The 144179-nt window shown below is 36.8% G+C and overlaps 1 protein-coding gene and 1 long non-coding RNA gene across 4 annotated transcripts; one reads left to right on the forward strand and one right to left on the reverse strand.

The window, feature by feature from the left end:
- Positions 1 to 7387: 7387 nt before the first annotated feature.
- On the reverse strand, positions 7388 to 13096 carry LOC311442438. The gene is made up of 3 exons (XR_014696646.1): positions 12907 to 13096; positions 11761 to 11930; positions 7388 to 10756 (listed from the first exon to the last, which is right to left on the reverse strand). It is a non-coding gene; the product is annotated as an uncharacterized lncRNA (long non-coding RNA).
- On the forward strand, positions 12801 to 102904 carry VPS13C (vacuolar protein sorting 13 homolog C). 3 transcript variants are annotated; one of them, XM_084531649.1, is made up of 85 exons: positions 12801 to 12979; positions 14284 to 14327; positions 16350 to 16392; positions 17235 to 17330; positions 18147 to 18248; positions 20598 to 20660; positions 22618 to 22683; positions 23484 to 23593; positions 24412 to 24471; positions 25068 to 25127; positions 25804 to 25884; positions 29781 to 29838; positions 30547 to 30674; positions 31343 to 31449; positions 32129 to 32300; positions 32740 to 32802; positions 33766 to 33901; positions 34465 to 34559; positions 36374 to 36516; positions 37953 to 38145; positions 38304 to 38418; positions 38846 to 38982; positions 39715 to 39841; positions 40450 to 40567; positions 40924 to 41053; positions 41417 to 41495; positions 42496 to 42635; positions 43163 to 43316; positions 43719 to 43795; positions 43977 to 44036; positions 45870 to 46023; positions 47093 to 47209; positions 48086 to 48189; positions 48464 to 48631; positions 49411 to 49715; positions 50017 to 50164; positions 50999 to 51107; positions 51517 to 51650; positions 52337 to 52493; positions 53285 to 53364; positions 54228 to 54287; positions 55463 to 55628; positions 56656 to 56772; positions 57342 to 57445; positions 57925 to 58092; positions 58563 to 58867; positions 59260 to 59404; positions 60573 to 60729; positions 61543 to 61673; positions 62663 to 62832; positions 63374 to 63612; positions 66262 to 66491; positions 66981 to 67073; positions 68066 to 68431; positions 69390 to 69479; positions 69892 to 70047; positions 71004 to 71268; positions 72082 to 72242; positions 72766 to 72887; positions 73154 to 73448; positions 74806 to 75195; positions 76068 to 76172; positions 76910 to 77074; positions 77371 to 77499; positions 79583 to 79716; positions 80104 to 80230; positions 81426 to 81661; positions 81992 to 82142; positions 82685 to 82825; positions 83618 to 83699; positions 83806 to 83875; positions 84714 to 84825; positions 85610 to 85723; positions 86280 to 86416; positions 86708 to 86789; positions 87240 to 87353; positions 87586 to 87661; positions 88260 to 88423; positions 88853 to 88898; positions 90986 to 91109; positions 91580 to 91694; positions 96476 to 96567; positions 97859 to 97982; positions 98253 to 98336; positions 101233 to 102904. In XM_084531649.1, the coding sequence occupies exons 1-85, from the start codon at positions 12880 to 12882 to the stop codon at positions 101332 to 101334; spliced, it is 11289 nt and encodes a 3762-aa protein (XP_084387775.1). In that variant the 5' UTR covers positions 12801 to 12879; the 3' UTR covers positions 101335 to 102904. The 3 variants fall into 3 exon arrangements, with proteins under 3 accessions (XP_084387775.1, XP_084387776.1, XP_084387777.1); XM_084531650.1 differs by lacking the exons at positions 20598 to 20660; positions 22618 to 22683; XM_084531651.1 differs by lacking the exons at positions 96476 to 96567; positions 97859 to 97982; positions 98253 to 98336; positions 101233 to 102904 and adding an exon at positions 92387 to 95374.
- The last annotated feature ends 41275 nt before the right edge of the window (positions 102905 to 144179 follow it).

Below are 144179 nucleotides of genomic sequence, written 5' to 3' on the forward strand. Positions count from 1 at the left end.
CATGTCTCCTCTGATCATACTATCAGATAAATTCATCTTTTTTGATAAGAGGTGGCTTTCTCTAATAAAGGCCTTTGTTTTTAAAAGTCCTAATTTGTGTTACATGAGGTACCTGTAAAGGGCTACAAAGGCATAGTCTAGTTCTGTGTGCTTTTTCTGATTTTATTGTTTTAAATAGATAAGTAAATATTAACATCACAGAAGCACATTACATAGACTCAACTACTATGAACTTAAAATGAACAATATTATAATCAAACCAAAACGGCTACCGAGATTAGATCAGTGTGTGACCGATTATATTGGCTTAGCTCACTAGTTTATGAAATCATAAAGCTAGTACAGTGTGTAATCACAGTGTGTGTCCAACAAAGAGAAGAATTGCTATGTGTTAATTTTGCATCAGGTGATTGAAAGAGGAGTTGTTTCCTGCTGGTAAAGACCTACCAGTAATAGAGGGCTTTAACAACCTGGGGATTACTAGTGCCAGGATTCATGGAACAAAGAACATTGCCTGAAAGATAAAGCCTGTTTAGATAATCTTGAGGAACTACAGAGATCTAAGCAGGCCTTCTGTAGTTTTCTGCTTCAACGCTTTCTCCTTAAAATTTCATTGCATTTGTGGAGCTATTGTTTACTCTTCTTAATTATTACCTGCCTTTACCCACGTGAACACAAAGCTTGCAAAGGGTTTTGCAATGAGGTCAGTTTCTGGACCAGCCTTAAGACTAACAACAGTGTGTTAACACAGCCTACATTCAGATGTCTCTTTTTTGGTCTCAATTTAAACAACAGGGGTTCATTTTTCTGTGAATGATGAGTTCCTATACAAACCAGCACTGTCTGATCTTCCTTGTACATTATTGCACTGGATGACAGTAAAGTTATTTGTGCACTCCGGACACGAACTGAGTGAATCAGTACTTTTCAACTGGGAAATCTTTAGACATGAGTCCCATTCAGAACTGACCTTGATCACCCTATGCCAAGGAAAAAACCTTACAAAGGATCCATCTGTCTTTTAAAATGCATAATCACCTGTTATATAATGAGAATCCACATGACTGGAAACATTTTTTTTTTTTTTGGAGAACATACAATAACTTACATGCCAAATCTATTTTTCAAGGAAATAGTTCTTCTGCATCCACCCAAATTTTACAATTTCTGGGTAATCTGAATGCTCATTATCTTTGGTAAAACAAACAAACAAGCAAAAAACCACTAAATTGATTTCTTAAAATGTTGGAATTGTGTCTGAGTTGCCAACTCTTATCTTTACAGTATGTAAAAAGGTTGTATTTTGGAATTTGATCTACTTTAGTTCACAAACTAGCATTGGACAGTTAAATATTCTCAGTACTTCTCAAATGTTCAGTAAAAAGAGTTTTTCAAACTATCTCATAAGTAAAAAATGGTGTTTTTTATACAGTGTAATTGTATTAATTATTAAAGACAAATTGGAAAAAAAAAGTTTTCTGATCACAACCTGACAAACACATTCAAGACTGAGCTGGCTGATACAGTTATTAATTATAATATGCTTTTATACTTTCCTGACTACACCAATTCCCAGAAATATTGTAAGTGGTGCTTCTGACCACAGTTTAACTCCCCAGTAAACATACCCATCTGCTCAGTGTTTTCCTTCCTGCCTAACTTTTACCTCAGTGGTAAAAGCAGCTGACTGAGGGCATTAGGTAAGAAATACGACTGCTCTTACAGACTGTCTTGTTATAGTGATATTGGAAATCAGGTGATGTTAGTTCTAACAGATGATACCTATGTTGACAAATGCCAACTAGAGTTCAGGGATTTGGGTGACGGGAAGCTTCAGTGCTTACCACCTTTAGTACCTAAGTGCTAAGGAAGCCTTTTTATCTGCTTCTGGAGAGCTCTATCCTGGAGACAGATAAAATTTAAAATGGTGTTTCTCAGAATTGTAAATGCTTGAAGTAGGTAAAATTTGATGTAGTTATGAGCAAAACTGTCATGTTATGGAAAAGGTTAGGACTCCACTTATTTCAAATATTTTCTTATTCTCAGAAGTAGCATCATCTTCAAATTTGATTATTTTAATGGCAAAGGTGTACATACAGCACACATGAAGTTTAGGATAGTGTAAGGAACTTTCTAAACTTTGGTGGGTTGCCTCTTATGCTGCTGACAAATTTCAGAGGTAGGATGGTGGCAAAATTCAACTCATGAAAGCTTTGTATATCATACCTGGTCTGCACTTTGGACGTAAAATCTGAGGCTCCCATTTTTACCCCTGGGAATTTTCTGCTAGCAATTATCAGTTTCACAGGTCCAACAGCCTCTACAGGGAATGAGACTTATTGCAGATCAGACAATTGCAATACCACAGTTCTGGTTTGTGTGTTACTCCTGTGCAGTTACGCCAAAATACCGAATGCAGAACCTGTTCTGCTAGTTGCCATAAAGGCAAGCGCTTGAATCATAACTCTTCTTGTAAAGTGAAAGTGGACAATGTGTGTTATGTGGTCAATCACACACTACTTACATGTGGCCAGCTTGGTTTTAAGCAGAGCACACTGCTTCCTGCAGCAGTTTGCCAGCTCAAGAATTCAACTTTGCTTAGAGGCCATGTGTCTCCATGCTGACTCCGGCTTCTCTGTGAGAGAGCACAAAATATTCTTCAAGCAAATAAAAAGCTTAGTTCAGTTCAGAGGATCAGAAGATGTCTTACATGTTTGTTAGTCTTCAGTTTTTACAGTGAGGGTTGGCTGTTCTATTCTTACTAATCTCTTCCCATTTAATGGGACTTTTGGAACTAGCCTGTTTTTGGAACTAGCCAGTGTCTAATTTAAATCCAGCTTAGATCTTCATCTGTGCATTTTAGAGGAAATAATATAATTTTTTAGAAGTTTGAAATGAGAATGACTGTCTAATTCCCAGACTTGCAAGAGAAATGTTTATTGTTGGGGAAAATACATAGATACCTAACCAGGACATTATTTGGTATTATATAAAGGCAAATAGGAGCTGAACAAGGTCAATATTGGGAGACAGACTAAAAGATATTTGTGCTGGACACTACTCCTTCAGAGGTTTCACCTGGAGGAAAAACATTTAGTTTGATATTTTAAATGACTTTTAACCTGAGATGTAAATAGTAAATGTTTGAATGTGACAGGTTTTTGATCTAGCTGTGGAATTCAGATGGATCCCTGTACTCATGCAGTTAGCCTGTCTACATGACTAGGATTTGGTATAAAGTGTAGGGAGACAGGGCTTTTGATGTGCGTCTGCAGTTCAGAATTGCTATTTTGAATTCTTAAAATGCGTAAGCCAGAAGATTTGTCATTCAAATAGTCTAGATCACCTCATTGATTTCTACAGACTCCTGCAGCACAGCATATGAGTGCTTAATTCATGTACATGTTTAATATTTAACAGAGTGCTTCTGCGTTACAGTAACAACAGGGGAAAAAAAAAAGTACATATGGTTTGCTGCTGTCAAAAATAAAGACCTAGAAGAAAAACAAGCAGTGGCTGTTCATTTCTTTCTCATCTGCCAAGTACTACCTTTCACCTAAAAAAAATAAATCTGGAAAAGTAGTTGCTATGTTGTTATTTTTATTAGGTATTGTTGCATAGCTTTTACTTCCTTTTGATAAGGGACAGCTTGAAATACCTACAACAACTTACAATTCAATTCCTATCCACAACCTTGAACCTTTCTAAGTCACGTATGTTGACTGTTCAGAGGGTTAATGGCTCCAAGAGAAAGGCAAGCTTATGAAATAAGGCTAAATCTATAAATAGCTTGATTATTGAATGCTGGTGCTTAGGGCTGCGGAATATGTGGTAATTGAAGAGTTTGTGTTTCCCAATATTTTCTACAAATAATTAACAAATTATATAGACCAGGTCAGGCTGCCTTTGCTGCTTCCTAAGCAGGATGCAGGAGACTGTGGGTGCAATTTGTTAAGAGGTCAGGAAGAGTAGAATACAGAATTGTCAAAAATAAACATGAATCAGATTTAGCTAAATAACTTGGTTCTTTTTAATTTTTTTCCTCTTCTTATGGAAAGCTTTTTATTGACATCATAATGAAGGGCAAGGAAAAGTAAGTTGCACTGATTTGTAGGAGAGGCGTAAGAAATGTGGAGCCATTCTGCTGAAAAGGACAAAGACAGGAACAGACTGGTATCGTTATTTCCCTGGGCTTCCTTTGGCCCTGGTGATGTGGTTTGATGAAGTCACATAATAAAGAGGAAAAATGACAGCTAACTTTCTCCCATGCCAGAGGATGGACTCCAGCTGTTAATGTGGAGGAGCAGAGGCTGCTGTGCATATGGACTTGGTCTCTTTGGGACCTCTGAAGCAGAGCTCAGGGAGATTCTGCCTTTTGGGATGCTCTTTCTTTTTCTCATAGCAAACACTGGGATCAGTGGTGAGCACCCAGGTTTGCACTGTTGTATTTAATAAATAGACTCTGTACAGCCTGAGGACTGCTGATTCATAGCACATCGATCTGTCTAGTCTATATCATTGTCTGATGCTTCCTGAATAATCAATTACTGGTGTTGGTCATACCATTCTGCTTTGGTTTATCTGCAAATTTCATAAGTATCCAGTTTGTTCTGGGATTTTATCTCTCCCTATTATTAAATGTAAAGCATATTGGACATCAGCAGCTATCCATGAAAAACAATCATTATTGTGATTGATTTCTCCATCCATGTAATTTCTCTTTGAACATTACCTGTTACAATCTCAACTTCAGCCACTTTATACATATATGTGTACTTGTCCTCTATTTTAATACAATTTTTAAAAAATAATTCAGAATTTTTAAAAGAATAACTAAACATCAAATAAGATTTTTAAAATAGTGATTTGCCATTGGGCACTGTACAAAATGCATTGCTTAAATCTTCTTAGATTAGATCTACCAAATTCTTCTGGTCTGTGGACCTAGTTATCCTGTCAAAGAAAGACAGCAACTGGTGTGACACGATCTGCTTTTCATAAATCTGTGTTGCAAATTATTCCAGCCTGGTGACTCAGGCTTAATTTCTTTGGGTATCTACACAAGATCCTCCGTTTAGAGTATTCTCCCTAGCTCCCATCCACTCTGATCCTGAGCCAAAGTTGTCTTCTTATCTAGGGCCTCCGGGCTTATGGTGCTGGAGGCAAGCAGCACACCCTAAGTAGGGTTCAGCCTGGATTTTAATTTGATGTGGAGGGTTATGAGTTGTAGTGCTGTTAACTACTTCTGGGAGTTCCTCCTCAACTTTATTCCTAAATCACACAGATGATTTAAACTTCAGAAGTGATTCTGAGCTAAATCAGAGACAGAGGTACTCAGCCAGCCAGGCACCAGTCTTCTGCAGGGTATTGCCTCCCCTGACAGTTTCAATTCCTCCTGTTTGAACTGGCCACCCACATAATTTGGGCACCACAGAGCTCAGTTTGACATAATCTATGTGAGATTTTCCATAGAGCTGAGGTCAATTCTGCTGGCATTGTATCTGATCATATCACTTTTACCCTTGCATTTCTCTACAATGCTTGTTGTTCTGAGATACACATTTGAACTGACAGAATAATTAAAAATCATTGCTACAGGACTTATGCTTTTGTGTGCTGGCTCTTTCAACATTCTGTAATGGAGATCACTGGGAACAGCTCATGTCTGGGCTTTTCCTGAAAAGCTGCCAATTCTACTTCTCTGTACTTTCTGCCTTAGATATTCTGACTTTCTCCACCGTCTTTACTAAAAACTGAAGTAAAGTTTTTCTATGGACTTTGGCCTGAATTCACATTGCTCACAATCACTTCTGTATGTGGTCACCCAGTTCTCCAGTCCATGCCCACTTTTTAAATAATGTCAACTCTCCAGAGCTTTATCTTTTGTTGTTCAGTTTATAATGTCTGACAGTTCTTGTATAGTGAAGTGTTTCCCTTCCTGACCTCAGGGCAAGGAAACAGTATTCCTGCTTCAGTCACATTGCACTGGCACGTGGCTTAGTCACACTGCAGCTACAGATCCCTGGATGAGGTCATCAAACGGTCTGATGAAAAGTGACGGCTGTGCTAACATCTGCAGTAATATGAGGAACTACGCAGGCTTTTGGGGAACAAAAAACAAAGCAAAACTGGTTTCTTTTACCTGGCACATGTCAACTCTTGTGACTCTTACTGACCATTCCTGACTTTTACAGCAGAACCATCTTACAAAAGATAGTGAAATAATGCCTGTCTTCAAATTCTTGGAGTTGTTACAACTTTCATATTCTATTTTTACACTTACAAATTTACTGATTTTAAGGCCTCATCAAAAAGAAAAAAATATTGATTCTAAGTTCATTTGTTTTTAGTTGCCATGTCCTCAGATGTCAAAAAGAGGCAAGTTTCAGCAGGTGAACTCAGCACTTTCTGAGTTCACAGGCATTCAAAAGCATTTTACAAACTTTCACGTGAGACTTAATGATTTCACTTACAACAAATCTGACAGACAACACTAAGACGTTCCTGCTGAGATGGGTAGAAAGACCTCTCTCCAAAATTAGGAGCATACTTGCTCATGAATATGCCCATGGCGTGCGATGATGGATTGCCTCGCAGGGTCTTGTGGACTCGTGACCTTGATGACTGTTACTCCTGGCTGACTCTGGAACTGGTGTAATGCACTAGCAAATAAGGCATCCTATATTAATGTTTCCAGCCTCAACTAAGATTCTGAAAACTTTAGGGCATCTTATAAATAGATTCTGTAAAAAGTAGGTGATGGTGAAGATTTTTGATTTCCTGTTGCTTAGATATTTTTTTTTTTTAACCAAAACTGTCTAGTTCAGAAATGTCTGGAGTTAGGGTGCCTTCTGTGAGAAGAAAGAAAGTCTTGTTCTTGATTTTCTGAGTTCATAGTAAGTGGGATATTTGGTAATTTTCTTTACTTTATAATATAAAGACTGACCTACATCTGGAAAATTAATAACTCTTAATAAACAAAGGGTATTATAACTGCAACACCCTACTGTTCTTCTCTTAGCACTTTCCAAAGCAAACTTCAGCTGATAATAAGTAAGTGATTGTGCTACCTTCCAGCATCCCATTTCTTCAAAACCAGTCAACACTTTTCCAAAAAAGCCGCTCATAAAATTTATCTTGAACAATTCTATCATTTAGTGAGTTTTGCTGGAGAACTGTTCCAACATGCAAGTTAATGTGCAAATAACTGAAATTGTTCTCAAGTGAAATGGTTTGTTTTTGTATTCATAGATATTCATATGGGCTTTCACAATGAGTAAGTTCAAATTCTTACCAAGTGAATAAAATTATGCTTATCATTCGAAAGCAAGTATGTTTGGTCCAGACTGGACTATTATTGCTTCTTTCCCCACTCAAAGGCAACATATTCACTGAAACAAGTTCATTTTTATTTCAGGCAATTTTCTTACATAGCCAGTGGCTTTTTCATCTTCACAGCACATCACCGAAGAAAAAAGCTATGACTTCCAGAAATACCATCAAATAAAGTCCTCATAAAAAATTAAGTTAAGTTCCTTTTATGATGCAACTTAGCTGCTTTTTTGAAGATTCCCTGGCTCGGGATAAAAGATATCAGTAATTTATAATTCAAATCTCAGTTGGTATGACATACATGTGATCAACACTGATCAGAAAGACCGATCCTCTTGGCTTAGACATTTCACACAAAAAATGCAAGTTCTAATTAACAAATGTCCTAGACACAGATAGTACAGCAGATCATGGAAATGATTCTTTGAACTCCCTTGAAAACCACCTGTCATAATAAGATTGTATGTGTATCCTCATTTGCAGATACAACATTATTTCTTAGCATGTGGGATCTATGCAGTATTTGTTCTTTTGTAATCACATGAAAGCTGTGAAGAGCTTTGGGTCTAAGCTTTGAACAAAGAACAGTCAATAGGATTGTCATTTTTTAAATCCAGATTTTCTCTGAAGACTTGTTCATAGTATGAAGAGAGGCTTGTCCTGGAGTATAATGAGAAAGGGTGTGTATCTATTTATTCAGAAACAGAAGTGGCATTTTTATATGCAAAAATTACAACTACTTTGTTAGAATTTAGACATCTAGTTTAAAATTATTCTGAGAAACAAAACTGGGGTTTCTCCAAAGAGTTGAAGGTATTTTTATTAATAAGCTTTGTCCCTGTGCAAAACAGCTGTGCCTTGGCAAAAGTAGCTGAAGTTAACACTAGCTTCTTATACTGACACTCTTCCATTTGCTTATCAATTAGTTCTTCTATTTTTGCGCCTGGGAAAATCTTTTATGTTTTATTGTTCTGTCACAGAAAGGAAAAGGACACACTGAAACAGCATCACAGTTTTTTTGCAGATACTAATTCTCCCACGTTCTCCACTGAGAACTGGAAGCTTCCAGCTGTCACAAGGAAAAAAGGGAAAGGAGATTACTATATATTGGCATCTTCTTAGTGTTTCAACCATCTTAATATATTGTGTTATGCTGGGTTTACTCATTCCTAATGTATTTGAGATACGTGTTGCAAAAATTCCCAATATTGATCTTAGGAAATTATTACCTAGCTGGTTGTAAGGCAATTTGGGTGTTTTTAGTGCAAAAATATTGTTAATATAAAAATTTAACATAATAAAATAAACACAACAATATCATATTGTATTATATCCATGGAATACTGTAGGTTTTTTTAGATAAAGGAGGATGGTAAAATTATCAGTACTGATTTCTTGCATCTATTAAGTCCAAAAATGTGTCTTAAGTATATAGTTACTTCTTCTGACACTGTTACAGTAAAAAATTACATCATGGGAGATTCGCAGTAGCTAAAAGGTATTAAACAAACAAACAAACAAAACAACAAAAACCAAAAAACTCAGAATCAGAGTGAAGAAGGAACAAGTTGCTCATGGATACTGTGGTGTAACCATTTTTGGACATTTTCAAAACTTGTACAGACAAGGCTTTTGGCAACCTGATCTAACTCATCAGAAAATCCTCTAATCTCTGTGTGGTTTGTGATGAAGAGAGTTGATGCCACATTACTTGGCTGATTTCCCAACTGCTAACAGGCATATACTCTGTTTAGTGAGGTACAGTGGATAAAATTTGCCATCTGTTCACTTGCCAACAGTCAGATGGTAGGAGCTGGAGATTTTGTAATATTAATGCAGTAAAATAAGAGAAGAAAGCTTGGTTATTGAGCAATCAGTCCATGTACCCACCTCAGATTAGCATTATGCTGTGACAATCATTTATTTATATGTACAAAATTGTGTAATAGGCAACACCAAGCAAATATTTGTTGTTACAATGTGAAGGTCTATTCACAAAACTGAAGCTTTAAACTTTAAACTTTCAATACAGATTTTCTGTGTTTTTTTTTTTTTTTTTTTTTTTTTACAGTTTTACCTCAGGGATTTGAGCAAATCTTGCCATGTAAATAAGTTTTGCTACAGTACTGTATTTCTGTTTTCTTTTTACGAAATCATTATGCAGTGATGGAGTCATCAGATCCTTCTATTTAATGAAATGCTACCATAATACACAAAGAGCATGTTTTCATGAATTTCAGCTGAGTGAAACTGGTGATTCCATTCACATTTATCAAGTCAGTCATGTCTATTCAATGTTGGTATTTAGAAAAAATAGGCAAAATGCATGTTTTTTCCTGAAGTGAATGAACATCATCTGTGTATTCAATGAATGGTAAGCAAATACCAAAGTTTCTGCTTGTCCTGTATCTGTTCTTCTAGATACAGAACTCATACGTCATGTAACTTTTTTTTTTTTTTTTTTTCATTTTGGTCTGTTTACCTTTTTCATTGAGAACACAGAAGGAATGGTACCTACCAACACGCAAGAGGTGCATTAATGTCATTCTTGAGTGGCATCCTATCTGCAAGGGAGGCTCACGAAGACTACCAAAGGACTGTTTGGTAATAAAGGTGCAAAATTATGCATCTTTATTTACCAGAAATACCTCAGTAATTTGAAGTAACTGCATATATATCTATGGTTGATAAAATATTAAAACTGCCTTCTTTACAGATCATCCATTCATAATTCCATCCTGTTTCCCCTTTATGTTTTTAATACATGTAGATTTTACTTAAACAGAATATTTGATGCAGACTTGGCTTTCTGGGGCTTTTTTTCCAGGTGAAATCACATTATTTTGTGAGCAATTTTTGTTCCACTAGGCCACATATTTCTGTTTGTTAGGGAAGCATGTTTGTAAAGAGCAATAGTAATTTCATTTACTCAAATGCATGCTTTAACAAGATGATTTTCAAAAGTCATTTTGGTTAATTAGGAAGTGATTTGACCACATACAAGCTGTTTTCTTCTTTTTTTTTCCCAAATAATCCATAGTTGTGATAAATTGATCTTCGTTTTTTTGCTGTGCAGAAATCATTATGACTGTTATGAAATGCAGAGAAAATGGATATATCATCGTGTTTATGTTCCACAATTGTTATAGAGAACATATAGCCACTGATTTGCACAATTGTTCTTATATACTTTGATATAAGAGCATAAGCTGTTGTTAGCTGTTGCTCAAAACTTATTTATTCTGTCATGGTTTATATATAAAAAGAGTAGTAAGTGAAGGTGTTTTAAAGCTTGATAAAAATGATCACAAATGGAGGTTTGTTACCTAACAGCAGGAGCTCTGTGCACAATTTTGCATCTTGTTTTCTTGCATTGACGATTCCCTGTAATACAAGTGGATTTGATGGATTTGAACAGCCAATACTGCACAAAAGAACAAAAAAAAAAGAAAAAAGAAAAAAATTATTTTTATATAGTTTCTATAACTTTCATAATTAGCAATTTGTCTTTGTGTCTTAAGTTAAACAGAGCTTAAAATGAGAATTTGATCATTTTTGGCTAAAAGTCCCCCCTCTGTTTCAAACATGCAGAAATGCAGAAATCAATCACATGGCAAACAAGTTTTAGGCCATTATGGAAGATAAGTTGCATCAACATGCTACTTATTAATGTTTAACCTTATTAAGGTTGAAAAAAATAACTTGGCGTTGACTTTGGAAAACAGAAATAATGGTATGAATGGCTAGAATTCTCAGAAAGAACAAAAATGGCACTAACAACTAAATATAAAACCAATTTATCCAAATATAGGCGGAGACCAGTCTTGCAAAAGGGCTAGAATATGCACCTATGTTTTTGACTAATACAGTGACAATTAATAAAGCATCTGTCAGTGCTTTTATAAGAACTGCCACAGTACACATGAGGGAACAGACATCCAGTGTGCACTGATATGTCATTGTGATTAGTAGTGGGGTGCTTATGGAAAAATACAAGAAGGTATTCTTGTATTATTCTTTCCAATTATGAACCTCCCCAGGATTTCCATGTGTCTCCAGCACACAGTGATATGACTTCCCCAGTCAAATCATGTGGATCATTGTGTTTAACAGCCATTGTCAGCCTGAACTTTGGTCTTAGTGGCATAAGGGTATGCCTTATGCACTGAATCTTTAATGTTGAAAAATTTTTGCAGAGAATGTGGGCACATATATTTACAGCAATGTGCAGATGTGGCATGTATCTCTTAGAATGTTAAATAAGGTGTCAAATAGAGAATCTTCTTGTGTTGCTTGCATGCTCTGGGCTGCAGTCTGTGCTCTACTGCATATTTCGCAAACCAAAAAATGCATTTGACAGATAACTTTAGGTATTGTACTGTAGTCCCCCTGAAATTTAAAGTTCTACTCTACCACCAACATGGTTACCTGCAGATTTACCACACAGGGCTGCATGTTCTCATCTACTTCCTCCGTAGTGGCATCAACTCCCTGAAGGATGCATTTTTCAGGATCAACATTCTTGTTTGTGTTCCCTGTCTGCCACTATTCATGTCACTTGGACAGCTAGATTAACAGCAATGATTTTTTTCCGTGCGCTGTAAAAACAAACCAGGTTCAGTCAAACCACAGCCAAAATGGTGGCTAGCATATCTCCTGAAGAAAGAGGTGGACAGGAAAGATGGCACCACTGCATCAGTGCTCAGTGCTCGCACTTACACGCTGTACCAGGCTGCACCTCAGGCACAGCACAGCTTTTCTCAGGGAAACTCTGGGCAGCTCTGGGAGGCCTCTGGGGCACCCTGGAGAGCCCTGTGAGGGCTCCAGGGGGTGTCTGAGCACACCCAGGGGCACTAGGAAGCGCTCAGGGTGAGCCAGGCAACACTGAGACACCCTGGAAGATTACAGCATGTACTGGGAGGCCTCCACTGCTCTCTGCAGTCCAGTGGGGGTCCCAGGCAGCCTGAAGGGGTACAGGTAGGCACTGGGGACCTTTTGAGGCCTCCACCACGTCCTAGAAAGGCTCTACGGGACGCTAGATGATCCTGGCAAGTGCCCGGAGCTCTTACAGCTCACTGGGAGGCCACTAGTGCTCTTTCGAGTGCACTGAGGGCCTCGGGAGGCCTCTGGAGCAAACTGGGAGGCACCTGAAGAGCAGAGGGGGCACCAGATAGCACCGCAGGGCCACGGGTGGCCTCAGGGCTGTGCTGGGAGGCCTCAAGGACATCCCAGAGGGCACTGGGGGCCACTGCAAGGCCCTCATGGGGACCTAGAGCGCCCGCGGAGACCCCAGTAGCCTCGCAGGCACTTCGGAGCTGACTGGAGGCTGGCGGGAGGCGCGCAGCGCGCTCTGACAGGGCTTCACGGCACCCCCGCGCGGCCCCGCCAGGACGAGGCGCGCGCCCCTGCGCGGCCCCGGCGGCCTGCGCCCCGCCCCGCCACGTCACCTGCATGTCGGGAGCGCGCCCGGCGCCGCTCCGCGCTGAGCCCCGCCGCCCGCCCGCTCCCTCCGCTCCGCTCCCTCCTCTCCTCTCCGCCCCCCCCGCCATGGTGCTGGAGTCGGTGGTGGCCGACCTGCTGAACCGCTTCCTGGGCGACTATGTGGAAAACCTGGACAAGTCCCAGCTGAAGCTGGGCATATGGGGGGGTAAGGAGCCCGGTACTCTCACGGGGGGCGGCCGCTTCCTCACGCCGCAGCGGGTCCGGCCGCCCGCGACCCCTCTGAGGGGCGGGCGGGCCGGGGGCTGCAGCGGCGGAGCCTCCCTGCAGACGCTGCCCCGTGAGGGGCGGGCGCTCCGTGGGCCGCCGACCACTCCCTGAGGGGCGGGCGGGAGGGCAGCGGCTCCTCTCCCCCTTCTGCCCCCTCGGCCGTGAGGGGACGCCTGGGGGCTGCGCGCTCCCGTCCTCGGCGAGGGGCGGTGCCGTGAGGCGGGGGCTGCCCGTGCGGGGAGCCGAGGGGGGCTTGTGCCCCTTCCCCAGTCGTGTGTGGGGTCGGGGAGCCTCACGGCTGCGGCCATTTCCCGCTGAGGCGAGGCGCGGGTGGGCGCCGCTGGCCTCAGGGTGCTGCAGCCCGGCTCTGTGGAAAATAAAAACCCGTTTATTTTGGATTTCTTGTGAGCGTGCTTTGGGGTCTGCGTCTGGCATGGGGTAGCGAGGGGTGGTTTGAGCATGGTGGTGCTGCGAGGAGGGGGAGCCGGGGCTGCAGCGCAGGTGTGGGGTGCTCGGGGAGCTGTCTTTCACCTCCCATTTGAGTGCTCGAAGTCATGTACTGAACAAACAGTAATGGAATAAGGTGGTATAGGTGGTTTTGATGTACGTAGGGAACATTCAAGTTTGCCACATGATAAGCAAAGAGGATGCTGTTGAGGTACTGCCTGGAGAAGGCCTTACCTCCATCCCTTACATACATGAGGGAACAAGACTTTTCTCATTGGCATTAATTTTGTGGTTGCTACGTCAGGAGAAGTTAAGGTGCTTTTGGAAATAGCTGTGCAAGAATCCTTACATTTCATGGAACAGCCCGGGTTGGAAGGGATCTCAAAAGATCATCAAGCCCAACATTTCATGGGAAAAGGGAGCCCAAATGAGATTATCTAGCATCCTCTGCAATTCCAGCTTGAAAACATCTGGTGATGGGGTTTCCTTTTTGTGGTTCTACTATGCAGGCTTTTCCTGCTGTGTAAAATCATCAAAACCGAGATACCACTACAGAAACATGCTGGAATGTAAGCTGGTGATATTTCTGTAGTCTCTACCATCATTAAGTTTTGCCTGGGTAATCAGTGTTTAATAATTCATACAAAATTGCTGTTTATTATGCTCTTCTATAACTGCAGTCAGATTTTCAGATTTTATCCACGTGTATTTGGGAGAGTTGCAGTTTTGTTCCTTGTTTCAACTTCTATGGCACAGTAGTTGAAATAACTTACTGTACTTTTTTCTTCTATGTAGGTAACGTAGCACTTGACAATTTACAAATAAAGGAGAATGCATTAGTAAGTATTACGTTAATTTTAAAGTGGTATTAATGGGTCCTGGGACTACTTATTATAGTCTAGTTTTACACAGTATGCCTTCTTTACTGGTTATTCAAAGTAGGTACTTGGTTAACAGGTTCTATTTTTGCTAATGTTATTGAAAAAAAAAAAAAAAAGAAAAGCTATGGGTTAAATCATTAGTATGCTCCTGAGAAGAGAACACTGATTCTGAGAAATTAGTAGTAGAGGTTTGAATTGATGCGTTGTGCATATGTGCATACGTAACGCATTCTAATGTTTGAGGCTTGAAATGATAAAAAATTAAATAAGATATTGGTGCATTTTTGTTAAAATTTCAGTCTTCTAGTACAACTTAAAGGATTTATTTTCCTCAGTGATTGCTGCTGCATTATTATACTTCCACGTGAAATTTCTTTTAAAATACCAAAAGCTGATCTTGCCTGTTGCTTCTTAGTTTATAATCTTGAGGTATTTTCAGCACATCATTTTTTTTTCCTTAATATCAAACCCCAGTGCTCTTATTGTCTTTAATGTCTGTAAATCAGTTGTCTTTAAAAAAAAACAACAAAAACAAACAAACAAAAAAAAACATTAAAATGCCTTTAATTTCTAGCATTTTCCTTCATTTTTTTCCCTCTTGAGTTTAATCTTCAGAAAACTCATTCTTCAAGGTCAAACTTATGGTCCAGTTGTATCAGCAGGCCAAACTGAGCTAGTCCCTCTCGGAAATCAGCTGTGGGTCCTAAGTACAGTATCAAATTGGGTAGATGTAGTAGCTGGTACCTGCATTTATTTCACTGCTTCTGGTTCTGTCAAGAGCAGAGATCTTTCTTTGCTCTCACAGTTTGTTTCAACCTCTTTCCATACCTGTTCATACTACTAAAGACCAAGTGTAGAGATAAAAATATTCAAAGTGAGTCTGTTTTCGCTTACTCTTTTGATATATTTTAATGACAAATTAAAGCTGACAAGAAAACTTCCAGTTAAGCTTTATTATTATTTTTTAATATTTTAACAATAACTAGACTTTTAAGATTTAGCCTCCTGCAGGAAAAAAATAGAAAGAAATATTTAAGAGTTCCAAAAGAGTGGTCATCACTGAGAATATAAAGCATATGGAAATATTTCTAGGAATATGTAGTCATAACCAGAAAAGGGTTGGAATGCTCCGTATTTTTTCAATTGTTTCTTGAAAGCACTAAACAAGAACAAGCCACAGAATTGTCGCTAGTTTTGTCAAATAAAGTTGTTTGATGTTAGACTCTTAATTATAGCTCAGAATGCTTTTTTAAAACCGGAAATCTGGCAGAGATGTTAACTGGGATATTAATCTTCTTTTGAGAGGAGCCTTGTTTAATACTTTTGAGCTGTTGGAAAAGCGGTTTTTAAGGCTGTTTTGTCATGTAGGAGAAGCGTTTGACATGTCTCATTTGAGAAAGCAGGTTTACTTTTTATAATCTTTGAGACTGAGAATTCATGGCTTTGGATTGTACTTAATTCATTTCAAAAGAATATTGAAGTGGAAGATCTAGAAAACACTACACTAAAATAGGGGAAGGAAATTCAGCAGCTGGGTACCAATTGGAAATTTTCTGTAAATCTTGTTGTTGAAGCTTTTAAAATATCTTAGTGCAATGCTTAGTATTTACTGATAATTAAAAAGAGAACACCTATTTGGCAAATCAAAAAAAATAAATTATATTCTCTTAGGTAAATAAAAATCTACTTCTTAGATAACCTTTGGAGCAAGGCATTATCAAAGTTGTAGGAGAGAACTGCTAGAAACGTGTGACTCCTCTGTTTTTAGGCTTTCTATAGGCCTAACCATATTTATGGATACCTGTGTTCACATGATTATTGTTAAATAATTAAAGCTATATCATATAGAGAACTGTTTCTGTTCTGGAATTTCAGTTTTGAGAGGGTAGTTTTATGAGAAGTCAGGATAATAATTTTGCTATATAAATCAGGTTACCTTCAGAATTCGTGTAGCTATTTAATACTTATTTTTCTTTATAGAGTGAACTGGATGTACCTTTTAGAATAAAAGTTGGTCAGATAGGTAAGTCTTTGTTTCAACGTGAATCTTAAAATTGAAGTTTTAACACCGCAATATGAGTCTTGCCTCAGAATTTCTTTTATAATTTTTTCTTCAGTGCTCTCTGTAATAGTGTTTGTTGTTGAAATTAGTGTTGATGTCTAATGTGACTGCACTAAATAAATCATAAAAAGTTATCTGCCTAACTTTCTTTGTGTAACTTTACAGTCTAGGTATGACAAACATGCCTGGGAGGTTCTTTTCAGGTATACGGATGATCAAGAGAGCTTTTTCTTATAACTTCAGTGTGTGTGATCCTTTAAAGGAAAGATAAGGAATATGAAGAAATTAAGAAAGATTCCCAAAAAAATGGCAAACATGCCAAGCGTTTAGGAACTCTTAGTTAAATGTTGTTAAAAATTGATTCCCTTGAGGTCAGCATTGCTTTTTTCACATAAAATGTTTGTTGGAGATGAATATATTGTATTTCTTCTTATATTTTCCTGGGAAAATCATATTAACCCCAGCAAATTAAACTCCAGTCACAATTCCAGATTTTGATCTTGACTATTTGGACTCAAACACCATCTTTGTACTTAAATCTATTGCTTTTATTTTCTCTTCATGCATTTTTTAACTTCACAGGTTTTATATGCCCATCCAGTTTCTCTTCATTTTCTAAATTGTTTAGGACATGAATGAAGATAAGGGGCTAATACCCTGTATTGCCAGAGTTACTGTTCAGGCTAAGCATAGCATACATTTTGATGTAACTTTTTTAATTTTTATTTATTTATATTATATATTTTATATATATATATATTATTATTATTTGATGTAACTTAACATTTATCTGCTTTATATAGATAAACTTACTCTGAAGATTCCTTGGAAGAACCTGTATGGTGAGGCAGTTGTTGCAACACTAGAAGGCTTATATCTTCTAATAGTTCCTGGAGCAAGTAAGTAAACTCCTCAACAACAGTTTAATAATGAAGGGGAGAAAAATATCTAAGGGTACTCGTTTATTCAAGTGCATAATAGCAATTACTTCATATAAGCTGCCATTTTTACTTTCTGTTCCTTTAGGGTGATTTCTACATGAAGTTCCTTTAGGGATTTCTAGATGAATGCTGGCAAATAAGTAGAAGAAGGGTGGGTTAAAGAGGGGAGCATGACCAAGATGATAAACGGTAGCTTTCATGAAAATCTTTGATTGTATCCATTTGAAGTTCAGTTTAACAGGTTTCCTCTGATGTATGCTTATCCTGAATCCATTCTTCTGGCATGGTTTAGATCTTTTGACTGTTGCATGGTCTGTCTGCTTTTAACTTAGAGCAATCAAAAGTAGCCATTCCATTAGAAGTGATTTTTTTTGGGGGGGGTGGGAAGGGAAAAGGATCAGAGAACTTGATTTGTTTTCTCTGAAATCAGATGCTCTGTTGTATGAAGGAAACTTCCAAGTTGCTAGAGCATCACATGTATGTGATGTGAATTAAAACCTGTTGTATTACACAGATCACACTTGAAGGTCCGAGTACTCATGGAAACATCCTCTTGAAAAACAATGCTTAAACGCTGATGCAATCTTTTGTATTCTACTGTGTAAAAATACCAGTTTCTGAGGCGGTGTACAGGTTTCAGCATTCAGACATAGAATAGCCTTTGCTTCAAATGACATTTTGCAACATAATGCTCAATATTGTGCGCATTGCTTGATTATGCATTTATAAAATGTGATTTGTAAAAGGTTAAAGCTGTCCCAACTTGGTTTACAGGCATTAAATATGATGCAGAGAAGGAAGAAAAATACCTGCAAGATAATAAACAGAAGGAACTGGCAAGAATTGAAGAAGCCTTGCAGAAAGCGGCAGAAAAAGGTACTGAGTTAATAAGTCCTCCCCTGGAATTTGAGGACCTACTGTGCTGTGGAAAGCAAGTCCTATTGTTGTGATTGACTTTATAAATTAAGTGTCTAGCTAATCTTAGAATTGCTTACTATAGCATCATTGAATATCCTGAGTTGGAAGGAACCCACAAGGATTATTGAGTCCAACTCCTCCAGTTGGACTCTCTTGCTGCAGTGCTTTAAAAATCTTTTTGCTCTGAAACTTAAAGAGTGTTACTCATTTTGTTTATCATTCCTTTGTCCATTGGAAGTGAGAACTGGATTATCTGGCATGTTTTTTCTCTTAAAGATTTTGGGAAATAGGACCAAAGACAGCAACTACATTGCATGAGGCAAATGTATCTTGCTTTGGAGTTTTAGTAATGGATGTTTAATAACGTGTTCTAGACGAGCACAGGACATTCTTTGCTTAAAGGAAACTTTAAGGAGTTGTATTTAATTAATTTAATTAAATCAATTAATTAAATTGATTTAATTAAAATAATGTAATTAAAAAAATTATTTAATTTAAGGAGTAGTAAGGTTGGTAAATTTTCCACAAAAAATATCAACAATAATGCTTTCATTTCAGTTTCTGCTGTCTTATTCTGATGTACTGCATTTGGACTAGTTTAAAAAATGAGACTGTCTTGATGAGGTAGTAAGTAATGACACAAGAAAACAGTTGAACACAAAGACAGGAAACTAAGCAAAGCTGTGATGTAGATCATTAGAAATGTAAAATTTTCTAAGACTGGGTAAAAGAACTGATCATTTCAGCCCAGTTAGCTTTCTTTTTTTATTTATTTATTTTTTTTCCCCTCAAATAACTAATAGAATAACTGTGTAAATTAGGCTTGTTTGGACAGAGACCAACTTCAGAACCAATGACAGAATGACAGGTAGTGAAAACTTGCAATGCCGCAAGTCATTTGCCTTGCAAAATGTCCTGAAAATAAAATGACGCCTAGAACGCTTCGGGGGGGGGGGAAAAACAGTCCGTATTGTAGTCTCTTCTCTTGCTTTATTTTCCAGTTGCAGGACTCTAATGCCTTTTCCTGTTCTGGTAGTTTGAAATACACATTTGCATTTTCCTTCAGAGAGCAATTTGGCCATCTATATACAGCGAAGAAATAAGCTCTGATTTATTTCTTGTCTTTAGTATGCCAAAATGTGTGTGCGAGCTAAGACAAGCTCAGTTGGTGAATTTTGGAGCCATTAGTTCATACTGGAACAAGGGAATATCTGTAGAAGTTGTCCTCTGATTATAGAGGACTTGGATACTGTAGGAGCTGCAATATTTAAGCTGTTTTTATTTATTTTTTTTCTATCAGTAGCAATGTAATGTAGAGTCAATGCATCTGTAAGAAAAGTCAAAAGTTTTTTTTTTGATAAAAACGATACCTCAGTAGATTGACTTACCATGTGAAGAACTAGAATTAGATTCAGAGTCATGTTTTAGAAAGATGCAGTATTAAACTTTTGGCTTAGGGGTTAAAAAGCTAGAGGAATGTTCAAGTCAGATCATTTTAAATTGTGGTCATGCTGCAGCCTCATTCAGTGGTACAATAGCTTTGCAATTTGTGTGACCAGGTCTTGTGTTAGAATACTGTAGTCATGAGGACTTGTCTGGTTCTTGTATGAGCAGATCTCTTGCCTTTGCTAGGTACAAAGGTCTCGTGGTCCAAATTGCTCTGCTGTGCTGTAAACTCGTAAGAAATTCAGCTCTTCCTGTAGCTTTTAAGAGCTTGCAACAGCTGGTGAAAGTTGGAAAATACACCGAATAGAATATTTTCTCCATGAATTCTTAGCTTTTGTGACTGTTACTCAATTTACATTAGTAAGTGTACAATCTTAATTCAGTACTGTCATTTATTTGAGAATCAGTTGGTATAAACAGTCCTGGGGATATTTTCTTTCAACATACTATTCAAATGTTGAGCAAAACGGTCACGTCTCTGTGTGGTTGTAGTGTAATGGAGAAGTAATAGCCAGGTCTGCTGATACAAGCTGACAAAACATTTTCTGTTTTCCAAGCTATGCAAGTCTCTCATCGTCCAAACTCATTAATGGAGACCAAGGCTTGAAACCCTTGTCTTTTGCTGGATAGAAGTAAAATGAAAAGTACCTAATTTGCATCTGTAGATAGTCTTTGACACTAGATATTTCTGAAGTGGCTCTGGCTGTCAGATACTATACTATACTGTAAATGCTAACTTGACACATGAGTCTTACAAACTCGCCATTAATTCAAGAGCAGAATGTAACATTATATCAGGATCCAATTTCCTTCTATTAAACAAAATGCATTTTTCGGTTATTTGCTGCCATGTGGACCAAGGCACTCATTCACAAGATTCCTTGTATCGTTTGGAGAGTCTGATTTCCAAGGACACCAAGCCTGGTGGGTATGCATGGTTAATTGCAGTCTATGTTTTTAAAAACAAAAAAACCCAAAGCAGCCAAATTTAAAATGAGAAAACAAGATGTTGATGACTGTGAATTCAAGCGGAAACTTTGTGTGACTAGTCTTAGTTGAATTGAATGGCTGTTCAAGGAAATTAAGAGACCACTTAGAAAAATATCCATCGGCCATTTGGAGTTCAAGAATGTCAAAATACTGACAACATTCTGCTTTAGTTTTTAAATACTACTGTGTAGATATTTTGAGAACAGAGGGTAATTCGTAAGAAGTCTGGTCTAAAAAATACTGTAAGTTTAGGATGTCATGAAATAGTGGACAGGCAAAATGACTAATAGCAGAAAGAAGGCTTCTAGTATGTTTTTTTTTTTTTTTCCTTGGTTTTGTTTAATTTGATAGCTTTTAGACAAGGAAGCAGTTTCCGCTGAAATTCGCTGGAGCTGTTATGTTGTATCTGCTGCTGTTTTTTATCTTCTTGAACCAGATTTTCAGAATGTTACTCTTAGCTAAGAATACTTAGGGAGCTCTTATCTGAGTCAATGTGTAGAATGAGCTTTAAGCTTTATTGGACCATGTTCAGTCTCTCCATAGTAGTGGATGCACATAATTGAGCATAAACCCATGTTGCCTTAGTTTTGTCTAACATGCAAATGAAAGTCCGAGAACTACAAATTCAATACAAAGTGAAGTAAGCTGTCTTTTAACCTATCCTCTCCAGAGGGTTCCTTGTACCACTAAAAGGAACTATTCAAAAGAAAACATAATTTCTGTTTGGCATGGATTTTCTTCTTTGTGACTCCCCCTACATTTTTTTTATTTGTAGCATGGCCACCTTCTAAGTTCAAGACAGGTTGAAGTCTTGGCTGGCACTTCTTTCTCCTTTGTTTGAACAAGCATGCAAAGTACATCGAAATAAAGCTCTTCCCCTAAGTTAAATAGGCTATTGCACTTCTGTCTTGCTTTAGTAGGACACACCCTTCTTCTGCTGTAACCTTTTAAACGTTCTTTTTCCCCTTTATGGCCAGAAAGGAGAAAGAAACAATGCGACTCACCAAACTGGTTTTCTTTAGAAATACGGGGAAAAAAGAGCATTAACTTAATTTATGCTATGGTTGTGATATGTTTGACCATAATTAACATGTTAATATTAGAATTTAACTTCATATAAAAACGTTTAAATAATCATTATTTCTGTATGTGTTTTTTGTAGTTACTGTTGTTATTTCAGATTGCTTTTGTACCCAACTGTTGATTGTTGTGAGAATCTTACATTGATAAATGTTCTTTGGGTTTTCTTGTATGTCTTGAGTTTTTTAACTCGTAAATTTTACGCTTGTATAGTAGAAACCTCATCTGGATTTAAACTGAAGGTTTTCCCTTGTGCATATTGTTAGTTGTTAAGTTATGACAACTATGCCTTTTCCTTAAGTCATTAAATAAATAAATGCTTGGATTACAGAAAAGTTTATTCATCAGGGTTCTAGTAAGCAGTCATGCTTCTGTTTTCAGATCTTCTTTGTATGCAAGAGGCCTGACGGTATTTGCTGAGAAGCCTGGTGATCATTTGTAATTCCTCAAACTCACGAGATGTTGTATAAGGAATATTGAAATCTGAATTTAATGCCTTGACCTTACAATTGGCAGGACCCTCTCTTGATCCAGTGGAAATTTGTTTACATACTTAAAAGTTGTTACTGGCTTCTTGTTTTAGTGGGGCTTTAAACTTAAATGATGTTTAGCTTAAAAAAAAATAAAAAAAAAATAGCTGATGGCATCCTTAATGGCTATGCAATTCTTTAAAAGCTTTTAATGCATGCTTCTTCCTAAGTCACTTTACTTTAAGACAAGCTAAACTTTCTTCTGTCTTTTATTGTCTTGCATTTCTGCCTTACTAACTTGAATTTTATCCTTTTCCAAAAAATTGCTTGCGCTGAAAAAGGACGTAAGCGTAAAAAGTATAAAAAGCATTTTAAGAGACCCTTTAAAGGTCATGATCACTCAAAAGGTGGGTAAAATATATGGCTTTCAACTTATTAAAATACTATATTTCTGCATTATTTTGTTAGTTTCTCTTATTTTGTATAAGTTTCTCTTTCTTTAGCATCCACTGAAACTTCTTATTTTTCCCCTCCTTTTTGAAAGGGGGGACATAAATTGGAGAGAGACTTCTGTTGCTGTATATCCATTCTCTCTATCGAATAAGATTGAATTTAGTTCAGGTTAAGTGATTAACTTAGCTTAAATGATCACAGCATAATTCCACTATTGAACAAATGGAGTATTTCCTGGAGTATCTTTTTATTTTTCCCTATGGTAAGCAAGCTTTTTAATATTCTCAAGCAATGTCCTGTAAAAGGCTCTAGTGGACTGATCTTGTATTGTGCAAGTATCACCTTCATCAGATTATTCTAAGATATTTTGTACTGAATTACACCTTCATATCTATTTGAAAGATACTTATTTGTTGAAACTCACAGTTAATTGCAGAGGTGCTTTTAAGAGAGAACCTTTTACCTTAGAAGGAGTGAGGAGATGTATCTTAAAAATAAAAATGAAACTGGAGCTTGCTGTAAGCTGAACTGTCGTCACTGAAACTTAAACATAAATTTTCCTATGGTTGTGTTATGTGCACACAGCTAATAGCACATCTTCAGAACATAGATGTACAGAAAAGGAAAACATCTGAAAAACTAAAGACTGAAGTGTTAAGTTTTCACATCAGAATAAGCATTATATTTGCATGGGAGTAGCTGTGGTTAAAATCAGCTGTTAGGCTGAATGCTGACTTTTTTTTTTTTTTTCCAGACAAACCAAAGGAGGAGAAGAAAGATACTTTTTTAGAAAAGCTTGCAACTCAAGTTATAAAAAACGTGCAAGTCAAAATCACAGGCATTCATGTTAAATATGAAGATGATGTAAGTATCTGGCACGTACTCCTTTCTGTCTTAAATTCAACCAAAGTGCAGTCATTATAGTCTAGTCAGTAGAGATAAACTGTTATTTGCCCCATTGAAAAAGTTATTGTGGTTTCTTCTACACCACTTTGGATGAAGTACCTCAGGTACAACCAAAAGTCAGAAGTATTTTGAATATATGAACTAGATGTTCTTTGTTTTGTATTGTTCAGTAGTACCTTGCTCACTAAATGTGGGTGGTGGCAGTTTGTCATATATTAATATGTTCAAATGATACACAGATTTTTTTGGTGTAGTGGGTGAAATGGAGAATGGCAGGAACATGAGAGCTTATGAATGAGTTGGAAAACAAAAAGTTTGTAACACCTACTAGATTATGTAGTATCTTTATATAAACCACACTAGTATTATTCTATCCCAGTTCCAGCTTCCTTTAAGAAAAGAGATGAAGCAGTTTGTGATGGGATAGTTGCAAGTAGATGGGAAGTATTGGATGTAGTGTATTTCCCTTACTTTGGGACTGTTTCCAGAGTCATATTCAAAGTGGTGGGAAGAATGATGTAGCTGACTGAAGTATGGTTCTTTGTAGTTTTTCAGTTCTTTACCATATGAAGGTTTTAGGACCTGAAATGCAATTTTAGAATTGAATTCTGAAGCCTTTAAACTACAGCCGTATTGTTTTTGTCCCAACTCAATGTTAGAATACTGAAGCAAAGGAAGACCCTTAAAACAGCTCAGTGTTTCAGTCAGTTTTAATGATACGATGCATCTGTGTATGCAGGCAATAGAGATAAATAGCTGTTTTTCTGTTTTTGCAGATCACAGATCCACAGTGTCCAATTTCTTTGGGAATGACATTGAGTGAGCTTAGTTTATTGGTAATTATGTGCATGCATGTTTTTACATTTTTAATTTACTTATCTTTGGGTACCAGAAAGGAAAAGTCACATGTTTAATAGAATGCAATGACAGTATGCATATGGAGGGTAAAACAATCTTTTATTTGTGCAAGTAGTGCATGAAGTTTGTTCAAGCAGCAGAGAAGATGATTGAAGAACATCATACTTTGAGACTAGTGTTTTGTTCTTATGATCCAAGTGATTTTTAAAACTGAATGTGTTGACTTTGGTGCGGGTTATCTCCCTGTCTAACAAATAAAGTAAGCAACCATTATGTCATGATGAACAATGTGGTATTTTGCCAGGCCTTTTGAGAAAAGAGGGGACAGAATTCCAGCTCGTCTTTGCCATAGATTCAAAGGATTTTATGAGTGGGATAAGAAATAGAAAATTGAAATAAACTCACAAATTTAATACTGGATTTTGACCTGTGCATATGCAGTCTAGAGGTTAGACTAAGAATTAGGTTATCTGGTAGCACCAAAATGATTCATTCTGTGTTTGACATTATAAGATAAAACTTGGATGTGTTAAATAAGATGCACAGAATGACTTTTATCACTTTGACCTTGTAGACAACAAATGAGAACTGGAAGCCTTCTATTCTGAATGAAGCTACCAAAGTAATATACAAGGTAATACGGTGTTTTTTCCTAGCTACCAAGTGAGCAACTAATCCTGGGAGTCTAAAAGTTTGTAGTTATAAAGAAAAATTGTAAAACGTGAATTCTTCCTTTTCTTCTTAATTTTACTTTGTAATTAAACGGTAGAACCAAAATGACTAGCTTTATATAAACCATAACTTTCAAGTCCATGGTAAATAAATTAAAATAGTTAAATTTAAATAATAGTAAAATTTAAATAGCTAAATGCAAACACTGATCAGCTCATTAAAGGCATTATACAACAAGTCTAAAGTCTGCATAGTAACTATGATTTCAAATAGTTCTGTCAAACTGCCATTTTTCACTCTAGACTATATGTCTAACATGTATTTGGGTTTGTGGTGGCTAAGAGTGCTTGCTTGTGTTTCCCTTCTTCCTCCCACCCTGTTGTGTTTAACCAGTGTGTGTGAACTTGCATGTGCTTTAAGAGCTTGCTTTTTAGCAAGTAATTTTCATTTGAAAAATAGTATTACAAGATTAAATACATCTTAGTGCTTCAAAGATTAAATACATCTCAATGCTTGTAGTATATTTGCTGTCTAACATGCCTTTGTTTTCTCAAATGGAAAGCTAAATTCATAGTATGGATTGAATACTGAGTATGAAATCTGTTGATTTTTTTTTTTTTTTTTTTACCCCTACGCAGCTTTTGTGCTTGGACAGCCTAAGTGCTTATTGGAATGTACACAGCAAAATGTATTATCATGGCTCCCGTGAACAAATACTGGTAATGTAGAAGAAAATGTGTTGAATAGTACTATATTTCATGGCTCTTGTAGTATTTTAAGTTACGCCATATTAATTTCTACAACCCCCCACTCTCATGCATTTTGGTCAACTCTATTTTGATACCAGAGTCATATGTTAATCCATCACACCATTAACACTAATCCTGTTTTGTTACCTTTTTTGTTACCAACTCCTATAGGTTTAGAAATGGTCAGATATTGGGTCTTTAAAATCAGTTTTGTTGGCATGTTCATCTTGACCTTGCTGGATAATGTTTGTTAGTATCTGGGCTATATGAGGTCTTATATAGCTACTGGAATGAAAATTAAGTTATTAAATGAACACAGAATTAATAAAATTTCAGAATATTATGTCCTTATCAGAGCAGAAACTTGTATCACGTGTTATCCAGATTCCTAAGCTGTGTGACTGAAACAAAACCAAACAGAACAAGATGTTAAAGCAAAAAGTTTTTTTTTTAAAAAAAACAAACAAACAAACCAAAGCTTATAGGTAGTGGGTGTCAATCCTCAGACTTTAAAGTTAGAGGGGTTAATGTAGTATTTCTATTAAGGTAGCACCCCTCATTGTGGGAAGCAGCTCTGGTAAAATTCTTGAAGAGGTTTATTAGAGTAAGTTTTATGTATGAATGAATAAATATGCTGCACTTGTCAGACTGAAGAGACTGAAATACATGAAGGTGCTCCATTGCAGATGAGACACAACGTGAGGGCAGTGAGTGTAACTTGCATACAGAACAAGAGGCATGTATTTTATTCTTTCCATTAAATTAGCATTTTGAACTCAAATTTAAGTATGTGAGTTTGTTGGAGGTGCTCTCTGTTTCTGCTTTGTTCATGTTTTGAGTAGCTGTTAGCTACATGAGTAATTGTGTCATGCAGCTTTTGATGTTGTAAATCTATGAAGTACTTGCTTTGCTGTGCTTTCATTTCTGCTTTCTCTCACAAGTTTTACTTCCTCAGAAGGGGAACTGGGAACGTTCGTGCTATGAATAGGGCAGTTGTATAGATACAAATTATGTTTGAGGGCAAACATTCTCTTTCTGTGCTACAGATGAGGACTACTGAACTGTAAAGGCACCATTACTGTTAAGTTTATTTCAGATGGCTATGACATTCATGTGGTTAAAAAGCAGCTTGTTTAGAGGTTATGCAAATATTCTGTGTATCCTTGTACAATACTGCTTGTTTCCCTTGTTTTCTTTTCTTCTGTTGTGCTTGTCTTTTAGAGGTGTCTTTTTTTAAAATTTTTTTCCTAGTTAACAAAAGATACACTTAACCAGGTAGGCTTCATGCTAATAGGGAAGGGTGATTCAAAACTTAAGTGTAAAACCAACCAGAGAGGAAAGAAATGTACTCTGAATCTTGCTTGTTACATGGATCTTGAAACCTAAGACATCCTTTTATTCTGTTCAAGTTCCCATTGTAGAGTAATTCTTTTTTTCTCAAAGCTGGGGTGTTAAGTTCACTGTATGAAGAAGATGCTGTGAATATGCTGATTTTTTATCCTGTCTGTAGTCTCTTGCTTTGTTTAAGTAGCTGAATTACCTCAGAGCATTTTGCCTTGTGCCTTTCTAGTTTAGCAGAGATGGTTGCATATTAGTAACAGCCAAGTTAATGACAGTGTTTTCAGAGTTAGTGTGGAGTGAGTGACATTTGATCATACTTGCAGACACTGGTGTCATAGCTGGTCTGTGGATGTTTTCTCTGTTAGATCTCAACCAGTCTGAAGTGAGATGTAAATGCAAACCCATATGCACAGAATACATTGTTTGAATTGACAGCAGCAAAAGCCTTAGTTCTTCAAATGCATCATGCCAAAATTGTCCACAGAATCACAGAATGGTTGAGCTTCGAAAGGACCTCTGGAGATCTAGTTGTCCCCCATGCCCCTCCCCTCTGCCAAGCAGGGTCACCTAGCACATGTTGCACAGGAAAAGCTCCTTGGTGAATCAGTGCTTCACATGCTTGTGGGCAGATGGTATTGTGGCCATCTAACACTGGCTTACCTGACATCATCGATTGAGTTCTTAACAGATAATGTTTGAAAGAAGTGGGAGCTTGGCTCTCCAAGACTATAAAATGGAGTTCCCTGTTTCAAAAGCCTGTGGTATGTCCTGCATGTGAACTTTTCTTTGAGGGTTGAGGGCAGAACAATTCCACCGTAGCAGATGGTGTCTAGTATTCTGATCACCCGTTAACTCAAAGCATCTCACCACTTGCAGTTTTTCTAGTTCTTAAAATCCTTAGCAGTTTTGGCACTGTGTACTAGTGTCACATTGCATACTGGGTTTGTCACTTGGATGTTTTGCGTCTTGTGATGGGGCATTTCTTTTGAGGTCATAACTGCAGCTTTTGATGCAGCATTTCTGTGAGTTAAAATTTTATCGGTTGTGATTAGTCGTCTTTCTGTGCTTTGGTGAATTTGGCAACCTTTATGGCCCTGTGTCTAGAAGGGGAAGAGAAGAAAAGCAGGAAGCAGCTCAGAACACATCTGAGAAGACTTGAAGAAACTTGGGGGGAAGACTGGAATTTGGAATGGGCATAAGATTACTTGTGGAAATCCTTTCAGCAGCTTGATAAGTCCTCTCTGTTTCACAATTTTAAAACAATTACATAAACTAAATAAACAGCAAATAACATGTTTTTAGTAGCATTCCCTGTATTAAAGACCTGAATACATTTTATATGTAGTTCATAGTGTAGCCTGTTTCCTGGAAAGCTGGACCTTCTATCCAGACAGGCCATTTTAGTCTTACTTTTAAACGGTATTATCCAGAAATCGTATTTATTATTGTAGCTCATTGGTCAGACTTGTAGTTAAAATAAGCTGTGTAATCCATAGCAATCTGTCACTTTCATACAACAGTCTTCATATTTAAATAACGTGAGCATATGGCTATTTGTGAGATTAGCTGTTACAAGCTTAATCTTAATGAAAAGCTAGCTTTTATTACTGTGGAGCAGTAGACAGAAAATAAGTTGAAATACAAATATTTTTAATGAGAAATGTACCTTTTTATAAAATGCAAGGCTGTTTTTAATTAAGGAACTGGGAAAAGGAATTGGTTGAAGAAATTCATAATTGCAAAATATTTTCCATGTAAAAACGACTCTTAATGTTGACAGACTGTGTAAAATATGACAGGAACAAGCATTTCATCTGCTTTCATGTAATACATGCAATAATACATATTTTTTCCTAAAAGCATGTCTCCTGTTTTAACTGATTGTGCCATTGCAGTTTGGAATCTAGCTAAAATGTTTGGGTAGCATCAAATACAGCATTCTCAATAAATTGTGGAAAGATTGTAGCGGCAAACAGACTTCATTCTGAACGAAGACTCAGCTCTAGCATGGTATTTCTGAGACCTCTCAGGCTGTTGCATTACTTTCCTGACTTCTTTCTATCTTTAGTTTTTCCTCTTACCCATGAAATACGGGAAGGCTTAAGTGGCCTCATTATGAGCTAAACATGAGAAGAGGTAGTTTATGAATATTTATTCTCAGTATGCTTGATCTATTATGCTAGGTGTTTGAACATGCACATGAGCTATGATATTTCTAAGTTCATACACATTGGTTTTTGAAAGATTTTGAGGTTCCATGAACCTCTAAACAAAGTTGAATGAAAACTGTACTAACCTTCCCCTTGAAGAGAGAAACTTTAATCTGTTTTATTTAAAAAAAGGTATATTAAAACTTTTCACTCGTAAGTACTTGTGCTATATTAAATATGCCTTTTGGCAATGCAGAAGGGGAAAAAACTCCTGCAGAAAACATGTGAATTGGAGTTGGTCTTCTTAAACTGTAGGGAATTGTCCAAAATTAGTACCTTTCAGCAATTATTAGACAGTATCATATTTCTTCACAGGATCAGCTGAAAAGAGGAATTCCATGTGGCGGTAACCAGTCTCAAGACTACCAATATAGTAAGTAAACTATATGAATATATGCTGCTTTGAGTATGTTAATTAGTCTGACCTGATTATGCAGGCAGGCCCATAGTAGCTTCATTTTACAAAAACCTAATATCTCTGTCACATTAACAGATTAATGTAAGATCTCTTACAGAGCTGGGGATGTTCAGACTGGAAAAGAGAAGGCTCTGGGGAGACCTCATTGCAACCTTTCAATACTTAAAGGGGTCTTATAAAAAAGATGGAGAAGGACTCTACTTGGGTAGATAACAATAGGACAGGGGGGAGTGGTCTTAAACTAAAAGAGAACAGATTTAGACTGGACATAAGGAGGAAGTTCTTCACTGTAAGGGTAGTGAAGCACTGGAGCAGGTTGCCCAGAGAAGCTGTGAATGCCCCATCCCTGGAGGTGTTTAAGGCCAGACTGGATGGGGCCTTTGTCAACCTGATTTAGTGGGTGGCATCCCTGCCTATGGCAGTAGGGTTGGAGTTAGATGATCTTTAAGGTCCCTTCCAACCCGAGCCATGCTGTGATCTCAGAGCTTATCTTCTCTTTGACTAACGCTGGACTAAGCTCATTTGTAGTAAGAATCACGTGCTGTTTCTATGGGTCTTGGGCATATGCATTATCCCTATGAAGTTTGATGTATCAGGCAGTGCACTTAAGTACTTTTAAGATGTATTTTGATTGTAAATATACACATAATTTGATTTCTTAAGTTTTTAGACCAGTATCAGCCTCTGCAAGACTCTATATCAACCCATCTGCAGAAGTAGAACTGAAAACTCCCAAGCTTGATTGTAATGTAGAAGTACAGAGAATTGCCATTGAACTCACTAAGCCACAGGTAAGTTGGCTTGGTGTATGTTATCACCTACTTCAGTATGTGAGCATTTTTTTTGTAGGGTATTTTTGTTGTTGAAAAATGGTGTTCTTTGGGAGTTACATTTATAGGTGCATGGACTGAAATGTGTATCAGTAATTGGGGTGAAGTCTCAAGTCCTTCTCTCACTACATAACAGTTGATCATTCCACTAGATCCAGGTACTCTGACTCTGTTATCTGTGGACCCTCTGGGGACAGCACTTTCAGTAGCATTTCCTTCACACAGAGAATGGAATCATTCTTTTGATTAGCCCTTACCTTGCTTTAACTGTGAAAACCATAAGCTGATACTATAACTGAAGAGAGGCAAGGATGGGAATGAATGGTGTATATTGTCTTTGACAACAAAGCCCGCTGAATTATCAAGGAATTAATTTAGATTGCTGGGGAACAATGATACATGTACTTTGTTCTTCAAGGAGACCAGAAATTCAGCTGGTGTTGTCCTCTGAGAACAATAGGTACAGTTGTTAGTCTACTTAGATGTACTAATGAAGATGCATAGGCTTACATTTCTGTGTAGTTTGGGGAGTACTGAAGGCCATGGTAAACATATAAATGTATTTTAATCATTGCATGTAAGGAATGGCATCTGAACCTTTGCCAAGAAGCTTGTTTTCCTATGTTTAGTACCTCAGCATGATAGACCTTCTGGAGTCTGTAGATTACATGGTTCGCAATGCACCGTACAGAAGATTTAGGCCAAACGTATCTGTCCATAAAAATGCCAGACAATGGTAAGTTGAATATGTTCATGCATTTTTTTGGGAGATGCTATAGTCCTTTCCAGGCTTTTCATTCTCCTTTGTGGTTAATACAGTTTTAAAATGAGATTGCATGTATCATAACTTTAACATAGCTTTGCTTAGCCAAGTTAAAAAAAAAAAATAGTTTATAGAAGGATTACGTGAAAGAAATAAATAACTGATGGAAATTTCTTGAAAGCTAACTTTGATCCCAGAATCTCTGACAAAAAGCCAATGTTTGCTCTAGAGATTAGAATGCAGTTTTAGAATGACTGAAGAAAATATTAGGCAATGTTTTACAAGGGAAACGTATGTCAACTCTAATTCTAGTTCTTAGTTTTGAATTGATAATTTTTAATGGATCTCTTTCTGAGTACTTAAGCGCTTTGACAAACAGCATCAAGTAATTGTACTTAGTGCTATTACAGCCCAAATTTGTAAACATGCAGAAGTCAATAGAGAATGTCAGTTTATAGTTCTTCAGGCATTAAAAGTAATCCATCAGTCTTTTTCAGAAGTGATGTTGAAACCATTAAAAGTTTTATAAACAAAGTTACTTAAATGATGTGGTGAACAAAGTGCATACTAACATGCTACATCCTCTGCAATGTTGAAGTTGCCTTGCACAAAATGAAATAGGAAATTGCTCACAAGTGGGGAATTGTTGTAGGTGGAAATATGCGGGTGACAGTGTTCTTGAAATTCACATCAGAAGACGTACTCGTATGTGGTCATGGAGTAACATGAAACAACACAGGCAGCTTCTGAAGAGTTATAAGAACATGTACAAAAATAAGCTGACACAGAGTAAACTGTCAGAAGAAACACAGAGGCAAATTCAGGTATGTGATGTTTTTCTGGAGAGAAGGTATGCTTTGGTCCCTTAAATAATTCTTCAAATGTACATGACAGTAATCAAGGTTGATAGTTTCAGTAGGGCAGAAGAGCTCTGGAAAGTTTTCATCAGAAGTGTAATGTAACCTATAGGGGAAAGAATTCTAGTGGAATGCTGTTAAATTAGCCTCTCTTAGTTGCAGAGTAATGAACTTGGACGTGTTTACTGAAGTGCAAGATTATTAAAAAAAAATAAATAAATCAGTCTGTCTGACATCAAACATCACCTTTTAGTGAACTTTGGCAGGAGATACACCGTGGAAAGAAAGGAGCATGTCTTGGAAGAAATTGGAGTATAAATATGAAGGGGCTGGTAGAGCAATTGTATTGGAGAGCATCTCCTAAGTGTTGTTGAGAGGCAAATGATTTCATCATACATTTTTACAGGACCTAGAACGAAAGCTTGATGTCTTCAATATAATCCTAGCAAGACAACAAGCACAAGTTGAGGTAAGAAACAATTTCTGTTCAGTCTTATTTTAACACTTCAAATAAGATTATCATGATAAAATCTTAAAAAAAAAAAAAAAAAAAAAAAAAAAAGTGGTGACAAATGACTGGATGGGGAAGAGAGAAGGCAAGTTGCCAGTCTTTACAGGTCAGGAGTAAATCAATTTCCAAACTGGATACCAGTCCCTGAAACTTAACATGGTGTGCGCACAGTGTTTCTGCTGTGTACTCTGTACCATTCAGGCGATTGTCTCAGGGTTTTGTGATTGTTTTCTTCCTTTGACTTCTGTTATTTTGAGACTGATTCTGCAGGTATTTGAATCAAACATATACAACTGTTTCCATACTATCTGTATTCTGTTCCTTTTCAAGTGGATAGCCAGTCTAATTAAAGAATAACTATGATAAAATTGTTGAAAGGTAGATAAAATACGCATTTTATTTTGGAAATCAACACATCTGGAATGCATATAAAATAACATGAAAAACCAGTAATGATGTTGCTTGTTTTTGAGATACTGTGGCCATACCTAGAGTTTTTTTCTTAATGCAAATAGAAAGTGTGACTACGATATAAGAAAAAAATAAATATTACTAAATATATGTAGCTGTACAGGCTCGGTCATCAGGTTTGTTATTGTAATGTTAGGAATGTAATTGTTTCTTGTATCCCCACTCATTCTCTTTTCATATGGTTCCTGCCTTTTTGCAGTATAAATGCTAGTGAAATGGCTAGAGTAAGGGCACCCAAAGTAACGCACACTTGCATTCTCTCCCCCTCCACTCTCCCTGCCCCCCAGCCCTCTTTTTGTTTGTCTGGTGAGTCAGTGATCTTAATCCCTTGCAGGTGTGATGTTGCTGTCTCTAAGATATCTATTCAACATACATGCATGCATATGTGAATTATTTACAGAAAAAACCATATATAATAATTAGTTACATATTCTAATGTCTGGTTTGTAGACGATAAGATCAGGACAGAAACTACTGAAGAAGAAAGCCGCTGAAGGTGAAAAAAAAAGTGGAGGATGGTTTAGTGGTTTCTGGGGTAAGAGAGAATCTAGAAAAAAGGAAGATGAAGAATCATCAGTACCTGAAAGTAAGTGTAACATACTAACTTTTTAATAGATTTTTAAGTTACTATGTACTTTAATAATGATAAAGAAGCAAGTTAAAATATATCTTCCTTGCTACTATACAGAAGAGAGTATGGCATAGACAGTGCCATACAGCATAGATCTATTTTATAGTATTACATACTGTTACTTACTATTGAGTTGAGAAATACGGCCCTTTTCTGAAATGGCTATAAGTATTTTAGAACTTTATAATAAGAAGAACATCGAGTTTACAGCTGTAGCGCGATATGCATCAAGTGAAATACTGTAATCTGTTGATTGCTGTCGGGATGAGAGATGTATTCTAATAGTACTCAAAGTTAGTTTTGTATTTGGAAATTATGGGTAGTCTAATAAATGATTTCACTGCTATGTATATAATGCCATATATGAAGGCTGGTTATTATTTTATAATATGGAACATACTGCAGTATGGAGAAGCAGAAGATGAGCTTTGTGTCAGCAGAACTTCAGTTAGGAACCATAACCAATTCTCCTCTCATGTTTTTAGCTGTACTCAAGTGTATATATATTTTTTTTAAAGCTATTGATGAACTAATGACACCAGAAGAGAAAGCTAAGCTCTTTACTGCTATCGGTTATAGTGACAGCTCCCATCACCTTTCCTTACCAAAACAGGTAAATGACTCTTAAAGGGTGGTTTAAAAACAAACAGACAAAAAAAACAACTTTCAGACACGTTATTCTTAAGCTAAAGAATGTGTTGGTAAAAATAAAATCTGTACAGAATATATATATATATATATAAACATATAAATATCTATAAATTTATATAAGAATATAAATTATATAAATTATATATAAATTATAATATAAATCTTATATAAATTTATGTAAGAATATAAAGAAGATAAATAAACATATACATACTTAGTTAGAAAGCATGAAGAATGGCTAACGTTTTCTTGGATGTTTTGCCTTATTCATAGCTCTAATGTGGAGTGATTTAGGAGTACCAAACTGGAAGAATGAAAAAAATAGCATTTATCTCTTGCTTCCTGTTGTGGCAAAAAACAACTAGCCTGTATGGTTGTCTTGACTGTTCTGTAAATCCAGAAGTCAGTTATTCTGATAATTGAGTTGTTGTTTGTATAAAGGTGAACATTACCATGTGATTATTTTCTGTTTCACCTAAATTCTTGCCACTTCCTGGGATGCCTTTGTTAGAGGGATCATGTTATGTTCCTGTTGAAACCTTTGTTCTCATAAGAAGTGCTCGAAGATACCTGTTATGCTTGTTTCTACAACAGGAAGGAAAGCAAAAATTAGAAAAGCGTATATTTAAAAAAGAACACAACACTTTTGTGATGGATATTTTTTCACTTGTTAAGCAAAGGAATAAAATATCAACTTGCTGGTATAGTATTCTTCGCAGTGTTTATCAGTTGAAAGTTATAAAGGAGACAAAGAGAATGTGTTTAATGTTAAGGTTTCTCTCAGTATGGCTATTTTTAGTCAGTGCTATTACCATTCTTGTTTTAAATCTGAACATGACTGGTGGCTCTGCTTCTAGTTGCTCATCACTTAGAGAAGCACTTCTTTGTTTCCTTCAAGGAGACTTTTGTCAATTTTCGCCTGCTTACCTAACTGAATGCTCCAGTCTTCCACCCTTGCGTGTATGTGTTAAATTTTGTCATTGTAAGCCTACATGTGCTTCACATGTAGGCAGGGAAACTCAGAATTATTTGAGGGGCAAAATCCCAGCCTCTGCATGATTGTGTGAACTTTTGTTCTAGTTAAATTGAAAAGAGAAGAACAGCAACGTGCCTTGTTACCAGCAAAGATGATGAACAACCTAAACTGTGCCCAGTACTGCTGTGTTCTTTTGTTTCATGCATTCTTGCCCAATTCTGTAGAAAAACTTCAATTTTTAATTTGGACAAATGTAAAGTGTATAGATGCTTTCATCTCTGCCAATACCACATAGAAATGTGCAGGCTTCAAATTGAATTGGGAAGTATGATCTGATTCTCAAGATAGTGATTGATGTAGTCACAAATGGTACATGGAAAGGCTTACGCATCCTTGACAAGGTTGATACCTGACATTAAGCAGGAAGAATGAAGGCATTTATGCAATACTTCTAAACTGTAGTTATTTGGTGTGATTATAACAATTTTGTTTACTTGTCTTGCTAGCTCTCTACGGAGTGTAGCTTATCTGCACTTGATTCACAGCCTAAACTCTATGAATCGTAAAAAGAAATACAGATTTTATTTGCTCAGCATTTGTTGAAATAAGTTATTTTATATTGCAGAATTGACTGGTGAGGGTTGAATGAAAGTTATGTATAGCTAGGTTCCTGCATGAGGATGTATGGCTACTGGAATAGTTGCAATTCCGCATTTCATTAGATGGATTTAAATTACGAGCTCCAAAAAAAAATTCAGATCAAGATGACTAATTTCAGTTTTCTCTGTCCTTCTCACTAGTACATTGCTCATGTTGTGACACTGAAGCTCTTAAGCACTTCTCTTACAATTAAAGAAGACAAGAATGTGGCAGAAACTCTTAAAGTACAAATAATTGATCTGAGTACGAAAATATCACAACGCCCGGGAGCACAAGCCATTAAGTAATTAGATTGATTTTTTTTTTTTTTTTTTTTTTTTTGTAGAAACATTACTTCTTTTTCAAATTTCTAACCTTTTTTTGCTTGGGTAGTTTTCTTTGTATGATGTTATATGTTGACTTGTAATGTTTACAGGGACTCTGATATTTCAGTCCTTGTAGATAATTTTAAAAGTTGTTGATTTGATAAATAATATTGGAGGGAATGAAGAAGGGAATCCTACTTGTTGCTCTGTGTGAGTATGAGTAATCTTTTTCTTGAATCCAGATGTTGAAGTGCTGAATATTTTGGGAATTGATGCTTAAGCAGTGTGAAGTGTTTGAGCTGATTACATTCCAGCCAAGCTACCATATGTGCTGCTTGATACTTCCTACAGAAAAGAAAATCTATGTCTGTATGTTGTGGGTAGGAGATAAACCAGCGCAGGGGAAGCTGAGACCTTTGTCCCCCTTACCAAAGGGCACATCAGAGATGCTGAGCACAAATTGTGTTACACAGTCAAGGAATAATGTTTCAGTGGCTAGAAAATGAGATTGTGTGCATTTTTTTTTTACACTTTGATTTGCAGTTCTATTATATTTTGACTTGATGCATAAGATCACCAGTTCAGTTGTTAATTGTGGAAATAATTTTGCTGAAAGCATTTTTGGGGGTAGTATTAAAAGTGTGGACTCTGCTGGGAAAAAAAAAAAAAAAAAAAAAAAAGCTTTGAAAAAGTTTTTACCAAAGTGTGCCATATAATTTAGTTGGCAAGACTGGAACAGTAGGGAAAAAATACCCTTGATCTTAATTTTCTGGAAAAATATCATTAGGTTATCTCAATAAAGTCAGGTTTATGACTTCAATTATGCCCAAAGAGTCAATAAATTCCAATGGTAGCGAACCAGGACCCTAGGACTGGTTTTATGTCTAATAGTTACTTCAAAATATGAATGAAATCAGGCATGTGGACACCACCAAATTGCTCTTTCTTTCATAGACATTTTTCTGCTGATTTTGCTTCCCACTGTTCCTAAGGAAGCTGGCAGTAAAGGGTATCCATTTGCTCCAAACCAAGCCCATAAATTGTTTTTAAATCAATAAGTAATGGTTAACATTTTTACTACTTTTTTACCTGTAGTATAAATATTCTACCTATTTCCTCTTGGAATTGATTTTCTCAGTAAATACGAGCTAAAAGTTTTTACTCCACTTTGCAGATGACAGAAGGTAAAAATATAATACTGTCCTTGTCTTGCTGTGAACAACTTGCTTCCTACATATTTTTCCCTAATCTGTTAATGTTACAATTTCTTAACCATGTGGTATGTTAGTCCTATGAAGCTAGGTTGGTTTTGTTTTCTTTTATCAAAGCCTTTCTCATCTTGCTTGTTTTTACTAGATGGAACTGTGTTCTGTATTCTAATTAAATATAATATTTAACTTCTCATCTTCTTTAGGGTGGAAGCCAAGCTTGAAAACTGGTATGTTACAGGCCTGAGACAAGAAAACATTGTACCATCTCTTGTGGCTTCCATAGGGGATAGCAAGTCTTCTTTACTTAACATAGAGTTTAATATTAACCCTGAAGATAGTACTGCTGATCAGAGTCTTAGTATTGAATCGCAGCCTGTGGAAATAAAATATGATGCAGTGAGTAGTTAACAAAATTATTCCCTCTTTTTCTGATTCTTCTCTTTCTCTACTGTTGCTCTAATTCTTTTTGCTCAGTCAAGATCTATTTTGTATTTTTTAACTGAATGACTTCTGTATATGTTGATAATTCTTGTATCTGTCTCCTTTCTGAAAAGAGAACAATAAATGCTATGGTAGAGTTCTTCCAGACAAGTAAGGGAATGGATCTTGAAAGATTAACATCAGCCACGTTAATGAAGCTGGAAGAAATCAAAGAAAGAACTGCTACAGGTAAGATAAAGTGTATCTCACATGAAGTCATTTCATAAAATATAAATGTTTATATATCATAAACGTATATATCAACATCATAAAATGTTTCTATATGATTTGCAAAACTGCTTGTGTGTGGTTTGGTGGCTAAATGGAATGACTAATTTTTTTCCTTTGTTGATTTTTTTCTTTTGACTTGGATTAATGGATGCTTTGTGGGGAGAAGCATTCAGCTTAGGGGGGAAAATGCCTTTCTTTAATTTTTAAATTTTAATTTTCCTTTACGGAAACCAATTCTATGATTCTATGAAAACAATAAACTTGTATGAAAATAAGACCTCATTCAAGATGCCCTGTCTTTGAGATAACATCTCTTTACGTGTGGTCTGGAACAACTATTTTACTTGTGACTAGTATTTCAATTTTTATGTACCTTTTATTTAAGGATTAGCTCATATTATCGAAATGAGGAAGGTCCTCGACTTGAAGATCAATCTGAAGCCTTCCTACCTTGTGGTTCCACAGACAGGTTTCTACCATGAAAATTCAGATTTGCTGATTTTGGACTTTGGTACATTTCAGGTATATAAACGATCTTTTATAAACTCAGAGGAAGAAAATACTCTTCTTCTTTTAACATAGCTGTCATTTGGAACTGTATGGTTTTCAGAAGATGAAGGTGGTCATCTTTGAATGTGTTTTCACATCGTATGCTTACTACAGAATCAGTTGGGGTCAGCGGTTTCATTGTTTTCAGTGTGTTCAGTATTCAGAGCTGTTAGGTTGTCTTTTGACATAGTTTTACTAGTTAGTCCACCAATAAAATATTTCTGTGTTTGGTGAATCATAATCACAGTAGTTTTAATCTTCCATGTCTTCAGCAAAATGTGAATGTTTACCCTTTTCTTTTTTTTATAGAATGATGTATCTTTAACAGATAAAATAAAATACCTTTTTTTTTCTTGGAGCTTGAAAGTTCATTTCCTTGTTCCTGTAAAACGGAAAAATGACAATTTTTTAACTTCATTTTAGCCAAGTAAATATTTTGGTTGTACTCCAGCAATAAACTAATAACGAGAGTTAATTTTACATTACTTGAATTTGAACGGTTCGATAGCATGAGGAGAAATTAAAAAAATATTCTATCTATCCTTGGTGAGTGAAGTGTTAAAGAAATAAAGATCTCATCTCTGTAAGAGTCCAAATGGCAATCATAAACTCCTATGAATTGTCTTTTTCACCTTCACTAGAATTAATAGCATGTAAATATATGTAAGTTTGAGACTTAACTTTGTTTTGTCCTTATGTGTTTAGCTGAACAGCATAAATCAAGGCAGTAGTCAAGCTTCTAGCTTTTCATCTTTAGAGGAGATAATGGACAAAGCTTATGACAAGTTTGACGTGGAAATAAAAAATGTACAACTTCTTTTTGGAAGAGCAGGTAACAAAACATAGTTGCTGTTTACTCAAAGGATTGATTGAGGATAATTGCCTGTAATTAGTAAAAATATTTTTAAAGAAAGATAGCAAAGAAAAAATAGTAGTTATGTAAAAGATTGTAATAGTCTGCTCTCAGGTATTCAACTAAGAAAAGTTTGCATGTTAATTTCTCTTAAAGCACCTGCTTGTTTTTTGTTTTGAGACTGGTGTATTATTTCTTTGCCAGTGAGCAACATAAACGCGTAGGACTGTTACGTTTTCCTTAATGCTCTGGAAAATGTACTAAAGTTGCCCGTAGTAATATTTAATTTGTACTTATATTTTACAGTTACCAAAATGCTAGGTTACTTTTTAAAACTTTATATTCAGATGTGTCTTTTAGTGTGGAATTGGGTTAAGGCTGCTAAGTTAATATAGTGTTAAGGAATACTGAAAATATATTGAAAAGCTCTTAAAAATGTTAAAATAGTTCACCCTAAATAGTTCTGGCTTTTTCAATTTGTGAGTGGGTTCTTTTAAGTTTTCCTGGGGATGCCATTTGATAACGCACAATGCATTAGAGCAATTAGCAGGCAATGTTTTTCATCTAAGGTGATTGAATACTTGCAGGTGAAGACTGGAAGAAGGCTCGTTTTCAACATCCATCAACTTTGCATGTTTTACAGCCTATGGATATTCATGTACAGCTGGCAAAATCGATGGTGGAAAAAGACAGCAGGATGGCCAAGTAATGTATTAATATTTAGAGGACTTCAAGTACTGTGTATTTAGAGAAAAGAAGAAAAATATATCTTCTGCAAGGGTTTAGTAACATGTTAATGTAGGAAATAGTTGGCTTACTACTTTTTAAACACCCTTTGTTCTCTACCGATTCTGTAGTCACCTTCACTTGTTACTGACTAAAAAAAGTCATTTTAATGAGTCCAACACCTATTTTTAATACAGATTCACTAGCTTTACTGTGATGTGATATGATATTTATATATTAGCATAGTTACTAGTAACATTTTAAATGAAGAATTGATATGTACTGTTTTTTTTTTTTTCTTGGAGTGAATCTTTTTTTTTTTTTTTTTTTTTAAGGTTTAAAGTGTCAGGAGGGCTTCCTTTGGTACATATCAGACTCTCTGACAAGAAAATCAAGGCAATTTCTGATCTGATTGATAGCATTCCATTACCTCAGAAGACATCTATGCCAATCGCAAGCAGAAAGGTAAGCTAACTACAATTAATAAAACTGAAATTTAAAAAATAAATAAGAAGACACAAAGTGATTGTGAATTCCTGCTAATGTCCTTTCTCTTTTTCATTTAAAGTAAGAGATCTGTTGTCCATCTGAGCTAGGCAGAGTGGTGCCAATACAACTTAATATCAGAACATGCTGGGCTTATTAAAATAAGGTTACCTGAGACTTTATCACTGTCTGTTGGCTTCAGTATAAGTGTTGGAGAAACGCATATTTCTAAGAAATATGAGGAAGGCCAGTTGAAAGATGCATAACCAGTGGAAAATACCACAGAGGATACCATGTTACATGAACTTCAAAATAATGGTTTCTTCTTTCTGCTCCATGTAGGTAGCAGTGATTCCTGCAATTCCTGTTGTTGATAAAGGGTTACTTAATACCCACCAGTTGTTAGCAGAAATAGTGTCAGGTAAGAAAACGTACATGCCCCTTAGTAAAAATAGGTGGCCAATGTTTATGGAATAACTTAACATTTCCAAGCTATCATTGCTCTTAAAACATGTTATAAGGATACTAGGGATGAGCATGGTTGTATCTAACTATCACTGCATAAGATGAGTATTAAGATGCTGTTGTTATATCAGAATACGAAACTTTATTTTTAAAAAAACAAAACCCTTATTTTGGAGATGAATTCGTACTCTGTCTGCATAAGTAACCTCTTCAAATATGAGTGAGATATTAATAAAAACTGCATTCGGTTGTTATTAGCAATCCAGTTTAATTATCCAAATGTCATGAGATGTGTTTTTAGGGAATTGAAGTGACGAACCTGTTTGAGAATTAAATTACACTGATTTAGTCAAAAACGAATTTGCTGGTTCTGCTACTCAAAGAGTTTGAAGTCTAAGACATTGACTTTAAGGCAGGCATGTGGAAAAGATAAATAACAAGTCTAAAGCACATGTACTTGTTTAAGCAGCCAGCATGTGGCAGAAATACTGTTACAGACATCACAGATGTACTGTCCGAAATGTTTCACATCAGCAAAGCTCTCCTTTTTCAGTAAATGCAGAGCTAGAAGAACAAATAGCAAATTAATTTATTCATACTGTGGATTTGACTGTTCATTTTCATAATTCTAGGGAGAAACTACACTGGAATATGGGAAACTTGTTTCTTTGGTGTTTACTTTAGAACTGTTTTTTTCCTACATAGATTCTTTAATATCTAACAATACAGCCTAACTCTAGTGCTTTAACAGAGCTTTAATTTTTTTTTTTTCACTTTCTCATCTTCATCTAATGGGAAGAAAGCAATATAGATCTGAAAACTACTTGGTCAGCTTAGGTTTAAATAGCTTGTACAGTGTGAAATGATATTGGAATCGGAAACAGAGCAGTAGATTTACCCCTGTTTGTGGTATAAGCTTATCCTTCACTAAGAAGGAGGTCATTTCTGTTCTGTAGATTCTGAAGAAGAATATTTTGATTTTGAAGAAAGTTCTGAACAAACTGACAGGACACTGATTAAGGGAGAAGAAATAAGAGATAAGGAGCCTGCTAAAGAGGAACTGACAGATCTTCAGTTGAAGTTTGAAATTAAAGAGGTATGTCTCTGTAATTCTACCTTAATCTTCTATATATAGACTACTTAAAATAACAAAAAACATTATTCTATTTCAAGTTTAATGGACACACAAAACGTAGCCACTAAAGAAACAATACACATGTATATATGTATTTCTAAGTGTATGTGTTATTTCTAAGAAGTGTAAATAAAACAGTCTTCAATTGTGTGTATGAGTTGTGTGTTACGCACAAAAAAAAAATTGTGTGTTATGCGCAAAAACCAAAAATTAATAAGCCCATTCATTCAACTAGTATTTTCTACCGAAAGCACTCCAGACACAATTTGACCAAGGAGAAAAAAAAAAACAACACAAACAATGGTAGAACAAAGCAAGTACCCGGGCAGGTCACTTCTGAAGAGCAAGACCTGTAAGGTCTGTAAGATAGTTGCCTCGCACCATCAGATATTCACAAGGCATTAATATTAGTACTCTTTTATTGTTTTGAGCAAAGAAAATAAAATATATGAACAGATGGCCTTACTGTGTATTTCTTGCTCATTCAGGTTTTGTTAGAGCTCACCAGGCAAAAAAAAACTGAAGAAACAGTACTTGTATTTGATGTGAAGCATCTTGGGACAGAGGCTACAGTCAAAACCTATAATTTAGCAGCTGTATCATATTTGAAGACAATAAGCTTGGATTACTATGAAATTGGAGGTAAGGAAGGAGGAGTAAATAACATAGTTTCTGTAGTCTGAATCAGTCTCTCTCCTGTCTTTTAGTGCTCACTAAAATTCAATTATTGTTCCAGTTGCGCAGGCACAGTACTTATTATACAACTTTCCATTGGAAGTGCTTGTGTCAATTGTACAGTTGATAGTTTTTGACTGTCATGTTAGTACTTGTTAGATAAATAAATAGGTTTGTATGGAGAAGGAAAATGGTGTTATGTTTTAGACATAACAAAGGGAAACTAATGCTATGTATTTGGCAGTGCGACATATTTTAACAAGCTGTACTGAAAGCTTATTTGTTCAAGGCACAAATTCCTTTGGTTCACTGAAAAAAAAACGAAAAAATATTCTATTTTTTGTGTGTATTTTGTGTGTTATGTTACAGGCAAAAAAACACCCCTTCATCTAATTAGTTCCTCAGATAAACATGGCTTGGACCTTCTGAAGGTGGAATATATCAAGGTATAGATAAAGCTTTTCTAGAGGTTGACTTTTTCTTTTTTTTTTTTTTTTTTTTTTTAACTTTTCTGTACTTGATCAAGTCTTAGAACTACTATTCTGAGAGAGTGGATTGTTTTCTATCTTCTAAAGAGCACAGTGGGTGGTTTGAATTAACAAGCTACATGCTAATCATTCATTTCAGGCTGACAGAAATGGTCCACACTTTCAGACAACTTTTGACAACACTGAACAGAAGATTGAAGTGAGTGCCTGCAGATTTTTTTTTAGCTTTCCTTTGGTTTGCTTGCTTAGAAGTGGGGAATTGATGGTGTTTTTTTTGGCTTTCCTGTTTTTTTTTTAATTTTTTTATTATTTCTTCCTCTTGCACCAGGGGAGACGTAGAGATCCAAAGCAGCTGAATATTTTATACTCTTAGTTTTAGAGAAGTATGTTAGTCTATTTCCTAACTATGGAGAAAAGCTGTCTAGTTATTAGCTCCTGAATAAAATTAAAACAATGTAAGAGTGCATTATCTTCTCAAGCATTTGCAATACTGTTAGTGTTAGGTCAGAGGTTGGACTCGATGATCTTGAGGTCTCTTCCAACCTAGAAATTCTGTGATTCTGTGTGAAATAATAAAGTTCAAATGCCTGCTTTGGGGAAAATATATTGGTTCTTGAGGTTTTTGTTTTCTTGTCAAATAGAGTATTTGTATTGTGCGAGCTATGTAATTTGCACTTTGGGTAAATTTCTTAAGAAGTCTAAATCCAGTTGTGAGTGACTTTTTTTTTTTTTTTGGGGGGGGGGGTGGGGTGGGGAGGGGAGCACGTTCTATTTCTGAAATATGATTGAGGAGTTTCTTGTGATACTGTTCTCCTCTATCACTTCTGTCACTCTCCAGAGCAAGAACTTAAAAACATCTTATTCTAATGCAATAATTTATAAGACAGTATGTACCTACCTTGTTAAATTTTGACTCTTGTACTAATGGTGTATTTTTGAGTCAGTTTTCATTCTAAGGAAAAACAGTATCTTGAGTAACTCTGGAAACTGACAACTCGTTTTTTTATTTCCATAGTGTGATGACCTATTAACTCAAATAAGAAAAATATGACTTATTTCTTCAAAAGACATCTTTCTGCTTTTTGTACTTTATTGCAAATATTTTGCCTGACCTCTTCTGGCACAACAACTGAAATATTCCTGAATAGTTGTCAATATAACTGTGTAGTTTTACAGTTTCTACAGATTTCATTGGGGAAGTCCAGTTAATACTGGCATTTTTTTTTTCCTAAGAAAAGGCTTTGGAAGTCCCAGTGGGGGGTGACAGTTTTATTCCACAGGTGCTGGGGTAGATAGATATAGCTGAATTGGCTGACTTCACCCTATGGAAGAGTGCTGATATTTAGAGAACTCAGCTTTCCCTACATGATTAGGTTTTGGCTTTGTAGCTCTTCAGTAGGACTTGTGTTTGTAAGAATTGGATTTGAACCTTTTTTTTTTTTTTTTTTCCAATTTCAAACCAATTCAAGTGGTAATAAGTTTTGCTAAACTACAGTGCAGGCAGTTTTCACCTTTTGGGCTCCCTTAATGGATTTATTGAGAAATGATTATCCTGAGTATCTATGTAGCAGCCATTTGCCACTTACCCTTTACGTTGTACTGGGTTTTGGCATGAGCATGCAGGAGTCTGGGTTTCACAGAGCATAGTGCTTGAGAAGACTGAATCCTGGCTGAGGTTAAGTACCTAACTGCTATCTGCCTTAATTCAGATGGGTTTCTCTGTTAGTCATCAAGTTACAATGAGTTTCCCCTCTTTTAATGCTTCTGAATTCATTTTGTCACTTTGCTTTTGTACTAACCAGGTAATAGCTTAACAGAGCTGTTGAGTTGTTGTCAGGTTCAGTTATTTTCTGAGTTTACCACTTTCCTGCTTTACAGAAAGCTTTTTTCCTTTGTAATTTTTTGCTGGTGTAACACGTATGGCTTTTCTGTTTCTAAGATACTTCTGCTCCGTAGGGTGCTTTTGCACCTCAGTCCAGCTCTTCTACTTGTTAGTTACATTTTGTGATGAGGAATCTCATGTTTTGAACAGGTAGCTTTTTCATCATTAAACATTCTGCTGCATACAGAAGCCCTTATGTCTGCTGTCAGTTTTCTAACGGCTGTTAGTCCATCTGGGGATGAAAGCAGTAGAGAGACATCAACTAAAGAAGAAAAGCAACGAGATGACATTAGATTAAAGAAAGGTATTTTTGTGTTTGTCAAAATGATGGGTCTGGGTGGATGTTTTGCATGCTGACAAAAGGATCGAATCCTAGAGAAATCTGATTAACTTCGTAAAGCAGGGTGAGGATCAAAGCTTATGTTGCAGTGGCTCTCCAGGCTTTAAGTATACTTGAGAAGTGGTAAAGTGCTTTGCCAGCCTAATGAAAATCTTGCTGTTCCTAGAGTGCTGGAACAAAAAATGTATTTATGTCAAAACAACGGACATCGAGGGGAGCAGCTGCACTTCCTTCAACACAAAGTGCAAAAGTCAAGCATCACATGAACTGGAAATGAGATGTTTAGCGAAGAATGGTCATGGTTAGAGTTGTTTTTAACTTGAAATGGCCTGGGTTTGACTGCACACTGAGAAGCTGCTGCTGTTTAACAACATCCATAAACATTTAAGCTCTTGTATTAACATTTGCTATCCTTGGTTAGTGAAGGTGCGGTCTGATGGTGAGGTCTGATGGTTTCTGGTTTATCCCTCATAGGTCATTTTTGACACTTGTGCTTGACCTCGCCTTAACCTCCACAGCCTTAATACTTGCTCTCAGAAAACCTAGATGTTGGCTGCCTGAAAAAGGTTTTCAAGGATGGCTATTTCTTACAAGCTGAAGCTTTGTGTTAATATCTAGGGGTCTTGAAGTAGGACATTTGATAACCTGAAAAAAACAGTACTGTGAACCTGCTGAATTAATATTAAAAGTACTGTGCAATTATTCTCCTTACAGCAGCATTTACCATTCATTTAAAAAAATAAAAAAGTATCAGTAGAGACTTAACACTAGGTGGGAGTGATACTAGACACAGATGAACAAGGAAATACTGACATGTTTTATCAATAGAGTTGGCTTCAGAGGGAGTTTTCTTTCTCTAAGATAGAACAATAGCTGTTATATACTAGTGGTGATGAATGAAACGATAGGAAACAATACTGAATCATCTGAACACCACAGTAACTAAACTAAAACAGCCCTCCAGTGCTCTCAGGAGTTTGACTGAAAACATGCATGATGTGCCTTGAAAATAGATCCTTTGTCTTATTTTTAGTGACCAGACCTTCCAAGGATAAGGACATTTTTGCCTTCAAGCTTTTTGCCAAGCTGGATGCCTTCTGTTTAAATATTTGTGATGAAAAAAAGAATATTGCAGAGATCAAGATACAAGGTATTAAATTCATTGTTAGTACTACTAATTAAGTATTTTATTTTCAAAGCAACTGCTGATAATTGAGCTGAAAGATAGTTAAGATATAGATTTTCAGCACATGGTTTTTTCTCTTGTGCTTTGGAACAAATGTGGCTTGTAGTATTGTTTCCAGAGTCAGTCCTTTACTATGTCATAATGTTTTGGTCTCCAACTGCATAAACATAATCAACTACTAAGGTATTGAATTAGCGTTGAAGTTTTGAAGGAATTTGATTATGAGTTACTTCTCATGTTGTGCTAGATTTTGTAGTTTTTTGGTGTGTGTGTGCACCTGAGTTATTTAATATGTTTTAAAACTGTTTCAGTTGGTTTTGAACTCCTAGGCTTTGTTCGGGTTTCTTGTTTTGGGTTGTGTTTCTTTACCCTCACCCCCTGAACTTAAATTTCTGGAACTTAAAATACTTTTTTTTTAAAGATGTGATTTAATGTGTTGCTAAAAACAAAAACAGAAACACACAAGCAACAAACGAAACACTCCCCCTTTTCTGATTTTGGAGAAATTGTGGTAGTTGGAAATTACTTCTAATTATCCTGCCTTGGATGTAATAGAATTTGTAGTGCATATGCCTCTTGGTGAAGAGGCTGTAAATAACTTATTTTATTTGGAAACGAGAAAATCAATAATTTTTTTTTGTATGTATGCATGCATGTGTGGGTTTGTAATATTTGTTGAATTACTGCAAGATTAACACAGAATTGTTTGTAACAATGTGATTTAAGAATAATGTAATAAGACCTTCCCTCACTTCCCTTATTTGTGTTGTCCACCCTACCCTGAAAGTGAGTGCTACTTCTGTTATGCAGTGCTGCCATTTCTTTTCTTATACTTCACAGGCCTTGACTCATCTCTTCTGCTTCAGCCAAGTCAAACGGAACTCTTTGCTCGACTTAAAGACATAATTGTCACAGATGTTGATTCAAGGACCCTTCATAAAAAAGTACAGTTATAGGATTTTAAGTCTTATTTGACTCTTCGTTAATTTTACGTGTACAAGTGAAATTTAATACACATTGTATTCTTGAAAATGATTTCATGTGAACACTTCTTTCCCTGTAAACATGGTGAAGCATGGATGTCTAAATAGATGTTTTTTAAAAAGTCGTATATAATTAGTATTTCTGATAGTCTGACAATATATTCAGTTTTTCCGTGTATTAAATACCTTCGTAGAAGCTACTGATGGCTGAAATATATTATTTCTTCCTTTCTAGGCTGTATCTATAGTAGCAGATGAAGTTTTCAGTTTCAGTCTGACTTTATATCCATATGCTACTGAGGGAGAAGCCTATACTGATATGTCAAAAGTGGATGGTGCCGTATCTTTGAGAGTTGGTTGTATTCAAATAGTATACCTTCACAAATTTCTTATGTCTCTGCTGGTAAGTCTTTTCTTTGTATGACTTGTGCTGATTTCTTCAATTATGCTTCCCTGCTTGCAATCTCGGTATAAAGATTAGCTTAAGTTTCTGAAAGAGAAAGGGTAGGCTTAATTTTCTGTATGTACTACTAATAAACTCAGATAAACCAACCGTAACTGGTTTGAATTTGAAAAACTACTACTCTGAAGGGGGGGTGTTCTGAGTCTCCTTCTTCCCCGCTGTGCTTTTAAGGCATTCCTGTTCTCACACCCACCTTCAGCAAAAAACTGAATTCGTTGCTTATGCAAACATATCAGAAGTAGAATTAGAGACAAAATTTTCTGCAAGGTTTGATGCTATGAGGACTGCAAATTAACCACTGCAAATCACTTATCTCTTTGTCAAATATTCTAATACTGGCTTCTTTGGCTAAGCCCTAGTTGGTTCTTTGCCACTTAGTACTGGCTTTAATAAGTATTAGTGTTCACTGGTGACAGAGGGGTTCTACAAATAATGTGGGTCCCCATAAAGTAATGAGATAAAAGACTGTTGCCACAAATGAAGCTGGAGAAGAAGACGGGTTCAAAAATCACTCGTTAGTACATTTTTGACCATGTAATAGAGGTAATGATAGAAAGTACCCAGTTGTCTTACCCCAGGGAAAACTTAACACAATAGGCAGCATAACTTGGGGTTGATGTTGGTTGTGACTGGTGTTGTAATAAGAGAGAGTAGTTGCAATTGAAAACAAAACTGTTTATAGCTCTATTTCTGCTTGCTCTTCAACTCTTTTTTTCTAGACCTTCTTGAACAACTTTCAGACAGCTAAGGAGGCACTGAGTGCTGCTACAGTCCAAGCTGCAGAAAAGGCTGCTACCAGCGTAAAAGATCTGGCTCAAAGGAGCTTTCGACTTGCTATGGACATTCACATAAAAGCACCAGTAATAGTCATTCCTCAGTCCTCAGTTTCCCTCAATGCTATAGTAATAGACCTTGGCTTGATTAAGGTTCAGAACCGGTTTAGCTTGGTGTCTCCAGAAGGTGGTTTGCTCCCTCCGGTCGTTGACAAAATGGATGTGCAGCTGACAAAGCTGAAACTATCTAGGTAAAGTGCATTGTACCAAGTGTAATGTCTTAGCTAATTGTTAATATTAATACTTAGTAAGATATTAATCTACTTGTTTAGAAGTCATGGTTGGTAAGAGTCAAATATTTGGTGCTAGAATATGAACCTGTTACCCTAGGGGCAAATAAATGAGCAGTAAAGTAAGATACTGTTTTGCTCAGGAAGCTATGTACGTCTAAAGAGAGATTAAACTTGATATTTAAAGATAATTGAGTTGAAAATGTAATATGATAAACTTCTAACATCCCCCGACACTTTTTTTTTCCTCGTTTGTTTTAAGAATCACTATGGAGACAAGTTTATCTCATCTGGACATTCAGATACTTCACCCTATTAATTTGAGCCTGTCTGTGAATCGAAATCTAGCTGCAGATTGGTTTCACAAATTGCCAGTATTGGAGATTACAGGGTATCTGGATACAATGAATGTAAGTCTTTTGAAAAGAAAGTGGTGAGTAGCTCATGATACCTAATGTAAGACTAAGCTTTATGTTATTTCTGGGCACAAAAGTGGAACAAACTGCAAGCTGTTAGTAGCTGTGGAGTGTTTTTTAGGGATGTTAACTGGATTTAACCTACCTTTGTAAATAGTGAAGTTGAAAAGTGTCATATAAAATATCTAGCCCCCTTGTGTGCATTTATTGTGCTAAGAGAAAAGAGAATTGAAAGGCATGTCAAGGAGTCTTGAATATTCCTTACTATAAGGCAGGACAAACTTATATCACTTGTTGTTGTGTTCACTTTTCTAAACGTGTCTATTTCAGTGCCTTTAAAAAAAAAAAAAAAAAAGGTATCTTTTTGAGAAGAAGTTAAATCTATGCTAATATTTGCCTTAGTAACTCATCTGCATAACTTTCAGTCTCCCTTGAATGATCTCAGGATAGTTGTGTATTGTGGCAACATACTGTAGAAGAAATACCAGTTATCTCTTGGCAAAACTGGAAGTAAAATGCCATAAGGTAGCACATCATTCGTAGCAAAGTATTGAAAGCTCTAAAGGCTGCATTATATATTGATACAGCTTTAAGAAGTCATAACTTTCTTTAAGCTCATAGTCCTTTAACCGTAAGTAGTTAGAAGATTTTCATTGTTACTTTCCTCAAAGGATGATGCTGCTGACAGAACAGCTGTAGTTAAGCACCTTTAGTCTTGCCAGAAAACATTGTTCTGCTTTGATAGCTAGTTACAACTTTAAAAAACAGTTTTTGTTTGTTTGTTTATTTGTTTTTTCATTCTGAGAACTTTGATCTGCAATTTTGTAGGTTGCAGTAAGTCAAGAGGATTTGAATGTCTTCCTCAAAGTGCTGACAGAAAACCTTGGTGAAGCAGAAGATAAACAAGCTCGTGCAAAGCCAGTACTGCAAGAGGAAGGTGAGAGAGAAAATTTGTCTCAAATATGAAGTTAGTTTTCAAGAATAAAGAAAATCATGTGTTATATGGAAAGCAGACTTAGATCTGAGTATGATGTGCAAGTAAAAAGCTCTTGTTAATTTTGCAAGGACAGTGTTTGTGCTTCAAAGTATTGCAAGACAGAATTTGGTGGTTGTGGGAGCTAAAAAGTAATGGAGGTGACAAGGTACTGAGATGGCAGTGTCCTTGTTGCCAGAATGTTTCTACTTTCTTTTCCTGTTCTGAAGTTAAAGGCTCTGTTTGTGGAAATGTTGCTAACTTATCTCAGGTGAATTTAAGCCATTTAAATGAATAAAAGAATTGGATCTGTTTCTTGAGCTAAACAAATAGTAGCAAATTGGCAAGTTAACCACTTCATTGAATGCTGCAGGTAAAACCAAAGAAATGGAGAAATCTGTTTTGACGCAGGATAAGAGTGTTCCAGAAGGAGTGCTGTCTGACAAAAGGAAAGGAGCATTAAGTGAAGATGTAGTCAATATGCTGCTTAATTTTGAAATTAAAGAGGTACGTATCTATCTATAAAACTTACTTGTTACTGGTTCTAGTATTCAAACCTGTTTATCTGAAGAAGTGGGCTGTAATTATAAATTATTGAAAGAAGGGGGTAATAACTGATGAAAAGAAAATAAAATAACTGAAAAACTAGATTTTTCAGTCTAGAATGATATACAGAATGCTACCTTTATTTAGCTGTTTTAATTTGTCTGTGTTATGTGACTTTGTATATATAGAGGGCTTGACATCTCACAAGGAAAAACAGACTTTGTTTTACATGTTCTGCACTTATGTAGCCTTATACAAGGTGTATGGTTCTTAAAGCAACAAAATGGCTTTAGTAGCAAAATAGGTAAGCTAGAATTGATATTTTTCCTGTAGGGATACAGGACTGAAGGTGAGTTTGTAGATGAAATACAGGGAAAATGCACAAGCAGCTGAGTAACAAAGATACTTATGGATATAAAATTATCCATGTATATCTTTTTTCTGAAGATAGATGTCTGTGTGAACAGAAGGGGAAAAATATTTACAAACAGGTGTTACAGATTCTGTTCGTAGAAAAAAGCAAACTGTCTAGACTAATACCACTTCTGAAGTCTAGCTGAAGAGAGAATGTCCGCTTATAACTGCATGCCATGTTCTCTGAACAGTTTTACTGACATAGTGAACTCAATTCCTTTTCTATATTCAAGGTAGTAATAACCTTGATGAGGCAGGTTCAGAAGGAGAGGTATCCATTACATATTCTAAATGTGCTACAGCTTGGAACTAAAACTAAAATCAGAGATCATGAATTGACCGCAGCAGCATACCTGAAAAAAATTACTATGAGATGCACTGAAATAACTGGTAAGTATTCTACGTAACTGGTGCATAGTAAGTATAGTGCATACTGTAAATTTCTATGGTAAAATAATATTATGATACAAAATAATAAAAACAAACAAACAATAGAAAAGGGAGGTTATGTGCCAAGTTATTTTCATGATCCTGCTCTCTGTAGTTCAGATTCAGTTTAAGTGTCTCCTGTGATAAGAAGTTCTACTGCTGTTGCTAGAGTTAGCTCAAATATAGTTAGTTGCCTACTTAAAGTCATTCCTGTGAAGTATTCTTTCTGTTCAGCATGTTTTGATGAGCAGTTACTAAGTTGTAAAAACTTCAAATTTGTTAATCTGTGCTTTATTGCTACTTCTGGCAGCACTGGAAATCCAGAATACTTCTTTATTTGTGAGGTACCAATTTGAAGCGGTACTCAAGTGATAACAGAAGTAGCTGTGTACTTACAGTAGAAGAGTACATTACAGAATATATAAATAAAGACAGGAATGTAAAACTATGGGTAGGAATGCAAATAACTTACCAGTTCTGAATCCTCTTGCAGGACCGTGCTAAGTTTATTTCAATTAGTTTAATTAAACAGATTCAGTAAATTGACAATTAAAAAATAGTAATCATGAATACAGCATTTCACAGGATAGTGCTTGATCTGCAGCTCCTCTATGAAAAGAAGTGTTTCCTTTGATAGTTTCAGCAACAGTAGTATATAATTTAAAAATAGAACAGAGGCATTCAATGGGTGGAAGAAAACTTGTGAATGGAAATACTTTCAATTAATAACTAGATTAATTCTTGATTTGCAGACTCAAATGGAGATCCTCTTTGTATTATTAATTCTTCAAGTAAGACAGATGAACATCTTCTGAAAATGGAATACATTAAGGTTTCAATACCTTTTTAACTAAGATTATTTGGGAACTAAAATAAGGCTTCCGTACTTAGCCTGTGAGAGATGGTTTGTGGGTCTGTTTTTTTTTCCTGCTTGTTTGTTGTAAAACTTGCATCTAAAACTGTCCGAGGCTTTCTCTCAAATATCCAGTTTTCAACTTATATCTCATTTTACTCTCTGGTGCATCCATATAGTGCTTGCTTTGTAAGTTAACCCAGCTACTGAAATCATTGTGTAAGCTAAATGTGTGCATTCTTCTCTGTAAAGAATACAGAGTAGTACCTTTGTGAAACTTAATAGTTGAGATGGTCTTTGCCTATTCAAGTGAAAGGTGACCTTCATAGGGCTTAAAAGCATTTGAGGAGTAGTAAGTTGGTAGGTGGCTCTTGAGATTTATTTAAAGAAAGAAAAATGTCTTTCAGAAAGCATGTAAATACTTGGGCATCTCAGGTCTCAGGACCAGTGGGATACTATTATTAAAATTTTGTCATTAATGTTAAGAGTAGAGCAAAACAAGTTAATTGGTTCTGACAGAGTACTAAGCATAGATTGCTCCAGTCTAAATCTCTTGTATGTAAGATAAAAGAAAATACTGTACCTAGGCAGCTGAACTTTCGCAAACTATATGCAATAAAATGTTGCTTGGAGCATTGTGAGTACCCATACTGTTTGCCTGAATAGTGTATTTTAAGAAGAGAGAAGTCTTTTTCCTAAGGGTTCATTGCTTTCCTGTTTTCTTTCACTGTGGTAGTAATTGTTGTGTGTGTAGAGAAATAATTCAATTCATTCTATTAATTGAATAGAAACTGGCTGTAGGCTTAGTTTTTTGTTTTTTGTATTTTTTTTTCCTCCTTCAGGCTGATGCAGACGGACCTAATTTTGTTACTATTTACAGAAGCACCAAACAGAGCATTGATGTAAGTAGAGGATGCATTTCGTAACTTTAAGCTCCTCAAGTAGTAACATCTGTATGAACCTGTTAATTGCTTACTGAAGAGAACAAGCCCTGTTGTTCTGATCATTAAAGCATACTACTTCATATTTCATTACTTCAAAGAGAAATCCAGGAAAAAAAAATGTTTTAAAAAAGAAAAAGTAGTAGTATTTAGCACTGATTAGTTAATTATTTTTCTAGTAGAAGCTGTAGATTTTTAGCTAGTTAAAGTATGTAAGTACATATTTTTAACTGTAGCATATGGGGTGCGTGTGTGTGTGTTTCTCCTTGCCCCAAATGATAAACTTGGCAGCATGTAAAATGTAAACCGTGCATTGCAGAGCTTGAAAGTTCCTAACAGTGAAATTGAGATGAGGTGAAACATCTTATGAACACGTGACATATTCACTTAATGCTTTTTACTTTTCCTGAAAGCAACTGTCTACGTGTAGTTTTCCATAACTTGTGACTTCTAAAGTAAGCAGGCCTTGATAATTGTTGCTTTTAAAAATGTTTTCATTTAAAGCAGTCATGGTAGGTTGAGCTTGCTTCTTGATAGAGAATTTGGAGAATTTGACATGACTGATCTACTTTACTGAGAGTCAAGAACGCTGACATTCTTTAATGTATCAGTAAAACTAGCATTTTCAGAGAACTGCTTTCAGCTACACAAAGATGGCTAGCTGATGGTACTTTTCAGTAAGTAGTATTAGCCAGAGCAGTTGCTTTTCATGTGCTTTCTGTTCTGATTGCAAATTTTGAATCTTGTGTTTTTGTGGGTGAGTTCTTTTTTTTTTTCCTTTTTTTTAATCATACCTACTAAAATATTTCTCTGTGTGGTTCTGCAGATATGATCCAAAGAGCTCTGTAGCAATGACATGCAACAGAACTAAGAGCTTACTGAAAAGGCCCATCTACATTAAATAACAATTCTGAGACGTGCACGGTACTTCTGTAGCTGTTGCTGTCTTCTCTTCCATGGCTCCCTCATCTACCCTGAAGTTTCTATATGTTGTTAAGCTGAAGGAGGTAGAAAGGGGGATATGCATGTGAAAGAGCAAGAATTTTAATTGTGACCATAACTCTATGCTCATATGCAATCACTTGGTACTATATGTCAAGTAACAACATTACCATGTTTCCTTGCCCTTATTTTAGGTCGTCTTTTCAAGTTTGGATCTAGTACTTCACACAGAGGCTTTACTTTCCATCATGAGTTTTCTCACATTCGGTGTTCCATCAAGTGCTCCTTCCAGTACTGAGAAGGCATCAGACCATAAGCCCCAAATAGAAGAACAAGAAAAAGGAAGTGCTCTCAAACCAGGTAATGTAATAATAAAGTCCATGCTTTTGTTGCATGGCAGCATATAGCCTTTGTTTTCAAAGGATACCATTTCAAGTGACAGCACTGCAGCCTGTTCGGTGAAAAGATAGGCACAATTGCATGTGGAGAGAAAAAGATCTTATTTAAAGAAACCCAAAACATCGCTCTGTATAATGTTAGTATTTGGAGAGGCCAGATGACCTTGCTTAATTCTACCAATCCTCCTTACTCCATATATAATTTTACTAAACAGTAGACTGAAGTGGAACAAATAATGTTGCAGTAAACAGTACCAAAGCCTTTCCAAAACATTGGTGTTATGACTTCATTGTTCTCTAGTCTGCAGGCTGTAAGAGTGCTTACACTGATAAAAATAGGTTCTTGAGCCATGGGGAAGTTAAGTTCTGAACTCAAGGATCTCCCTCAGTCTCGTGCTTATTTTAAAAATTGATATCTGTAACCTTGAAGTAGTATACATTTTTATATGTAGACTCCTGAAGGGTGTTTTGTCAGGGTTTCTGTAGTTGATTACTCTGTACTGTTCAGGAAACACAAGGTTTTCTAATCTGTTGGGATCAAGTTTCTAGTAATTGGTTGTTGTATTTGAATTTTGGCAGCACCTTCAGTTTGGCTGCAGAAATGTTTTTCCTCGTTAATTAAACCTAAATTGGCTGTGCTACTCTATGCAAAAAAGAACATTGAGCATGTGAGATAGTGTTTGAGAGTGTATTCAGTATGCTGTTGCATTAAAAAACAGATATTGAGGGTAAAAAAAATAAACCATTGTCTTGATTGTTATTTGCCTGTGTTCACTCATGACTGTTCTTGTGCCAGAAAATAACCATGTTTTAATTAAAAAAAAAAAAAAAGTTGATTTCATGTCATATCTAACTAGCATTAACTTCAGGGAATAACTGCAAAATCTTTTTTGAAACGTATATATACAACACACAAATAATGTAGTATCTGGTTTAGAACAATTGAATTACAATGGTGATCTTGTATGTCACTTGGTTTTCCCATCCAGTGTCTGGTAATGCAACCCATGATGATATCTGTGAATTAAAACTCACCGCAAAGCTAAATTCATTCAGCATTTCAGTATGTGATCAGACTTGTAGAATTGCAGACATCAGAATACAAGGTAAGTTCTATTTATTTATTTAATTAGACTAATTAATTGTCAGAAATATTATTTATCTTTGTGCATTGCACACAGACTGATGTGTGCACTACCTACGTGTCTTGTAACTTATGTGTCCTTAAATACAGTTTAATTATATAGTATCATTGCAGTTAACAGTTTTAACAGTTTTAATATCCAAAATGCTTGCAAGGGGAGAAAATGTGAAAAAGTTCTCTTTGAAACAAGAAGGCAATTACTTTCTAAGTGCAGTAAAATTAGAAGAAAAGAAAACACAATTTGATATATAGCATAAGCTTAAATTCTTGAAGAGCTAGAGTGATCTTAGGTAGTGTCAGGAATATATTTTTTAACCATAGTCTTAAAGTCAATAGAACTTGAATTTTTCATATGTAGAAAGGTCAGGACTTCTGCACTGGGCTTAGCATCAGTTGTTACATAGCAGACATCTAAATTATAAGTCAGTGTTATTTTTTTCATATTCAGTAAGATTTATTTCTTAGAAAAACTATTCAGTTAATAAATGCTTTTTAATAAGTTGCTATCTTCTTTCTTCTATCTCAAATCAGGAATGGATGCATCTGTAGCTGTGAAAACTAAAAAGATTAAAGTATTCTCCAGACTTGAAGACATTGTGATTACAAATGTTGATCCAAAAACAATCCATAAAAAGGTGATGTGTTGCACAGATTAGAAGCAGACAAAAAAACACCCTTTATTGAAGCTATTAAATGAAAGTATTCTAGTTGATTTGGTCTGTTGTATGCATGCGTTATACTAAGTATGAAGTAATGCATCAAATATTAGGCAAAATTTCATTGCTTTACATGTATTTCAGGGAAACAAAGCATGCTTCCATTCATTTTTTTAGTTCTTTTTAATCACGTTTCAGTTGTGTTTTCATTGATGTTTTAATTCTGATGAGTAGTGTGGGTTAAATATAAATTGAACTACAGATAATCAAATGAGATGAAACATACCCTGAAGTAGCTAACTTAATTTCTTTTTGTGCCTCACATATGCGTGTCCAAGTACTGCTGATAAATTGCTGTTCATTTGTTTGTGGAAATATTACTTGTCTGAGACCTTAAGCAATAATTTTGTCACAGATTATTGTCTGGGAGTTTTAACTATATGGACTTAATCTTCTAGGCTGTCTCCATAATGGGAGATGAAGTATTTAGATTTCAAATGTCACTTTATCCAGATGCTACTGCAGGTGAAGCCTATGCTGATATGTCAAGAGTGGATGGTAAAATGTCTCTGAAAGTGGGCTGCATCCAAATAATTTACCTACATAAGTTCTTTATGTCTCTCTTGGTAAGACATTGGTTTCACTTCTCTTCTTGACAGTAGGAGGTTGTTTTTTGTTGTTTGTTTTTTTTTTTAAATAAACAAGTTTATTCAGCTCTCTCTGACCACTGCCTTGTGGTGAGCTGATCTACAAGCATGCACAAGTATTTTGATGAAGAAATGCCCTTAAAAGTTGCACTGTTTTATTGAAGAATAACAAATAAGGGCAAGGATAAAAAAAAAAATAAATAAATAGGGAATCTAATCGATAGCTTTAATATCTTCAAAATCAAGTAAACAGTGTCTTTCCACATGTTTTTTATTCCTTTTTCTTTTTTGAAACTTTCACAGTTAAATTTGTGTTTCTGATACACTGTGTATTTCTGACACAGATAAACTTTCTTTTTTTTTTTTTTTTTTTTTTGCATCAAACTTACTTTTTTTTTTGAGTCTTATTTGCTCTTGTAGATCTCATCTTTTTGACTACTTTCCAACAGAACTTCCTAAACAACTTCCAAACGGCCCAAGAAGCCCTGAATGCAGTGACAGTCCAGGCGGCGGAAATGGCTGCTTCTAGCATGAAAGACTTTGCTAAAAAGAGTTTTCGTCTCTTAATGGATATCAACTTGAAAGCTCCAGTTATAGTTATTCCTGAATCTGCAACTTCCTGTAATGCTTTGATAGCTGATCTTGGCTTAATCAGAGTTCAGAATGAATTTAAGCTGGTGTCTTCAGATGAGTCTTCTCTTCCTCCAGTCATTGACAACATGGATATACAATTAACACATTTGAAATTATCAAGGTATACATAGGGTTGCTTTCTGCCTTCAGAAATACTTCCCTAAGAAAACAGGTCCATATTCCATATGCAGCTGTTCTATTATTTAAGGATTAGGGCCAATGGACATGTTGAAAAAACAAGCACCATCAAAAAAAACAAAACAAAAGAAAAAAGCGTAGGCTTAAGAATGCATTTAGATAGGGGTATATGTCCACAATCTTTTTAAAACTTCTTGGAAGGAAAAGAATGACAGGGGAGTGACTGAAGCACTTCTAATGTACAAACCTGTACCTAAGTGCATGTATATACACATCATTATCAAAGAGCCATAATTGTGCTAGATTATAATTACATTATTTGGGGTTCTGCAGCTATTAATACCTGTCCTGTATTGATTATATCATCTTTTGTAGGTGCATTTTATTCACAGATTCTCAAACAGATTCTGAAATTCTGTGTCCTGTGAGTTTGACTTTACTGGTCCAGAGAAATTTAGCAGCAACTTGGTATCATAAAACCCCAACAATTGGAGTCAAAGGAGACTTAAAACCAATGCAGGTAATATCATGGCAAATCAGAGCTAGAATGAAAGTTATAATTATTCTTGGAACAGTATTTAGTCTACTTACTAAACTTGTAGACTCATTACAGTTTGTATTCTTTACAGAATATTATTACAGAATATTCTTTACAGAATATTAACACTTAAGCCTGACTGTCCCATTCATAGATGTGCTAGTTTTGGTATTGTATAACAAATAGTTTTGGTAGTTTCGTGCAAATGAAATAGTCTGTTTTTATGGAGGAGAAGGGAGTCTGTTGCAGCCATCATTTGAATTAATAGCCAAGTCAGTAAGGTTTATCTGTTGAATTAGTATTTAGATTACTAAGGTTTTAAATTGTTTAATTGTAATAATCAGTTATTTGAGTGTTCAGTAGTTGTAGTGGAAATTAAAATGGTAGAGGTAGGTCTCTGAGGCAGTAGTTCAAAATGATGCTTGATGACTTTTCAGACAAAGGGGTTTACTTCCTTTTTTCCCGTGTTGACCATAAGGATTTAGGTGGGTAGACTGCAAGGCCTTGTAATTGTATATCAGACTAATTTCATTCCTCTGTCTATGCTGAAGTCAGCTGTAGCAGTAGTGAAGCACAGAGTAATATAATACTGAAGGAGTACCATTAAAAAAAAAAAAAGGATTTAGAGAAAATACTCAAGCATTATGTATTTTTGGCTAAGTGACTGTATCTTCGCACTTTTTTTGCTGCTTATTTTTTATGACCCTGCAATATTATAAATGTATTGCGATCCATTAACTCTTCAGGGACTTAATGAATGACAGTTGCTTTCACGTATACAACAAAATGGCGATTTTAATGTTATCTGTCTGTTTCTGTATTACTGATTTGTTAAGAAGCATTTATTTTTATCAATTATTATATTTCTGCAGCTAAAGAGCCTTTGAAAGACCAGATAATATTTAACACAGTTCTTATTGTAACGCCTGTTCATAACAAGCAGCTAATTATATTTAAGGAGAAGTGGTCCAACTGTTTTTACTCAAATTTAGGATGTTTTGAGCAGGATTATTTTGACTGACTGATATGCTTATAGTGGAATCAGAATGTTGTTTTTTCTAAACACTTGCTTACTATTGACAAAGATAGGGTTCTGCACTGGAAGGAGATAACATCACCAAAAATAGGTTGTGGGTTTGTCACTTTACAGATTGCACTCAGTGAAGATGATCTAACTGTTGTCATGAAAATTTTACTTGAGAACCTTGGAGGGGCTTCTTCCCAGCCAAATACTCTGCAGCAGAGCATTGAAGATACCCAGATGGTTAAAAAGGGGAGAGTTTCAAATGAATCCGATTCCTCTGAGGGTATGTTAAATTCTGTAGCTATATAGGTATATGGAGAGGACTATGTGCAATTCCAACATGTTGGTCTGAAACAGTGCAAATAAATCATTCTTCTTAATGGTTATGAATGAGTTTATGAAAAGTTACAAATACGAATGTATGCACATTCCAAAAACATTGCAATGCAAGCTGTTGACGGTCAAAAATTTTGTAGCTGTTGCTTGCAATTAATCTTTTATAGGGTGGTATTCTTCAGCCTGTATCAGAGGCTGAAATTGCAGGTTTAAAACAGATAAAACCCAAACCAACAAGCTTCCCCAGAATATTAATGAACAATTATAAAAATACAGGATAATATCTTTTTAATACTTAAAGAGCATGTTAATGTAATCAGTATGTGTTTCTAGCTGAAATATAGTTAAGTTTGCCAATTTGTTTGTTCAAAGCATAATAGTATTCTCAATGTCAAAAAGTTTTTCAACCAATAGTTGAAAGGTATACTATAAAAAGAATCTAGAAGGAAGAATAATGCAAATTGTGGTATTGCTACTTTATGTAGTTGACTAAAAGAGGAACAACCACAGTAAATTAATGACAACTTTAAAAAAGTACTTAAACCACTCAGAGCATGGTAATTTTAACATCTATTGAAGAGAACAGTATGCTATTGAATATGTAACTGTGAGTTGTCCTGAGTAGTCATCCTAACTTTTCCTCTTTCTTTGACTCTCTGATTTTAACTAAAAAAAAAAAAAAACAGAACTCAAACCCAGAAACCTATCCCCAAGCTTAGTATTCTAAAGAAATGTAAAAATACTTTATTTTTATCAACAGACCCTCTTCTTGCTTTTGGACAAGAAAGTGTTTCTACAGTTGAGTCTTCTGCAGAACGTTACGAAACACTTAAATTCGACTTTAATTTTGAGTCACTTTCAGTAATTCTCTACAATAGAGATATGAATCAGGTTTGTGACAAAGCTTTTATTATGCTGCTGGGGTGGGGAACTTTGCATATGGACAGAACTCCAGATAGTAAAATGAAATATTTTATCTGTTGTCTTGACCTTGTTATGCTTGCCTTATGGATCTTTGGCAATTTATCCTTCAACCTGGAGACTTTGAGCATAGAATAGCCTTAATTTGAAGAATGTCAGTGCACTTCTAAAAATCACACATTTAAAAAAAATAAAACAACCAACCAAAACAACCCACCATCTCTTTTGGTCATTCAAGACTTGATTCCAGCTATCCAACCTAAAAAATTAAAATACAGAAAGTATGAATTGCTGGTCTCCATGATGCTAGTTCAGTGCATGGCTATATCGTTAGTAAGCAGCTGCAATATGTTCATGATCCATACTTCCCTCTTACATAGCCCTGAGTGTGAGCTATTAACAAACATCCTGAGCAAGTCAAACTGTGCTGAAAACAGAAGAGAAATGTATAATGCTGCCTTACTATCGTGACTTCATAGGCTTTGTATAGATCTGAGGGTTCTTGCTTTTTACACCTTGGTACCTAGTGATTGGGTGGTAGCTTTGTGTTTAAAGTGACTGTAATACAGGAATTTGCAGTGGGTGTGTTTTGAAACGTTCTTGTGGAATGAGCATCACCAGGAAGAAATGCACTAATGTAGTATGATTTAAATGCCTTGTTTATATAATTTCTATTTAATGCTGAGGTCCTGGTTGTAAATGGAGTTACTGTGATGGGAATGGAGGGATTCTCTGGTAGAAGGTTCAGAGTCAAGTGAAATATCATTCAATCATGCATTCTGAACAACTGCTAGAAATGATGTATACTTCAGTTAATTTCTTTGACTAATTTTATGGTTAAAGGACTCAGGACATCAACATTTGCAGATTGTAATGCACATTTGTGTGATTAGCCTCATGAGAAGTGTGATTACTACTTTGTTCTGTGCTAAGTAATTTTACTGCTTCTCATTATATAGAAGTCCCCGCTTTTGCTGCATAGTGATAGATTACGCCTTGGTGAACTCCGACTGCATCTCATGGCATCGTCAGGCAGGATGTTTTCCAATGGCTCAATGGATATAAATGTTAAACTTAAGGCATGTACACTGGATGATCTCAGGGAAGGAATTCAGAATGTGACACAAAGGTAAGTATGAGTGCATCAGGAATGAAAAAGTCCATGCAGTTTATGAGGAAGACTGTTTCATAGACCTATACTTTGCTTCACATGACGCTGATAGAATGTAATAGGGCTGTCAGTTGTGCTATGCACTAAAGTAATTAGTAATGTATTTTTAATAATGTTAAACAGGTTTCTTCAAATTACATGTTGGCTTATAAGGTAATCCAAAAAATACCTGGGAGGCTTGAATACTACAGTCAACTGTGGTGAAGAGATGAGTAGAGTGCAACCAGCCTTGGTTAGGGAGTTCTAGGTACTGTACTGTAGTCTGATTATTACATGCTGCATGTGTAATTCCTGAATTGTAGGACACAGTTAAAACAGAAATTATTCCTCTGTTAGAGAAAAGTCTACATCCTAATTTCTCTGTAGAAAATGTTGATTGCTTATTTAGTAATTCTTTTAAAAATGACAAAGGGAAGGGACAAAGATATTATGTATCCTGTTTTTTCTATATTACTGTGTTATGCTATTACAAAGAATTGTCATTAAACTTCTTTTCCAGAATGATAGACAAGAAGCATGACACAAATGACAGTTGTATGATAGATATAAGATACAAACAGGATGAAAATGGAACTGAAGTTGTTGCCATCCTTGACAAGCTGTACGTATGTGCCAGTATGGAGTTTTTGTTGACAGTAGCGGATTTCTTTGTTAACTCAATGCCGGCATCTTCAGCTGAAAAATCTACACAAGTCCATTTAAAGCACGTTGCTTCTGGGAAATCCAAACCAGAAACAGGTCTGTAAAACTGCCTTCTTTCCCCTTTCTTTTCACAGATCTCATATTAGAAAAAAATCATCCAAAAGTGTTCAAGTGCTTATCTTGCTATCAGACTTAGACAATATGAAGAACAAATACAATCTAAATTGTCCATAGATTACTGATATAGATAATTGTCCATAGGTTACTGCTATATTAAGTAACCAGGTTGTGCCCTGCAACAGAACTAAATACTGAAAGTCATCCCGCTACTTAGTATTTTTACTCACCTTATTTACTCTTATTTCTGTGAAGGAAGCAAGACTGACTATGTGGACAGTAGTTAAAGTAAAAAAGAACAACTTGCTCCTCAGATGTGAGTGGCAAAGAGTGTCTTTTCTATCTGCAAGCTAAGAGTTTTGAAACTGTATGTTGGTATTTCAACAGATAATAACTGTTTGTTATTGTTTCAAAGATATGGTAAACTAAGTTTTTGATGAAGGCAACTTTTCTCTTTTTGGTTAAAGACTGAAGGTATGGTATGATGAAACAAGGGCACAAAAGACCACTTTTGAGTTGAGTTTTGTTGGGTTGTAAGTGATAGCCAGGCTCACCTGACTTGTGGTCTGACCTCATCTGTGGGCTGTGTTGTTTGGACTGTTACCCACAGCCTTATCTTTTGGGAACTTGGCAGTGTGTTGAGAGTGAGCCCTAGGTTTTATGAATTGTTCTAGTTATGTCAGCAGTTCACTTCCTTTCTTCCCTTGATGGAGATGTGCCAAGTCCCATGATAAAGGAGGAATGATACACATGCCAGAAAAAGGGTACTTTTAGTGGCCGCTCAAATGTGTTGGCTACTCAAATGTGTTGCTGGCTGCAACCAATGATGCCTGGCTTTCTTTGCTTTTGCTGTTGTAGCACCCCAAGCCTCAACTTGGCATTTTGTTCAATTGCATGGGTACAATATTCTGATGTTTCCAGCAAGTTTCCCACAGCATTCTCCTCAAGAAACTGGCTGCTCGTGGCTTGGACTGGCGCACGCTTCGTTGGGTTAGAAACTGGCTGGATAGCCGGGCCCAAAGAGTCGTGGTGAATGGAGCCAAGTCCAGTTGGAGGCCAGTCACTAGTGGAGTCCCCCAGGGCTCGGTGCTGGGGCCGGTCCTCTTTAATATCTTCATCGATGATGTGGACGAGGGCATTGAGTGCACCCTCAGTAAGTTGGCAGATGACACCAAGTTAGGTGCGTGTGTCGATCTGCTCGAGGGTAGGAAGGCTCTGCAGGAGGATCTGGATAGGCTGCACCGATGGGCTGAGGTCAACTGCATGAAGTTCAACAAGGCCAAGTGCCGGGTCCTGCACCTGGGGCGCAATAACCCCAAGCAGAGCTACAGGCTGGGAGAGGAGTGGTTGGAAAGCTGCCAGGCAGAGAAGGACCTGGGAGTGATGGTGGATAGTCGGCTGAATATGAGCCAGCAGTGTGCTCAGGTGGCCAAGAAGGCCAACGGCATCCTGGCTTGTATAAGAAGCAGTGTGGCCAGCAGGGCTAGGGAGGTGATCGTCCCCCTGTACTCAGCTCTAGTGAGGCCGCACCTCGAGTACTGTGTTCAGTTTTGGGCCCCTCGCTACAAGAAGGACATCGAGGTGCTCGAGCGAGTCCAGAGAAGGGTGACAAAGCTGGTGAGGGGCCTGGAGAACAAGTCCTACGAGGAGCGGCTGAGGGAGCTGGGCTTGTTCAGCCTGGAGAAGAGGAGGCTCAGGGGCGACCTTATCGCTCTCTACAGGTACCTTAAAGGAGGCTGTAGCGAGGTGGGGGTTGGTCTGTTCTCCCACGTGCCTGGTGACAGGACGAGGGGGAATGGGCTAAAGTTGAGCCAGGGGAGTTTTAGGTTGGATGTTAGGAAGAACTTTTTTACTGAAAGGGTTGTGAGGCATTGGAACAGGCTGCCCAGGGAAGTGGTGGAGTCACCATCCCTGGAAGTCTTTAAAAGAAGTTTAGATGTAGAGCTTAGGGATATGGTTTAGTGGGGACTGCTAGCGTTAGGTCAGAGGTTGGACTCGATGATCTTGAGGTCTCTTCCAACCTAGAAATTCTGTGAAATCTGTGAAGTGCTAGGCTCAGGAAACCTATGTAATGAGTACTAGCATGCATGAGGGTTACACACACATATACCTCCTGATCATTTAGAACTGAAGTGTCTTGATCCATCATTAGTATGTTAGAGTCCTCCTTTGAACTGAGATACATGTGATTTTATCCTGTTTGGAGGCTGAGTGGATACTCAGACAAGAAATCAAAATGAAATTAACAGTGTACAATTAGAAAATCTTCATGCTAAAGAATGCTTTAGGTATTGAACCAGACGATAACTGTTGTGAATTTGGCTTTATAGAGCCATTACTTAGGTTGATTGCAGAGCATTGAGCAAATAATGCTTTTATATAGTATCAAGAGACAGTTTCTTCAGAACGAAACTGCTGACCAGTTTGCTGCTGATTTCTGGACACTGTGATTTTACTTTTTAGTGAAATACTTTTTAGTGAAATAGCATTACTGTAAAGACTGAGGTACTTGTAAAATTTATACCTTTAAAAACCATGTACCAATTTTTATGCATAGTTGAGGTATTAGATATATAATAATGCTGTTGAGCCTGTTATATTCAAGGGTGGTTTTACTTATTTTCACAGAAACATCTGTATGGCCAAATATGAGAGTAAAAGCTGTGATCATGGATCCAGAAATTGTGTTTGTTGCTAATTTGACGAGTGCTGATGCCCCTGCCTTAAAAGTTTCTTTCCAATGTGACTTATCTATGAATTCGGGAAAGCTTGCGCAGAGGATGACTGCTCAAGTGAAGGACTTCAAAGTGTTGGCTTGTGCCTTTCTCAGAGAAAAACAAGACAAGAGTGTTACTAAGGTATGAAAAGTTGATTTCCAGAATGAAAAAATTAGTGACAACTGCTGGCAGGCATGTCTGTTTGTTGGTATATCCGTAACACTCAGAAAACTCAGTTCTCATATAATTATTATGAAGATAGGAAAGGGCTGTGTGTATGCGGTGTGCCGTTTAAAAGTGAATCATTTGACAGAATGCACAGGACTTCATCACATAGATCTTTGTTTAAAACCTTTGTGGTGGATCATTACGTTGAAGTAAAGGCTTCTTAGTGAAGAAACTGCATGAGGGATTTTGAAGACTAAGAATACATCTACGCAATTTTGTTTGCTGCAATTCCAGCAATTTTGCATGTTGGAATGAAGCACAGTAATGTAGAAAGAATGCTGTTACTTGAAAACAGTTATTTTATTGGGTCAGCAGCCTTTTGTCAATGGGATTAAAAAATACAAGTATTTTAAAAGGCTAGAATCCAGGAGTAACCTTAATCAAATCGTATTTTTCTCTCAGGTGTTACAACCATGTTCTCTGGTCATGGAAAATATGAGGCATGTTTCAGGGTTACAAACTGTGGTACTAACAGTTGAAGAACTTGTTATAAAGGTAAGTTAGATTATTAAAGTTGTCTTGGGAAGAAGAGCTTCATTTCTAAAATGAGCAGTTGTTTAGTTTTTTTAATCCATGTATCCCTATTGAAAACTTCTGTTTCTTCTATTAGTTTAATTTTGGAAATAGGCATTTTTGTTTTTCAAGGCTGCTCTGAGTTGGAAAAATCATTACATATTTATTGTTTTGGTTATCTCTTGGCAAAAAAGGGCAAATTTAAATATTGGATACTAGGATTCCTCCCACTAGTTTCTTCCAATTTTATGAAACAACCCTTTTCCTGCCACTGCCACTATTTTTCTCTTCAGAGAGGTTTATAAACAGGAATGTGCACAGAAGTGCATGTTAACTTAAGGCTCTTAATGTGATTTCCATGGTGATAACACAATGTGAAAAACAGTGTTCTTAGTAGGTAATTTATTAAGCAAATATAAAGTTATCTCTGAGTATAACTTGCTAACTTTCCTATAAAAATCGTCATACTTTTGTATTTCTGATCTGAAAGAATAGCCAGTAATGAAATTTAAATTGGAAATAATAGTATGTTGTGTTTAAAGCTTTTGACAGATGTACTGTGCCTTTAAGTGAAATGGTATTGTACATAACTGATAGCTTTTTTGAACACCTTGAAATTCTTAAAAATTAATTTTTAAGTGTTGATGATTTACAGTGTAGGAGGGAAAAGGTGTCTGTTGGCTGCTGTTGTGGGAATACCGTGTATCGGTGAAAATGAAATTGCAATCTGAGAATATTCTTCTTGATCTGTGGGATTGTGAGAGAGGAACTAGGAAAGGTTGTGGGAAAGGAAAATAAGAGGAGGTACATGAATAGGTTCTGTTTCTGTTTTTTAGATAACTTTTTTTTAATTCTGTATACCTGTATCAAGAACCTAAGAGTTACTTGCCATTTTCATTAGTCATGTATTTTATGTGTTCATCAATTTTAAAATGTTTTGAGTAATAGAGGATTTTTTGTTGTTGTTGTTCAAGATCTCACCAATAATTCTAAATACTGTGGGGACCATTATGGCTGCCCTAAAGCCAAAACCAACAGAAGAGGATTCTAGAGGAGCAACTGAAGTTTGTGAAAATTTGTGGCAAGTGAAGCCTTTAGATCAGTACAATGCTTGGTTTCTTGGTGTTGATGTAGCTACAGAAGCAACAGAAACTTTTAAAGACTGTGAGCATGCTGTGAAACAAGAGAAGTTTGACGTTGTAGTGAGATCTGTTCAGATCACCTTGGAATGTGGTCTGGGACATCGCACTATCCCTTTATTGTTGGTAGAATCTGTATTTTCAGGTGTGCTTAAGAACTGGTCCTCACTGATGGAGGTCTCTGCTGATATGTCACTGGAGGTTTGTACAATCAAATTATTTGCAATTTAAAAAGTTACTGCACTTACCATAATGTTCAAGTAACTTCACTTCTGGTAGTTTCTACCAGTAGTTGAGTTAACAATAGGTTTACATTATAATGGTCTTAGGAATTATTCAGTAGGCAGGCAAGTATTGAGTAAGCATAGCATGTTTATTATAGGAATTATATAAAAAGATCAGCACTAATATACGCGAATTCAGTAGGAGCTTTTAACGGCAATTACTACTGTGAAATAATTAACTTCTATATAATAATAACTCCGTTCTTTACTGGTTATGCAAATAACCTTCTTTGCATTGTTAGGTGTGAATGTCATAATAGAGTATGGCAGATGCATACTTAATCATATAAAATGAGGTCCCAAAAGGGAGGAGGGATGAGGAAAACAGCTGAAAGTAAGCTTCCGGAATTGCACCTGGCAAACAGTTCTTTATTCAGATTTGCAGTGTTTGAAGAGAGATGAATATTTATGGTGGCATTTAGATAAGTTGTTCCAGTGGGCCAGATCTAGACTAAAGAGATTTTGTTCAGGCCAATTGCTATTTCATAGTAAAATGAAGTACTTGCATTGTTAAAGTTACTGATCTCAAAGTCATTCTCACGGACACCATAGAAGAGAACAGAAACGGCATTGTATTAATAAAATGTGTTAAACAAAAAGCTATGTAATGACTAGACTGTTTGGTCCTATTTCTTTATAAGTAAGCCAGATAGTTAATACTTTAAAAATTATGTCACTGAAGAAAAAACGTATGATGTATTTCACTTGCGTGTATTGATTTTTGAAGCTGTTAAAAACTAATACTAGACTTCTGAAATGTGAAACAGATTAAAACAGGTTTTTTAGTGTACTAATTACTTTAGGAAGGAACTTAGGAACTCATACTTAATTTTGATTCTTTCTTTGTTCATACTTAATTTTGATTCTTTCTTTAGGTCCATTATTACAATGAAACTTTTGCAGTATGGGAGCCTCTTATTGAAAGAATTGAAGGAGGAAAGAAGCAATGGCGTTTAAAGCTGGAAGTATGTAAATGTACTGGAAACTGTAAATACTTGGTTTGAATAGACAGTTTTATTTTGGTAATTTTTTCTAACAGAAAGGTGACCATTAAAATGTTGTTGCTTGGAGGGAGCTACAGAATTTCGCAGGGAAATATTCAGTCTGTAGAAATCTGAGTAATATTACTTGTCTAGTGCATGAGCAAAGTATAGCATGCAACCACACACACAGAAATGGAATAAAATAACTTGCTTGCCTTCAGTATTGGAATAAAGTTTCCATATTACTGACAAGTTTAAGATGTATTACAGATTTATGAGGTAAGGTAGGTATTCTTTGCTTGGAAAAAGTTTCAAGTGTAGAGCAAGCTTTTTCCTGTTATAGGAGGAAGTAGTTCAATATGTTCATAATTGCCTATAGAAATTTTGGTTTTAGATGAAGACTAACCCTGTCCAAGAGAGAAGTTTGATGCCTGGCGATGATTTCATTATTCTTCCTGAACCACAAACTGCAGTTAACATTTCTTCAAAGGATACAATGAATATAACAATATCCAAATGCTGTCTCGCTGTTTTCAGTAACTTGGCCAAGGTAATCCTAACAGGCAAAAGGTGCCAAATTATTTAGCTCTGGGGGAAGCTCTGACTTCTGAAGGGCTTTCTGTGCTGCTTTCTCAAGCTAGTGATTGTTTTAGAGTCCTGGGGAAAATGTTACCTAGCAGGAGTTTTACTCTGATAGCCCTTTAGGGGTAAAAAAAAAAAAAAAAAGGTGGTGGAGGGAGGTAAATTTCTGTTAATATGTCAGAAGATGGATTGTAAGAAACATCTGTGTTTATTGGAGGGCTTTATTTTCATTCAGCTTGCTGCTTCTTTGTAAGACTTGTTCCATAGTAGAACACTAAGAAGAGTGTGCGTTTTAGGGTTGGCTGTTAAACTGTAAAAGTAGAAAGTTCCATGTTTTTTAATTCTTTTTTCCTTATTTTTTCTTTTGGTAATGTGCACACTTCTGAGTGTCCAAAGCTTTTATTTTATTTTTTTTTTTTAGTGGGAGAAGAAATTTTGGTGACTATATCAAGTCATTTGTACAGAATCTTTCTCACTCCCAATTGTTTTAAATTTTAAATGAACAAGCATTCTCTAAGCAAGTGTATTGGGGGGGGGGGGGTCAGGGGTCAGTTAATACTACTTCTGTGTAATAAAACACGTTAGTAAGCTTATGTTGTGGTTAAGTACTAAGTATGTGCATGGTGAATGTGTTTGTGAATTTGGTGTACCATATCTTTTAGTTTTCTCTTACAACTCTCCAACAACAACGAAAATATCCCTATGAGGAAGGAGTATGAATAATTAGCATGATATCATTTGCTGTTAGCTACAGAACAGGGAAATCGCACATAATTAAACTTAGCTTCTCTGAAGTATTACTATAGATATCTATCTATATATAGTGTGTATATAGGGAGTTTTATTTATATATATATTCAATATTTACTTATGGTTACATACTCGTTATTATATTAATTTAATTATGGATGTTCTTCACTGCAGGCATTTTCAGAAGGGACTGCATCCACGTTTGACTATTCCTTTAAAGACACGGCTCCTTTCATAGTGAAAAATGCCCTGGGTGTTCCTCTCAAAGTGCTTCCTAGCTCCAGTTTTCGGATTGTTAATTCAGTTGAAAAAGCAAATGCGAACCTTGTAGAAAGTGGCCAGAACATGGAACTAGAATACTCAGTTTTTGAAGCTCCTCAACAAGGAAAGCTGTCTACGTTGCATCGGCAAGAGAGTTCCATCTTCTCTTTAAATTTAGGTATTGTAATAGGGAACATGGCATGTTGCTCTACATTGAGAATGGGAAAAATGGGGGAGTCAGCATGGTTAAATTCAATGTAATTAAAATTTAGGGTGAACTATGTTATGTTGAAACTACTTCCAAGTACTGATAGCAATTGAAAACAAACTAAAACCAGCTACTGCTGGCTTCTTAAAATGATGCAAAATTTATTCTGCCCAGTTTTCCAGAGAATGAAAAGTACAGTATTTTTCCTACCTCCTTGAACAAAATGGAAGATGCTTTAGTGTAGTCATTGATAGATCATCTTAAAGACTCCTGAGACATAGGCTTGTGGGTTCCAACTCCTGTTAAACAGGATCTTAATTTCTCAGCATCCTTACTACCCCTTTTTTTTTTTTTTTTTTTTGTAGTTAGTTATTTTGCTTAGAGCATTTATGAATATTCTGTATTTCCAGCTTTGCTAGAGAATATTCCTAGGGGCACAGGACACAATAACTCCTCATACATAATTTTTTCCCCCTTTCTTTCCAATTCCTTATGAAGATACTTGGCTGTGATGAAAAGATAATGCTCAGTGTTGCAGTTGTCAACTTAAAAAAATAACCTATTCATCATAAAATGACATTATGGAAAGTTAAGATCTTCGAGTTTTCTTCCTTTAAGCTTCAGTTTTCCCTTGTGCTCAAATGCCACTTAAAGTTGTTTTTGCCAGAGGGCAACTTTGACAATTATTGCCGAGTCTAGAGAAACATAAATATTGTTCAATTCTTAAAAATGGTAATGTGATTTATGTTTTGCACAATTAACACGTGTATTTTTATGGATTAGAACTTCAAGGATACAATGAAGTGGTAAACATTCCCATTGCCAAACCAGGGCGGCGACTGTACAACATTAAAAGCCTTCTTGTTGATCGTACAGACTCTATTATTGTCCAGATAGATGCTACAGAAGGAAACAAGGTTGTTAGCGTACGATCTCCTCTGCAGGTAAACAAAATAAAACCTGAAATAAATATTCTTTCTTCTGAGAGACTTGGCTTTTCTTACTTTTTTTTTTTTTTTTTTTTTTTTAAGATAGTAATTTGCCTTTAATTAGCTTTTGGGAAAAGTACTAAGTAATGTACTGTATTTGTTAAACTATTTTTTGTGTATACTGTACACATTTTTTTTCTGGGAGATGAAAAGTTAGTTTTTTGTTGTAAATAACTCTTTGTTTAGCTTTTTAATATCCAGAACACGGAGTTTGGAATACATACATCGTTTGTGGTTTATTTTAAATGCATTTTAAGCATGTTTTTCAATTCATAGAATTTATAAGGAAGCATAGTCTTCTTGTATGCTTGCATGTCGTTCTCCTTCAGAATTGTATTTGTCACTAAGATGTGTTTAAGTCTATTGTCCAGGTGAATGATTAAATCTACTATTTTTCTTCCTTTTTGCTATTCATATATTTTCTTTTAGAAATGAGTACCAAACAAATGTAATGAAAGGTTATGCTTTTTCATCTTAGATCAAGAACCATTTCTCCATCCCATTTATAATCTATAAACTGGATAGGGACTCCAGATCGCTGGAGCCGATTGGCGTATCTAAGCCAGAGGAGGAATTTCATGTTCCTTTACATTCATATAGGTATGTTCCTTTCTGTTCTATAGGGCTATTGTTTGCAAGACTGATACACAAATATAGCATTATTGTAGAAACTTAAATTTGTAGTTGGAACACTTCCTGGTTGGGTAAAACAAAATAAAAATCCAACAAACAAAACTGTCTTTATTAGGTAATTACACAGTGTGCTTGCAAAAACCTTCCAGAAAGTCAGCAATTGCTTTCAGATGGGTGATGGTAGCTGTCGATGCAAGGATATCGTATGTACCTGTTCTGTTCTTTTGCCGTAGGTGTCATTTATATGTTCGACCAACAGGAACATTAGAGGGTCAATTCAGAGAGTCCACGACTTACATTGCCTGGAGAGAAGAGCTACATAGAAGCAATGAAGTGAAGTGCTTGTTACAGTGCCCAGCCACTGAGATGAATTTTTTGCCTCTAATAGTCAGCTCAACAGCCGTACCCGATCAACTAAATTTTATTTCAGCATCTGGAGAGGAGTGGGATCCTGCCTACATTATCCACCTTTATCCTACTCTGACTGTGAGGAATCTTCTGCCGTACTCCTTGAGATATTTACTTGAGGTAGGTTATTCTGTGTTTCTGTTTTGAAATGCTTTCCTTGATTTTAATGAAGATTCGCATACACTTCGAACAGGAGGTGAAAGTAGTGTAGAAGATACTGAATGCTGTTTATTGTATTTTCTTTTGTAAATTACAAAGTTGGTTGATGGATTAGCCCTGGGAGTTTGGGGGATTAGTTATTTTTCCTTTGGATCTACTTTGCCAGTTTCACTTTGCTCCTGAAATATTAATCCTGTATTGGATTGGTCTACCTCCTAAATCCTTCTGAGACCCTGTTCATATATTGCAGGATAGCTTTTGTTTCACAGGGAAAGATATAAGGAAAATAAGCCTGAAAGTACAGGTGCTTTTCTTCTATGTAGAAAGACAACTGGTCTCCATTCCAACACTGACTCTTAGTATATTGAGTGCTACTGTGAGGCCTCCATTGCACAAATCAGAGGATTTCTTTGCAGAATCCTATGCAGATGTTCTTGATCTACTTCTAGTATCTTGTGTTTCTAACACACGTTTTCACAGAAAAAGCTGAATGATTCTGGTAAATAGAAATAGTATGAGGATCTGCAACTATCATCCTAGTTTGTTCTTTTTTGTCCTGGTCACACAACTGGCTGTCACATTCCTTTAGATCATCCTTTTGCTTCTGTCTGCTATAGTAAGAGCACTATTACCAATTTTCCTTCCCTTCATTCCACTTCAGTAACCAAAGTCAAAGAATGTAGAACAGTGTGCCATTGCCTTAAATAAACCAGTAATTCAAGTCGGTTTCTGAAGTAACTTCATCTGTAGGTGAGCTTATAGTCTTTATGTCCATCAACTAACAAAGCCTGGCCACTGCTCAGTATGGTATGATACACTGTTTTTTTTTTTTTTAGCTAAAATGAGGAAAGCTGCTGTTCTGAGGTGCTGTTCTCTAAGGAGAGCTGTGGTACCCAGCGGTATGGCACAGCTGCCGGATTCCTGTCTTGTGCGTTGTTTCATGTGAAATGTCTTGGCTGTGCATTTGCAGCAGAAAAAAAATCAGTATTGCACCTAGTAACATTGCCACGGAAATGAGAACTCATTGCCAAAATCTACTGGAAGTCATGGAGGAAGGAGGGAACAAGGACAGGGGATACATTGGAACTCATTTGTATTCCTGAAATCTAGAATTTTTAGTCTTTACAGTCCTGCAAGAGAGTGCAATTGACCTTAGGTGATTCATAGGATTGGGCTCAAATGAAAGTGATTGGAAGTTGGGATATATGATACTAAAATGAAGCACAAGTACCCTGAAAGACAAGAAAAATGCTGTTTTGTGAATACGCACATTTTACATGTTAAAAGCTTAATTTGTTCCTTACAATTTTTACTACAGGGAACAGCAGAAGCCCGTGACTTGCTAGAAGGCAGTGCTGCAGACGTATTTAATTCCAGAATCGATCAGGAAATAATGGAGCTTGTCTTGATAAAATATCAAGGCAAAAACTGGAATGGACATTTTCGAATTCATGATGGGATGCCTGAATTTTTTCCAGTGTGTTTCACCTCTGATTCCGCAAAAGCGATGACAGTGGACATTTACATACACACCAGGAGAATCGGAAGCCGTATGATCTTGTCTGTGTTCAGTCCATATTGGATAATCAACAAGACTTCCCGTGTTCTCCAATATCGAGCTGAAGACATTCATGTGAAACATCCAGCGGATTACAGAGATATTGTTTTATTCTCCTTTAAAAAGAAAAATATTTTTAGTAAAAATAAGGTATGGTTATTTTAGATGATGGTGGTAGTGCTATTAAAATTCTGCTTTGAAGCTGAAAACTGAGCTGCCCTTCCCATTCCATTCCATCTACACCCTCAGGAGAATTTTGTCTAAGTTTGGAAGCTGGGTGACCATATAAAGTGGGTAGGTCTTGAACAATCAGTGGGTACCCTCCCAGCTTACCTCCCAGAAAATTCTTCCATCTGGTAGAGGAATTTAATGAACATATGCAAGATGGAAGTAAATACACCTGGGGAGGTATGTTCCAGTGAATGAAGAAAAATCACAGACTTGTCTTAATCACCTAGGTGCTTTGACATTTAACATGCACAATGTAAATAATCTGTCCAATGTTAAACCATACTTCTTTTATATTGTTTTAGCATAGTATTTTCATGGTCAAATGAAGAGTACTGTGGCAAAAGATATAATTTTTTTTCTTTGTAATGTGACTCCTCTTTCCATTTTGTTGTATTTTTTTCACCCAGCAGTAATGGAAGCAGTTGAAGAAACAGTCTTGACAAGGTGTTACTTTGATTCTTTTCATTCCACTTCCCCTTCCAGTTTGTAAAGCACTACAAAATTGTATTTTTTTCCATCATTGTGTTTGCTCTCAGTAACCATATACTGTTACTACCTTTATTGTTAGATTTTTCCCAGACATCAAGCATAGACTAACAAATGAGAATATGAATAATGATACTACATGCTTAAGCTTATCATAAGTTATAGAAGGTTTTAAAAGCACTTAAATGTCTTTTTAATACTGCTACATGTGATATAGAAGCACTCCATAATGCATGAACTTTAAAATTAATTTATTGAATCATTTTCCATGTCCATGTCCTTTTTTTTTTTTTTTGTGTGTGCAGATCCAGTTATGTATTTCAACAAGTGCATGGTCCAGTAGCTTTTCCCTTGATACTGTAGGAAGCTATGGATGTGTCAAATGTTCAGCTAATAACATGGACTATCTGGTAAGAAAGCTCTGATGTGTTTTGTGGGGTCTTTTTAGGCACTTCTGTCTTGATTCCTTTATTTTCTTCATTTTGAGGCCTTTGTTTCACTACTTACGCTGCTTTTAAATCGTGGAAATATTTAAGATCTGTGTCTGGTGACAAGTAGTTTCACCAACAGAAATTCCAGTATGATTTGTCATTGTGTTTCACATAACAAATGTCTACTATTAGGTTGTTGGAAAATACACTAACCTTGATAGTGAAGACAAAAGAGTTCATGTTCTAAACTCGTAAGTGTTTGGGATTGTTTAAAGCCTCACTGTAAACAATGGCCATCTTTCTTTAAAATAATCTCCAGAGCTAAGCAGAATAAAAATTGCAATTTATTCTGCTGTTGGAAGCACAGCTCTGAGTAATAGTGTAGAACTTCATTTCCATGTACTTTTAAATTGATTTCTTATGATATGATCATTTTAGGTTGCCTTGATTTACATCAGAGGTGTTCCTGTTGGATTTTTCCCTGCTAAGCTGGTACTCATACTACAGCTAAAACTGTTTGTTTACCGTTGTGCTAATGCTGCATAGTGCACCACATTTTACTGCATGCTTCTTTGTCCTGTTATTGCAGGTGTTCAGAACAGGAGTATTCTGTTAGCCTTTTTATTTACTGTCATGTTGGCTTTCCTTTACTTCCATTCTGACTTTTCTTTGAATCTTCATGTTAATTGTTTGATCAAATTGTCCTTGTTCAACAGGTTGGAGTTAGCATCAAAATGAGTAGTTTTAACCTTACCAGGATAGTTACGTTCACTCCATTCTACACAATAGCAAACAAATCTTCTCTGGAACTAGAAGTTGGAGAAATTGGTCCTAATGGCTCTTTGCCGACTAACAAATGGAATTATATATCAACTTCGGAGGTAATATTTCTGTTTGCTTCCTTTGAGCATTATCATAGACGAATAGCTGGTCTCTAGCTGTCACCTAAGAAAATAAGGTTTCTATAAATGCTCCATCTTCTCTGCTGGTGTGATGTGGATGCTTCACACATCTCAGGGCAACATTTACATAATTTACTAATTTTACTTGTTATATCTGTTAGAGATGAGAGTGACAACTGGGGCATCTGAATAGGTGTCTTGTGCAAGACTATTTACTACTGTTTACTATATTAAACCTATTCAAATGGTTCAAGTGCTTATTTCTTGTTTTATAGTGTCTTCCATTCTGGCCTGAAAACTCATCCGGTCAACTTTGTGTAAGAGTAGTTGGCTATAAAAGCTCATCCAAACCATTCCTGTTTAAAACCCCAGATAATGGTACTCTGCTGAGGCTGGAAGAATTGGTGAGACTATGACTTTGTGTGGTCCATTTTTAATACTCTAATTTAGTTTTGTGCAATTGAACTTAGTACAGCTTGATTCCCCAAGTTGATTGAGATGGAAGCCTTGTACTTTAAGGTTGTCGTGCATTGCACTTTAGTACAATTAAAAAAAAAAAAAAGGGCTTCCATTAAAAAAAAAAAAAAAAAAAAGGGCTGTGAATCAAGTTGACAGTATTCTCAGGGTTTTCACAGTTTTCAGTGAAGATGATCTAGGTTTGACAAGCTTATAGGAAGCTGAACAGCTCTCGCACTATTAAATTAAAAATGATATACTATAATGGCAAAAGTTGTGAAATTGTCGGGTCTTGTCCTTGTGGGGGACTTCAACTTCCCAGATATATCCTGGAAATGCAATACAGCTCAGAGGCAGCAGTCTAGGAGGTTTCTGGAGAGGGTGGAAGATTCCTGAGGCAGCTGGTGAGTGAGTCTGCCAGGGGAGGTGTCCCACTGGACCTTCTATTCAAAAACAGGGAAGGACTGTTGGGAGATGTGGTGGTTGGAAACCATCTTGGGCAGAGTGGCCATGAAATGGTAGAGTTCTCTATTTTTGGTGAAGTCAAAAATAGACCAATAAAACTGCTGTCTTAGACTTCTAGAGGGCAGACTTAGAGCTGTTCAGGACACTGGTTGGCTTTTGACACTGTTTCCCACAGCATTCTCCTCGAGAAACTGGCTGCTCGTGGCTTGGACTGACACACGCTTTGTTGGGTTAGAAACTGGCTGGATAGCCGGGCCCAAAGAGTCGCCGTGAATGGAGTCAAATCCAGTTGGAGGCCGGTCACTAGTGGCGTCCCCCAGGGCTCGGTGCTGGGGCCGGTCCTCTTTAATATCTTCATCGATGATGTGGACGAGGGCATTGAGTGCACCCTCAGTAAGTTGGCAGATGACACCAAGTTAGGTGCGTGTGTCGATCTGCTCGAGGGTAGGAAGGCTCTGCAGGAGGATCTGGATAGGCTGCACCGATGGGCTGAGGTCAACTGCATGAAGTTCAACAAGGCCAAGTGCCGGGTCCTGCACCTGGGGCGCAACAACCCCAAGCAGAGCTACAGGCTGGGAGAGGAGTGGTTGGAAAGCTGCCAGGCAGAGAAGGACCTGGGAGTGATGGTGGATAGTCGGCTGAATATGAGCCAGCAGTGTGCTCAGGTGGCCAAGAAGGCCAACGGCATCCTGGCTTGTATAAGAAGCAGTGTGGCCAGCAGGGCTAGGGAGGTGATTGTCCCCCTGTACTCGGCTCTGGTGAGGCCGCACCTCGAGTGCTGTGTTAGTAAAATCTTAATTCTTTGTGAATTTAACCTCTCCTAGTATTCGGGAATGTGTATGTAATGATGGCATGTTCAGATAAACCTTTGGAGATAATGCTTCTCATAATTTGCTGAGATACAAATGATGGTGAAGATAACTTATCTCTCCAAGTTTGCTGAAGCAGCTGGAAAGGTTGTTTTTAGAGCAAGACATCTACATTGATTTAGAGTTCTGTTGGCACACTTCTGTATTTTATTTAAGTGTATTTGTGTATTTTATTTGTATTTATTTATCTTGAAAGCCATTAAAAGAAAGCGTTGATGTGATTTATTGGGAGGTTTCATCAATAGAATTTTTCTGTGCATTGATTGCTTTGTTAACAATCATTCTTGTCATACCTTTAAGAACTTTGGTACAGTTGTCTAGACTTTTAAACCTAACTTTCATTTTTATAATGTAAATAGAAGGGAATGTCTGGCTATAGTTTTTACTGAACTTACTGAATAAAGTAATTTTAAAAATGTTATGCATCTAATTTTTAAAGTGATTTTTTTTTAATAATTGGAATCTAATTTTTGAATTAAGTTAAACCTACAGATAGCTTGTGAATACTCCTAGTGTCTTAATTATGCCACTGACCTAAACGTTTGAGGTTACTGCTACTAGATAATGAAGATTGTTTCCTTTTTTTCATTTGTGAAAGACCTATGGAAGACAGATATAAAAGTAATAATTCAGTCTGTTCTAACTTGAGTTTATGTATAGAACAAATAATGAAATTTCTCTCTAACTTTCTCTTCAGAATGGGGGCTTATTGGTAGATGTGAATGTGTCTGAGCATTCTACTCTTATAAACTTCTCAGATTACCATGAAGGAGCTGCTCCAGCTCTAATTGTTAACCATACTTCATGGGACTCCCTCAGATACAAACAGAGGTATGTGAAAGAAACAATTCGTCATTAGTTGTTTAACTAGTAGATATGCTTTGAGCAGAAAGTAGTTCTATTTTAACATTATGGTGAAAGGTACCATTAAAAAAATATCATACACTTTTGAAGTATTTTTTTCCTGCTTTTAGTCAGTCCTTAAAGCTTGAGAAAGTGGAAAGAGTAAAGTAGTAGTATAGATAGATCATAGTTCATGGGCAGTGTAGCTATAGTTGGGCTTGTTTGGAGCTGGTAGCCTAGACCTTTCATGCTTCACCCCTAAGAAGCTGTAGTAGTGGAGTATACAGTGCCATGATCTGTATCACTTAAAGCAGTAGTCTTAAACAGCAAATCCTATTGTCTTTCTTACTATTATTCTTTTTTTCCTAACTGCAGTGGATTACAAGAGGAAATGGAGTTGAAACCAAAGCAAGTATGTCTGTTTGCATGGACAGATCCAACCAAAACAAGAAAATTGACTTGGGGCTACTCCCAAAATTTTGGTGAACATGACCTACTGAAGGTAAATCTCAGAAGGGGAGAAGTAAATACTTGAACTGGTCTAGGACTATAATAAGTCCAAAAATTTTCCAAGAGAAAGCTTCTTTAGTAACTTCTCATCTCTGTCTTGTCCTGCAGGAATTTTTTGAGTCTAATCTCAAGTAGTAAGATTTTAGGTATTTAGATTAACTAACTGCCGGATTTCATACAACCTCCAGCCTGTGTTTTCAACATGATTTTTGTGGATATCAAAGAAAAATAGAATTTGAACCCTAGAAGTATCCAAATAATACTGTGGATGACTAATAGATCACTTCTCTAGCAGTGCTGCATTCAGCTTAAATAGTTATTTAGAGCTGGAGAAAAACCCTAACTGGTTGTGAGTGTAGCCTTCTATGGGAAACGTTTGCATGGAGTAAAAAAACAAGTTTCTCAGTGAGAGCTATTTTCGTGGTTGTAGCTCACACTATTAAAACAGGCCAAGATCTGAACTGCAGGCACAAGAGCGAGCAATGATCAAGTTGGAAAATGAGTGAAGGGAGAGGGGAGAACAACTAAAAGGAGTGGTAAATCTAGGATAAGACTGAGCAAGTATTTTGTTAAGGAATGGGGAAGTGAGCACTTACTGTATAGGCACTTTCTTGAGTCGGAATTTTTACATGTATTTTAAGACGGTTTCAGTTTGCATTAAAACTGTTTTCCTTGTAATATCATTATGATAACATACATGACTACTTTGGCCTTCTGAGGAATGGATTTTAACTATCTCTGTTTTGACTCACAAATTAACAAACAAGAAATCTCTGCATTCAAAATGCAGAACTTCTTAAAATCATTAACCATTTTTACACCTTTGTGGTATGTGATTTAATTAATTCTACTCACATGACCTAATATTATAGGTCATTTCTTTCACTGTGAAGACTTTGTTCCCTAATCATTGCCAGTGTTCTTCTCATCTGCAATTATTGCTGAAATGCCTACACTTCAAAAGGAAAAACAAAACCAAAACAAACCAAAAATCCCACACCCTTCTTGCCAATGCTTGGAATACAACATTGCACTAAATCAGCATGATAAAGTAAACAGAATAAACAAAAAATTACTATTTTGTTTCTTTATTTTGCATGTGTGCCAGTAAACTTGTTTATATACATACAGCAATATTATTCCTGTAATATACCTATACAAGTATATATATATTTTTTCCAATACAGGATGAATGTGGCCAATTTCCATATAATGCAAATACTCAGATACACTGGGTTTCTTTCCTGGATGGACGCCAACGAGTGCTGCTATTCACAGATGATGTTGCATTAGTTTCCAAAGCATTACAAGCAGAAGAGATGGAGCAACCTGATCAAGAAATAAACTTGTCAATTCATAGTCTTGGACTTTCTCTTGTTAACAATGAAAATAAAAAAGAAATCTCTTACATAGGAATTACTAGGTACTGCATATAGAAGCCTAAAAACGCCTTTGAATAATCAAAATTTGACAGTCAATTGTAATTCTAGCTGTACAGTTGAATTGGTGGTAAATGTCTTTCCCATGAGATCAGTATAAGTGGAGCCTCTTAAGCAAAATTAATTTCTGCCTTTATTCCTATTGTGCAATATGAATAATTGGGATATAATTGCTCTATTTCTTAGCTTCTATAGAAAAAGAAGTAGTATTTTGTTCAAGCCTGAAAAATGAGGATTATATCTTTTCACATGGTTTGTGTGCATAAGAAAGGCTTAAGTACTTTTAAATTGTAACCTTCTTGTATTTCCTGCAGCTCTGGTGTTGTTTGGGAACAGAAACTGAAGCAGAAATGGAAACCATTGAATCAAAAACAAATAAACCTGTTGGAACAAGCTTATCAAAAATATCTTTCTAAGAGTTCTTTCCAAGGTCCAGGTTGGCAAAAACTAGACAACAATACTGAGGTATGATTTGAGTTTCAGTATTTAAATGACTGCAGTATGTGAACAACAGTGAAAACAGACTTCTGTGTTGCTAATTAAGAATAAGAAAAACACAAAATGAACAGAAAACTTTGTTGGAATATTTTCATACTCTATACGGAATATCTTGTTTTGAGGTAATACTGAGGCAATGTTGAATTATTTTCCATAGTTTTATTAGTAAGTACCAGATCATGTTTTGGGATCAGGTTAGAAACATCAACTGGGAACAGTTGAATGTAAACATTTGTAATTGTACCAGTGTGAGATAACTCATGAATTAGTTTTTACTGTTATTATGACACAGAGGTACTTGATTTGAACAAGTGAAATTGCAATGTAACACGCTTCTCAAACTAACTTGTGATTTTCTTTCTTTTCTATGTGAATACTTGATGAGAGTTATTTCAGTAATTAATGGTATCATGAAGTAATGGAAGTCCAGGTGTTACTAGTAATGTGTTTTTCTTTATCCTAAGGCTTAATTAAATGATACATCAGCTCTGCTTTCTGATTATTACCAGGTGAATTTTAGTAAAGTTCCAATGGAAATGCGTCTCCCAGTTAGATGTAGCATCCGACGTAGCTTCCTGTCAGGAATTCAGGTTGAATTCAAACAGTCACCTCACCAAAGAAGCTTACGAGCACAACTATATTGGTTGCAGGTAACATCTTTCATCATGTTCTACATACTAAAAACTTCAGATTTTTATTTTATTAATTTATGTGCATGAAGAGGCATCTCCGAATCTTATGCATGTGGTTCTTGGCTCTCTGATGTCAGGGTAGTAAAAATGCTATGAATACTCATTTGTGGGAAAGTAGTGCATTCCATTATTTCATTTCAAATGGAAAAAATTACATAAAATTGTGGTTTACTGTAAAGCAGGGTGCTATCATGAAAAACACATTTTTTGCTGTTTTTAGAAGAAGGAAAAAACAAGAACCTTTTTCAAAATGTATTGACCATAGCTTGTATATTATCATGTAACACCATGTTCTAGGTAGTGTACCTAGAGATTCAGACCTCTTAGTGTAGAAAAGCAATCTGTCTCGTGGTAGGTAGACAAGAGACATCCAAATCTTCAAAACCAGTATCCAGTAATATATCAGTGTGTGAGAGTTTAACAGTGAATTAAAGTGCGCTACTTTTTTCACTGTTGACTTTTTTACTGAGTCAACATATACCATCAGTTTCAGACCCTCTAAATGAATCTCTGTAAGCATCCCACAACCATCTGACCCTTTACAAGTAAACAGGTAACATCCTGAAATAATTTCAGCGAAATCTTTCTCACTTTCTCCTTCCCCCAAAATGTGAATGACATTCTTCTTGACCACCGTTCATTTAAAAAAAAATAAATCTCGGGCCTTCTAAAACTGCAGTGGTTTTTGATTAAAATGGTCCTTGATTATTGTGTCATTAAAACATGGCTGTAATTATGCAATAATTTTAGGTTGATAATCAGTTACCAGGATCGATGTTTCCTGTTGTGTTTCACCCAGTGGCCCCTCCCAAGTCAATTGCTTTGGATTCAGGTAGGTAAAAGCTGTTAATAATAGCACCCTTACTCAATATTGAAGGTAGTAGCTTGGCAAATTTTTTAATATATACTTACATATATATATTTTTTTTTCAATTCAGAACCAAAACCGTTCATTGACATCAGTGTCATCACTAGATTCAACGAATACAGCAAAGTTCTGCAATTCAAGTGAGTTTAGCAGTGTGTTGTAGTACTACCTTAGAGAGTTTAAACCTTTTTAGAAGTGAACCCTATTTTTAAAGGTCAAATTGACTTATCCAAACCACTCTTGACTTGAATTGAGTTTTAAATGTCTCTAGTGAAAAAACATCATTCTAAAATAAACTTACTTTTAGAAAGTAAGGACTGGCCCGGTTAAAAAAACTCGTAGAAAAGTTCTTAAGTAATTGGAATGATGCACCTTCTACTACAGCATCAGAGGTGCATGTCTGCCTGTTTGCTTTATAGTGCTGGGTTTTTTGGTGCTCTAACAACAGACAACTCATACAGTCTCTAATGTAGCTCAAGGCTGTGTTTTACTGTGAAATATATGTTCTGTACTTAACATGTCTGTCTTCATTTGAGTTCTTGCACCATGAAGTGAGATTAAAATAAACTGATAGTTACTAATGCAAGTTTTTCTACCTAGCTTATACTGATAAAATGTTTGAGGACGGTGAATTTTAATAAAATAAATACTTAATAATATGCCGTCTGGAGAAAGGCAGTTGACTAAGAGGAATACATATGCTGTTTAAGTGATAACCAAAGGAGCATGTAGAATTATAAATATAATAGGTAATTGGTGATGGTTAGTATTTTTAAGGTAAATTTTCAAAGTGTTAAGATAGCAATAATCTACAGTAAAGCAACACACAGTTTCATGTGGCTGGCAAGCTCTCCTAACTATAAATATACAGTAAATACTGTAGACAGTCCTACTACGCCATATTATATAGTGAAACTTACAAAAAGTATGTGGTATTTGAATGTGTACAAATACACACTGTTCCTATTCCTGTTTTAGATACTTCATGGTTCTTATTCAGGAAATGGCACTGAAAATTGATCAAGGCTTTTTAGGAGCACTTAATGAACTTTTCACTCCATCCACAGATCCAGAAGCTGAAAGGCAAAGGGTAATGTATGGGAGAAAACAATTTTTACCACAATAGATCCTTATGGACCTATGTGATTTCTCTGAATATTTCAGTGAATATTGCATTCGAGAACAGTGAGTAAAGGGACTTTTAAAGATAATTCTTAGTGAAACATTGAGATTTTTGTTGAACATTTGGGGTTGAGTATTTTTAATGGACAACTTTGAGAAACTGATACTGTGTTATGTATAACTGTATTTTGTTCTTGTAATGATTCATTAATTGTTTGACACAGTTGTTTCAACTGTAGCTAGAAAGTGTTACAGGTGCTAGATGAAATAAGCGTAGGGTATAGTGGTCTTCCAACTGATTAATCTGTGTGTTCATAGTGTATTCTGCTTTTCGTCTTTAGGGAGCAGAAGACAGTGATTTTTACGGCTTTGACTTAAATCTTTTATTCAGATACTGGTCAGAATGATCACATCTTGCATTTGACGCTAGTGTGCATAGGAGTCATTCTCACAAGCTTCTTTTTCTAAGAAATGTTACCTTCAGATGTACTGTCTAAAATTCTGATTTGGCAAAGAAATACTACTTTTCTTATACAAAAGTAGTTAGTCCATTTCCAGTTTTGGAGGTGCTGGCCCTTTAGTTGCTAGAAATTTTATTATATTTGGATATGATTATGCGTTCTGCTGGTTTTTACTCATATATATATATATATATATGCATAACATATACGTATTTCTATGTTATTTCTGCCATTATGTATGTTGATGAAATAACCTTCTGTTCCATTTTCTTTTTTTCTGTATTAAAACAGTCTAAATTAATTCAGCAAGACATAGATGCACTTAACACTGAACTAATGGAGTCTTCCTTAACAGACTTGTCAATGCTGAGCTTCTTTGAGCTTTTTCATATTTCTCCAATTAAGGTATGTAATAGAGACAATTTGAGTTAATAAAAGGCTATAAATGACTTCTTAATTCCTTGTAGTAAAATATGTGCTCAGATCAACCTTTTGGGTAATTGAGTTCTTCGTAGTGTCTTTGGAACTGTGATTTTTTTTTTTTTTTTATGTTCTCTGGAGCTTAATACCTCATTGAAAAACTTACTAGTAGTCTAAGAGTAGAAACAGCACTTAACTATTGCTTAGTGGGAGGAATCAATGGTTATAACATTGAAAAAAGCTATATAAAATCTGAATATATCTGAAATATCTAGACATGCTGTCTGTTAAACGTAGGAGGGGGCTGCTGCTTTTATTTGTTTCTATTATATTTGCACATGTAAACATAAGCAAAGTTATTTTTTATAGGGCAATTTGGCACTGCTCTATGTGAAAATACATATAAATGCATACATTATCAAAGCAATACCATTGTGAGTTCAAGCATGTTTGTTCAAATAGTACATTTCTTCAAAGGGAATAAAATACACACTTGACACTGTTTCAGCACTGGTTTGTTTAACTAATTGTTTCTTGACAGTTGCATTTGAGCCTGTCTCTGGCTTCTGGTGGAGAAGCATCAGATAAGGGTCAAGAAATGATAGCCATCCATTCCCTGAATTTACTGTTGAAAAGTATTGGAGCTACTCTAACAGATGTGGATGATCTTATTTTCAAGTAAGCTAATAAAGATTTTTCAAATGATTTCAATATTTTGAAAAAAAAAAAAAAAAAAAAAGCTAGAGTATACATTAATAAATAGGTCTGTGTTAAACTTTGCTGACTGATACTAGTATAAATGGGTAAAGCCTTTTAGGAAAGGGAGGAATGGAGGGAAGATGTTTGTGCTTCTTTTCTGGGGAATATGGTTTCAGGATTATCTGAAGGAAAAAATAGACCGCTTAAAAGGCAGGAGGTATGGAAGTGAGGAAGTGTGATGTTCAATAACGCACAATACTTGTCTTTCAGACTGGCTTTCTTTCAAATTAAATACCAGTTCTACAAGAGAGACCAACTGATGAAGAGAGTTGTTAGACATTATAGTGAACAAGTAAGTTTTAGTGAAGCCTTTGTGACAAGTTTTGAGTAACTATATTATAGAATGAGGAAAATAGGAAAGAAAAGGTGAATAACTCTAAAGGCTATTTTTTTTAAAGTGTATGGTACTGAAGTAGGAATATGATGGCACATGACAGAAATGTAAATACAAAATCCTCTTAAATCTGTTTAATAATTTTGATTTAGTTGCTTTTGTGTTCTTACTGTCTACACATTTCTTCACCACAGTGTTCTGTTGTTTATCTGTGGATATACTACAGCTTTTACCTAAGCCAGTCTTGACTGTAGTAGAAATACTCACATGAGTGCTCTAACACCCTGCTTGGGTAGTCAGTCAAAAAAATTTACGAGCCTTGAATTCTAACATTGAACTGTGTAACAACCAATTAAGCTGTTCTTGGTTTTGCATTTTTTGTTGATTTTTTGTTCTTCTTGTTTTTAGTTCCTGAAACAGATGTATGTTCTTGTACTTGGGTTAGATGTTCTTGGAAATCCATTTGGCTTAATCAGAGGCTTGTCTGAGGGAGTTGAAGCTTTCTTTTATGAGCCTTTCCAGGTATGACCTTGTGATTATTCAAACATCTATGAATAGTAAGCTGATGGAATATACATGGAGGATTGTAGTTTTTTGTGTCACTGTACTCTCCACTGTTAAGAAAGCAATGTGTTTTTAATGTTGACATTAGAGAAATGCCATATTCAAACAATTTCATCCTCATCAGTTTAAAGGAACTGCTAGTGCTTTCTTGAAATAGTTTTCTTTTACTCATAATAAGCTTTGTTACCAGGGTGCTGTTCAAGGACCTGAAGAATTTGCTGAGGGCTTTGTAATCGGTGTTAGAAGTCTTCTTGGACACACAGTGGGTATGTTGTAATGTACAGTGGGTAATATTATTACTCTTTTAATAAAATAGGTTAACTCATGGATAGCGTTTGTTTTTCTTATTTGGGAAGGAAAGTTGTTTCTAAAAATATCTACATGGTAATTTTTAGACAAGAATTTATCAGATACTGGTGGTAGTATTCATGCTACAGACCATTCGTATCTAACTTACTTGACAGCATCTAAATCTATTTTGTAGAATTAGGAAGCAAACTGAGAAACTTGCTAAGTTTAACTGAATTTGTAACATGCTATGGATAAAAAAAGAAATTATAATGGTCTCAAAATACCTGGAAAAGCCTGAGGACCAGTTCTTGTTACAGTTCATTTATTTTTTTATTCAGCTATTACAGAAAGTCAGATGCCATCCACTATGATACGTAATATATACTGAGCTGATACAAGAGTCACCTTTCGCTAAGTTTATGATTTTCAGGTCAATTTCTTTTTGTGATCAACATGGTAGTCAGTCTGCATAAATTAGTAATATCTAAATTCAATACAAAATGAAATCTCTGAGCCTTGTGGCTTGTTGTATGTTTTCTGCTGTTAAATTTATTTTGTGATCTGTTCCACTAGGTGGTGCAGCAGGGGTGGTGTCTAGGATCACTGGCTCTGTTGGGAAAGGCTTAGCTGCCATTACTATGGATAAAGAATATCAGCAGAAACGGAGGGAGGAAATGGGTCGTCAGCCAAAAGACTTTGGTGACAGCCTGGCCAAAGGAGGAAAAGGCTTGTTGCGGGTATGAATTTGAAGTTGAGTGTATTATGTGCCAACATGTTGTAATCATTGCATATGATTTTTAAACATGAGAGTTTGATAATGTCTTATTTGGATTTATCAGTTCACAAACTAAACAGAAGACAAAAATGGGAAGTCAGTTTATAGGAGACTCAACATCCTCAATATCGTTCATCAACTTAAGAGTTTGATGTAATGTAGCTTTTTTGACCAGCACAGGGAATTGACGATAGAGTCTCAAAATGGGAAAGTTCCCTTTTTTTCCCCTCTGCTGTGATTTCCTTATGGATCTAAAGTAAAAAGGGATTTTTTTTTCCAATACTGAACTGCATTATTAAGTTTTAAAATGAAGAATGACACGATTGGTTGCCTAGTTAAACCATAGCATTCCTATTTCTAAGCAGGAACTTAATTATCTTCTTTGTTCTAGGGTGTTGTTGGGGGTGTGACGGGCATAATCACTAAACCTGTAGAAGGTAAGTGATAAGGTTGCACTGCACTGCCTGAAGATTTCTTTCAGTGTTTTAGGATTTATTAATTTTAGGCAATATCAATGTAAGTGTGGTGATGGTAAAGCACAGGGAGATTATATTTCTAATTCAAATATAACCTTATGCAATGTTTTACTCAGATACACTTATAGCTCTTAATTGCTTACCACCTTTTTGCTCTTTGTATGAATTAGGGAATTACTGTCTTTTAGATATGTTTTGTAAGGCTTGCTGTAGTACCCAGTTTATTTTTTAAAGTTAGAATAAAGACACTAAAAATGATCCTGTGATTCTTTGGAAAAAAAATGATAATTTTAAGAAGCACTAATTGAAAAAGCTTTGAATGTTATGACATGGGAACATGAGTTTAGTGATGGGGTTCAGTAGGTCAGTTTGATGGTTAGACTCAGTCTTGAAGGCCTTTCCAACCTAAATAATTATGATTCTGTGACATTTTCTCCCTACAATATCGTACAATGTTCATGGCACATGTATATCAGATGTTGAGCTAGCAGATTCTGGATACTACAGAAATAATGAACAACTAAAATAATATGTTCATTAAAGATGACAGATATTTCCAGAGGCTGGGGAAATATTAATAAAAAAAATTCTGGTGGAGTACCTGAGAGCAGTATGAGTTTTTGTTCAGGCTGTCACTTCATCAGTATGATAGACGATGAAAAATAACCAAGAAAATAATATTTCATAGTCCACATCTAAGTGATTTAAATACTGGCAGGTAATTGTTGTGCTGTATTTCACCTGTGTTTTTTAGGCTGTTGGCAGATAATTTGAGGTTAGTATTTACCTCACTGGTGGATGAACACATGGGCTTTCTAAACACTCTTAGCTCTTCCAAAGTTATGTATTACCAGAAACACGGAGTTCTGAAGTAGAAATAATTAACTTCTGTTATGCATGTGCAATTTCGAGCCTTCGGATTATTTAATTGTTATTGTTGACCTATAAAAACTGGTGATCCCCAGTCACGACCAAATGTGAGTGAAGAAGAATCTAGTTTGGCTGATGGTTTGGGCTCAAAGGATTGTAGCAAATGGGGTCATGTCAGGCTGGCAACCAGATGCTCTTGGGGTTCCCCAGGGCTCCATTTTAGGTCCAGTTCTCTTCAAGGTTTATGTAAGTGGTCTGGACACAGGACATGAATGCACTTTAAGTAGGTTTGCAGATGACACTAAACTAGGAAGATTCTATATGAGTAATGGGGCTACCCTGGATATATCTACCATCTGGGGGATGAGAGCTTGGAGAGCAGCACCACAGAAAGGAATGTAGAGGTTTTGGTTCATGTTAAGTTGAATATGAGTCAACAGAGTGACCTGGCAGCCAAAAGGGACAGTCATTTCCTGGGGTACATCAAGCACAGCATTGCTAGCTGGTCAAGGGAAGTGATTGTCCCTCTCTGCTCTGTGGTGGTGTGGCCTCACCTACAGTAATGCATAGAGTTTTGGCTGTAATAAGATTAGAAGAATGTAAAACTACTAGAGAGCATGCAAAGGAGGGCAGCAAAGATGGTTGAAGGTCTAGAGAGGAAGGCATATGAGGAGCAGCTGAGGTCACTTGGTTTGTTCAGCCCAGAGAGGAGGAGACTGAGGGAAGGCTTCATGGCTGCCTGCAGCTCCCTCACGAGGGGAGTGGAGAGGCAGGCGCTGAGCTCTTTTCTTTGGTGACAGCAAAAGGACCTGAGGGAAGGGCATGGAGCTGCATCAGGAGAGGTTCAGGCTGGGCGTTAGGAAAAAGCTCTTCAGTGAGAGGGTGGTCAAGCACTGGAACAAGCTCTCCAAGGAGCAGTTTATGGCACCAAGCCCACAAGAGTTCCAAATAGTTTGGACAATGCTTTCGGGTAGATGGTTTGATTTTTAAGTGCTCCTGCGGAATGTGTGACTTTTGTAGAGCTTTTTAGTATGCAAACTATAGATAATCAATTTCCATGGGCTGTTGTCAAGATAAAATGATTGTAATGCAGTTCAGAGCAGTAGTAGTTGAATTCTGTGGTTACTGGTTTCTGGCACGTAATTAAAAATATTGTTTTTCTCCTGTTTCTTTTAAAGGGGCTAAAAAGGAAGGTGCAGCTGGATTCTTTAAAGGAATTGGAAAGGGGCTTGTAGGAGTGGTAGCCCGCCCAACAGGTGGCATTGTAGATATGGCAAGCAGTACCTTCCAGGGAATTCAAAGGTAAAACGTCAAGAGGAAGTTTTGAAGAATTCTCCATATGTCATAAACTAGGTGATTAAATGGTCCAGTAGGGACAGAAATTTGTTGAAGATGATTTGCAGTAGGATTATATAGGACTGAGAGTTACCTAACAGCTGGTAATGAATGTATTTTATGATAATCTCTGGAAATTGTTGATTCAGAATACGTCGTGTGGTGTCACAGTTCACATAAACAGTAACTAGCCCATTGTATCCTTTCGCTACCATCCCTTATGAAAACATAATTAAAGGATCACGTTTAAACCTTATTTCTGAGGTAATTTGTCTACTGCACAATTCAAATGTTTAAATGTCATTTAAACTTACTGTAAAAAATCGACCATCGAAATTCTGGGAGAAAATTTGCCCATTTGAAACTCAGTTAACAGTAACGGTAAAGCTCAAATATGTAGTAAGCTTATGAGAATATTGCTCCATTGTCTCTGGCAGGGTGGCAGAGTCAACAGAAGAAGTATCTAATCTCCGCCCTCCACGTCTCATTCACGAAGATGGCATTATCCGGCCATACAACAGGGTGGAAGCGGAGGGTTATGATTTATTTGAGGTATGACTTACATTATAGTTTAAGTACTCTAATCTACAGGTTTCCTTAAAATATTATAGAAATTAGGGAGAAAAAAAAGCTGCTCTGAAGGGAGATGGGATTAAGAATGCTTTGAAATACGTGGAAGCATTAAGAAAAATGCATTTGACACTCAAGTCAAACGTTATGCTTGAAAAAAACAATCTAGTACCACTAAGTCTTCTTCATAAACTAAGCAACTATTAAATAGGATGAATAGAGCTTGAATTAATTGGCATGTAATGGAATTATTGAAATTCCTGTGGTGTTTTGGGTGGTATCAGCAGTTCAAACAACTGCATGAGTTCTCAAAGTACCACCTTTTGGTATTTATTATATTGTTCTTAGTGCTAATGTGTCATAGCTACAGGTATTATGTAAATGTACTAGCCTGCTTCCACGTCTGGATGTGGATAAAACATGGATGTTGAATAACTGTTGGTTTTAAGTCCTAAGTAATCAGAATCCAGTTGAATTGCATTTCAACTTTCGCTTTCTTAAAAACTGAAAATGTTTATCTTTTTCTAAGGAGTTAAAGTAACATTACTTTCCTCGTTAATGATTTTAAAACTAAAACTTGCGTAATTTCTGCTTCCTTCTTGATTTTTTAATACTTATTTCCCAGTCTATTTCTAATACTTCTCTTCTTTCTCTTTTTTTCCTGGCATACGCAGCAAGAACTGGAATAAAGGAGTAAACATTTTCCATGTTTCCTCTTGATTTCCTTTATGGTCTTTTATCTGTCTTAATTATTTAGATTAAGGGCATGATTGCATTTAACATGTCCGCGCCCTACCATTCATGTCTTTTCTGTGTAGCAGATAGTGTTTCATGTTGTCCTGGCTAGAAAACAAAAAAAAAGAAACTTAATATCTAAGGTAAGATTAGATAAGTGAGAAAGATGAGAGAGAGGTTGGTTTTTCTCTTTTATATCTGTTGCATACTTAGCTCTTTATGAATGTCAGATACTGAAGGCTCTTGGGGAAAAATCATGGTAGGGTAGATGTTGAGTTCATTCATTTGTTAGCATTCTCTTCCTCTTAAAGCTAGGGCTGTGAATGAAGGGAGAGAGCAATGTTTTCATATGTGCACTAAATTTACAGTAGTGATACGGAATAGAATTTTCTTCTGTGAAAATGTTTGCTTAGAAATTCAAGATTATATGGAAATGTTTCCATAAGGATTCTAACAAAACTTTTCTTTTTTCTTTCTGTAAAAAACTTTTCTTTCTTCCATAGCCCTGCCACTTAAACATTTAATGAACCCTTATGACTTCAAGTAAACACCACTCCTACTTCTATTTGAAATTTTATCAGTTAAAAAAATTATATCCAGCTCAGTTGACTGCTTTCATTCACAGAATCGTAGGGCATTTCTGTTTAACATACTTACATGTCAAATGTGAACATGAATATTTATTATACCATTAACATTAATTTATATTAAAACATATTTCTAAATCAAGTGATGCCATAAATTTAATTTCTAACACAACAACTCAGAAATAACAAACTACGCTGACCAAGTTGTCTTGGGAGCCAATTAATTGCTTATCATACACAAAACAAAACTTCAAGCAGAAACATCTCTGCTGCTAATGCCTTTCTAGAATTTACTGTTCAATAGTTCTTTTTCATTTAAAGTAGTTTAAAAAAAGTAGGAAAATTATTTTACCTATTTAAGTGAAATCATCAGTGTCATATAATGAACAAAACCAAATTGCTTCATGTAATGAGAATTTTTTGTTTCTAACTTCTATTATTCTTAGATCTTGCTTAGGGATATTTTTCAGTAATGCTGCACTTCCTGAGTGGTTGCGCTGTATTTTTTCTGTCTATCGAAAAGGAAAATGTGGTACAATTAGCACTGCAAATTGGATATTATGCATTTCCTGCACATTTAATATTTGCATTTTTCTTAGGCATAAATTATATCAGTAGTATAGTTACTTCTTTTCGGAAGACAACTTTCTGAAAACAGGTTTTATTTTTAACCAATTTTGATTTTTATACTACAGCTTAGTGTTGGGAAGTTTTTGTTTTCTAATATAATTTCAAAACAAGATGGACAGTGTCTTACAGGAATAAGATAATTTACGAGAAGGATAATTTATACACACTTGGAAATTTAATTGTCAGTAAGTCAATTTATAGATGCTAGGTCTGTATATTTTTGATTCCAGTTTTGACCCAACATTACATGTTGTTTGACCATAATTCCCACTCTCATCTCCCATATCATCAGTATGCCACCCCTCTATCCCTGTAAAATAAGCTAAATAATAAAATTCATAATAAGAATTATTTAGAAATGGAGAATTTTAACATATAAACCAGTCTGGATTCTTAATTCCTGTATTCTCTTGTATGCAAAGCTTCTGGATGCTTGCTGTCAGCCATACAAATACTGACCTTAAGATGATTTTCCTGCCTAAGCAGTTAAAATAATTTCAAATACCATTCTTACCACCCCTAAGTACTTCTGTGTTTTATCTTGATTATGTGTCATCTCTGATTTGGCCAGTGACTTCTACCTTATTAAATTGAGTAATCAGTTGAAATTCATCTGAGAAAGCTCTGCTTCTAGCCTGCTGCTTTAGCCACAATAATAGCTCAACTCAGGTCCATTTACAGTTGGTCATTTCTATCAAATTAAAGGTTACTTTCCCTTGGAGATAAAAATGTTGTTTCAATATCCCTTCTTTTCCAACCACCTTGCTTTTATAGTTATACATCGTTAAATTCATGGCTTTTCCATGGGGAAAATGAACTAAACTTCTTTAAAGTGCTGTAGTATTCTCATCAAAATAAAAGCTTCTTGTGAAGATGCCTAAATTTTAACAACGTTCTCAGATCATGAAGTGATTTGCATCAAGTGCCCCAACCCCTTTTTACAAAACACACTGCCATAGCACACTGAATTTGTATCAGGAGTATTGATGCAGCTCTGACAACTACTGCATTGCTTAGGCAGAGAGCTTCATGGAAATTCTTACTTTAATAAAGTATTATGTATAAAATTTAAAAGTACTAGCAGGATGGTTTCTGAAGTTACAAAACCAGACTTCATCAACAAAGCTTGGAGTTTAAATAGAGGAATAAGCTTATGAATAAATCTCTATTTAAATATGTGGTTATTTCTCACTTCTTGCTTATCCAACAAAAAGATTCAGAATATGGGTTTCAACCTTTGAATTGCAGTCTTGATGGTGATGTTTTTTGTATTTCTTTATTTGTATTTATTTATATACCTGCATCGACTATGCTTTGGTTATAAAATGTGAGTTGATATTCTTTTATTCATATACTGCCGTCTTTCTGTGATTTGAAGAGATGCAAAGACTTTGAGATAAGCAGTCTTTTGTGGCATTTTTCCCTTTCATGTTTGTTTTACAGTATCAGAAACTTTTAAGATAGTCAGAAAGTGATATTTTTTCATAGAAGATGGGGACTCTATATTTTAGGTTGTTGGAAATTTCTGAATTAAAATGATTTTTAAAGTATCACATCCCTGGGGATGAAATCCAGGAAAACATTGTGCTGCTGATTTAATCTATAGAACATGAATCCACCTTTGAGCTTAAAGGTGTTTTTGGGGTTCTGTTGCAATGTATGATGATGCTTTAAAGCATTTGTTAAACTTTTAAATATACAAAAATAAAATGCAAATATAAGTAAATGTTGAAGCTTCTTTAATTGATTTTGATGTAAATTGGATTGACATAAGGTCCTTCCGTTTTGGTTACTTGATCTATATAGAGTTTTGAGCTTGCATGGTTGACCATAGATAAATGTAGAATCAAGTCATAGATTCAGCTATGGAAATTAAGAAGGAAATTATTATTATTTTTTTTTTACAGGGAATAACTAAAAATATACTGATTTTATTTTCTCCTTCCTCCTTCATTTCAAGTATGTTCTCACGAGTTTGTCAGAAACAACTTGAGTAAAGTTGTTTCTTACTTTTATACAGTGGCTGAATTCCCCAATAACAGAAGTAATCTGAAAACCGAAGGTCATTTTTACTTTGAAGATCATTGGGCCAATTTTGGGTCCTCCAGTTACAAACAGTTGATGGGATATTGTAAACCTGATGACATGTTCTAGAAAATACTGTTCTTCAGTTAAATAGCATATACAGAGTAAAAAATCAGAAAATACTTAGTGAAAAATTGTTGAAGAACCTAAAAATAGCTGGGAAGCACTTAATTGTTTTGTTTGGAAGCTTTTTTTAACCTCTGTTCATGGTTTATCATTTGCTATAGTTGACTAACAGAAAGAGAGGATGAGTAGCTTGATTTACACTTTCATATTACTTTCCTTACATACTTGAGATATCAAATAAGTATGTCTTTTCAATGCTTTAGAAGCATGACCTTTGAGGTGCATTGAGTGTAACTTGGTTGTTTATTTCTATAAGCCTGGGCCATGTGTTGTATTCTCAAAAGATATTGTCACAGGATGTTCACTCTTGATTCAAGTCTGCAGCATAGGATATACTAAATAAATAAGAATTACTAAACAATTAGCACAAAGAGAAAATTCAAGCTAGGTGAATAGCCTAATGACACTGCAATGTCATGTTCTCCCTTTTGAGGGGAAGGGAGCAGACCTTTCACTGACTGAGCTTCAGGAGTGAGAACATTGTGATAGCCTTCTTTTGAAGAACCAGTTCAACTAGGTGACATTTAGAAAGGCTTTTGAATGGAAAGCACCACTTTGACTTCTGTTTTTGCAGTCTAATGTTTTCATTTTCTGTTCCAGAAATTGCACATCAGAAAGCTGGAAAAAGAGACCTACCGATACCACTGTGCACTTCCAAGAGGCAGAAGGGCAAACCTTATTGTTACCAATAGGTATTTAGCTTTGAAGGCCTCCTAAGGGCTTGTCTTCATTTCAGCTTCAGGATCAGTCATCTGGCTAGTCTAAAGTGGTAGCTGTTGTCTGCATATTTACTTTCCTTATTGGTTTTCTTCATGTGATAATTTGCTTCCTTTATGGAAAATGTAAGATGATGATCAATGATGTTGATACAAGATGCTAGTTCAGGAAGCAATTTTAGTTGACTCTGAGGTCAGTGACCATTTCATAATAGTGGAGGGAAATACTCCTTTTTCTGTTTCTGTTGTTTCAAATTAGCTTGTGTTAAGTGTCTGTAATCAAAACTATGTTTTTCTAATGCATGTTTACAGTCTCCTTAGTTAAAGGATACTTTAAGTGGAGTCTTAACTTTTCTTGTTCAAGTATGAACATAAATATTAAACCCATCGGGCAGTATTTAGAATGTAAGTTATTATTAGTCTTGGATGCAGTTTGAGGACTCAAAACTGTGTAAATACATTTAGATAACAAAGAGGATCCCATAGTTTCTTCTCCATATCCCTGATGTCACCAATTTCTCCCCCTTGCCTGAATGTATGAGGTGGGCTAACCCATAATGAGACTCTGAGAGACATTCCACTTAAATTTGTTTTGTAACAACTAGCACACTTCATGATTCATGCTGCAGCAGAACAGGGTTTTTAAGATAAGTAGTCATGTCTTTTTATAATTTTATGGTGGTTTAGTTTTTTGCAGCTTCAGCTAAATGTGCACTTCTGTTCTTATCCCAGTTGGGATAAGGGACATGTTTAAAAGTTCTAGTTGAATTCCATTCAAAACTGCCCCTTGTTTTGGTCTAGTGTGACAGCTAACATTGGAGTTTTGAAATGTTAGAGGGATTGCTAATTAGCAAATGTAACAGGTAACTAGGACTGCCAGGCGATCCATTTCTACTTTGCACTTGTTTGAATATATAGCTAGTATTCAGTTTGCTGAGGCTTGCATTGTGGAAGAGATTTGTATTAACTGATGACCCTCTAGTATCCATTTCTAGTAAAATGTTTGGATTTGGAGAGATGGGTGAGTTTTAATTTAACTTGCCCTGTGCATACCGTGTGATAACATGGATCACTATGAGTCCTAAGGACAAAGTTATCATCTCAGAGTGTATATTAAAGAAATACTGTTCTACTGCTACTGAATTGGTAGTTTTGATCCACATAGGAAATGCCTTCTTGAGCATATTTCTGGTTTTCATTTCATTTTCTGGCAAAGTTCTAATCCCAGGAAGAAACTGTGTATTGACTTTTGTTTTCTTCTGAACAGGAGAGTGATATATGTAAAGGAGGTTGAAATTTTAGGTCACTTAACTACCGAGTGGGATTACTTACTTGAAGACTTTGCATGCTGTCCCACCTATGAAGGAAGTGTTTTAAAAATAACTGTTCTGGTAAGAAAAGCTTTTATTTATTTATTTATTTCATTTAACACTACTTATTTAGTGATCCAAAGATGCTTTGAATTTGCCTAAGGGTTCTAACTGCTGACGTTGGAGCTATGAGATAGGAGTTGCTCTGTATTTTTTAGAACTATGGATGGGTTGGACAGAGACCACGTGGAAATCTAAACTGAAGTTGACATTCAAGCCATTTAAGTATCAGGTTCTGCAATCTTGTTTTGTGAGTCACCTGAACTACATTTTTGTTCCCTTCTGCAACAGGATCAAAGGATGTTCCACAGGAAGGACAGTGGAGGTCATGAATGTGTAAAGGCAATTCAACTTCAAGATGTATCTACAGCAAGGGTATATTCTTTCTTCTGTTTTCTTTCTCCTTATGATATCATTAGTAATTGTTGAAACTCAACATGTCTAAAAAAACAGTAACATTCACAGACTAGTTACAGAATAGTGTGCTATGCCTGGGGACTGTTTACTTTGTTGTTGAAAATGAGATTGACCAGGAGAACGAGATAAAATAATCTGAAGCATTCAAGAGAGTAAATACGATGATAAGTTAAGGTTAAAGCTGGCATCATCTTATGCTTTGTATAATATAACTCATTAACAGAAAATAGTTCAAATAATAAATGAGCTAGGTGAAGTTCATTCTAGTCTCTAGGAGTCAACATACCTCTGAATTATGCCACCTCCTCATTATTTCAAGATGACTGAATTAACCCAGCAAGTGTGCCTCTGTGTGAAATGAATGACAGACTCCTTCCCCCTTCTCACTCTCTGCCCATTTTCTACTGTTTATTTCCAAATGTTTGCTCATGTTGATGCTGGAGAGGTTGATTTTTGAGTGTTTTTATTTTATGTATGGCTGGGTTTCCTAGCTAACTCACACAAGCTAAACTAACAGTTTGCATAAATTCCATGGTACTTAAGCAGCTGAAAAATCTGCCTGGGTAACTGTGTATCTTGTAGCTTTGTGTCAGATTATAAGAGATGATGAATTCTTCCCAATCCCCACAGAGGAGTAAAATACTTTCACAACATCTTGCAAGCACATGTGAAATGGTAGCTTGAGTAAATGGCAACTCAAAACTATAATATGCCCAAATTCCTCCTATGAAATTGATCAAGTCATATAAAAGAACCAGTTAGACGGGGGACAAAAAAGTTGCTATCATATGAAGGCACTTCTTTACATACTGGAACAGTGTGTATAACTATTAATTCACCATCACCTGTCTAAAGCGATTTTTTTAGCCTTCTCTTTTGGCATATGTTCCAAATTGTGCAGTTGGTTCGCTAGTATAAATCCTTTCAACACAAACAGCAACTACAAAAACGTGGGCAACACCAGAGAAAAAAATTACTTCTTTCTGTTTCGTTCTCTTTTTAAATTTTTTACTGTTTACCTACATATTTCTTTGCTGTTATGCTGGCTTGGATGTGTTAATAAATTTCTGTCTTCAAGTGCAACACTGGTGCTTAACTTTTGTGGCTTTCAGTTGCACGAGTCTTTACTCTTAATTTTGCATCTCCCTTCTTTGCATAGATCCCACTTAGAAAACTCTCCGAATCTGACAGGAAGCCACAAAAAAGTGTGCTTCACAGATAATTATCACTTCTTTTAAGGCTTCTGTGAAGCTCTTAGTGACAGAAACATGAAACAAATGTCTGGAAGATCAACTTAAGTTGATCTGTAGCTTCCTAGTTCTTTCTGTCCTCTATAAAAATAACATAGGTTTTGTTTGCTTGTTTTTTAGTCTTCTGAATCTTCTCCCAGTCTCCATGAGTTACCAGCAATCCATAAACGTTTGAAATGCTTCAAGTATACTCTGATGCATGTTGTCTGTCCATCCAGCTTAATTTAATAATCTTCTCATATTCATAGTTACATAAATCAGTTTGTTCTACTGAAATCAGGAGCAAAACTGCCCTCACAAGCATTTCCAACACTTAAGCTTTCTCCTAATGCTGGAGTTATTCAGGTAAAATGAGGATGACTATCCAAACTACTTGCCCCCTCCCGCCCCCGAGGCATTTATACGTGGCAGTGACATTAATTTTCTTGGACTGGAGTTATATCAGAACGTTAATATTATGGATATGTCATATGCATAACCTAAGTCTGATGTTAGGTAGTTGTGAAATGGATTTTTCTAACAGTTGGACCAGTTTGTTTGGGTTGTCACACTGCTTTGTTCAGTTGTTTCTAATTGTATCCTTATTATTTGCTTCTCTTCTAATTTATCCTTCAGTGGATTGCAACTATCTATCTAGTTTATTGTGAGCACTTCTCATTGTAAATGTTTACAAAAGCACAGGCATTTATATCTTCCTTTAAGTATCACGAATGGTTCTGTTACGTTTACAGATAATGATAATGAAAACCTGTTGGTTGGTTGGCCCGAACATAGTTCTTTTCATAGCCCTATCACCTCAGACTGAAACTTTTAGGTGTGGGTTCTCACTACTTTTGTATCCATTTTTAGAACAGAAAATACTGCTAAATTTGATCTGATATTAACTTTTTTTTTTTTTCAAAATACCCTTGTTCTCTTGGTATTTAAATTTTCAGTAGAAACAATATATAATGAAAGGAACAGAGGATGAAACATGCTGGTTAGGACATCTACTACACTGGGATATATACTTGGTCAGTATGTATCTATTTGAGAGGCCTTTGGTTCTACTTATATTTATTGATTCAAGTATATTCATTTGAGATGCCTTTGATACTATTTATTTGAGAGGCCTTGGAAATTAAGCGAAGAGAGAGAGAACACATCCTTTTGTTGTTGTTAACAAATATCACATCTAATGCAAAATAGCTATTTAAATGTTAACTGATATTTTACATTGCTTTTATGTTAGTAGTACAGGTTGTAGTTCCTGTTTTTTGGGCTAGTATAGTGCTGGACCTTTAAATGCCCTGACTTTGAAAGCCTTTAAAGTGTATAGTATTGGAAAAAGCACTTGCTTATCTGTTTAAGATCGCAGCCCTTGCATTGCGGTGCTTCCTGAGGAAGGTTTATCTAGCTAAGTGTGAATAAAATCATTAATGTGACTACTTGAAAAATCTGAGCAGATTGACAACATCACTGAAGCTTTTTCTATGTTGAATATTATGTAGGTCAGTCAGAAGCTGTATATTTAACTTAAGGCACATAAATTAGCCAATGCGTGTGTAGGTTTTGCTGTAGGTGGCAAACTTTAATCTTTGTACTTTCAATATATTGTTTTACAGAGCATTTGTTCTGCCATTGTGGAAGCCCAGGCAACAAGAAAACAACAGAAGCTGGTGAAGCAAGCATCACTGCAGTTGAAGAAACCACAAACTCTGTCTTGATAATAACTGGATTTATCGGGTTTGACCTTTGGTATGCAATCTTATGCCTAAAATTGATTAAAAGCAACATGGAAACATTTTACAGAAACTAAAGCTAAAATATCTGAGGTCTTCCTTTGACATTAACAGCCATAAACACTTTATTTTAAGAACCTATGTGTCTTGCCAAAACTGTGGATTTAATTAACCTAAAATAAGCATGAAAGCCTAAAAATTACAACTTTTAGCTAATGTTTTCCTACTCTAAAACTACCTTTTCTGCACTTTTTAATATCAGGATAAAAAAAATTACATAATTTGCACTCTAAGGTTAAGGTTTACAAACAGGTTGTAGTAATTGTTGTTCTAGCATTTTGCTAACTAAAGTGCTTATGTTAGTGACTGATTGAAACAAAAACTTCTATTTTAAGCAGCATTCTGTTTAAATTAAGAAAGTGTATACAATTTAGCTACTCTAAGTTGTTCTGTGTCTGTTCACAATCCTAAAAATAGTGCACTGGAGTAACATAAAAATGACTAATGAATGAAATAGGTGTGTGGGGATGCTTACTTTGGAATGTTGTCATTTACACTGTAAATGAAAATCTGCACTTTAAAAATGGAGAATATTGTTTATCTGTCTTGAGCATGTATATGATTTTGGTTATATCACTGTAGCTTAAAGACCTTCCCATGGAGGAACAGTACACTCTTGTACTATGAGAATGTTGTGTGCCAAAAGCTTAAATCAAAATAGTTTGCAATATTTTAGTGTACAGCTATTTCACTGGAAAAGTGCCATCTAATTAAGCTAAAATATGCTTCCAATGTATTATTTTGTGTTGCAGTTTTTCTTTCTGAAGACCCTTAAAATACAGTTTAATAAGATACTTAAACATATTCAAAACATTCCCTGTATATACTATGGTATGAGTAATCCTATGAACTTAATTGAGACAAATTCTGTAACACAAGGCTTATGCACAAGTAACTGGGTCAGGGACTATATGAGCAAATCAAATGAGTTTTAGTTCAGTGAACAGTAAACTAACAACGCTTGCTGTCAGTCTTTGGTTCTCAAGTAGAGAAAATACTCTTACGTGTGCTAACTCACAAATTTGTTCTTTCCATCTTACTTCACTTGGAAACCATCAATGAATGATTTTTGTATTTTATTATTATTTCATTTCATAGTAGATAATAGTTAAAGATATGAACTCAGAGTAAAACTGGTAATATTCTTGCATAGACCTATTCTGTAAGTATAACTATCATGAGAGCTAGGTCTGGATTTTTGAACTTTGTCCATAGTTAAGGGCTGTTGGATTCTATAAATGTGTACCGAACTTGTACCTTTTCATTAGATATCTTTTGGAGAGCATCTGCAGCTGTGATTTTATTGCACCTGTATGCACACGGTTATTAATCCTGTTCAGTCCAATGGGAATAAACATGGTACAACCTTTTGTCTGTAATATCACCTATATTCTAGAAAGCTCTGCTTAAACATTGAGATTAGCAGCCTAGGTTGTATGTATTTCAAGCCTTGTGTTAAAAAGTATATATATTGACAATAAATTTTTATATGCAATTATTTGTGCAATGGCTTTAATGATTTTGCTTTTGAAATACATTCTGTTCTCTTGGTTTCTGTGTGTCAATGTCATGATATGGGGAAAAAATGGAATATTAGTGTACCTCATGAGCTATCTGCAGCCCTCTGCTTCCTTCAGTTTGGTGTCTGGCATTTAAGGGATGGTTCTGTATGTATTGTCTTTTAATCCTAGCTGAAGGTAGATTCCAATTCTATGTATCTTTGTGTTTACCTTGTGCCATTTTTGAGATGGAGAATTGAAGCTTAAAACAGTTTTGATGACACATTCCTGACTACAGTTTTCTGCTTGCTTCAGTTATGTACTTCATTTCTATTTGTAAACCTTCTGGTTTGAGTTCTCAAGAGTAGATACTTTTTCTCACTGTATTTCGCTGTAGGTACAGTGAAATAGCTTTCCTTTCTCTTTAAAGCAGTTTTAAGAAGCAGTAGGGTTTTAAAGAAGAGCTTTTGATTTTGAAATGCTTGCCTTTGCAGTTCGCGTTGCTGAATTTGAAGTAGATGTCACTAGGACTTCCAGCTGAGGTAGTGAATGACCTTCTGTATCACTTGGACCAAGCACTCTGGAGGACATGAGAGATCACTTGCTTCACAAGAAATTGCATGTCTTGTTTAAATGAAGATAGCTGTTTGGGTCTAGTATGTTTCCAATGCTTGTCCTGTGCTTTCCTCAGTCTTCTATTTAGCGTGTCCTTCCCTCTTTTGCTCTGTTGTTTCATATAGCCTTTTGCATTGCTGTGTTCTTTACAGCCCTTGGCTGTACCTAGGTTTTGTTGTCTGATGTTGTCAGCTTTTTTTTTTGTCCTGCTCCCTTTCTCTCCTTTTTCTGAAACTTCCCATCTTGTTAAAGTGCTGGCTGAAGGAATTAGAGCTGAGGAGAGTCTCTTGACTCATATATCTAAGGATATAAGCATAAAAACAGTGAATGAATTAAATGTTGTTTGGATGATCTGTAGGAACGAGGCATTGCTAGGGTAAAGAATCTTTAGTGATGAATTTTCAACTAATTGCTGCAGTGCCAAATGAGTTTTTTGGAAAATTTAGGCACACCCTTGCAGTGTTGCAACAAATTTATTTCCCATCCCTTGCAAATGTTATGCTTTTATGAAGTTCTAGATTTTCAGTACTACTGAACACCAGTGGGCCAAACTGTTGAGATCTTTATAGACCTTTAATTACAGTGAGCTCCTGGAGGCTTTTGCTGTCTCAAAACCCTGGATCCCTGCTTTGCTTCAATTGCTCTCTGGCTTTTTGGATGACCGTAGGTTTCTCTGGCTCTTCAAAAACATTTCTTTCCACAACTTGTATGGCTATTCTGTCCTTGGAGCTGTTTTTTTCAGTCTGTTGCTTGAGATGTAGCCTTCTTTCTGCAACTACCTCATTCCTTTCTGCCATGCCATTCCCTACCCCCAGCATCCTCAGTTCCCCTAGATGAGGATTAGCATGCACTTCTTCAATGGAAATGTATCTCAATCTAGTAATCATTTTGAAAGACAGTAGTAGAAACTGAAATCAAACAATCTTGTATGTTTTGCTTATGATCTTAGAACCATGTAATACTTAAAAAGAAAAAATAAATTCAAAAAACTATATAGGAGGTTTCAGAGTAGGTAAATGTATCCGTGATTCTTCAGAGGGTGGTGCTGTGGATTTTTAGTTATTGATTGATTTATTTAAAAGAAGCACTATTACTTTGTTTTCAATGAATTTCTGTCTAATTTGGAGACAAGCGAGTCTAGATTTCATTCAAACTTTCTCCTCTTAAAAGAACCCTATGTCGATTAATTCTGCAGTCATTGTGATGTTTTTCTTTACAGAATTAGAGTAAGTCAACCACTTAAAACTACTAAAGTGAACTTCAAAAACACTAAGCAAATTAAAAAAAAACAAAAACAAACAAACAAAAAAACAAAAAAAAAAACAAACCCCACAAAGTATAAACAAAAGAAACCACCCTCTATAACACTCTCTCTTAAAAACATTCAGGGTGTAGTCTTTATCATTGGAGATACTTAGATCCTGACTTGACATTGTCCTCGACAACCTGCTGTAGCTGACTATGGTTGGACTCTGTAAAACCCAGAGATATCTTCCAACCACAGTTGTTCTGATTCTCTGCCAGTAAGAAATTTGAAATACCTTCAGAAAGCAGGGAAAAAAAACAAATGAGAGATTGTATTTCCTTGATTAACTTAAACTAAAACTGCCAAAAGAGTTTTACACTTTTCACTATCTATTTTAATGATTTTTTCAGCCCTGGCAGTCTGGAAGAATGTTCAGTTTATTATGGACACTGAATAGAGAGTGTTTTAGTAATAAGAAATTAAATATAGTCTCTTAGAGGATTAATTGTGAAGTTGAGGGAGGGGATAAATCAAGAAATTCAGCTAAATAATCAAAAACTAAGTTTAGATGAGAGATCTGAGTTATTAAACTTTTTTTGAAACTAGCTAGCTAGCGCTTATTTGACAAAATTATTTTTCAACAGTTTCTGAAGTCAAGTTTAACCAAATCTGAGTGTGAAGACAACTTCAAATAGATGCCAGTGGACTGACCACTTCAACAGAAATGATAAGAAACAAGTGGAAGGATTTGAGAATCACGTTATACAACTTGAGATTCCATCTGAAGAATCAAACCTGTAGTTTCTTTATTAACATGTTGTGGACAAAGGTATGCTTTTGAGAGGGAGGGCAATTACCAGTTAAGCATATGATGCCACACAGCGCATGAAGTGCAGGTTGAAGAAAAAAGATTTAGACATACAGATGTAAAAGATAATGTGTGTTCTGAATGCATGAATATTTTTCAGTTTACTGATGCTTCCTAATGCAAGTCCACACCTTGGATTGTGGATCTCATTTGCATAATCAGTAAGGATGATGCAAATACGCAAATTTCTAGACTTCACAAATTATCTCTGGGATGCAATTTACTTCTGTTTTGGACTTTTCAAGATGTTTGTCATCAACTAAGCAACTAAGATGGTAGCTTATTCTATTCACCTCACTTAACTGGGTGAGAAAAGCCTAAGTGTGAAAGGAGATAGAACTCTAAGGAGTTGACCTATCAAAAGGAAGTTGTGAATTTAAAAAATTTCATTCATTACATTTTATTTTCACTTCAACATTTCTCTACAGGTCAACAAGGATATTTCTACTTATAAAATGATTTAATACAGTTTATCTCTTTTGCAGTGTTTCAGAGTTTCTCTCCTGATCTAATCTTTAGTGTTCAGATTGCATTTGGGGTGAGGGGACGGAGGAACCCCATAATTTAGGCGTGTTAGCTGGTAATGAAAGAAAGTGAAAGCAGGATGGTGGTAAATCCACAAAACGACTAACTCTTTAGAAGCAGAATATTGGTAAAAGCTGTTTTGATGTACTGAAATCTTGCTACAAATTCCTTTTACATCTGTAGTGAAAAACACCTTATCTAGTTATGAAGAAGAGCTGCATTACTTGAAAACAGTAACTATTGAATTTTAATAAGGAAGAAATTTCTGCTTGGATTTCAGTCAGGGAGGCAGAGACATTCCTAGACATTTACTGGAGTTAGCAGATGGAAAACTGAAAATCCTCATTATTGATAATATGACAGCAGTCGAGTTCCAGTGTTCGTCTTGTGTGTGCCCAGGTTGTAGGCTCTACTGTTTATTGAAGGTAAGCATAGTAGGGATGTATAATTCTGAAAAATACTTATCCAAAACAAAGACTTGGAAAATGGGGAAGGTGGTGATGTACTCTACGATGCAGCATACTTCTACGCATTTGAAACTTCTCCATTAGGAATGAATAAATTCAGTACATATATTACATATTTATATAATAAAAGCTTTATAGGTAAAGCACTGAGCTGTGCAGGTTCTAGTCTCTGCTCTGATAAATATGGTCCTGAATCTGTTCTTGATTTAGAAGATTTACGAGGACTGTGTTGTGGTTTATTTACCACAGGTAAACCTAACTTCCATTAGGTTTATTTACCTCTGGCTGTGCTTTACATTTTCCTGCTGGAAATAAGTTTGCTGTTCATTTTTGAAGAGCTATGACATGGGATTAAAATGCTCTTAAGGAGTTCCAAAATACCGGTGCATCTGATTCCATAGGATTATTGCAGATTAATTATCAGTAAAAGCAGGACGGAAAATATCTTGAATCAATAATTTACATGTAAGAAACCCAACTTTTGACCTTGTCCTGTCTTGAAAGTAATATAATTGAAGAATAAGGTATAATGCAAGTACAGTATGACATTCTAACAAACTTGTGGGGGAGCATTTTTCTACAATTGCTCTTACATTGAATGATAACATCAGTAGGCTTGTCACTGGGGGACAGTCCTGAAAAAGCAGATATCTCTTAATTTTGAACCCCAGTCAGTTAACTTTATTCTGTTCAATGCAAGACATTCTGCAGACTTTTAACAGAGCAAAACAACTTTGAGTAATTGATAACCAATACTGATAAGCATCAAAACAGTATATATATTCTCCAAATTTTTGTGGGATGTTACAAATAAAACGTCCCATAAAAACCTTTGCAATTAATTCTAAGTGGATTTAATCTGATATGCTGTAGTATAGCAGAAATCCATGTGAACTAGATATGTGAAAATCCATAGACAATAAGTTGCTCTGTTTCAAATCAAGTGCAATAGTGAATTGTTGTTTCAGTAGTTATCCACAAGGTGGGAGAATGGTCCTTCATATTTTAGTGCTGTTGTCTCTTCTCTTCTGCCCACCCTCCTCCCACCTGGATACTGTACTGTTGAAATCACCTAGTCGATATGGTCAATACAGAGCATGGAGCTATATGTCAGAGGCTGTCAGAAACTTTACCAACTGTAGATCCAAGCCTGAAGTTTTAGAAGTGTTGAAAATATAATGTAAAGCTCATTCAAATGTGAATTCTTACTTGTCCATAGAGTACTGTAGGAATTGATGCCAATTTCCACGCATAAAAATTTCTTTGTTTTAGAGTAAAACCTTCCTCTGTAGTTTTTAATTAAGTGCTCATTCTGCTAATGAGGCTGTTAAATTGCAGAAATTGATCTGAAGATGGCTGCATAACAGACTGTGAGAAGGTATGTACTGTTTTTTGTGTGTGTTTTTAATAAATTCAGAGAGATTGAAGGCAGCCCAAGAAGTCGTCTCAGAACTGTTTAATGTGATTTTGTTTTCTTTTGCATTGATCATATAAAGGTAAAACTAGTTTTCCTAAATAGAGGAGCTTGCTCTATGACATATCTATTTCAAATAGTGCTTAAAAACTACCTAAGACTGACTAATACTTGCCAGAAAAGTGGAAAATGAAAAAGTAAGTAATGTTATTCTGTATTTGGGTCATGATTGCCACTGTACAGATTACCATTATGAGCTACTTTAGTCTTCACTCAACTTCTATAGCTCAGATGTAGGAGCCATTCTTACACTTCAGAGCTTCCAGGAGAGTGCAGAACAGCGTTTAGGTTCCCCTACAGCATGCAAGAAAGAATTAAAGATCTATTAGTGTATTTGCTATTTCTGTGTATGTTTTGTTGGTTGCAAGTGTCTTTCTCTCTGTCTGCTTTTTTCCTTCCTATTCCTACTTTGTAGAGATTCTTTTGCCTCTCCTACAGAACAAGATACCTAAAACACAAAGTAGGTAAGGCTATCCAAATGTTTACAAATAGTAGCTATGTCATATCTTTATACTGGTGAAAAAATTGTATTTGAGAGAAAAAGTTGCTGGGAGTGCTTATGCATGAAAGATGAACTATGCTGTAAATAAACAGGGAAGTAAACTTTTTAAAACCTTATTTCTCATGTTACCAGGCATAGAGTGTTCTCTGTTTCTGAGGCTGATCAGTTCCTCCTGTCATCCTTCACAACATCCCTCACAATCTTTGAACCCTGTAGTATCTAGGGCTTGCAGGCAGCTATTTTCTGTTGCAGGCAGGAGCTGAGAACTGAGAAGAAAGGTAAGACAGAGAAGGTGCTTGCTTACTGCCAGCACATGCAGTAAGATTGCTGCCTTAATACCATTATAGTCTTTGCCCAGCTATTCTGATCCTGTCCATGAGAAGACAAGAATTTGTAACATTTTGTGTCCCATCTACTGTATCCTGGGTAGCTAGCAAGTAACACGTGATTTTATTTTATATTTTCCTAGCACAGCCTTTTTATTCTAGGAGGTCTATTATCCTGGGCTCTCATCTTCACTTTTCTAACCTTCTTTGCAGGAAACTTGATGGCTTCTATAGGCTTGAAGGGCAAACTGAGCTGGTTGTTGGCAGTGACATACTTCACATATGCTGAGTAACAAATTTCGGATGGCCTCCCATTTCTTCCTGGTCATTCCTGTGTCACCTACCTGATTTATCTAGAGGCTTTTGGAGGAATTAGATGCTTGTAATAGATGAAGACACTAGTGAAGAAAAAAAAAAAAAGTTGAAACCTCAGTAGGTCAGGAGACTGAGAATCATGTTCTGATTCTCATGCTTGCTCCCTCTTATCTGTAGTCACAAGGCTTAAAACCCTAATATAGCTTCATTGTTTTAACACTTGTATTTGACTCCTGAGATCTTCATAAATTGTCTTAGACTAAGGTGACACTAATTTCTCTCATAGGTAAGAACATGTTCAGACTTTTTTCCAAGTTTCCTCTGTGGATGTCTCATCTCATAATGTGTTCTGCCTCTAATAGTTGGTTCTTTTCTGTTTGCACATTTGCAATTTTAAATATGAATTGTATGTGTATATGTAGGTTATACTCTTTATGTTGCAGGTTATCTGTTTAAAGCCTCTTTTTGAGAAACAGAAATAACTGCTTTAGAAAAATAGTATATGGAAGTGACCACAGGCCTAGTAACACGATGTTCTTTTTTTCTGAGCACCTCTTTTTCAGTGCTAACCATCCATTTGTCTCTGCCCTCCCCCTGTGTTATGGGACCCTCCCTTATATAAGGATTTAGGCTATCTAGTAGACAAGCACATTTAGAGCCATGCTTGCAAATAATAAACATTATACAATAAGGCTAAAGTGGTGTTAAAAGCACTGAAGCAAGCAACCTGACCAGTGCTGGCAAGGAGGTACTGATATTAATCATGGGTCTGTTTACTGTTCGTATCGGTCCTTCTGTGAACTGTGATGCTTGGAACAAGGCAGTTTGACAATATAAGGCATTTAGAATCAGTATTGGTTTCTAGAGTTAAAATGCAGTCTAAGCCACTCATTCCTGTTAATGCCACATCCTCACTTGAGTAAAGCCCATTGCTGGTGGAACCAAACACAAAATCAGATGAGGAAAGTCCAGTGGTTTAAGTGACACCAGCAACACGTGTCAGTGATGGGGCTGAGCAGTTAGAATGAGTAGTGATGTTACTGCCAGTGATTCGTATCACCAAATCAGGGACTTGATCTGTGTAACTCTTGTTTTTTCCATACTCTTGTTTTTTTCTGTTGTGTCGTGCTGTGACATTTGTGTCATTTCATGTTGTGTCATGTACTTCAGAATGAGAACCTGTAGTTTTTAGAGGTAATTCCTGTTTTTAAACACAAAGTATACACCATTTACCAATCCTTCTACATCTGTTGAGGAAACTATTCAATTATCTGTCTAATGTGGCATATAGATGACTGTGATACAATAGTTAAGTCAATGACACGTGAACAACCTGTATCCTTTATTTTAATTGCTTACAGCAATCAGTGCAGCTATGCACCAGATATACTTTTGGATTAACAAAATAGAAGGCAGACTTAAATTTCTCATCTTGGCAAGAGTTGCACCAAATTCATACAGTATATCATTGTGTATCCAGTAAATATTAGTATGCTTGACACAGACGATATGCAATTGATCAGAGGACAGCTGTGTAAGATTTTTGTGCAGTAGCTCTTCTTCAGCTTCTTGTAACCTGTAGGGAACATGGATGTTATTAGTTCAAATACAGGCTGACTGTAAATACAAATAAGCAGTATGATTTAATGTTGGTAAGAAACTAAAGTGGTGCTAGTTGTCTTAACCTTGAACTCAAATATAAAGTAGAAGGTTGGAAAATATGCACGTTAAATACTGTTCCCGGTCTATATATTAAACATTGTGATATAAACACCTAAATACAATAAAAAAATTATGCAGAGTGGATTAGGTTTAGTGAGCGTATATTCCACTTGCCCTGTGCTGGAATAATTTTGTGCCAGGTTAGTACCTGGCAGTTAGTTGAGGTTATAGTACCTTAACTGAGTACCTAGAGAGGTGAAGAATAGGGAAAGGAAGGGCTTAGTTCTTCCCTCTGGATGATGACAAGCTGTTAAGTTGGCTCAGCTTCATCCTGAAAGTTAGCAGTACTGAAGAACTAGTTGAAATTTTTCCATTGAAATGGCATTTTAAAATGTCATTGCAATGTGGTCTGATATGAGGTGTGGAAGTAATGGTCATTTAAAGTTATCTTTACCACTTTTTAAGCAATATTGTAGCCACTGAAATAAATAATTTAAAATTACCCTTCACAGCAAGTTCACTGAGGCATTCTTCACTGAGAAAGGATGAACTGGGGACTGCAACACTAGTTTGGGACTACTGTTCAGTTAGTAATGCTGCTTTAGACTTGTAGGGTGACTTGCAGCATAATTTTTTAACTGCTTTTTAAAGCCTCACCCTTGAAGACTTCGGTTTTTCATCAGGCAAATATGATTACAGTGCTTCTTGGAATTTACTCGTATTTGTTGTTTAAAATTGTCATACTTGACAATTATAGTTGTCTAAAAACTGTTAACTATTAACTTGAACATTTCTGTAAGTGATTTTTTTTTGCATTGACAGTGCAGGTGTGCTAGTAAAAAAAAAAAAAAAAAAAGAAAAAAAGATAGTTGGAGGTCTTTTATTTTTATAAATATCAGAAAATATTAATCCCTGTAACACAATTTAATTCTAGCTGAAGCTCATAAAATAAATCATGCCAAATAGATTCTCTTATTGTATCTTGCCTTTCACTTATCTAACAAATACTTGGAGACTTCCTGTGGGACAATGGAAGATGGAGTAATAGTTGTTGAACAAGATATTAATCAAAGTATATGAATTCACAGAAATCTTTGTTCTTCTGGATTATGTCAGAGTTAGTTCTTTTTAACAAGAAATGGATTTGAAGACAAACTGATGCTTTGCTATCCAGATCTTCTACCTATTGCTCAATGAGATCTAGTTCCCTGTCTTAGCAGCACAAAAATCTTGGAAATGCTTTTGAGACTTGAGTATTTCCAATCCTATTGGAAACAAATGTCTAAAACTTAAGAATTTATTGCAAAATGGAATGAATATACTGAGCCAAGATTCTGAGTGAACAAACAAGTGCACTAGTTTTTAAGCCTTCTAAATAATAGTATCCAAAAGTGTTTAGGAAAGAGTATGATATTACAATTACAATATTTTTGTTAATAAGGGAAGCAACACCTTATAAATAGAATATTTTGTCAATGGGGGAGAGAGCAAATTTGTTGAAAGTCTAAATATGTTGGCACATACTGACTTGAGGGAAAGTAGCTAGGTTTCAGTTAAAAACTGAAGTCAAAACAAGAGAGACTTATTTTTTTCTTCTGTTACTTTAGGGACAAGAATAGTAACATGGTAGGTAAAGCATTGGTCTCCCTCAATCCAGTGATATGGAACTCCCTCAATCCAGTACTGATGGAACTCTTTTGTTGCATCACAAAACCTTCAAAATTTGGTGTTTTTTGTTCAAGCATGTGACAGAGAAAAAGTGAAAATGGTAATAGTGGAACAGGAAATCAGATTTTCTCCTAGCTGTGAATCTAATATGAACTTTAGACACAATTTGGTCCTGCTATGTCATCAAATTAAGCCTGAGGGGCAAAAAGAAAAACGAACAAAAAGCCCGCTACTGACTACATCTGTCTTCTTGTGATACTGTGAATGAAGAAGACAAGACAATGCTGACTCATCTCAAGATATCAGTATTCTAGAGAGGTTAGAGCTATATTTCTCCTGTGTGGGTGTTTCAGCATTTGAATTGGCCATCTGTAGGGACAGCAAATAGCTTAAACTTTTTCTTTGAGATATTTCTATAACGGTCTGAGAACCAAACCAGAGTTCTAATCTACAGAGGAAATTCAGATGTTCAGCCACTCTATTTTACAGAAGATATGATGCTTATCTGGAAAATAACTTGAGAAGTAATGTAAATAAAAGCAGTGAATATTTTTAATTATATTTCAATCCAGAAGTGCTTACTCTGTGTGTTCAGAAGCCTGCATTGAGTTAGTTAAAATCAACTCTGAGATAATAGGTAAATTTGATGAATTTCCACAAAATATTTAAAAAAAAAAAAAAAAAAAAGCCTTAAACATAGCAAAAAGAATTAGCTGATCAGTGAGTTGTACTTGTTTCTATCTATACTGAGCCAATGAGCATGGCTCATGATACCCATAATCTGATTGCACTTGCTGAAATTCACTATGGCATTTTTTTCATATATATTACTACCAGAAAATAGCCTTTTTCTGATTAGGCGTAGATTTTCCAAGACTATTATTTGTAGTCAGAGATAAAGCCTACGGCATTTGTCTGGTGCAGGGTCTCTACAGATACGTGTTCATTAGTGAGTCATTGTGAAGTTTGCAAGTTCAGTAGCTTGGGCAGCTGCTGCTTGACTTCAGTTCAAAAGTTTTCATGAAAGATCCTCAATTATAAACCTTTCTGCTTTTGACAGTTTAGTATCTATCTCAATTGTCTCTTCCTTTCCAAAGAGACAGTGATTTAAGATTCACCCTAAATGTAAAATAAATGATCGATGGCAGCTGACGGTTGCCATTGTTTGTTTGTCCAAACTGGTAGATGAGCAGCCAGGTCTGAACAATTAGTCCTTTGTTCAGTTTTTGTGTGGGCTGAAGCTAATTTTGTACACAGTGGTTATTTTTCTTGTTGACCACATAGAAAGGTGTGTTTTCCATAGTTTAGAGTCTAGGAAGGAAAGCTGTGATAAAAGGTCGTAAGTACCTTGCAAGAAGCTAAAACTTCCTCTCTCAAAATGAGCCTGTGGTGAGGCAGATACGGTTAATGATACCTGATGATAAAATTACTTTAAAAACAAATGTTCCTTGTTGCGGTGTTACATTCCTACACACCAGATCATCGTATTCTTCTTGTCTTCTATTTTAAACCACAATGTCTTGGCTGTGGCTTATTTAATGAAATCCAGAAACGTTGAGAAAGCACATTGTTGTCTTTCTTTATGGTCTATCCTTTTTTGAAAATGTAAATACCAGAGAGAAGCAACTACTTAGTAGTTATTTTTGCCATGGTGATTCTGTTGAGAAAACACATACCTTAGGATGTAAATTCTATGTAATGGAAGAACACAACTAAGTGAGGAACAAACCCTTAGTTGTACATAAATTGGCAAATTACTGAGATCAGGTATTCTCTAAGTTTTCTAAAATATGGGTTTCAAAGTTGATAGAACTAAGGTCTGTGCTAATACCTGTAAACTTCCATTCTTCATCTGAAAAGTGTGTTCACTGCTTGTTCCTTAAGCCCTTAATTTCTGTCTTTTTACATTATGTGTGCTGTTGGCCTTGCAATTGTGAGTTTCATCTTTTTTCTGCCTCTTTCTGCATGAAAACCAGCAAGAGCATTAAAACCAATATTATATGACCTGAAACAAACAGAAAACTGCCTAGCATGAAGAAGAGATACATAAGGGGTGTTTGTAATGTATGTGTTTTTCATGGAAAAATGTTTTTTACAGATTGTAATGAAACATTGAGACTGTTCCTTAATGTTGTTTACAGTAGCCCCATTTTAGGTGCTTCTCTCTCATTTTTCTCCTGCTGCTAGATAAATTTTGTCTGCTATTGGTTCTTCTAGAAAAAGACGATGTAGAGCTGCCAGTATTATTGCTATGAGAATGCCTAGAGATTTGGTAGAAGACCTGTACTGTTGTGATAACATGGCATTTCCTGGGCTATTTTCTAAACACCTAGTTGAAACCCTAAAGACTTGTGACTATCAGAGGATGTTAATACTTGGCTGAATGATTGTAGAGCTTTGGTGTGTCAGTCAAGTGATGATTTTGTAAAGTTACAATTTTCTTTCTCTTCAGTTTTTTCCATCATTGTTTAGCATGGTGGCTGAAGTCACATGATGACTAAATGCAGTTGTTGTGGTTTACCCTGGCAGGCAGCAAAGCCCCACGTAGCTGTTCCCATCACCAGTGGGATGGGGGAGAATCGAAAGGGGGGAAAAAAGTAAAAGGTAAAAACTACTCGGTTGAGATAAAGACAGTTTAATAGGACAGAAAAAGACGGGAAAAGAACAAGAATGATAACAATCATGAGAAAAGCATACACAAAGTAGGTGATGCACAACACAGTTGTTCACCACCTGCTGACTGATGCCCAGCCCATCCCTGAGCAGTGCCAGCTCCCCACGTTGTATTGCAGAGCAGGACGCTGCATGTCGTGGGCCATCCCTTTGGGCAGCCTGGGTCAGCTGTCCTGGGTCTGTCCCCTCCTGGCTGCTGGGGCACCCCCAGGCCCTCACTGGCAGGGCAGAATAAGGAGCAGGGAGTGTGGAAAACCACATACAACCATTGACAATTGGTTAAGAGGGATCTTGCTTTCTTGTGGTGCGACCCATGCATGTCCATTGCATTAATGAATGCTGCAGGAAGCATTTGTCATCAGAAATACTGTGCTGACCTGGGCAAGGCTGCCAGCCCCAGCTAGCTTTGTGCTGATTCTTTTGTAGGTCCTTCAGTGGGTGGAACAGTTTTATGCATTGTTATGTGACACTTGTGAAATTTCAAATGTATATGCGTGCACACTTTGGTTAAATCAAAGTGAGTTGTCATGTAACACCTGAAAAAGGCCCAACAAAAGGGTTTTTGTGCATCTGCCTGGGATTTTTCTATATTTGTATGCGTTTTTAAAATAAAAACAATAATTCAATTTGCTGGTCATCGAGTCCCTATAGTTTGTGACCTTTTCTGAAGAATATCTATTTCATAACAAGTATCCACTTCAAAATGAACAAAATCTTTTATTGTCAGAACATCTTTGTCAGTGAGGATTCAAGTAAGGGTGTTTAAATAAAGAGTAGATAGATAATTGTATTGCCCACGTTATGGTTAGGTAAATGCTGGACTGAAAGACAGCAAGAAAGCAGGAAAACTAATAGTCATTTTCTCAGTACAACCTATCTGTGACACTCCCACCCACTTTTTTTTTTTTTTTTTTTTTTTTTAATGGATACAGTAAACATTCCCCTCATAATCCAAGTTAATTAATCCCTTGAAAATATTTAGGACTACCATATTATTGGTGTACTCTAATTACACTCATTGCCATTCTGCATTTCTTTTCTTGGCAAGTACAAAATAGAATATGTTCCAGTGTCTTTCTGAGACCTGCTTTATTACTGCTTATTAGCACAGTAAATAATCTCTGCAAATTGATGTCCAGTATTAATGCCAGAGAGAGGGATGCTCAGTAGATTTCAAGCTGAGGAACACCACTAAGCTTCTTACACGATTTTAACTTTATGGAAAAGGCTGCTTTTTTGTTGACTACTATTTCTTTTCTCTCTCTCTCTCTTTTTTTTAACTTCATCGAATTTATAACAATTTTCTGTTCTAGAGTTGTTTATCTGTATAAAATGGCTAATAGAGCCTCTTATTCAAACCACACAGCATCCTTAATTCATCCTTCATTGTGCCACAGCAGAATCAATACACCCCATGCAGCTCACTTGCTGAAAATTTTTAGATGCTGTATGCTTTACACAGACCTATTGAGGGGAACGGCTTGTATTGAGATAGCTACAGTAAAATCCTGTATCCCTTTCTATTCTGTGGGTATGGTACAGTCGGTTGATAATTGGAATTTAGGCAAAGCCCTGTGTAGCTGGTTAAGAAATAGTTGTGGGTCATTTTATCTGAAGTGATGTGAAATTAGCCCTATTTCTAAAGGTCCACAGTTGGGCTAGGTATAAGCAGTAATATGACAAGCTTTATTAAAGGAGACAGTGTTCTGACAGAATGATCTGTTTGTAGAAATCTTCCAAACTGGTTCCTGTGCTAGTTTCAGGAGAGGAGCTGGCAATGAGGTGTCATTTACAAGGACTGGGGATTTAGTTCTTTTTTCCATTTTTTAGTGTTTCCTTTTTTCCCAAAGTTCATGTTTATTTCATGAAGCCCAATTAGTAGATTGTAACAATTTGATCTCAGTGAAATGAATAGTTGATTTTATAGTGAATCTGTGAAAGCAGGATTACATATTGAAAGGCCTTGTATGAATATGAGCTTTTGAAAACCCACAAAGAAAAACTTCCCTATTCCAAGAGCCAATTCTACAAAAATGGCTTACACCATTCTTTGTTACAGTGACAGCAGCTGAATTTTGTTTTAATAGGAGTACTGCACTGGTTTGCAGATTTCATTATTAGGAACAGAGGTGAATGTTAAAAACATTTTCTTTTGAGGATAATTATTTCAGTTGATCAAGATACACTAGCAGTTTAAGGAGAAGGAAAAAAAAATATTTCTAGGTGGAAAAGCAAGTCCTGCATGTACAGCAAGCCTATCAGAGCAGTGACTCTGCCCCAGGTTAGGTATAAGTTTACACTCATCCCCCCGCAAATCATTGCAATTCACCTCAGAAAAATGACTGAAGTGTTAAGCTAATTAATAAAGCAAATACACTACTTAGATTTCATAAAAGGTTTTGGTATTAGCTGATGATTAAAATCTGTTTCAGCTTTTGCATTTAATATATTGTACCTGAGAAAAGCAAATGGTCAGACTTTTAGTTGGTTTTGAGTACCTCCAAATTGCTTTTATAGAAGACATTAAAATGCCTGGTTTTGAGTTTGTGACACGTTCCACCCAACATGCTTACAGCTTGATGTAAAAAAATACTTTTTTTTTTTTTTTTTTTTTGATCAAAGTGAATAGGGGTGCTACAGTTGCAATGCATTTTCCAGAATGATCTCATTAATTATGAAGGGATGTGTAGCCATATGCTGAGTGGCTGACTAAGCTTGAATGTCTCCCAGTGCTGCTGAAGCCCTTGAAGGCTGTTGAACTAAATGCAGACTTGTTTTTTTCACCATGCTGTCCCCTGGCATTTGAGCTACCACAAGCCCAAGATCTGAAAGAGCACTACCAGTGTTGCACCCTTCCACTCTATCCTGAATCCAAGTTGCAAATAAGATTTAAACTGGAATTTGACTGCCTTAGTAGAGTTGAGGCCTTTCAGAATCTGAATTTCAAAGTTCACAGCAGATTTAGTATCAGTGATGGGTCAGTATGAGTTGGGTCTGCATTTGCTTTATACTTGATGTAATTGCAAAGAATCATTTTTTCATTAGGCCTTACAGGATGATTTGCTGCCCGTTTCTTCTGCTTCCCATTCATAGACAATGTTTGCCACTTCCCTACTTCATACTGTCCATTCTTTCTTCACATCCTCCTTGGACATTGCTTCATTTTCAGTTGCATGGTTGTTCACTAGCTATCTTGCTTGTTGTCAGAGGCATTAAAACAGTAAAAACAAACAAAGCAACATTATATTTCTGAATTGATAAGTACCTGATGATTACTAAACGTGCTTGTCACCCCTATGCCAGAGGCCTGGGTTAACACTGATTGCTTCAATAAGTAGTTGCCCTACTGCTGATGCTAGCTGTGTTTTCTCACATTATTTGATTGGTTGTGGCAGCATCATGTTTTTGCAGCTATGCTTGTGATCGAATTAAATATATGCTCAAAACAAAACAAAACCACACAAAACCTTCATAACCTGGGCCAACTTTCTTATCTGATGTTTGTTTATTTTTAAGAAGAAGAGGCTGTCAATGAGGTACTTACATGCTTTAGGAGATAATGATATAGCAGGCATTCGAAAACATCTCTACAAAAACACAAAATTGCATTTTGCACTGTGGAAGTTCATAATATCTTACATCTTTTCTATCAAAGAATTCGAGAATTTTACCTTTGAACTCTGTGCTTTGGAGGGGAAGAAAAAAACACAACTCGTGATGTACAAGTTATTTGTATGTTAGACTTGAGAGTCCCTTTGTTATTTGGTGTGACTACTGAGCAAGGGCTTCACTGTAAAACTGATCCATTCTTCTACAAGTTGAGAGGAATATGCATCAGTATAAATATTCATGAGACAACTTGTAATTGCAATTGAATTGTTAGATTTTTAGCATAAGCATTACTTACCTGCGGTAATCTAGTCTCTTACCTGTGAATTCATATTGCAGTTTTTTGAGAAGCTATTTCTGCGTATGTAGAATTAATACATGTAGTGAAGGTGTTACGCAGTGTCAGAGCAGTGCTGTGATCCCAATGATGTTGACTTGCAGTGTGGTTGTAATTCATGTTTGGCCATGTACTGAAAGAGCAAGACTGAAGGTTTTGTTTGTGTTCAGCAGCGAATAGCTCAGGTGACTGTAGCAGTTACTGTCACCAGTTGTCCTCTCTGCTCCTTTTCTGCTCGTCACCATGCACACCGAAAAAGGCTGCTGAAAATAGTGTAAAGGCTTTTACCTTCTGTGTTTACAAGCTCTTTTATTAATACGGTTTAATAGTAATATTTCAGATGCTGAGTATTGCATAAATTGATGAACTGTTTTCAGCTGTCCTGTTCGTGCTATGGTTGAGATACCAGCGAGAAAGCAAGTGAATTGGCAATTTATTTTCCAGGTGTAGGGGGAGAGATATTGGTGAGCACTACTTCACCAAATGAGAATTGATTTTCTTACTGTTGCCATGATAGGAACTCGTGCCAGAACTACTGTTTTTAGGTAGCACACCTTAATCTGCCTAAATGGAAGTCATTACCTGGTAGGTATCCTGATTAGTGTACATCTTGTGTGTAATCATCTGTAGTAATCAAGAACAAGAAATAACCATCCCCTACCAAAAGGCATTGAAGGGATTGACTTTTTTCTGGTATAATATCTTGTAAAGTAGGTGATGCAAAATTTTAAGTACAACTCCTTGGAGAGGGCATCTATGAGAAAAACCTTGTAAACATGAATATTACAAATCTGAGAGCAAATACATTACTGTGGTAGAGAGCTGATGATCTATTTGTGGTTTTCCTGTGAATAAATGACACCATCTTATGTACGAGGCAACACCAAGATTAAACCTTAACTATCTACATAATGGCTTAGTATCTTGTATGCATGCACTCTCAATTACTTCTGAGAGGAGTTATATGAAAAATCAAGAAAGACTGGAAAAAAATAGTTGTCCTGGCGTCTTAGTACTCACACAGAAGCTAATCTTATAAAGTAAATTTGGGAATTTAACTGAGTTCAATTTCTCTGCATGTATGAAGGAAGAGGACTTGAATACAAAGAGGTCAGTGAAAGGAACAGACATGTCCTTGTGTTCATCCTCTATCTAGCTTTAAAGATGTTCCCTTTTCTGAAAAGAAACAGGGACATAAAACGCAAGGGAAGTGTTCCTTTGTGCAGATGTGAAGCATGTGTATTGAAGATTTTCCTCCTCCTTCTCTCCAGGTGAGGATTTAAGCAAAATGCAATCTTTTATGTGTTTCTGGTGTGTCTTCAATATGGTCTTATTTGTTTACAAATAATATATACAACCCCGCTTCCTTGAGTGAGGGAATCCAATTCAAGAAGGGCTGCATGCGCTACCAGTGGGTGGTAAAAAGAGTGTGGTGCTGTGGCCCTGTCGAGTCTTTTTTACATTTAGATATGTTTAGTGAATTATTATGACCAGCCTGATAATGCCTGAAGACAGCAGGATGTTTGAAAGGAGGTTTCAGTGAACATTAATACTTTGCTCTTCCAAACAGAAGTTGCAGTGTTACTCTTTGATTGCACAACAGGAGGGAGAAAAATGGTTCATGGAAGTGAATGAGTGAAGAGAGCACTGTGTCCCAGAGCCTGAATTTTCTCTTAGTTGGGCCAGTCTTAAAAACAAAAAAGCTCCTGAGGAGCTGGTCCAGTAAGGATATTGGAGTGGTCTTGGCCATCCACGAGGGATGTTAAAATTCAAACAAAGATCAACCAGTGATTCAATTAAACTAAAAGCCCAAGTACGAGGTGATGTTATTTCTTGCGCTCTTATGCAGAGTAAAAACCTGCACTGCAAAACTGTACACTAGAAATGGCATAATATGAAATTCTCTGCCTTGTCTGTTTGCAATTTCGAGGAGTACTTTTTCCCAGCTGTGGCAGTTGCTCCTTATTTGCTGTTGTATGGCACACTGGTGTAAGGAATTCAGCACGAATATGACTGGTCCAGCAGGCATTGCTAGGAGCCCTGGGGAGGGTTGTCTTATTCCTGACAGAAAGACTCTCCCAGGTAGAAGCTGGTACGTACTTGTATCATGTAAACACATGGAGTGGGTGTGTCTGTCTGGTGCACTGAATTAACAAGAACCAGGAGCTGTCCCGAGTCTCTGAGCTCCTAAGTATTTGCAAGCTACGTCAAATGTTGTCACTGTTGTAGTTGCAAAAGATGTGAATGAAAATTAACCAAGGAAATAATTCTTAAATCCTGACACATCAGCACTTTCAGGGAAGATGATTAGTCCATAATGGTAATTGACAGCTGAGATGAAACATCTCTCAATATTGTTACTTCTTTCTTTCGTGCTTAATTAGGATTAAAAGTTTATGAGGCCTTACTACAGGAATGTCTTCACAGGCAAATCACCATTAGGATGTTTTATTAGGCTGTTTTATTAGGATATTTTTATCAGGCTGAGATCTAAAAAAATCAATCTAATAAGAGGATGTTGTTACCGTCTAGCAATGCTTTACTTGGATTTCTAGGGTGGTTGCTAAACTAACAATTCTTGGTGTACACCTATGCAGATTTTAGAAGTAAAAATATGATCCAATATCATAATCAAAGAACTTTCAGTCTTCACTTGACCAATTCTTTTTATAATCCTAATGAACAGAGATCTTAAAAGAAAAGCATTAGTTTAGCTTGGATTCAAATTAGATTCATATCTTAAATATCATTCTTTAATTTGAAGGACCAGTGGTGTAAAACTGAAGTAAAATGGAGAGTATTTTAATTAATTGTGTAGTTTTGATTTTTTTTTTTTTTTTTAACTTGCACATGGCCTAGCTTTTTAAACATGAGCTCTCAAATTGGTTTATCTCCAGAAATATTTTTAACTATTGGAGATACATAGGATATATGAGGAGTTTTAAAACTTGTACCTTTGTATCTCACCAGTTGCATCTTCATGTAGAATACTCAGAAGCCTTTTCTGTACTGTTTGATGGCAGTATATAAAATTGCATGGAAAATGGAAACAGTTTACACAAACTGTTTGCTTCATGATTGAGAATCTCATGTAAAAATATTCTTGGAGACTTCAGTCATTTTTTCCTAGATATATTCTGAATTTTCAGATGCAATAAATGAAATATTTACTATACTCTGGTTTTAAGAAAATCTGTAAGTCTGTATTAAACAATGCCTATGGCAAATATTTTTGCCTTTGGCTGAGCCTCTAGCTTCGGCTGTCCAAATGTTGATGTTACTCAAGGAGCATGGTTTCTGAGGTTTTTGGCATGTTGATGCTAAAACATTGATATATGATGTGTTATAGACTATAATTGTTTGTGACTCTTTCAACAGTGAATTCTAAAGGTGTTGCTGAAATGGATTTCCCAATCAATGAGACCGCAGACTTAGAGTAATGGATGCACAGCCTAACTGGTGTGTCGTTGGCTTAGTTATTTCTGACTTAGGATGTTTTATCTACCTCTGTCAGCTGACTGCCTTAGATACTCAGTCTGCATGAGAGCAGATGATATTCATGGTTATGAGAACAGCCTGAAGTTCTTCCTCTTTTACTTGCATCCCTGTAAGATACCAGATAAACCTCATGTCAAGTTTTTCCTGTCTGGAATACTCAGTTAGCTGGTGTTGGCCATTGGCACTGACAAAACAAACAAACTAACAAACAAAAAACAACAATAACACCTCATTTCCTAAACTGGGCTGTTGCATTGGATCCCGCTGTTATAAGTCATCTGACTTCTGCCCTTTTTTCACAATAACTGAGGATTTTTTCCTCTGAGCTGTTTCACACTCTTTTAGCAGTAGTTTCTAGGTGAGCTACTAAGGTGATATTTTGTCTTAACTTTGGTATATTATAGTTACATCATAAATCTGTCCCAACTATGTCCATTCTGCTGTCTAAAATTTGGCTTATTTTCACAAATGGGCATAATGACAGTCATTAGTATTGGTGAGACTCTGGAGTTGCCAGCTTCCATAGAATAAAGCCCCTACTAATGCTGGCTATTTCTCCAGTTGTGTGAGCACTTTATTAATGGAATGTTATTGCCATTTCCTTCTATCATTTCTGTCCATCCCACTGCATCTCTCAGCCGGACATCTTAAATAAATAAACTAAATTAAATAAATGATCTCACCTTGTCAGCTGCACTTAAAGTGCCATGATGTTACATAATTGCTGACCTTGTGTTTCTATGATTCTATAATTTTAAAAGTGCCATTTCTAAGTGACGGCTGCAAACAGGGAGTCCTAATGCAAGGTCATCTCTGTCTACATTTCTTTTAAAAGTCCTTATCCTAGAGCCTTTTCTTTTAAAGCATACAAACCAAAGGCTTCTTTCTGATGAAGCTGGAGAATGAGTGCACATGCTGTGGTGTGTTCAGCAGGATAATAAGTGTTGTTTACATTGAACCAATGCTAAGATATTTACAGAAGTATTCATAAATGCCTTTTAACCTTGAGAAGCTGTCTTGTTAGGTTTCTTTCCAGGCTGATGGACAGGTCCAGCTGATAGTGATGCAAAGAAGGAAAGCAGCCATTCCTCAAGGATATGTTGTCCTTCAGCACCATCCAACTTGGGCAGAATCTGTGGCATCCTTGAAGGAAGGTTTTGGAGATGGAGCATGCTGTCTTTTACAGGCTCAGTATGGGGAGGTGGGACTGCCTAGTGACCCACAGCTGAGTGGTGGGCTTCTGGCAGAAAAGGAAACTATGAAAAGCAGCAGGCTCTCTGCAGACATATTTCAACACACATTGAAGAACTGGGTATGACTGCAGCACTCAGTCCTGCTGAATTGGACCAACTGCATCTAATGAAACCCACTGGCCTCAGAAGAAGTGCAGTGGTTACAGAAGCGGCATAGGTAGGTTAGCCTTCTTTCACTGCAGTTAGGTTTCTTAAATACCTTTCTGAGGTACAAATTAGGTATTTCCTTGACAGAAAATGCTGGGTAGAAAAATCTTTATCAGTTTTGTCCGAGAAAGCGATCACCAGTGCAGGAGAAGCACTCAAGAAACAGCATTATGTGAGAAGGGATATTTCCCTGCCCATGTGTTCAATTGCTGTCTCTTTGCAAGTTAATACCAAGTCACCTCAGCTTTTCTCTTCTATTTGCTCTTTCAGTCTGATGCAGGGTATGCTTTGCACCTCTTCAGTTGATTAGAATAGGAGGAAAAGGTAAATGTAAGAACTGGAGACTCTTTGGCTGGTAGGTGTCAGCCTCATGATGTTTTTGTATATGGTTTAAGCAAGAGCAGAGATTAAAACAGGCTTTTTTGGCTTCTAAGCTGGGATGGGTTTCATGGTAGAAGACCAGCTGGCCAGGTTGTGACCCATCCAAGACACACAGACAGGCCTGGAATCTTGCTGTGGACTATAGGTTTACCTGGAAAGCTGACAAACAGCGGTCTCAAAAGCCACATATAGAGCTACACAGATTTCCAAACATGCAGGGGTGCATTCTCATTGTTCTCATTTTTCTCTGAAATTACACGTCTCACCGTTTCAGTAGAAGCAGTTTTTAATCTAGAAAATAGTTTTGTCTCCTAGTGTAGCTTCTGTACTGCATCCTGGCTCAAAACAAGATGAGTGAGGTAAAGGAAAAGCCTGCACCAAGAATTTTAGAGAATGCAACCTGTTTGCCAGAATTGTTCCCGTAAAGTGCTGGTAAAAATGGAAAGTTAGAAATCAGTCAGGGAGCTGCTCTCTCTCAGGAAATGACAAAATAGATGGTTGCTAGTTCTTTCACAGTGTGATATGTAAGTTGGAAATGATACTGGCACTTTATTATGTGTATTTCTTTTGTGTTCACAGAGCATTTGGTTAAAATAGAAAATCTAGTTAAAAGAATACCATATCCTCTTGACTTAATATTGTGAGTTAAACTAGTTGAACAACTTCTGCATGAAACTCATAACTTTAATGCCCTGTTTCAGGTATTGTTTACTTGACAGGCTTGTAACAGCTACACTGCTTGAGCTCCTAGAAGACAAAATTTGTTTCATACCTTGAGGGTGCAAAGTCCCAGGGCAGCAGATGGCCCTATGATTATTATTTCCAACCTGTCTTACCTGACCATTCCTTCCCTGTATGAACAGCTGTTTCATTCACTTCAGTGCAGCCCAGCCCGATCGGCTATTTTTCTTCTGCCCTTTTCTTTCTATGTAACATAAATCTTTTTTTTTTTTTTTCTTTTGACCTGGCCTGCAGCTCCATCCACCTGTGCATGCCTTAAGCAATGTCAAACTCTTGCCAGATCCACTTTGCTTTTTCTAGATACATTCTTCTGAAACTAAACTTTTTTGCCATAATGCTGAATGGATAGAAAGAGTCCATTCTTCTCTTAGAATACTCACTTCTTCTGTGTTCAGAAGGGGGTGAATTTAGCTCTGCCCCTTTCAGTGCATTGATTCAGGGGTATCAGCCTATTGGTGTGAAGGTGTGAGCGGGCCCACTTTCTGCAATTTGCAGTTTCCAGCTATGCAACACACTTCATATCAACCTGTAAAGTTAATTTTATCTCTTATGTTGCAAAGGCAAATGTTCACATTAGAAAATGACAAAATTAAGATGTGCCCATGCAACCTCAGCTTGGCCTCCTTATGCCCAGATCCACTTTCAAGGTGTTTTTTAGCTCTGTAATAATATACGTAGATATTATTTTTTGGAAGAACCTCATCTCATTTCTATGCATGGTGAATGAGCAGTTTCTCAGCGTTTCATTTTATCCTTGCTGTACAGACTATGGCTGATGTCTTATTTGCTGTGCTGAACATGGAGATACTGATTTCCATAATGACAATCATCACCTTTAAGAATTTTAATGCTACTGTTAGACATGGTAGAAACATTTCTACCAGCTGGCAGGTGGACGATTGGGGCAGGCGAAAGTCTGGTAAGTACTCTACTGAATGGTGACACATGGTGACACGACCTCAGTTATCAACGCTGTGCTCCTGGTTTTTTTGTTTGTTTTTTAACCATAAGGACCACTCTAGCAGTAACTGATAATGCTTGGAAATTCTGCATGTCAAAGAACTGAAGCTGGACCCCTGTAAAATGAAGTTCAGATAGAAACTGCAGAGCTTCTGCCTTACGTAATTTGCATGGTATGACATGTTCTTTGTGACAGAGTCAGCAGCAGAATCCAGACTAGAAATGAGATACCTTTCATATGAGGTCCATTCTTTTGCTTATGATATCTATCTTCTCAAGCTTTCCAGATTGTCTCAAACTGTAAGACGTGGAAGGGAACCCTACAGACACCAGATTTCTTCCTAATAGTATTCAGAACGTTTCCTGGACACTGTCCTTTCAGCTCCTTAAATGAGGCAGGCCTCCTCTGGTGAAATACAGAGACTTGCCAGGTGATGCACACTCACAAAGCAAACTTGCTGAAGTTTCACAGGTATTCCTATTTTTAGTATTTCTTGACTTCATTGCTTAACTTTGTGGAACTGTTGCTGTTCTGATGTTATTTTTTTTGTTTTGTTTTAGTCCTATGGAGACTTCACTATTATCTTCTTCTTTGTGCCATGACATGACACAGTAACTTATAGCACAGCAGATTTCTGATGCTGTTGCAAGCCAGTGTCTGTCTTTTATTATGTGGATAATGAGTTTTTGTTTTTTTTTTTTTGATCAAATGCCTTGATTTAGAACCAAGTGTCTGGCTTTATGTTCTTTGAAATGCTGTTAGCAGTTACTTTTAGGTAACTTGAAATGCAAATAAGGATATATTTGATACAAACTAATCCCTAAAAGGACTTGATGAAGTGCTGCAAGCTTATTTTTTTGAAAGCTGAGTCAAGTCCCACTTAAACATCAAACTGTCTTACAGCATATGTTCTACACAAATAATGAGTAAATTGTGCTCAAAAAACGCTTCATCAGACACTTTCTGATTTTGTTTTTTGATTTTTTTAAAGGAGAAATAGTGATCTACGTAACAGAAGATATCCAGTCCTAATTCTCTATCACATTTAAATATATATATATATATGCATATATTCTCAAAATAAAATAAGAATAGTATGTGGCAACTGGAAGATCTAAAAGAGCAGGTCTTTTTCTAAAAAAGGAAAAGTTGTTCCTGAAGAAATTTCTGTAGAACAGACACCTTAAGCTAAGATGTGTCAATTGATAAGAGAGTTCACGGGCAGATCATATTCAAAGACAGAAATATGCAACAGGGATGTGAAGCAGCTGTAAAATTGAGGTGTTTATGCAAATTAATTTGTGATATAACTGTAGTTTATTAATTTATCTGGAGGGGGAAAAAAAGGCCTTTTATATATAAAATTGAGGAAGAAAAGATTGATTTTCCTTTAGGTTCTAAGCAAAAAAAAAAAAGGAAATTATTTTGTGTGTGTGAATCTTTGGAGGACAAATAGTGATGACAATGATAAATTACATGTATACGTGAAAGTTAATCAGCACAAATTTGCGTATGTTTGACAAACGTATTGACTTGCAGAGTCAAAGGCATTACACAAGTGTGGTAGACATGTTGTAAGTAGTACTGTTAGGTGATGTGGTGTATTCTCTCCCTCTTTCTAAAGCTATATATAGAGGGAAAAAAAAGTTTGACTCCTGTAATGACCTGGGTTTAATTTCTTGTATAGTAACATGCTTGTCTTCAATATGCAAGCACCCATCAATACTTTTAGATTATATAAATACAAAAGGCATCTGTTTTAGGCCTATGGACGTGAGAGAAGATCTTGCATGTTATTTGAGCTTTTCTTTTTTTCTAGGAAAACAAATTGAATTTTCTCTGTACTATAGTACTGCAGAACCAGAAATGTGAGAGTCATAAATGATGACAAGATGTTAAAAATAATAATCCTGAACTTTAAAAATAGCTGTGTAAGGAGAACTGAATTAAACTTTAAATGTTTCCACTGCACGTACAAAGTTGTTTTTTCAGGATTGGCCGTTGAAATGCAAGTGCCTGTCATTAATTCATCAGAAATTTTTACTATGCTTATTAAAATAATTTGCAATAGGAAATATATAGATATATATATTAAGGATAAATACTAACATTTCTCTTTAGGACTGCCCTGCGCTTGTTTGGCTTTGAGTACAGGTTAAACTGCAATAATTTGGAACCAGAAGTTTGCATCCAGAGCCTGCTTCTTGCTTGGACTCACTCAGTAGTGATCCTGAGTGATTATAGCATTTATACTACAGAACAAAAACATATGAGGCCCTGAAATGTTAATGTTCCATGTTAATGTTAATTTTATGAGCTTTTCCTTAGCTCCAGCCAGTGTAATGTCATATTTCAAATTCATTCTTTTTTGTCTTGAGCTAAGGGCACAATGTAGTCATAACACAGGTCTGTTATTTTTCTGTTAATCTGTACTTTTTTTTTTTTACTGAATATAGCAGGATTTATACAGTCTAAATTGTAGTTGTGACATATGAAGGAAACTGTTATACAGTTGCTGTATAGTTGGGTATCAAGCCTCTGTCAGTGTACCAAGCAGGGTTAGTTGTTAATGCTTTGTGTGGTCCAAGAATTCCCCAGAATTCATTTTGTAGATGACACAGTGGACTGACCTGAAACGAAGTGACTGCCTGAACTTCTGGCCAGCTTCACAGCAAAGCTTTTGTCTCTTACAAGACAAAGCTCTTCAGGTAGGAACTTGGGACAATCCTGGAGTCTCCCCCAGGTAGCTCCTTCTGTTTCTAGCCCAATTAATATATACACTTTGTATGCTTCAATGTGTTGATTAACTTCCTGGGTGGAGAATCTGGCAGTCTCACAGACTCCCCCAGGCAGCTCCTGCTGCAGAGTTGACCAAACTTCATGTAGATAAAGATACCTGTACATAGTCAGCAGAAACTGCAAATGAGGAAAGGTCGTGTAGCATTGTCTTTTCACATGCAGCTAAAACAGTGAGATAGTGAATAGCAAGGGATTGTGCAAGTGCTGGAGCACTTGTGTAGGACCACAAACCAGCTGGATTGTAAGAGCTGGCTGTGCTGATAGTTCAAGGAGCGAGCTGACAGTGCAATTCCAAGCACTCTTGCAACACAGACTCCTGTCAGCATCCCGACAGTAATTGGCTGTCTTGTTCAAGAGGTTTGATTTCCGCATTTAAATCTTACCCTGTACAGTATTATTTTTTTTAACATTCTTTGAGTGTCTGTGCAACATAACATGCTGATGTTTTTTCTGCAAATCAATTTGCAAAGTCATTGCAAATGGGATGGTGAGGAGGAGGCTTTAGTCTGCTGGGTTCTGATGGCAATACACAAGGCTGCATTCTGACTAGGGAATTTTCCTCCCAGGATGGAGAAAGCAGCTTGAAAATGCCACGTCATGCTTTAGGAACATGAATGAACCTCGTGCCATGAGGCAATAACAACACGGGTTTTACATTTCCCCTGTACTTGGGTCTGGTAAGGACACATCTCAAATACTGTGTTCAGTTTTGGCCCCCTCACTAGAAGAAACACATACAGGTGCTGGTGTTTGTCCAAAGAAGAGCAACAAAGCTGGTGAAGGGTCTAGAGAACAAGTCTTAGGCAGAACGGCTGAAGGAATTGGGGTCATTATGCCTAGAGAAAAGGAGGTGCAGGGGAGGTTGAGCGGGATGTGGGTCAGTCTCAAGCAACAAGCAATAAGATGAGGAAACAGCCTCTAGTTGCACCAGAGGAGTCTTAGGTTGGGTATTAGGAAACTTTCCTTTCCTGCAAGGGTTGTAAAGCATTGGAACGGGCTGCCCAGGGAAGTAGTTGAATCACCATCCCTGGAGGTATTTAAAAGATGTGTAGATGTGGTGCCTAGAGACATGGTTTAATGGTAGACTTGACAGTGCTAAGTTAATGGTTGGACTTAATGATCTTATAGGTCATTTCCAACCTAAATGATTCTATGATAACTATAGAATCAACAAAAGGAAATGTTATGGAAATCATTGCAAGTGGGGAAAAAAATAAAATATTTAAAACACTTTTCTTACTCAGCAAGTAGTGTAAGTTAATTTCATCCAGTCTGTAATGCATTTTCTTTTTCAGACCACAGGTCAAAAACTTCTTTCAGTGTTCTCAGAATATTGGAACATCATATTTTAAGAGCCTGATATACTTCCAGACATTAACTCAGTCTGGATTTCTTGGAGACATTTTGAAGTATCTTTTCTCAGGTTGCTACAGACACAGAACTTGAGAATTCCCGAGTATTAAGGATTATCCTTACTATTCTTTAATATTTTAGAAGCTAAACTGAAACTGAACATTCCAGTAGATAATAGGGAAATTTATTTAGTAAAAATTAGTATCAGATCTTAGATATTTCTAAGAGCCAGATGTATATCAGCCATATGTTTCTTCTGAAAGCTGGTGGCAAAGTGTATGTGTGTATCATTTTTTGTGTATGCATGCGTATATCCTTTATGGTATACTTCACTTCAGATATGGAGCCCTGTTTCTTCTGGTCCTGTCTGTGAATAGTGATAAAAGGAGAAAATACTCTTTAGTCTCCCTTGGACTTTTTTTGTGAACATTTGTAGTGTTTGCAATTGAGAGAGAGAGAGAGAGAGAGAAAATAGTATTGTTCGTTTTGCATTTTAGCAAGCAAACATACAGAAAGTAGGCAACGCAGACAGAGGGTTTGCTAAGCATCTTAAAAGCTACTGGTCTCGCATTTGTAAGGACTTTTCAAACATTTCAAAGAAAGGTCCAGTGTAAGGCAGCAAAGCAGATCATATACATTCTTTGAAATCTCTTAGAGTACCCAGATAAGGAGATGTTAGATGAAACACAAAGCTGATGGCTCAGAAAGCAATGCAGTTATTTTTATTTACTAAATCACTTCTACTAATAGAATGAATTGAGACACTCAGCAGCTCTTCAGTGGAGCTGTCTGTGTCACCTGGCTTAAAGGGGTGCCTGGAAATAAATCCAAACATGATTTGTTGCATCTGGTTTCGAAAGCTGAAGGTTGATTAAAATCTCCATGACTCTGGGGTCATTGTTTCTGAAGCAGCTAGAAATGGTAGAAGTTGAACAAACACACGCAGGCAAGGTTTGGAAAGATTATTTGCTTTTGGTTCTTCCGTTTATTTCACAGTGAAATAGAAGCATTTGATGGAGAGAAGCAGATAGGCATTGCAATCCAACCAGGAGCAATGCTTCTCTACTTGACTGTCTCCTGCTGCTCTCACTCATTCACAGAACGTTAGATATAAGGCTAAAGACATGATCTTTTAATTATTATTATTTTTTTTTTTCTCATCAGGCTTGTGCTCTGTCTTATAATTCTTTTCCATTGATTCTTACAAGGTGGGAGCTTGTGTACAGTTAAGTTGCAATCTTATTTGTAAAAGAAGTAATGAGAGGATTTCTAGAAATAAATTCCTAGAGTAGAGAGAATGACTAGGAGTTTTGACATTTTAGATGCTGTATGTGTGCATGTTGTCAGAGGTACATTTCTGCTTCAGAATGAAGTACTGTGGAACAATCCTTTCTGTCTGAATTCAGCTATTTCACCAGGAATTACAGTGAGAAGTCTCGCTTGTAACCCTTTATAAGAGGGATACATTTACCTTGGGAAGACCGTGTGATGAGCTTGTCATGGTTTGTCATTCCTTCAAGCTGCAAAAAAACCAGTAATGGTTTTCTCACAATGTGGAGAAGTGATTACCCTAAATAACATCAGTTTGGAATTCATTCCCATTCTTTGTAAGGTCAGACGGGGCAAAACTGACAAAAGTGGGGTATTTTGCTTATCTACTGACCTAAACTGCCAATCAGGTATTTGTGCCTCCCAGAGGGTGGAAAAAAATACCATTTTCATTGAAATTTTAATGCAGCTTTATGTCATAAACAGCAATCTGACTGCTGGACAACGGTTAGGATAGAGACTCTCTTAATTATGACTTCCACATGACACTCTCTGTTGAGGTACTGTTAAATTGCACCTAGAACTACTGAGACTTAGCTGTTCTGATGCCTTTCATCGGAAACTGGCAGTTCTATGAATTTGTTAATTTATGTTTAAAATATCCTAAAATATCTACGGTTATCATATAATCAATGTATTTTAGAGATCTGCAGCATCAAACTCTGAGCCAACTTTGTCTGTTGAAGTTGCAGCTGAAAACCAGTAATAAAGGGCTGAGTTAATAACAAAATGTCAAGTTGGCATTTGAATCAAAATGGATTCATTTTAGTGGTTTAACTTCACTGCGTGAATTTACACCTCTTGGGTACTGCATCTGTACTGTACAAATACACTGGCATAAGATGGTACGGTTAGAATTAATAAAGAGAACTTCAACATTAGAAGTAATGTAAGATGTAAGAATGTTAGAAAATGTAGCCTCCTGATTTTCTGACATTTCAAATCCTCTAGCATACTGCTAATGAATATAAATGGGAATTAGGAGAAGGCTAATAAAACCAGGAGACTGAACTTTTACAGAATCACAGAATCACAGAATTTTCTAGGTTGGAAGAGACCTCAAGGTCATCGAGTCCAACCTCCAACCTAACGCTAACAGCCCTCCACTAAACCATATCCCTAAGCTCTACATCTAAGCGTCTTTTGAAGACTTCCAGGGATGGTGACTCCACCACTTCCCTGGGCAGCCTGTTCCAATGCCTCACAACCCTTTCTGTAAAGAAGTTCTTCCTAACATCTAGCCTAAAACTCCCCTGGCTCAACTTAAGCCCATTCCCCCTCGTCCTGTCACCAGGCACGTGGGAGAACAGGCCAACCCCCACCTCTCTACAGCCTCCTTTAAGGTATCTGTAAAGAGCAATAAGGTCACCCCTGAGCCTCCTCTTCTCCAGGCTGAACAAGCCCAGCTCCCTCAGCCGCTCCTCGTAGGACTTGTTCTCCAGGCCCCTCACCAGCTTCGTCGCCCTTCTCTGCACCCGCTCAAGCACCTCGATGTCCTTCTTGTAGCGAGGGGCCCAAAACTGAACACAGTACTCGAGGTGCGGCCTCACCAGAGCTGAGTACAGGGGGACGATCACCTCCCTAGCCCTGCTGGTCACGCTGTTCCTAATACAAGCCAGGATGCCGTTGGCCTTCTTGGCCACCTGAGCACACTGCTGGCTCATATTCAGCCGACTGTCCACCATCACTCCCAGGTCCTTCTCTGCCTGGCAGCTTTCCAACCATTCCTCTCCCAGCCTGTAGCTCTGCTTGGGGTTATTGCGCCCCAGGTGCAGGACCCGGCACTTGGCCTTGTTAAACTTCATGCAGTTGACCTCAGCCCATCGGTGCAGCCTATCCAGATCCTCCTGCAGAGCTTTCCTACCCTCAAGCAGATCGACACACGCACCTAACTTGGTGTCATCTGCGAACTTACTGAGGGTGCACTCGATGCCCTCGTCCAGATCATCGATGAAGATATTAAAGAGGACCGGCCCCAGCACCGAGCCCTGGGGGACGCCACTAGTGACTGGCCTCCAACTGGACTTGGCTCCATTCACCACGACTCTTTGGGCCCGGCTATCCAGCCAGTTTCTAACCCAACGAAGCGTGCGCCAGTCCAAGCCAAGAGCAGCCAGTTTCTTGAGGAGAATGCTGTGGGAGACGGTGTCAAAAGCCTTGCTGAAGTCAAGGTAGACCACATCCACAGCCTTTCCCTCATCCACCCAGCGCGTCACTCTGTCATAGAAGGAGATCAGGTTCGTCAGGCATGACCTGCCTTTCATAAAGCCATGCTGACTGGGCCTGATCGCCTGCTTCCCCTTCAAGTGCTGCATGATGACTCTCAGGAGGATCTGCTCCATGAGCTTTCCTGGCACTGAGGTCAAACTGACAGGCCTGTAGTTTCCTGGGTCTGCCCTCCGGCCCTTCTTGTAGATGGGCGTCACGTTTGCTAGCCGCCAGTCGATTGGGACCTCCCCCGATAGCCAGGACTGTTGATAAATGATGGACAGCGGCTTGGCCAGCTCCTCTGCCAGTTCCCTCAGTACCCTTGGGTGGATCCCATCTGGCCCCATCGACTCGTGCACATCTAAGTGCCGTAGTAGGTCACCAACCAGTTCTTCATGGATAATGAGGGCCACATCCTGCTCCCCATCCCCTTCCACCAGCTCAGGGTACTGGGTATCCAGAGAACATCCGGTATTGCCGCTAAAGACTGAGGCAAAGAAGGCATTGAGCACCTCCGCCTTTTCCTCATCTCTTGTAACTAAGTTTCCCCCCGCATCCAGTAAAGGATGGAGATTCTCCTTAGTCCTCCTTTTTGTGTTGATGTATTTATAGAAACGTTTTTTGTTATCTTTAACGGCAGTAGCCAGATTGAGCTCCAGATGAGCTTTGGCCTTCCTAATTTTGTCCCTGCACAGCCTCGCTACTTCTTTAAAGTCCTCCTTAGTGGCCTGCCCACTTTTCCAAAGCTTATAAACCCTCTTTTTCCTCCTAAGATCAAGCCACAATTCTCTGTTGAGCCAGGCCGGTCTTCTTCCCCGCCAGCTCGTCTTTGGGCACGTGGGAACAGACCGTTCCTGCGCCATTAAGACTTCCCTCTTGAAGAGCGCCCAGCCTTCCTGGACCCCTCTGCCCTTCAGAACCGCCTCCCAAGGGACTCCACCAACCAATGTCCTGAGCAGCTCAAAGTCAGCCCTCCGAAAGTCCAATACAGCGGTTTTACTGGTCCCCTTCCTGGCCTCGCCAAGAATAGTGAACTCCACCATTGCGTGGTCACTCTGCCCTAGACAGCTCCCGACGATCACGTCCTCCACCAGTCCTTCTCTGTTCGCGAAGAGAAGGTCTAGCGGGGCACCTCCCCTGGTAGGCTCACTAACCAGCTGCGTCAGGAAGCTATCTTCCACGCTCTCCAGAAACCTCCTAGACTGCTTTCTCAGGGCTGTGTTGTGCTTCCAGGATATGTCAGGGAAGTTGAAGTCCCCCACGAGTACAAGAGCTGATGATTTTGCAACCTCTGTCAGCTGCCTGTAGAATTCCTCATCCGTCTCCTCATCCTGGTTCGGCGGTCTATAGCAGACCCCGACCAGGACACTAGCCTTGTTGTCCCTGCCGATCCTAACCCAAAGGGACTCGACCTTGTCATTCCCAACCTCGAGTTCTACAGCCTCGAAAGACTCTCTAATATAGAGAGCCACACCACCACCCCTTCTATGCTGCCTGTCCCTTCTATAGAGCTTATAGCCAGGCATTGCAGCACTCCAGTCATGAGACTGGTCCCACCACGTCTCCGTGATGGCAACCAAGTCGTAGCCTGCCTGCCGCACGATGGCTTCCAGCTCCTCCTGTTTGTTACCCATGCTGCGTGCATTGGTGTAGATGCACTTCAGCTGGGCCATTGCCTTATCCTCCGGCCTTGCCATTGTTCCCCCTGGCACAGCCCCAACAATCCTAGCCTCAGCCCCATCCCCCTTCCTACCTAGTTTAAAGCCCTCTCAATGAGCCCTGCCAGCTCCTGGCCCAGGATCCTTTTTCCCCTAAAAGATAGGGACCCGTCTGCGGCCATCAGGCCAGGTGCTGAGTAAAGTGCCCCATGATCAAAAAACCCAAGATTTCTGCGTTGGCACCAGCCCCGGAGCCACGTGTTTAACAGGTGGGCTTTCCGTGTCCTCTCTGAACTCCTCCCTGCCACCATAGGGATGGACGAAAACACCACCTGCACTCCCGCTCCATCCACTAACCGACCCAGCCCCCTAAAGTCCCTTTTGATAGCCTTGAGGCTTCTCCCTTCGATGTTATCACTGCCCGCCTGGACTATCAAAAGGGGGTAATAGTCAGAGGGGCGTACCAGGTTAGGAAGCTTCCTGGCAACGTCCCTGACCCTGGCCCCAGGGAGACAGCAGACTTCCCTACGGGTAGGGTCCGGCCGACAAATTAAAATTAACCTTTAAAATTAAAGTTGTGAATTATTACAAAAAAAATAGTTGATGCTAATGGAACAATGCGTGTTCTGGGTTTTTGAGAGAAAGATTTTATTTCTGAATAGAAGGTCAGAGCACTTGCCCTTTTAAATACCATCTCTGGCCCTGTTATACTCTTTCAGGCTCTCATTAAGAAAACGTGTTTGGAAAACTTCCATTTCCCTCTCTTAGTACTTCTAACAGGAGCACAAGTTACAGACGATAAGTACTAGCAAAGCTAATATTTAAATTTAGACCTGGAGCCTGTGTTGTTTTGAACGATTATAATTCTAGGGATAATTAGTTATCCTATCTATACACATTATTATATGAGGGTGGAGGTTATAGAAAAGGACAGGATGAAATACAGCATCTGTTTAAAAACTGTCACCTGAATAATACCAAAGCAAAATCTGGTCTTGTGTATGCTATTTAAGTCAGAAGTAAACTTACCTTCCTTAGAAGCCTCTCTGTGAGAGACCATATGTCAACTCTCCTTAGGTTTTCTCTAAGAATACCTCAAATAAAAAAACGGAAGTTTAGTTCTCCCATAATCTTTCTTCTTAAGATTGTTTTTCCCTTAAAAATGTTATGTGGAAATTTCCTGGATCTGAATTCATCCATGATTCAATCTTGCCTTCTCCTACTTCTACTTTGTTCTTGGAATACAACATTTTCATAACTTCATCTCGACTGCATCTGCAGAACGAGTTAATATATCTCCAAGGAGCTGTGCTGACTGGATAGATAGCCCAGTCACCCTGTTATCCTGATGTATGGGAGATGATATGTTGACAAGGGAGAAGTGTGTGTTACAAAACACACAAAATGTTTCCTATCAGAGATTGTTCCTTTAGATCTATTTCTCTTCAATTAGCCCGGCTGTCTTCTTTCCTTGTCTCAATATACAAAGGCACACAGAACATCAGAGGCTGATAAACTGTGATAACAGTTGCATAATTATTTTCATCAAATAACTTTTGCTATTAAAAATAGCTGTTCATTGTTGCGCTGGGGATATTTAAGTTTCTGATTCTTCAAACATGATTCTAACTTGAGGTGCATTTGGAGAGATTTTTTTTCCTTTGGGCTTTGATACTCAAAGGTGCAGAAAAAAATAATTGATTACCCAGTATTTTCTTGTTCAACTGGATGCATATCGCTCTCATGACTGCAGGACAAGACACCTCTGAATCTCTTCAGGAGTTATTGAACAAGATGAGTGGTAGTATCTAATGCACAAAGATAACTGCCAAAATTATAGTTCCTAGGAAATCCATGTAGCTGTAATACCCGTGAGCTTTGTGAGTTGAAATGTCATCCCGTTTTAGCCCTTTCACATGAAGATGTTGGGAGCCATACCTGGCTGCAGGGTAGTTGGTATCAGGCAGGTTTCACTGCGTGCATACCTTGACTCTGGGGAAGGGTTAGCAGAACTTGAAGTCCAGTCCCACCAGCTAACATGTATCAAATTACATGGTGATTTTCTGTTGTCACTCAGATTTTGGTGCACCTAACGTGTACCATTTGCTTTTAGAGCCTTGGTTTATACTCCTGGTTCTGACTTTTTATGATATTCTCTTCAGTACTGCAGCCAAATGCAGAAGGGAGTTGTGAAAGGAAGTTGAGGAACTATTCTTTATGGATGCTAGCACTAATTATTATTATTTTATTTATTTATTTAAATCCCATCTATAGTTAAAGCTGCTTACATTTGATTTATATGGCATTTTGGCTGTAGTGTACACTATTTTTAAGCTCAGTTCTTACTGTCTTGAAATACACATGAAACCAGCTTGCTTGCTTGTAGCTGTTTTGAACATTTGAGCGCTCTATGGGCTGTGCACTAAAGTTTCTGCCAACTTCTGGAAGTTTTTTCTAAAGAACAATACTGTTCATACCACTTCTGTTAGTCTTATTTCCATGTATCAGCTTGTCACTTTAGAAACTTTCACATTGCCAGACATCATGAAGGTTATTGCATGGACAAAATCCCTAATTCCAGTCACACATTTTCGTCACAGCATGCTTAAAAATTACCCTTCTTTCCAGCACTTCTGATAGTCATCCCAGGCACAAGTTCCCAAAGTACGAATGCCATCTCTTCACAGGTGGTCTTAGTGTACTGAAGCAAGTCTGCACCAAAAAGTGAAAAGCCAAACACATGATGCTTGTTCATTAATGGTTAATCTTTCTAACTTTTTATGAGTATGTATTTGGATTGTGCTAGTGGGGTAAGAAAATAGTGTAATCCCATGTAGTTCCCACGGCCATTAGCTCTGGGAACAATAGAACAATGTATTTCTGGCTGAAATTAGGAAAAAGGAGCAGCAAAGACTGGCAGACACTGCTGGGCTTCTTTGAAGTTTAAATAAAACAAGTAAGCTCATTTGTGAAGGTGATTCCCTTCCTTGGCAGGAAGAAAGTATCAAGCATATTTACAGAAACGCTGTGTTATTCTGACAAAATGTACCAAGTTTAGATATTTTATCAAAAATGCCAGTGTAATTACCATCTGCTCTTGTTCTGTTTGCCTTTTCCATCTGGATACCAACATATCTCTGTATAAACATAACCCACCTACTAACTCGTCAGTCCTCCAGCCTGCCTCATAAGTTGTAGCACTTAGATGATGACGTAGCTTGTTGCCCTGTTGTCAGCTTAACTGAGAGTAGATTGTGACCTCACTACAGTAATGACTCCAGCTAGAAGGATGTGCTGAGTAGGCATCAAGTGGAAGTCAAAAGAAATATGTCTCTTTAGACGATGGACTGTATGGGAAAGGGTTTTGCACATTCAGAGATGTCTCCATGCCTGTGTTGGCCCACTGTAGTGGTACTGTCTTGCATCTACTCTGGAGAGCATGAGATCACGTAGGAGATCGGTGTCTTTATCACATCATGTTTCTGGTGCTGACTAGTTGTTATATTTCTGATAAACGATTACATCTGAACTCCACTGCTATGGGTTTTGTAAGTTTCTTTTGGCCTTTCATTTTTCTAATTAAGAGGAAATTAGTCTGAGCTGTTCAGTATTATATTTTGATTTTAGATGAACTGATTTACATTATTCTTTTCCACAGTTCTGAGTAATTACCAGAGAAAAAGGTTCATTTTATAATGCTGAATGCACCTGTGTCGTGACTTCCTCCTCCAAGGAGGAGGGATGACAAACTTATGTAATTACCTTGTGTGACACCAAGCCAATGTATGTGACCTAGGAACCTGGCTGCTCATTCCTTACTCGTTCAAGCGTTCACATTTTACCTCTTTGTGGTCTCGCCACACTGTAAATTAACAGAACAGTGTTAGTATGATATGTGTTACTCTCTTCATAAGGAAATGGCTGGGGGAAGGCTACAGAAGGTGTTTGTTGTAGTCAGATTTGTTTGTAGTCAGATTTTTTCTTGTGCTTGACCCACTGGTATTTTCAGTAAATGAGTTCATGACAGTTTGGATATCTCTGGCTGTGAGTTTGGAAAGTCTGCCTTCAGCCCTGTCCTGTCAGAACAGCAATCTCAGGACAGTACTTGGGAATCCATATTGAACCGAAGCCTTAGCAGAGCACCTAAGGGACCTCTGCAATAGATGCTTATGCCTCTGAAATAAATGCTTATTTTCCCAGCTCACTGAGGCTGTATCTCTGTGCTTGAGGGATCTGGGCTTTGTTGTTATCATGCATACTCTGCTCCTAATTAAAAAATATTGCAGAAGCTATATATAATATTACAAAGGCTGTGCAAATCACCTCTATCTATTAGAGACACATACCTACTTGAGTAGATCACATTCTGACTAAAGAAATTTGACCTGTATCTTTGCCTTCTGATGTAAATTGAGGTACTTTTCTTTGGCATGCTACTAAGTGCCTGGCACCTACCAGCTTAATATGGGGACAAGTGAACTCATTCCTCCATATTCAAATTAATGACACAAATTAATTCTACACATAAAATACTATACAAATACTTGGGGTAGTTTTAAATTCCACCACCAGCACTACTTCATTGATTAGTGTCCTGTGATTTTTCTTTCAGATAAGGGTCACAGTCTCTTCCTCCAGTTCTGTCTGGTAAAATTTGTCCCATGATTGAATAAGAGACAGGGTAGCCAAAAGACTGGGCTGGTGCATCCAGAATCATTAATTCAGTCAGTCAAACAAATGGGAGGCAAGAGAACAAGAAACAGTGACCAATTGGTCACATGGCGGGGGATCTGCCCTGGAGCATGAAACACACTGAGTTCAGCCCCTGAGCTGGATGGTCACAAATGCCATAATGATTTCTTAGCATGGCCCTGGCTGTGGAAGCTCATGCCAGCCTGCTGAGCAAGCTTGGCCAGGCTTCTTGAGATTCACAGATAAGATTTATTCCTGAAGCCTGACCTACATGAGTGTGTATCTAAATGTGTGAAAGCTGTGATTTGATGGCAAGCAATGAAAGGTCATAGAAAAAGCAGGCAATGCATTTAAATCAAAATGATGAAGCTGGGTAATTTCATTAGCAACAGTTGTATTTACTGGAAGTCACAGATGGTGCAGTTTAGCTTATGGCCAATTTGTTAAGACAAAATAAGTATAAAGAAAGAAATATTCCAAGTGAGAGGTGGTTAAAAATTAAATAGGCACCAGATGGCTCAAGATTGTCCTTCATACAAATTTGGTGAAAGAAGACATAAACAATCCAAAAGCATTTCTGAATGGGACACTTAGAGGCTGGCTAGGCCTTTAGCAGAGCTAGGTTTAAAACCAGAGTGATTAAACTTCCCTCACTTTGTAACATCTGACATCCCAGCAAAATGTTCTACATCAACTTCTGAATTATTTTTATTTTCTATTGGATAAGTTATTTAAGCGGAAAAGCAGGCTAAATGGAAAATCCATAAATCTGCCAGCCTTTGAGTACCGTTCAAGTAATCTCAGCTTTTACTTAGAGCAAGGAGGATAACTTTTACTGTGCAATGTATATTTTATACATCTAAATGTATGCACATCAATAGTCAAGCTTTTATGCTCAGTGGCAATATTTTAAGTGTTGTTTGTTTTTGAGAAATGTTAGCAATTGTTGTAGGTCACTGATAATAAGCCAAGGTTATGGCTCTAGACTAAACTCTGGGAGATACAAGTTCCTGTTCTTGGCTGTTTCTAAATATTTTCTCTAGCTTTGGACAAATAATTTTTCACATTTATATGTTTTATCTATATGCTAGTCACTCTGGTGCATGTTGGAATATTAATGTTTTTTTGCATAGTCTAGAGCTATTGGATGGTTAGCACTGATACCTTTGTACCTGTTTCTAAAAGTTAACAAAATGGATTCCCAGTGTTTCTAGTTGGATAACAGAAGTTTACTGTATGTTACCTGGATTCTGTTTTCTGTTCATGTGCGCAATGTACCTCCTGTTCCTTACACAGGTAGGTCAGGGGACTTTACACATTTTGTTCGTATTACAGTGTACTTCTCTACTGTAATAGAAACTCTAACATTAAAAAAAAAAAAAAAAAAAAAAAAAAAAAAGTGAAGACATAAATGACTTCAAGGAAAAGAGTCAGCATAACGTTACTAAAGTGTGCTCTCTCATTTTATGTGAAGCACTTAATATAGGTGACATCAGAGATACAGCAGAATCCTCTTTAAAGAAAGCTGTATGTATGGAGCTGGTTTCCCTTGAGGGTGAAAAGAAAAAAAAAAAAAAGCTAAGGAAAACAGCCTTGAATCCTTGAATGAGGGAGGCAGCTGGAGACTGTGTTGACTAATTAATGAGCAACATACACTTGAGAGCTTTTACTCATCCTGCACTAGCTTTGCGCATTTTCGACTGCATGTTTCATTCTCCGGGTATGAAAGCTGTGCGAGTGGTGCCTGCTTGCAGGGAAAAGATACACTTGAAAAGATGGCTGTACTCACTCAAGGGAAATGAAAACATTTACAAATGTCCTGGAAAAGCCTGGAAGAGTCCAGATGGGAAACAGGATTTGAAGAATTTTAACATTAAATGAATTAAAAAACAAAAACAAAAAACAACCAAAATCCAGGAATGATTTTCCCATGTGCCAAGTAATGCACAAGCACAGCCTTGCCAGAGAAATGCATTCTCCACATCCATCGGGTGCAGTTCATGTGTCAGGTGCCAGAGTTGCACCTATGAACAGGAAGGTGATTCAGAGTCATGGCTTTGTGTTGAAAAGGATCATCCAAGTTAAAGTAATAACAATTCATTTTTTTTTTAAAGAGGCAAAATGACAACAACGATATTACTGACCTTTGAGTAGAAATAGTACAGACTCTTTCTTGTATGTATTCACAGTGCTTTCTGTGTGGGAAGAGAAAGGGGGAAGGGCGGAAAGGCAGGCTATGAGGCAATCAGTCTCTTCTAAGTGTGTGCTCCAAAAGCTTTGTATTCAGCTACTGCCTTTTAGTTATTGCCACCCTTGCAAACTGGTTAAATGTCAGCGCCCAGACAGCGCATCTTTTGCTGTGTTTCTGAGAACCTGTCACCTGGGAGACCAATTCTTCTGCCTGAAGTTAGACCAGCTCTGATTGTACTCCAAGGCTTGAACAGTAGTAATGGCAAACCCCTGCAACGTTTACACTGGGAATCTTTGACCCTCTGCAGGTAAGATATCATCCTGCTCAACACCCATGATCCTTACACTTTACAGCATGTGTTCCTAGTTCATAAATATGGTTCTGTTTCAGGCTCATAAGCAGATGCAAGTTTTCCTGAACTTGCAATTAATGGCGTTACTGGGCCAAAAGCTAACTCCAGTTACAGAAACAGTGGTGAAGCATGATTTGTCCTTACCTATGTTTGAAGCTAATAATGTTCAGTAGTCTGGTAGCCCCTTGTTGCTAATATCCTTGGTGAGCAAGGTGTAGGGCCTGTAGCACAGGAGGAAAAATAAGACCACATATGGGTGATTAATGACAAGACAGGTTGAGGCTCTGTAGGTAGCTGAACCAATGTTGATGCTCTGAAGTATGTGTCTACTCCTTTTTAAGTATGGTAGAAACACTGAAGTAGAGGAAGCATAAAGCTTGCAAATTGTATAGCAAGAAATCTGTAAACGGAGTAGAGTTTCAACTCTACATCCTTTTTTCCACTGGACCAGTTTCGTGATTCAGCAGATCAGATGTTTGTGCATTAAAGAAAATACTATTGGAAGTGAATTTAAACTAATTTAGTATGAATAAGGTATTCTGCGTATCAGCAGAAACCAACTGAGGCTTAGTGATAAACACCTGGTAAATTCTGTTATGCAGAATGCATGCAAGGGGTATTAGTCCTAGTATTTATATTACTTTATAAATATGAAATCCTGTGTGGCTTATATCATGCGTAGGTTGTTAACCCTTGGTATCCAACATGTGAGACTGTTCTCAGTTGTCTCATTGTTGTGCACCTTTGAAGACTAAACAAACTTCTTCAGCAGACTATTTTTATTGTGCTGTCTTGAAGTTTGTTAGTTATTTTTTTTCTAACAAACCCAGGCCTTTGATTACTTTTATATGTTTTGTTTTCAAGTGTCTGTTGTCTGTCCCACTATATCAGTATATGAACTTTTATTTTATAAAGACCAAAGACAGAGATAAATCAAGAACTTTGCATATTTCGTTAAAATTGTTGTTGTTTAGAATGAGCCTCTTCACTGTGGTGTGCCAGCAGACAAGGGTTTGGATTGCTCAGTTAAAACTTAAGGAGAAGGAAAACTGTGTCGTTGTTGCAGTTTTAATAACCATGGATTCAAACTGTCTTCTGGGTAGTAGCGTAACAAGTCCTGTTATTTGCCAAAAGAATAAAACTCCATTTACATCTTCTAAACCAAACCCATCTGAACAGAATTATCAGTCCGTCTCATCATTCCTAGAGGTGCTTACAAAGAACGCACTGTGTCAGGAGCTCTCTGCTATAGCCAGAAGAAGGTTTAGAAGCGTGACCAAGGAGCTCATTTTATGTGAGTTACATGAAAGGGCTTTTTCCTGATTGTTTTGCTAGCATATGGGATGTGTGTATGTAGCTGGAAAAAAACAGGGGACTTGATACGCATCTCATTTAGCTGGTGCTGTGTGGATTCTTGCATA

Source organism: Aythya ferina (genome assembly GCF_964211825.1).
Source record: "Aythya ferina genome assembly, chromosome: 11".
NCBI lineage: Eukaryota > Metazoa > Chordata > Aves > Anseriformes > Anatidae > Aythya > Aythya ferina.

Excerpts from the sequence above, each read along its gene's own strand:
- VPS13C (XM_084531649.1), top strand. The coding sequence starts at position 12,880 with ATGGTGCTGGAGTCGGTGGTGGCCGACCTGCTGAACCGCTTCCTGGGC. Across the intron at positions 77,075-77,370 it reads ATTATATATCAACTTCGGAG|TGTCTTCCATTCTGGCCTGA; the intron begins GTAATATTTCTG and ends CTTGTTTTATAG. Across the intron at positions 88,424-88,852 it reads GAGGAAAAGGCTTGTTGCGG|GGTGTTGTTGGGGGTGTGAC; the intron begins GTATGAATTTGA and ends TCTTTGTTCTAG.